Raw genomic sequence first — 144179 nt, forward strand, 5'->3', positions numbered from 1 at the left:
CAGCACACGTTTACTTCTACTTCAGTCATATTTTTTATTGAAGTAACAGTACTCTCACTCGAGTAAACGTTTTGGTTCCTCTTTCCTTCGTGAGTTAGTCTATAAGTGACAAAAGGTTTATGTGGACAAGATTAAATTTAAGCACATTTCTCGAGTATTTTTTTGGCCACCCTACCCACTTCTGAGAAAGAGACAACAGACGTAATTAGTGAGACATATAAAGCTGTATTTTTCAACTTTTTTTTGAGACCCAGCACACTTTTCTGGTTGAAATACCTATACTGAAATATGACCACATCACACCTTTTAGAAAAATGTGATTTATAATGTTGCAAAGACTGTCCATGTCACTGTGTCTGGTTCTTTAAATTTGATAACACATTTTTTTGCTTTCTTTTTTTGGAACAGGATTTCAGGACGCACCAAAATGGTAAATTATTCTTACAAATCCATGTGTGAATCCAATAACTCAAATTTTTCCAAGACACACCTGGCAATACATCAAGGCCCACGAATGTTTCCCAGCAGACTGGTTGAAAATGAAGGACTTAAGGAATGTTTTTGTAGAATAATTTTGGTTTAACATTATTAAATCAAGAAAATATAATAGTAATGGGAGGACTGTCTTTATATCAGGGGAACTTGTAACAGAAAACAAAACTTATGGGGTCCTCTAAACAAAAAAAACAGCTTAAATTGGACATATTATGCTTGAAATAAACTAAAATACATAGATCAATATTTAACTTTTTTCATTATAACCACAATTTTGATCTAAAATGGCTTTTATAATGAAAACCACTGACTTATTGTTAAAAATACAGAATAGATTGACATTGCCTCATAGTTGAACTTTCATTCTCTGCATAACATTTTAAACCTTGCATGTATGACTCTGGGTGTATTGTAGCATTCTGGTGTAAGGAAACATGCCAAAATTCTTCTGGTTGTTTATTTTCTAAACACAAGTGCTACCGTAGGCCGTAAACCCACGCCAAAACAAGAGCCAAACAACAGCAGTCTCAACTCACTATAGACGGTCTCCCAAATCAGACCAGTAACTGTTACAAGAACAACAAACGGTGTAAACTCTTTCGTTACACAATTCAATTTTTTTTTATTTTAAGTGAGTGTGACGTCACCCATAGCGTTCGGCTCCAGTCAAATGAAGCTCATCGCAGGTAGAGGTCGTAGGGGCAAATTTGGAGCTGATTTCCATATCTAGAATTCCGACTGCGAGTATCATAGCAACCAAAGAGCCAATCCGGAGCAAGGCTGTTAAATGCAACGCCCCTTCACGTTGACGAGCCTGACAGCTGTAGTTTCAGAGAGAAGGGTGACAGTTCTTCAGTGTAAAGTGAATTGAAGCCGATGGAGTCGATGGAGCTGGAAGTGCGTCCATGCTCACTTCCTATTTGGAACGTGCCGTCTAAGCTGGTGCCAGTGTTAGCTATGTCCATATAACGGCGTATTTGAGGGGCAAGATGTATTGTATTAGACGCATGTACAATATATTTACAGGTCTTTCATTCACCTACACCAAACTGTTACTTTTACTTAAACATCAGCCTCTCCAGGGACTACAGGTGGAAATTAATTAGTACTTTTGCTATAACCTGGCACCATACATCTTTCCTGTTTTTTTTTTTTTTAAGGTCAGTGTATTGTTGTGCACTGTTCCTGTTCAAATAAAAGCATGCCATACCATTTATACATACAGTCTAAGGTTTTAAGGAGTTTTCTGAGCACTTGAGCCTGGAATTCAGGACAATACAGGATTAATCACGTATGAACCAACCTGAATACAACTCAGAGAAGGCTAATGATGAGGAAACGCAAGTATAACACGGTTAAAAGGTCATTAAAGTTGACTTTGTTTCCTGGAAGATTTATAGTTAGAATTCCGTACATTGGCCTGGCTGAAACTGTAGCCTTCCACATAAACCCCATTATAACATTCAGCAGCTGTAGCTTTACACACAAGCCTACACTGGAGAGTCCTCAGCTGGGTGTTTGCAGGGGGCTACTGTTAGCCTTGTACATGCTGTGTGTGTCACTCAGTGCGTACTTTCAAGTCCTGTGCTCTTAGTAACAGTTAATGAGATCAGGCCACGCTTTACCTGCGAGGGGGTCTTTGATGAAAAATGTTCAGAAAGCCAAAAGGGAAGGAGGGGGTATCGAGAAAGAAAGGGGAGTGCCAGTGTGTGCGTGACAGGGGCGCGTATGGGAGCAGCGAGGGAGGCGGGGTGCTGGGGGTGTGATGTATGGAGAGGTGGGAAATATAGAGGATATAGAAGAGAAAAGATGGTGCGATGGGGTGACAGGGAGCAGAGAAGTAGACATTCATTTTTAATCGGAAAAGTACGACTCGGGCGAACTGAAAGGCAGATAGATGAGGCCAATTCCCCCCCAGTCACCCACACAGCAGAACCCGGCAACGCTTAAAACAAACAACTTCAAACAAGGCAAGGCAACTAGTCTATCTTTTTGAAGCAATAGAAGGAAAGTATTTGGACTTATTCTTTCATCCTAATCTGACTCAAATCCAGCGCTTTAAAGCTGTAAGAATTTAATTACTCCACAAAAGCTCTTAAAAGGCGAGGGAGAAAACAGACCAAAGTGAAGGCAGTTGAAAGCGGCGTTAATAAACACCTTTGTCAGCGTTACAGTGAGGCTCTGTGGGTGCAGTAGACTGAGCTCATTGTAAAGTATAAACATAAACTTAAATGCATAATCTGCTACGCTAAGATGTATACTTAAAAAGTTTTATAAGATTCTGCAAAAAAATAAAAAATAAAATAAAAATCTTGATTTGTTTTTCCTCATTTGACTTTGATTTTAATTTTATACAATTTTTATAATTTTACTTCATGCTTGGTCCTAGGCAGAAGATGTGGCCTACAGAAGTAGGCCTACAGGCAAAGTTAGCATACTATAAACAAGGGCCAAAGCCAGGCATGCCCAAACTGTGGCCCGGGGCAAAATGCAGCCCTCAGATCAATTTTTCTAGGCCCTCACGCTTCCAGGTGAATTGGCCCATATTATCTTAAACAGTACTTTTTTACTGTACATTTCTGAAAATCTACTTTAACAAGCCCATATCAAATATTTAAGTTTTCCCGTGGAGAAATAAAGGTCCCTGTTTTATATTTATAAATATATTTTAAATGAAACCAAAGGTATTTTAACATGTGTTGGGGTGGGGGGTGGGAGTGTGCGTTGGGGTGGGGGGTTGTTTGGTTGTGTTTATTGATGTGTTGGGGTTGGGTTGTTTGGCTGTGGGGTGGTTGGGTGGGTTTGGTGGGTGGGACTGATTTTAATGCTTTGTAAAGCATTAAAATCAAGTGTTACTTTTTTTTTTTTTTTTTTGTATGAAAAGCGCTTTATAAATAAAGTTTGATTTGATTTGATTTGATTTTAAACCGTCAGAAAAATGCTGTTTGCAAGTACTTTTCACCTGACTTATGTAGATGGAATTCTGTTCTCTATGTCAGTGTTTGCGAACCTGGGGTGCGGGAACCTCTGGAGGTATGTGAGCCATTGCCAGTGAATGAGTTCAGATGTTTAAAAAGGTATTTGAATGTAAGATATTCTTTTTAGTACATTTGAGATCCTTAAGAATGTTTCAGTAAGATAATTGTGACATACTTTTATTAAAACAAGAAAATATAGTAGTGATAGTTGGAAATGTAATAGTAAATAGATTTATAATTATTAAAGAAACACAAGTACTGTTCATAGAGGGTGCTTGCAGCGTGAGATGAAGCTTAGAAGGTACCAAATTTCTTGTGGTTGTTTATTTTGTGAAACCAAAGGCTACTGTAGGCGATAACCCACGTCAACACAAAGCTGAGGGGGAGCTCGAGGCACAACAGGTTTGGAAACACTGCTCTATGTCATTCTTAGTTGATCTGGCGATGTGTTTAGGGTTGAAGCCATGAGGAACTAATGCAGTAACTCATGTACCATTATTATGAAGTTTTACCTCAATAAATATGTTTGGAACTCAATATATGTGTCATCCCTCAGTCGTCCAGGTATGACTCTAAAAGAAAAATTCAAACCTGTTATACTGGCCAAACAGGAAACAACAGGACTAGCCAGGATGTGAATAGGTCTGAGAGCAGCCATTAGGGGCCTGAATGGTTATGCTAAGTATGACTCAGGCACAGTTCACACTTAGCTCATTAGACCTAGCAAACAAACTGAAACTGTAAACAACCGGTGTTAGTTTCAGTGTAGTTATTGTTAATGCTGTAGGCGATAACCCACATCAACACAAAGCAATAACCCACGTCAGCACAAAATTTAAAGGTGCATACTTCCTAATCAGAGTAATACTTTTATTAGCCCACTATGTGCTATTTGTACTGTAAAGTAAATGGCAAATGCATACAACAGTGTACGCAGACACAGGGTGAGGTGGGTTAAGTGTCTTGCGTCCTGATTGACTAAGGGACTGTAGACCATTGTCCATCAGTCTCCTCAAATGTATATAAATGTTTGATCTCAATGTGACTCTGAAGTGCTGTATGTTTGCAAGTTTTCTCCCCGACAAAACCCACAATGTCGATGAAACGTTCTGCACCGACAAAGGCGCCTACAAAAGTTTGAACTTTGAGATTGTTTAAACAAGAGAGAAATGTGAAAAAATGTTAATGCATGTCTGAGAAAAGTGTATAAAGTGTGTGGTGAGGGGTTTTACAGCTGCAAAACATATAGAATAATTGTAAAAAAATAACACTGACTACTTTGGAACTCAATACTACTTAGTTTTTGGATCTTTTTTTCACAAACGTACCCTTGACTCTATGAAAACCATGATAAATATGTACCACATGTGCTGCCTCACCAAACAAAATCATAATTCTATATATTTTTTTTAACTTTCAAATGCACTTTAGAGATTAAAAGCTTTGTATAATGGCGTTTTATACTGTTAGCCACAGTCACAGTTTAAGATGACTTCAGAGCAGCATTTGGGTCTAATGGCTTTTCCTCCGGTTCAACCATCTGTTATGCTTCAAACAAACACTGGTATATAATATAATAGACTCAGTACTGAAGGAAAAAAAGGCTCATGTTCATGTAACAAAGAGCCCAGTGTTGTTCGTGAAGGGGTGGACAGCTCCTCTACTGAGCACTCCAATTTTCAGACACTTTGAGATATTTTTTTTTTTCCTTTTCAATGTCAAAAGTACAATTAGTTTGATTTAATACCACCGTAAAAGCAGGAGAACTTTAACTTGGCCTGTGGGGGTGACACAGTTTGAGGTCAGATTTTGCCAGGTCCAATTTGTAATTGCGTTATGTTTTATTGTGTGCAAATTGTAAGTATTTTGGGAGAACGATTACATTACTCGTGTTGCTCATATCACCGTGTATTCTGCCAGCTGTTGTTAATAGACCCTTTTGACCCCAAAAATATAATATAATAGTGACGTTGTTGCGCTATTTTGGAGGCTGTTTGGTTTAGAAAGACACTTGATCATTAACCTGAACCTGATCTATGTTATAATGTTGTTTCCAAACTTTGTCCAAACTTTTCTCAATAACAACCACGAAGACAAAGCTGAGGGCCGATTGAGGGTCACCAATACAGTGAATACTTCAAATCTGGGTTATTATTGCAAGTTAGACTGAACCACTAGACATTTATTCATGCTTATATCCTCAAAAGGACACATTAAATATTTGAAATGGGCATGTTAAAGTAGACTTTCAGAAATGTACACTAAAAAGTACTGTTTAAGGTGATATGGACCAATTCACCTGGAAGCTTGAGGTCCTAGAAAAACTGGTCTGAGGGCCGCATTTTGCCCCCGGGCCACAGTTTGGGCATGCCTGGCTTATATTGTGTCCCTGGGCAAAACACTTTACCTAAGTTATGTCACCTGACTGGTCTGTTGAGAGATAGTTAGTGCTTAAAAGCTGCCATGTTTCGTTGTTTCCGCCATCTTAAGAGTTTGTGAAAATACTTTCTGTGTGTTTCAATGTCTAACACCATAAAGGACACAAACAAAGGGGTACAGTGCCTTGCCCATGGACAGAACAACAACAACACACATGTAGCAGGGATCGTACCATCAACTTTTTATAGGCAAAGGTAAAAAATGTGTTACAACTTGAACCCTGCTTTTATTTATTTCTAACACAAGTAAAACATAACACTGCGATGTGATGACTGCAGGTTCCATTTTTGTCAAAACCCAGGAGATGTTTTTCTCATATTTTATTTTCAAATGTGCAACCAAATTTGTCCCGCCTGTTATGGAAATCAAACTCAATATGGCGCGGCTTCACAGTTTGTCAGCAAAAGGACCATGTAAAATAATTACCCACAGGTATTGCATCTTTTACACTGCACGCTCGGCAGGATCTAATAACAACTTAACTGACCGGGCCCCATGGGAATCCAGTTTACAGCAGACCGGAGCGGAGACGTGTTTTTGCACAGATGCGCTATCACTATTTTAAAAGTGAGGCCGTTTTTCTGCAATAGTAAGTAGCCAAACATAGTGAAAAGAAGAGAAGAAGTCCAGCTTTTTCAAATAACTGTTTCACATTTTTCTCTTCAGAAATTCATGGATAATATGATGAAACTGGACTCAAGTAAGAACATTGCGGACAGTTCACCGTTAGGAGCATTATGTTGGCCTGGGAGTTAAACTTGTTTGTATGAGCAGAGAAACTAACTTGAAACCAGCTACTTCAGCAGTGTAAGATCTGTGTTTTTGGGTTTCGGACTTCGAGGCGTTGGTTCAAGTCCCAACTCTGGCCTTCTGAAAGCAGAGGCGGCACCAGATATTTTTGGTTGGAGGAGTTAAATAGGTGCTAAGGTTCTCACTTAACACGTAAATTTTGAGCTTTTTAGCAGTGAAGTGCAACTCCCACCCTCTACCAAACAAGTTTAAACATAGGTATCCCCTGCAGTAACTTTTAAACCCTAATATGGAGTTCTTTATGTTATTGTAGTCTCAATTTGAACACTCTAAGTATGCCTTTTGAACATTTTTAGTCGAGATTGGATGTGCTATAAAAGTGGGGCAAGCTAGGGCCCCCTCAAGCCCCCCCTCTGGCGCCACCCCTGATGTGCAGTCACTCACAATGTTTTCAACTATTCCGCTATATATAGGTTTGTTATTTTTATCTTGTCATACTTAATTACTAAAGGCTATGAAAATATGACAGTACAGAATCAGGAGAAACCTTTCAGTTATCATTAATGCATCAAATTTAAATGTGCAAACTTCATAATAAGAGTAATATGTTTATTAGCCAATTATCTGCTATTTGTGCAAGAAAAAGTAAATGGTATATGCATAGAACAGTGTACGCAGATGCTGAAGGTGAGGTGAGTTAAGGGTCTTGCCCAAGGATGAAACAACAGTACAGTTGTCCCTCACTATATCACAGTTCAGTACAATTCTTCATGCTTTTATACATCGTATGAACGTGCATTGTGTTCTCCGTCCTGATTGGCTAAGGGACTGTAGACCATTGTCCATCAGTCTCCTCTGTGCTGTGTCTCCTGTACAGTACAGAATGTGTTCAGCCAAATTTACATAAATGTTCGATCTCAGTGTGACTCTGAAGTGCTGTATGTTTGCAAGTTTTCTCCCCGACAAAACCCACAATGTCGATGAAACGTTCTGCACCGATAACAGCGCCTAGGAAGGTTTGAACTTTGAGAGTGTTTAAACAAGAGAGAAATGTGAGAAGATGTTAATGCCTGTCTGAAAAAAAGTGTGTAAAGTGTGTGGTGAGGGGTTTTACAGCCCCAAAACATACAGAATAATTGTTAAAAATAAAGCTAATACTTCACTGATTTCGCCTATTGCTGGTTATTTTTAGAACGTACGCCCCACGATAAACGAGGGACCACTGTATTCATCTGTGGGAGCTGGAATCGCACCGCCAACCTGTGCGTCAGTGGATCTGACCTTTCAGCCGATGATGTTTGAACCGCCAGCCTTTGGATTAGTGAGCTACTGTCGAGCCAAGTCAGTGTTAATGTGAAACCCTGAATGCGAGACTGAAATAAATGACTGAATTAACTAATCAAATTGTAACTTTCTAGCTCACTTTGTCCTCTGCAACTCGCACACAAACACACGCACACACACTTGTATACAGACGCAGTGAGCCCTATTTCAGGTTGCTGTCAGCGGGGGACAGAGGCCAGAGGAAACACAGGATGAATTCTCCTCTGCTTCATTCTATCACCGAGCCATGACACCCCTATTTACCTCCCCCATCTATCTCCTCCCTGACTGCCGACCAGATCGTCCCGGCCGGGTGTGTAACCGCTAATGTGCTCCCCTGCTGGTGTCTGCGAGCGTGCTGGGCGTAAGTGTATCAGAGCATCGCCAGTGATGGAGAGAGATAAATTGGAGACTGTATATTGTAGTTTACGGTGTGAGAGCATGCTGAACTGGGCAGAATTCGAGTGTTTTGTTAAGACGGCTCAAATGCACTCTCGGTTGGGTTGGACAGGGCCCTACATTGGGGGAGAATGGACGGATGTGTATAAACCTGCTGAGGAAAGAGAGGAAATCAGGCCAATGCCCATTATTATTTAAACAGCTTGAAATGGAATTGATTTTAGTTGGTTGGAGGTGACAAGAAGGTATATATTTCTGTCTGGTTGTTGCTCCAGGATCGTCTCAGCTGTAACCCGAGGATGTTTATTTCATTATTCATGCATAGGTCACCGCTCAAGTCGACCACGTCCATCAAAAATATGAAGTGAAGTACACAGCCAGAGTAAAATGATAAAAACAAAATCATTTACAATCTTCCACAATCAGTTACTTACACTGTATATATTTGATTTGAGCACATTTTGACTAGAATGTTCCTCTACAGTTTGTCACTTATTTTTTCATGATTTTGAGAACATTTGATTGCACTTTATAAGGCTACTTGGCGTCTGAGGGTGTAAAGCCTTTGTAATAAAATAGAAACATTTCACAGACCATGCATTTTTTTTATGTAACTCTTATAATTTGAGACATTTTAACCTGCCCTTTGGTGTGACCTTGCCTTTCCCCCTGCTGGACATTCACAACAAATGTGCCAACTTAAAAAAATCTCATAAGTGACTGAATATGTCAATAGTGCAAGTTTAATAATTATGTAACTGTCCCATCTTTTTAAAAGTTTGAATTTTGTGTGTGTTTTTCTTAAGACATTCAGCTGTCACAATGCACGACTTCGCTCTGGTGCACGTTCAAAGTTTTTCAGATAAGTTGGGTTTTACAAAAATAAGAATATTATAATAATTTCTTTTGACCTGTAGCTTAACCCCCAAACCCCAGATCTCATGTACATGTCAGATGAGCTGCTCCTGTTTTTTTTTTAAATATGTGAATTTTCATGTCACACTGCAGGGCACCCTTTGGATCACAGCATTAAACTGCTTATATCTTTTTTAAAAGTAGAAATAAATTATGTAAACATGCTTCTATTTACGATAACACCTTTATTAACTGTCTCTGACACAAGAGACTCACTCTAGAGTTATTTGAAGAAAAGTGTTACACTCACACCGCAGGACATTTTTGTGTTTTTTGCTAAAATACAAAGAAATGAAATGTGACTTCCTCCTAAAAATATGTGTAATTTATAGAGTGTCTATTTGTGCACAGTTATGTTGAATATAACTTAACAGATGAGTTAACCAATGGTAAAAAGCATAGTCAAATTTAGTCATAATTGAAATAGAAATCTGATCTTAAAGGTGCACTATGCTTGTATCCATCCCTTTGCCTGGAATGTTCCATAGTATGGCATTTAAAGTATTTGTCTTCATAGAGACAAGCAGGTGATGCCATCAGGCCGAACTACACATGAGATATTAGGAGAGGTGACTCTACTGAGAAGAAAATCCACATATCTATGGAGACTAGCAGGTGACAGAATCTGCACCAGAAAAATTCCATAGTGCACCTTTAAGATTGTTGTTTATCTTGTTGTGGAGCGATTGCGCATCATGCCTTGACATCTATGATCCATTTTGTTTTACTACATCCTCCCCTCCTGTATCCCTCTTTTGTTCCTCTGTTGTCATCTCTTCATCCTCTTCCCTCCCCCCCGTCATCTGCGGCCAATGGCTTGTCTTCACACTCCATATGTCGTAGTGCAAATATGAAAGAGCTTTCACGGACTAGAGCCATAGAGTTGTGTCCAATTCCCCAACCTCATTTTGGCTTGGAGAAAAATAGGCACTTTTTGGTCTCATTCGGTTGCCCACACGCATACATCCGGACAGCTTCTCTCCCTCAGGCCTCGGTCATGCGCTTTCACTTCGTATTAACTTTTTAGGTTTGTTTTCTCTTGTCCAATGCAATAAACCACACAGTCAGATACAGACCAAAGTAAGAATCAAGTGCCACTTTTGGCTCAGAATAAACTACAAAATAAGCATAAAGGTAGCTCAGACTCTTCAGAAATGCAATTAACATTAAAAGTATTCAAAATAAAAAAAACAAACAACTTAATAAAATACTATGTTAAAGTCACAGTATGTACATTTATATCCAAAAATATATTCAACTCAAAATCATGCATCCTTTCTGAGCGGACTTGCAACTCCACAAACTCTTATTTGTCCTGGTGGTCCGTCTGGTCCCAGCGCCCTCCACTGCATTGTGCAATCAGATTCAGGTTTTTTCAATTATTCATGTGAACCAAGGAGCTCATTGGTCACCTCTGATTTACAAATAAAATCAGTTTCTTTTCTGCAGAAATCCACAATGTTTTTCAGCCCCTTGTGATATTTTTTTCCTTTATTTTTTTTTTCCAATATGACAGACCATGCGTGTCCCTGATTGGCTAATCCACCTGTCAATCACGTCCGTTTGAAAACGGGCAGATACACCGGACTCGCATCGTCGTAAAGTATTGAAGAAATGTGTTCGCTGAATCCCAGGTAACCTCCTCCTGCTTGTTTCCATTGAAATGACGGTGCTATAATCTTTGACTAAACCTTTAAATCAGTGGGTGGAAACAATCTTTTTGAGTGTGATCATTGTTGCCTCATTTAAAGAGACAAACACTGATGGTCTACACTATTTGTACAAAAAGTATTTGTTTGGCAACTAGTACAAACAAGCAAGTTCCCATCCAACTTAATTTACACATTACAATACTTCCAACTGTACTTTGAGCTTACAAGTACAACATGGTAATACTGCACTCTGGCTTCTTCCTTGTAATTGCCTGGACTCTATCGGCTTTTTAATGCACACTTAAAATGGAAATACATGCTGTCAGCTGCCTTATCATAAACGTGAATACTGTGCCTTATAAAATGTTAAATGTATTGTAGAAAAGCACCATTCAAATGGCCATTTATCTTTTAGTGATCCGCCCGTGCCCCTAAATCTCACACCTGCCACGCTCACACAGCCTGACCTTGCACTGAACGCTGTAAGTGTAATTTGTGACAATGTAAAAATCAAGGACACTGGACCCATACTCTCCCCCACACTCTCCCCCAATACTCCCCATACTGTCCCCATACGCTCCCCGTACTCTCCCCCTACTCCCCCCATACTATTCCCACACTCTTTCCACACTCTCTCCATACTCTCCCAATACTCTCCCCATATTCTTACCATATTCACCCCATACTCTCCCCCACACTCTCACCATACTCTCCTCCATACTCTCCCCATACACTCCTTCATACTCTCCCCATACTCTCCCCATACTCTCCCCATACTCTCCCCACACTCTCCCCCATACTCTCCCCATACTCTCCCCACACTCTCCCCCATACTCTCCCCATACTTTCCCCATACGTTCCCCATACTCTCCCCAATACTCTCCCCAATTCTCTCTCAATACTCTCCCCCATACTCTCCCCCACACTCTAACCATACTCTCCTCCATACTCTCCTCCATACTCTCCCTCATACTCTCCCCATACTTCCCCCATGCTCTCCCCATAGTCGCCCCCATACTCTCCCAATACTGTCTCCCATACTCTCCTCATACTCTCCTCACACTCTCCCCATACTTTCCCCATACTCTCCCCATACTCTCCCCACACTCTCCCTACACTCTTCCCCATACTCTCCCCATACTGTCCCCATACTCGCACCAATACTCTCCCAATACTGTCTCCCATACTCTCCTCATACTCTCCCCATACTTCCCCCATACTCTCCCCATACTGTCCCCATACTCGCACCAATACTTTCTCAATACTGTCTCCCATACTCTCCCCATACTTTCCCCATACTCTCCCCAATACTCTCCCCATACTCTCCCCATACTTTCCCCATACTCTCCCCAATACTCTCCCCATACTCTCCTTATACTATCCCCATACACCCCCGACTCTCTGCATAATTTCAGCCCTGCATGAAATTTCCAGTGTTTACTAAACAAAAGGTAAAAGTAGCTGTTAACTTGAAAACTACCACTTCATGACATCACAAGGTGTAACAGAGCATTTTGAGCTTTGGAGATGTGGACGGACTGATAAATGCAGGAATACTCAAACATGTGTGAATGAAACAAAATTGTCTGTGATATTGAATGTGTGGGCATTTGTATTCTTCTGGTTGGCTGGCTTGTTGCTATGTCGATTTTTTTTTTTCTGTTTAAAAATAAAAGCAGAAGAGGTGACTTGTTTTAGTTTCTAACCAAAGAGGAAAAACTGAACAAAAATAACTGAGTAATGACAGAAGATGAAGCAACAGAGGTCACCACACCCTCTCATGGTTTCTTTCCCCATTCTGCTCAACTTTGAACCCTGGACTTTTCCCACCACGGTCATTTTCTGTCCTGCTGAGATAAGAGGCTACATTTTGGGCTGTTTATGAAGATACTCATTGTTTATTCAAATTAATTCAAGAACACATTAGTAAATCAAGCCTTGAGTAAATATCTGACTTTCCACTTCAGAAAATTACGCTCTCAAAATCACTGCTTTTTGGGTAGTCTCTTGGGCATGACATGTGTGCAACCTCAAAATCCTCTTCCAGCTCATTCATGTTAGCTAAATTGAAATTCATGAATCTATTTGTGCATAATGTTCTTAATAAATGAGTATTTACAACTACACGAGACTCTGCCATCACCCGCCTCCCCCCATCTACTCTTGTTTTAGATGGCATTTGTCACTGTCAAATCTGTGTTATTGTACACGGGGGGGATTTTGGGGTTTAATTGTACTTTTCTGAGTCACTTTTAACTCATTCTAGCATGTCACTGTAATTAGTTCCATTTTTAATCATTTAAGTCACTGAGAACAACTCCCAATGGTCCCAGTGGATGGTTGTCTTACTGTTGTCTTGGCCCCTTTTCAGACCTACACAAATGACAACACTGCATCACCTGTTCCACTGGCCAGATTGTGGTTTGAAGCATAGACTGTATATGTAAATGGCAATAGCTAACCTGCTAACCTGCTGCGTTCCACATAGTGAGCATTGGTGCAATTTTGGCTCCATCCACTGGCTCCAATTTGCTTTCTATTGAAAAGCTGTCAGTCCTCTCTCCATAACTGCTACTGTCAGGCTTGTCATTTTGGTCTTAAAATGTTCTTATTAACCAGCTTTATGTGATCCCGGCGTCCGCCCCTGGCTAAACCAGATGTGCGGACAGGAAGAGATGTTACGTTCAACAGCCTCGCTCCAGATTGGCTCTTTGGTTGCTATGATATGGCCAGATGTAAAATAAATCTAACTACTTTTTTAACTTGTTAATTAACTGTTTCTGTATTTATTGCTTATTCAAGTTACACATTTCGCATATGCATTTCCCTAGATGTCAAAATACGGCTGTGTAACTGCATATTTCCTGATAAAATGACATTTTAAGACCATCATACCTTTTAATTTACCCTGTTGAGGGCCACATAAAATGATGTGGAGGGCCACATTTGGCCCACTGGCCTTGAGTTCGACACATATGGTCTATGGTTTGAAGTGACTGATTTGAGTTTTACTTGATTGATCAAGTTTTGTATAAAGGCATGATTTAAAAGACTAAAAAGAAACCAGTAACTAGCATTTCAATTAGTGTGTACTTTTTACTTTTACTACGTACCGTACCCTTTTACAAATCTGTGTCATTTGTGATTCTGTGTAAATACATTTTTTTAACTCAATATTTATACTTTATATAATTTAAAAAGTGCTTAGAAATAGCATCATCATTGTCAGGTTTTATTTCCCTGCTGTTGGTCTTGATTGGGTTCTTTCTGCTGCACATTTGATATTCACTCCAGAGATAACCTGACAGCTTAAACAGAGCGGACTGACAAATGGTGGCTTATGTGACAACAGACTCACAATAGGTCCCTGCCGACCACTGGTAAAAAATACACTTCCTGTCCCCATCTTGGCATTAGGCGGTGACAGCTATATTTTTTATTCTAGTGCGAGTCGACAGTCTAGTGATGGGCGAACACCTCTCACTTGGAGACAGCCACTGCTCCACAGCCAGAGCAATGGACTACTTCACCAGCATAGTAAACAATCCACTTTGCCTCAGTGAATTCAAACCATTCAATGCACTAAATAAGGCTGTTATTAGATGACCTCAGGCTGCACTCAGGCACTCCTAAGGCAAGGCTGAATCATATTACTTAATAGTAACGAGATGCAACAGCGGGAGACAGAGAGCAGTAAGATAGAATTAGACCAATGGCAGAAGTAGGAACTGAGTGGGTAGTTACATTTACTGGATTAATTTTCTGCTAATTTTCTGATATACCTTTTCATACCTTCATTTTTGCTTGAGTAATATTGCATTTCATGTAATAGTACTCTTACTTGAGTAAATGTTTCTTCCCTCTGTGAGTATAGTAACGTCTGTATCAGTAAAGTCACTGACAGCTGAAAAAAATCATAACTCTTTTGTTTCTAAATATTTTTCTTTTACATTTTCAGAGCATTTAGAACTACCCTTCTGACATTAATCTGAGCAAATACTGCACAGAGGAACGAACCCTCATTGTACAGTGGTACTTTGAGTCACATGGGTTAAATTCACAAACCCAGCGGTGTTACGTCGACATTTTAATACCAGAAATGCCCCAAGCGTAAATGTCATTAAAGGAATAATAAGTGGTTTTCAAAGACAGGGGGCAGTATGTAATCTCCACAGACCTGACTAGTCCAGATTTCTTCCTGTGGGGCGATCTTAAAGAAAAGGTGTTTGTGAATAAACCTCAGACAATACATTTCTTAAAATGTAATATCGAGGATCAAATAAGAGCCATAAGCCTGGAAATGCTTTCAAATGTTATGCAAAGTGTGTTGGACAGGGCTATTCAGTGAGAAACCAAAAATGATGGACACTTAAAAAACATTATTGTTAAAAATTTGGTCATTTTTACTTCCCCTAGTTTAAGTAGTTCAAGTGTAAGCGAACAATTATAACTGCATATATTGCCAAAAAAGCTAATTTGTTATAAGTCTGTCCACATCTCCAAAGCTCAAAATGCTCTGTTCCACCTTGTGATGTCATGAAGTGGTAGTTTTCAAGTTAACAGCTACTTTTTACCTTTATTTCAGTAGAGCTGGGCAATTCCGGGTTTGAAATTATCCTAATGATTCAAGTGAAGGGAGGTTAAAAACACAGTGGAGCACTTCCTGTATTACCACATGACATCACAAGGTGGGACAGACTGTTTTCTGTTTGAGAGAAAAACACAGTCTAAATATGATTTGTGTGTTAAACATGTGTGAATGGAACAAAACACAACTCCAGGAATGTTTGTAATGAGGAAACAACATTATACAGTAACATAGATCGGAAAATAGTGTACTATGGGCCCTTTAAAAAGCATGTCGTTATTTTAAAGTGCCACCAACGTGTCTCTTCCATGGAAATACAAACTGTGCATTATTTCTTGTCTGTCTGATTACATTAACTCACAATTAATAAACAGATTGTACATCCAAACTGTTAATCAGTACTCAGGTAGTTTCTCCAAATATTACCTGAGTACATATTTTCGTTACTCTACTCTACCTTTGTCGTTGGCCCACAGACTTGCCCCACATCAGGAACGAAAAAAATAATAAATAAAAATACATGTCTATAAAATGGGGGCTCCGTGGGATTATGCTGAGGGCTTGTTGGTTATTTTCAGAAGCGATAATTAGTGTCTACAGACGTCAAATGTTTCTCCCTGGCTATGCAAATTACATCTCACATGACAACTATTAAACAGCATTAAATCAGCTCTGAGAGTCTATTAGCTGCAATATTTGGACAAAGCTATTTCAAGAGGCAGAGACGAGAATGTGGGAGAGGAGCAGAGGGAGACGATGGGAGAGGAGCAGAGGGAGACGATGGGAGAGGAGCAGAGGTAGAGGAGCAGAGGGGAGAAGATGGAAGAGTAGGAGCAGAGAGGAGAAGATGGAAGAGGAGGAGCAGAGGGGAGAAGATGGAAGAGGAGGAGCAGAGAGGAGAAGATGGAAGAGGAGGAGCAGAGAGGAGAAGATGGAAGAGGAGGAGCAGAGAGGAGAAGATGGAAGAGGACGAGCAGAGGCGAGAAGATGGAAGAGGACGAGCAGAGGGGAGAAGATGGAAGAGGAGGAGCAGAGGGGAGAAGATGGAAGAGGAGGAGCAGAGAGGAGAAGATGGAAGAGGAGGAGCAGAGGGGAGACAATGGGAGAAGAGCAAAGGGAGGCAATGGGAAAGAAGAAGAGGCAGAGGAGCAGAGGGGAGAAGATGGAAGAGGAGGAGCAGAGAGGAGAAGATGGAAGAGGAGGAGCAGAGAGGAGAAGATGGAAGAGGACGAGCAGAGGGGAGAAGATGGAAGAGGAGGAGCAGAGGGGAGAAGATGGAAGAGGAGGAGCAGAGGGGAGAAGATGGAAGAGGACGAGCAGAGGGGAGACAATGGGAGAAGAGCAGAGGGGAGCAGAGGGGAGAGGAACAGGGGGAAGACTATGGAAGAGGAGGAGCAGAGGTGGGGATATGGGAGAGGAGCAGAGGGGAGACAATGAGAGAGGAGGAGCAGACGGGAGACAATGGGAAAGAAGAAGAGGTAGAGGAGCAGAGGGGACAATATGGAAGAGGAGGAGCAGACGGGAGACTATGGGAAAGAAGAAGAGGTAGAGAAGCAGACAGGGGAATATAGTAGAGGGTTAGAAGGGGGGAATGTGGGAGAGAGGAGCAGAGAGAGGAGCAGAGAGAGGAGCAGAGGGAGATTATGGGAGAGGAGCAGAGGAGCAGAGGGGGGAATACGGGAGTGGAGGCACAGAGGAGGGAATACGGGAGAGGAGGCGCAGAGGGGCACTTCCCAGTGTCAGCCAGGATTACCACCTCCCCTGAGCAGCACATCATTTTCTACATTATTTTCCAGAAATAAAAATGCAGGAGGAATTGTTCTGATGGTCCGGGATTAGGATAAGTATAGATCTATTGTGGTCCATCTTTTCTTAATAACACTCTCCCACAAAAGAAGCATGCAATTTGGTATTTATTACTATATGTGGCACTGCACTAATGAAAAAGTAGAACGCGCTTTGCATATCAATTGAGCACAGGATTCGTGTATGATCTTAAAATAAAATAATCCTTTTATGAATTTACATCCTCCTACTGGTGCGTTTTAGGAGGCAGAGAACACGCTCTTAAAGGAAAACACACCGCAGATATAGAGTTTATGTCAAAATAACATAAGTATTCTTGTTTCTTCATAAAGTAGTACTAGGTAATACTTTCCAGGTTTATAGAGAATGAGTCAGTGGTGGAATGTAACAAAGTAAACGTAGTAAAGTACTGTGTTTAAGTAAAGTATTTGACGTATCTGTAGTTTACTTAAGTCGTTTTTTACTCTGGGTACTTCTTACTTTTACTTCACTATTTGAGAGCAGGTATCTGTACTTTCTGCTTCACTACATTTTTTAACTAAACTGCAAAGTAAAAGTATTTTTTTATTGTTGTTTTGAGACCTGAAAGCCTGAGGGTTTATTTTTAACACGTTCATACTTTGAGCAAACAAAAATATACAAATAAAACCAGCTAGAAAAAACAATTGATTCAGTTGTTTCTGTTGAACAAATTTCAGCACAAATCTTCATCAGAGTCACTACATTTGAAACTTTATTAGATCTCAAAATCTGCAAGAATAACTTTTACTTTTTACTCTTTGAGTACAACTCTTGTTATTTGTTTATTTATTTTGCTAAATATAAACAATTGCATTACTTCATACTGTATAGTGCTCTGTGTTTTACAGTTATGTCAGATGCCCTGTCGTCTGGCGTCTTGTATCAGTGCTGCAATGTGATATCCTGGCAGCAACGCCAATAATGTGGCAGTGTGTATTGTATTGTATTGTATTGTATTGTATTGTATTGTATTGTATTTTATTTTATTTTATTTTATTTTATTTTATTTTATTTTATTTTATTTTATTTTATTTTATTTTTATTTTTTTAATTTATTTTTTACATTTATTTTATTATTTATTTATTACTTTTTTATTTGTGTATTTATTTATTTATTTATTTTAAGTAATCCATTTTTTGATTTAACTGAAAAAAGTGTTTGCAGAAGTGGGTCAGCACAAGCCAGATCTGACACTGTTTATCTTATATGATCAGTGAGGCGACAGTAGCTCAGTTTGTAGTTTGTTTGTCCACTGATCTGAAGGTTTGCAGTTTAAATCCTGCTTTCGACATAAACATCATCGGTTGTGTGGTTGGATCCACTAAACCACAGGTTGGCGGTGCGATGCCAGCTCCCACAGATGAATCTCCGCATGCACCGGTGTGTGAATGTGTGTGACAATCTATCATCTAATTCATGAGATTTCACAGTCTGCTCACCGCATCTGAGGCCAAACTCAGAACCAAATTGATTATGCAATGTTGCTCAGTTATATGTGTCTTAATTATTTCCTCGTAAGCAGCTGGATTTGTTTTGATATGAAGGGACGGATGGATGGGACGATGTGTTTCTATCTGAGCTCTATGGAGATAAAACCAGAAACCAGATTACACGTCTTTTTATACGACAGAAAAACGTGTCGTCTCGGGGGTTAGAACCAGAGGAAAAACATTTAAAAATTCAAAAATAAAGAGACATGGAAATTGAAATTTGCCAAGTATTATAATGGACTTGAGCCATACCTGGAGTGACTTTGTAACTCCCACCCAAAATGATCACATCTTTAGTAAAAAATCAGCTTTGACTTTGATGTCTGTTTCATTTGGTTGAGTTTAATTCTAAAAACGTGTCTTGGATGCGTTTCAAATGTGGCGTATTGTGATGAAATCGTGAGAAACGGAAGCCCCCTGATACTGCAGCTGCATGGTCATTTACTGTCAAGATCCCGCAACTCTTGGCTCGCGTTGTGAAAACCATTTCATTTTCTCTTTCTGCAGCCAGACTTACTAAAACCAAACTTACTTGAGCATTTGAGTGTGTGTACAGTTTTCACCGAGGAGGATATGAGATAATTGAATTATGCAGCAGATAGAGAGGGTTACAGAGGTTAATACCCAGCATGCACTCTGCTCCTCTCCGGACGCTGTAATTGCTTTAAGCACATTAGGAACTTTATTGACTGTGATGGCCTTTTAAGACATTACATTTGTGCTGCTTAGTGTCAGAAGGGAGTCGGCCTGTTACTGCTTACCGTCTCCTCCTATCTATGTCTGGTGCTGTCGTCGTGCCCCTCACACTCCCCGCCATGCTGTCTCCCCCCCCACTCTCAGATTAATTAAAGCCCCCTGTAAATATGATGAGATTTGTATAGCCGCTGCAGCCGTAGAAGGGAGGCCATGATGGGTTGTGATTGGCAGGCAATTAACTCCTCTTAACCTGGCAGATTCGATTCATCCTCGGCGGAACAGGCGCGCTAATGATTCTATAAAAGCCTTATTCATATATCCGAATCTGGAAAGAGACAAAAAAGAAATGCTAGCTCCCCCTCACTTGTCTCCTACTTAGATCAATCCAGTCCTCCACCACCTCCCTTCCCTGGATCTCTCCATTCTCAACCCTTCCAGACCTCTTAATAAGGATGGAGGTGAACGGAAGGAGTTATTAAAAAGTCCACAACCGTCCTCCCGGGAGCGCTAAAGAGGAATTATATGCAACTAAGTGCACTTACACACCTCGGATTTCAGTCATTTTGCATGGCTCACGTCGCACATTCGCACTGCCAGCAGAAGAAAACCGATGATTATTCAGACAAAGAGTGTGATGACCTCCCTACACTTGAAAATCACCGAAACTGGGTCAAGAATTACAGGAAGTGGTGTAGTAAAAGTACCAGGAGACAGGGTAGATTAGGCCTATATACAGATGAATGATAACAGCATGAATCACTGTCTACTGTCCCTCTAAAAGGAGCTGTGTTCATAAATTACAATAAAGCACCGTGCCTTCCTTCTCACCAGCAGACACACTCTCTCAGCCAGCTCAATTAGTATGAATGGAGATGTATGGCTGTGAAGAGGGTGCGTCTTGAGAGTACTATGTAAATGTCGTCTTGCAGCTGTCCAGTCCCATCACAGGGCAGATGGTAGGAGCAGGAGAAGAGGAAATCAATTTGTTAAGCTAGCACTATCCGGCTAATGAGAAATCAAGTGGCTCAACTTTTCACATGAATCCCATCATGTCCATTTCTGGTCTGAAAGAGAGATGTCATTAGCCACTCTGACTGAGATCTGAGTGGAGCTACTGTTTCAGATCAACCTCAGTGCCTTAGCTCACAGTTCCACCTGGTGGCTGCAAGCAGTACTGCATGCGTAGAAGTAGAAGTATTAGTAGTAGTAGCAGTAGTACAAGTAGTAGTAGTTGTAAAGTCTGTGAGGATTAGTTGCACAATATTCAGTGGTGGAAGGTAATGAAGTAAAAGTAGTGAAAGTAAAGTACTTAAGTAGAATTTTTAGGTATGTGTACTTTACTTAAGCACATTTTAAAGTGGCTACATTTTACTTTTACTTTACTATATTTCAGAAAAGGTATCTGTACCTTCTACTCCACCAGATTTTTAACTGGACAGAAAGTGTTTTTATTGTTGGCTGAGACCTGCAGAAAAGGCTGGGGGGTTATTTTTAACACATTTGTAGATTGAGCAAATAAAAATATAAATAAATAGAAAAAACAGTTGATTTAATTGTTTCTATTGAACAAAATTTAACACAAATCTTTATCAAAATCACTACATTTGAAGCTTTATTAGACCTCAAAATCGGCAAGAAATACTTTTACTTTGTACTCTTTTTACTCAAATATTTTTCTGCTCCAGTATCTGTACTTTTACTTTGAGTACTTCTTCCATCACTGATAATCGAGAGTTTACCAATGTAGCAATTAAACAACTGAGTAAATCATTTTAATGTATTAGAGCCTCTAAAGTCAAACTGACATCAGCTGCTGTTGCACAATACAGAACATTTTATAATAAAGCTGCCATCAGTTGCTATAAGTTAACATTTTTAACCAACTGTTTGATTAAGACGAGTTAAAGAACTTGTCCACAAATCCAAAGGCCACAGACTGAGCTCAGACTAAGTGCAGACTGTTGTTGTGTTCTGCAAAGCACTTCATGTACTTCATCAGTGTGCACTTACATATGAGTCATCACATTTTTATTAGTATTTAAACAGGGAGTATTATGCAGACTTGACTTTTTGGAGCTCTCCACCATGTGATACATATTCAATCATGATGTTCCCTCATTAAAAACATGCCTGAAGTGGTTTTATATGTAATCATGAATGTTTGAGGAATCACAAAGTCTCTCAGGCCCTATTTAAACTCTTCTTATGGTGAGTAACGCGATTCTGTCCAAAGCTCAGATCACAAGGCTACATCAGTCATGACTTAGCACAGGGAGCGAAGGAAGAGGGGAGCATCAAACAAAGTGAAAGTGAAACCTGTTTTATAGGTTTCACTTTGCTGATGCTGATACTTTGTTTTCAGCGAATATACATTTTACAAAACAAAACAATAAAATTTAAGTTTTTTATTCTGCATTCTTCTGTTTTAATGTTAATTTTATGATGATTTTTTGTGATTATTTATGCTTTGATTTGTGTGATTTTATGTGCGAGCAATTAATACCCCATAAATAGTTGGTTTTCCTTCTCATTTACCCTCTCAAAGTTGTATTTGGAGTGATTCGTGCATGTTTAATCACTTATTTTCCAGACGCCATATTGCCAATAAATCCCTATTTTCACCACCACCTGCACACGCACACTGCTTCGTGCTTACTTTGTTCTTCAATTTTAGGATTTGGCAGCCCCGCATAGTAATTTTGGTGATGTGCAGCTAACCATAGGAGGGGACGACAGCTCCACGGCTCTTTGTTATGACGACTTTTATGGCAACGTCAGCTCCTACTGGACACCACAGTTTTCTCACGCAGGAGTCAGCTGATTGTTTCTTTTATTAAGTAGTTTTAGATTAATTTTGACACAATGATCAATGGATGTCATAGATTAAAACTATATAGCAGACACAAGCATATTAGGTCTTCTTTAAGTAAATTAACAAATCACCTTAGTGGACTTATAACAAGTAAAATATATAAAATCGAGGTTAGAACAGTGCCCTTTGTTCTCTTTGTGTAATCCCAAACAATACAAAGTGCATACAGTACACTGAGGCTTTATGTCTTGTCATCCTGTCTTGTCATACACCCTGCACAGTGAAAACGTATCTCACAAACTATAGCAGCGGCGGAGCACTTATTTTGATTTATCCACTTCTGCCAAATGATAATAAAGTTTACAGTTTGGACCTGATCCAGTTGGTCGCAGCTCTGTAGTTGCAAACACTGAGCAGTTTGCACACAGCACTTTGTCGCTTATACTGTAATCACCTGCACAATCTAAGGGCATTGGAAAAGGGCATATTTTATTTGGAAGCCTGCACCAAAACACATAGGCAGTTTGGAGTTATGAGATGTACAGTAAAACAAAAGGTTATCCATTTCTGAGGTTTTTGCATAAAATGTCCTAGTTCCATAAAAATAATGTCTTCTATTTTTGTGAGTGATGAGTATGTCAGAGAGAGAACACTGTAGCTCATATAGAGAAAGTGAATGGTGCGCGTGAGCACAGTGAGGGATGGGGATGTGTCTGTCTCTCTGTCAGCCGCGGTGGGGAGATGTATCAATCACTGTATTTTCATCACAGCAAAGTTCTGCCCCAGCTCCTGTACAACAGCTGCAATGTGTCTGAAGGGTGGACTACTGATTTCACCCAGACATCAACATCATTATCAGGTTAGACGACTAATTTCATTCAAACATTTGCCTGGGATCCAGAATACACACTTCTTCAATGCTTTTCGAAGATGTGAGTCACCTGTGAATCTCCCTGTAGCCGTGATTGACAGGTGGATTAGCCAATCAGGGGCAAGTATGGTCCTTATCAGAAATAATGAAGGAAACAATATATCACAGAGAACTGAAAAATATTGCGGATTTCTGCAGAATCAGTGAGTGAAGCACTAAAGTCTGTTAACATGAGGTGAGATAAATGGTTTTTTTTGGTAAATCATAGATGACCAGTGAGCTCCTTTGTTTCACATTTGTAATAGAAAAAACTGATTGCACGATTATGTTTGACCGGGTTTGAGACGTGGGGACCAGACTGATATACATCTGTGTAAAATATACAGATAGACAATTCTGGATGTGCCAGGCAAATAAAACATAGATAACATCATTATATTTAAGACTGTACTAAACATTTTGCTTAGTTTTATTTTATTTTTATTTTAGTGAAGTTTATAATTTTACTTCCTGGTTGGCAGCAGATATGACACATGTATATGAGTTAATTCCATAATTGTTACCAAGCAACCATATGTTAATAATGTACAGAGCTCATCCAATGTGCACAATAGTAAAAGCACTAATACAAACAAATGACAACATCAATGTTTTTATAATCAATGTTTAAACTGACAGAAAAATCTCATCTTTCCTCCTTCTGCATAAATTGCCCCTGCATTTTGGAGGGAATTTTCTACAGATAAGCCTCTTGTATTTTGTACTTTTCTTCTTTACTTTTTCCTACAAACAATCACTTAACTGATGTAAAACTACAATAAATATTTACCACCAAAGCAAGTAATAGTTATAAAAATATTAGAACCTGTCACATGTGCTTAAAACTACAACAACTAGAACTAGAGGGAAAAGGCTAAAACAGAGACTAGAGTCCACTTTTTCAGTTTAAAAAGAGTGAAGTTGGAAGCTGATGAACTGAGACGTGAACTAAAATAATAATAATAATAATACATTTTATTTATATAGCGCTTTTCAAGACACTCAAAGTTGCTTCACAATACATACAAGAATAAAATATCACAAAATTTACAACATAAAATCAAACATCAGTTGAATATAAACAAACACAAGTGGTCACAGTGAATTGTATGTATTAGATGTCATTCTTTACCATTGATAGATGTGTGCTTTTGGCTGAAAGCACACATCTTTTTCCCCCTCTAAGTGCCAGTGAACTGCTTCAGTGTAAGACCCTGAAAAACCTCCACAGCAGCGCCATCTGCTGGAGACAGGCCTATAACTGCCAACTCATACTGCTGCACTCTCACCAGGTCAAGTTACAAGTCAGGTTTATGATACAAGCACACTCACATTTGGAATATGTGTTTAAGCAATAAAACACCTGTAATTAAATAAATGCAATATTGGTATGTTCCCACAATAAAAGTTACACAGTGCAGCTTTAGATTAGGTGAAATAAATCTTAGACTCTTGATTTTATTCTTAATATTAATATTAGTCTTAATCTTAGGAACTGTATAATTTTTGAAACAAGAGCCACTGACAGTGTCGATGACCTACATTACCAGCATGTGTCGTCTTATCACTTTTACTATTGAGTCTTGGCAAACTGCACCATGACAGAGCAGATTGTGAGAACTCCTGTTGTTGTGAGTAACACTGTTCCTCATTTCCATCTGGCCCAATCACAATGCAGCCTTTTATGGATGTGTCTCATAGAGATGATGTCATCAGTGACCTCATGGGGTCCCCTCTTACTTGTGGGTTGCTTTTCATACTTGTCTTAGTTGTGAGCACAGAGTTGGACGCAGCAGAATGAAACTACTTCAGAGGGATCAGAGGTTATTTATATAGTTGTGCAGCTGTTTCAACATACCGGTAAACTGGTAGAAGAGAAAGAGAAAGAAGACAGGTTTTAAGATCTTACACACCTCTCCCTTGGTGACTACAATGGGGAAGTCAGGTGAGTAAAAATGCACCCTTAGGACTTGCATGCTAAAACCTGCTATTTTTGTAGCTGTTTATCTTTACACCTCCATGTAATCTATCTATTGGATTCTTTTCCTTTTCTCATTAGGTGTTGGTAAGTCTTGTAGATTGTCTTGTATGGAGCAGTATCTACTTAAATAGGTCCTTTGTGTCTGTGTGAGTGACAAGCACGAGTGGCAGTCGGGGATGTGCTTAACTCAGCTCTCATTTCTATAGACAACTCTGTGTAATTTGTGTCACAGCCTCCAAGCAGTTCGCTGAAGACCTGCTCCACTCCCATAATGATTACAGGAGAAAACACCAAGCTCCTCCACTTAAACTGAGCAGGAAACTGAGTAATGAGGCAACACGGTACGTCCAAATAGTAAACAATATCATCAGCCTATAATATTGTTAGATATTAGAAAGAATGAATAATAAAACCTCCTGTCTGATAATACATTGTGCAATACTTAATACACAGACACATTGTAGTCTACGGTCAGCTTTTGTCAGATTCAAACATGTTTAGAACAGGCCGGTACAACTGTCTTTGTTGCAAGAATGATCATGTTTTGTGAGAATTCTTTTCAAGATTTTCACATTTGCAAAATCTGATGAATATATTTGCTTGTTTCTTTCATATTTTTGAACCTTGCATTTGTGTTGAGGTACATTTGCTTGAGAAAGGAAGTAATTGTTAAACTTAATACTATCTTTACTCCTTTGCACATATATTTTTACTGAATATATTTATTTACGTAGTGTACTTTTACTTCTCTATCCTACAACAGCTCTATCCACAATGAAATTATGCTATTAGTTTCGGTATCCGAGACTTCCCTGTACTAGAAACGCACCGTTCAAGTCCACTAAACTGAAATAATACCTTACACTTACATTGACAGTTATGCAGAAAGTCTGGCAAGCACAAGAATCTTGAAACACAGCGTTGAGTCCACGAGGGGGAGCTGTGGAGAGAACCTGGCCTGGGCGTCTTATGACCAGACAGGTAAAAAAAAACACATGTAGTCTTCTTCAGTTCGTCTTTTCTTTTAATGACTCAAAGTGAATCGCTGGGGCCTGTTTCCACTTTAGGCTCCCAGACAGAATGAGTCACAGAACAAATATGTGCAATGTGGGACCACAGAAAGCAGCTTATGGGTCAAACGCTGCATGAAGGGACATTTCACGAACATTTCTTCATAGATAAGAACATACATATGTAGAATAGTGCCAGTATGACAACTTAGGATAAAGAAAATGGAAAGAAAAATTACAGATTTGAACAGGTTTCACGTGTGATCAAGCTATTTTGAGTTGATTTTGACACTTACACTTTTGACAGATACCAGTTTCTATACCACACCTCTTTTTAGACAATAGACAAAAGACATTTTACACCAGTCTAAAAATAATACTTTCTTTATTATCACTTGGTTTTATAGTTCTGATATAGACCATTATAAGAGTAGCGCTAGTATCCAGTTTCAATCCCAGTTGTAGTATCGATTAGTGTACGGGTATTGATACTTTTGATATATTCCTACACAGAGCTTAGACGAGCACAATTAATAGATAGTTTTGTGTATTTCCCAGGTAAAGACGTCACAGACCGCTGGTACGAGGAAGTCAGACACTACAACTTCAAACGTCCAGGGTTCTCTTCAGGCACTGGTGAGACGTTCAAATTATGGACTCAAAAAACAACACACATTTATTTACCTGTTAATATTTGTTAAAGGGCAAATACAATGCTGTTTTCTGATCTATGTTATAATGTTGTTTCCTCATCAAAAACATACGTGGAGTTGCGTTTTGTTTCATTCACGCATGTTCTTTTCGCAAACAGAAAACACTCTATTTCACCTTATGATGTCATGTGGTGATACAGGAAGTGCTCCACTGTGTTTTTAAACTCCATCTTCACTAGAATCATTTGGATAATTTTAGCCCTGGAATTCCCAATCTCTGCTAAACTAAAGGTAAAAGGAGCTGTTAACTTGAAAACTACCACTACATGACATCATAAGGTGTAACAGAGCATTTTGAGCTTTGGAGATGTGGACAGACTAATAACAAAAGGTTACTCAAACGTGTGAATTAAATAACATCATTCCAGGTATGTTTTTGAGGAGGTAACATGGCTAACATGGCTTAAAGCTCACAAGGCAAGTTTATTTTTTATAGCACAATTCGTACATAAGGTAATTCAAAATGCTTTACAGTAAGTGCTTTACTCACAAGTCAATTTTCCATAATGTAGCACTTGTAAAACATTTTAGATTGATAAAGTCTATTAGAATAAGAAATGTTCAGTCCTTTGGCACAACGTTAAGATGTAGAACTGTCCGTATGGTCATTACATCAGAGGATATTGTAGACTTCCTGTGGCAATTTCAACTGAGCAAATGGTAAAATGAAAACATGTTTTTAAAAGGGCAGCAATCTGTGTTTTTTTCTAGTGCACTGTAGAGTAAATCTGTTCAGTTAAGGCTAAATATAACTCCTAACTTTAAATGTACCACTTCATCTAGACAGTTTAACAATGCAGAGTTACTCAAATATGTGTGAATAAAACAAAACACAACTCTGGGTTTGTTTTTTGAGGAAATAACAACATTACAGCATGACTAAAAGTTCACACGAGTCAGTTTACCGTGATACAGGACATTGCAGTTTGTCCCAGAATGCCATTTGCCCTCTTTTGATTTTTGAGGATTTTTACTAATTTTCCGTATCATATCACTTCTCCATATGAATTTTCCATCATCTATGGTCTACTTTCTGTTCTATACTTTTCTCCAAGCGATACTGTGCATAGCCAGTCTATCTAAAAGTGACTTGCTGATTCATTTTATGTCATGGAGATTTGAGGTTGAGAAAAAGGAAACAGATTCTTGCGTGTATAAATATTTAAACTGTTAAATGGGTCTCGCTCACATTCCTGGCCTCGCTCCTCCCCAGGTCACTTCACTGCCATGGTTTGGAAGAGCAGTAAGAAGTTGGGTGTGGGTAAAGCCGCTGCTCAAGATGGCTCGACATTTGTGGTTGCCAGATACTTTCCTGCGGGGAATATAACGAACCAGGGCCATTTTGAGAGCAACGTCCTGCCTGCGAAACACACCCCACCAAAGCCTCTAGATGTATAACCGACAAACACACTGTGATACTGGGAGAGAACCACTGCAGTTTAAGGACTAAAAAAGTTGGAAAAGTAACTAAAAATGCATGCAATTTGGTGGGGCATTGTGGGACATTTAAAGGTGCAATATGTATGTGTGTGTCTCTGTGGAGGTGTTACTGCTTTACCTGGAATATTCCACAGTGTGACATTGAAATAATATGTGCACCGTTTCATTTTAAGTGTTTTATATTGCTCAAAAATATCTTGAAAAACCATAGCTCTGACATGTAATTTGGTGTGGAAGTGCAATATAAACTAAACATATCTGCCTGAACAAACATGGATCAGTTTAATGCCATACTGTGGATCATTCCAGCCAAAGCACTAACATCATCTCCAGAGCAAGCAGGTGGCGTGCCCTCCACCACAAATGTAGTGCTCCTTTTAGCTTTAATAAATTACACTTCTCACTTTGTAAAGATGTTACATTCTGCACCGTAAGGATGATAAGAGTTTAAAATGTGCCCTTTAAGTACGATGAAGGCTGCAGTGATGATCTCGCCTTGTTCTTTAAGCAGATTTTACTTTTGTGGATAACGTAGCAACGAATGAATTAAAGTAAAACTTAAGCCGCAAGTGGAGATGATGGACTCTTGATCGACTCTGAATCACAACGGAATGTTTATGCGACTGCCCAGCATGCCATTCTCTCTTCCTGACAGCTGCCCAGGCCCATATCTGCTCCTGTTTCCATAGTGAAGTGTGCCAATTGACTTATATTGGTGTGGTCCTGGGCATTGAACCAACAACCTTATGCATAATAGACGAGGTTCCTATGGTGTAATAGACTTTTTTGACTGGACTGACCTAAATAATGTCTGTGTCAATTTTCAATCGCATTACACTTTGCATCCAAAGCCTACGTTACTCTCATTGTAGTGGCGGGGTCCATGGCTTTGAACCAACAATCTCATGCATAATAAAGCTATAGTACAATTGACTTTTTTGATTAGAGCGACCTAAAAAATGTTTGTGTCAGTTTTCAGTAGCTTTGCATAGCGTCATTACTGTCTCTGTATATTGATTTGGAGTCCAATATGAAACAGTGGACGTTTATGTTCCCACAGTCCAAACGATAAAGGACATGATGTTGGTTCAATTGACTTTTTTGCATGTCATGGTGAATAGTTTTCCCTCCAGGTTTAGTGATAATTAGATCATTTTGGACTTTTTATGTATATTGTAGGGGGCGCTATAGTCACTATGTGTTATGTGTCCATTTTAATTTTTTTTGCTGGGCCAGTCGATCCTACACCCCCAAAATGCAATTGTTTTGGGGGGAAAATAAGAAAAAGAATGAGTCTTGTAGGTGGTTTGGGGTGACAAAAGCTGTATGTTTTGAACCGAAAATGGTATAGTCAGTCAGTATGTTTTGAAATGTCTTTAATGTATTGCTTTAACATTTCAGGATTTGCAAAATGTTTACACAGAGCTTGTAATAATACTAAATTATGTAATATTTTACTTCTGATGTAGATGACCTTTCCAACCAACGTGTTTTGTATGAATTATTGCCGTCTCTTTTAGCCGCACCCTGCACTGTTTTTGTACTCTGCCTTTTAACTAGTTTTGTACAATAAAAAAGTGCCAAAACAAAAAAAGGATTTCTATTTCTTTTTACTTTTTGAATAGAAAACAAAAAATAAAACAGAATATATATATATATAGGTGCATTATGTAACTTTTCTGGTTTCTAGTGGAGGGACTTCTGCACTTTGCATGAAATGTCCCACAGTTTAGCATTTGTATCTATCATGTATTTATTCAATTAGTGTTTTAATTGCTAAGAAATACCTTGAAAACACCAGAAAAGTTGCATAGTGCACCATTAAAATGTGCTACATAGATTTTCAAAGCTAAATATATGATGTAGTATCTCAGTATATGTCATAGAATGTATCTACTACTAACATTAGAATTGATAGTTTACAAATGTTAAAAATAAAAAGTTATCCACAACAAAACAGATTTTATTTAAGCAGATACTGAGGGTGCAACACATAATAGCAGCAATACCAAACAGAAGAGATGTCTTAGGCTTTTGGCTGGAAGAGCTCTCACATGGTTAGCTCCTGAAAACAAAGAAAAAAACAGTCAGTAGTCTGTGTAATCCCTCAGTCGTCAGTCGTTTCTTTAGTTCTGGTCAGGTTGCTGTATATATCTAAAGGGAGGCACTAACCACACTGAAATTAACAGACCTATTTCTATATTTGTATTTGTCTGTTGAACTGCATTAAGTGTAAACTATGTCTGAGTCATATTTTGCATAACTGTTCAGGCCCTTACTCTCACTCTTATTAGCACCTTGGCTATCAGGCTATAGGAAAACAACAGTGATAGTCAATAGCCAGTCCAGGAGAGCACCCAGTATTTGGTGCCATCTTGTGGGGATGTACAGTACTGCGATGTAGCTAAGGTTACTGCAGGATTTTCATTTTCTACTTGTGTCCCACCCTTCTCCATGACTCACTACTCTCTGACATTTACCCTTGCTCTGCCCTTTAGCCCTGCCAATATAATTGACCTGCCTGCTGTTTCTATTGTTCTAAAAATGAAACCACTTAAAATTTTCAACCACGTAAATGACGAATGTTCAAAATGTTTTACACTTCAATATAAAATCATAATTATGTCTAGTGTCAATGCCCTGCCTCCCTCTCTCCACCCTCCTCTTTCTCACCATGATGGCATTCACGATGTCGTTCTTGTTGTGTTTGAGCGCGCGGACGGCTTTGGACCGAGACACATTGGCCTGAGCCATGACCAGCTCAATGTCCCTTTGTTCCAGGCCGCCCTCGTCCACCTGCACAACACAAAATGTTATAATGTCACCAGTTTCAATCAGAAAGTTACTACAAAACATGATAAATTTGGGTGAGAATCAAAGTCATAAATAAAATAATTATGAAAATGTGATTAGTTTAACCTGTCACATGCACGTCAGAATAATTTTGTATTACAGTTACAGTTTTTGCTCCACTTGGATGTGTTCAAATGATATAGAACCTTACCTCTTCTTCCTCTTCATCATCACTCTCCTCTTTTATGCTGAGCCTGGGCGGGATGGGCGGGGCCAGTGGAGTGGACGTTACAGGAACTCTGAACTTCTCTGCAGCAGCTTTGTGGGCTTGTTGAGACAGGTCCTCAATCTGATGGGAAAAAATATATATTATTGTTAGGAAAAATGTGAAAATATGGAGCAAGAGGCATAATGCGAACTTGCCTTTGCTTCTCCAAACACTATATAGATGTCAGACGCAGGACTTTTGAAAACATCTGGTCGACTGATGACAAACAGAATGCTTTTGGACTTCCTGATGGTAATTCTTGTCACACCATGGACTGGCTTTAGACCTAGTTTAGACATGGCCTTAAGAAACGCAAAAGAAGCATAAATTAATTGGAAGACATAAAATAAATTGCGATAATATCAGATAGTTTGCGTTGCTATGCGTCTGACCTTACGAGCCTTCTTCTCACTGCGGCTTTGTTTGGGTCGACTCAGCCCCTCGCTCACGGATGAGAAAGACTGAAAAGTCAAAATGTTAATTACGTTGTAAGAATTGCAAAGCCTTTCTGAAACACGGTCTTCAGAAAGCAACAAAAATGTATTGGCAAAGAACATGATAAAAATATAATTAGTAACACAGTTTTGACAGGAGACCTACATGATGATCTGGCCTCAGCGGCTCTGCGTCCTCCAGCTCTGGAACTGACTCCTCGCTCTCAGACTCGTTACAGGAAGTCAAACCTTGAATGGGAATAAAAATAATGAAATTGCAACAGGACGCATTCATATTAGATAATTTTAGAAGCCAATATTAGACTAGAGATGAAAGTAATATGCATAAAGACGACTGTTAAAAGGTATATTTTGTCTGGGTTACGGTCTACAAGCTCAGAATATTAATATAATAAGGATTAGACAAAGTTTAAATGACAACTCTAACCCGATGTTTTTAGGGCTGTAGTGTTAATAATTTATACCATAGCGATTTTCTTTTTTATGTAAAGGGTAAGAACAATTAGCACCAGTTTCAGCTTACATCTTTGCGGTCTTTCTGCATGTTAAGTATCACTGTTTTTGGAATAAACTTGAGACTGAAATAAACTAAATCTAACCAACAATTTAAAACAAACTGCCCAATCTTTTTAATCATCAAAAGTCCTCGAAATGGTGCCGGTAACAGAAAACTGAAACCCGTAAATAGGCCTTTTACAGCGCTGCAAAAGAGTGCATTGCAACCTCAGTAAAAAAAATTTGCACTCTCATTTCAGGCGTCTAAAATAATGCTACTTGATGGAAACTCAAATGAACTCCTAGTCAGTTTGGTCTGCTTCTAACAAGAACTCACAGTTACTTTTCAGAGCCAGGTCACAAGGGTCTGAGTTTCTGTAGCTATGATTGACAGGACATCCTCCGTGCCGGTCCATCACTGAAGTGTATGGCTGGATTGCTTGTTGCATGGAGTCTTTATGGTCAAGTTTATTTCCCACAATTCCTTTGGGTTGTGGTCTATGTCGAGGCAATCTGCTGTCATCCTCACTGTCTGTGTCCTCCTCAGCGAGACCAGAATCTAAAATAAAGCAACATAAATGAGAAATATTCCAATAATCCATAAATTATAAATATACTTTAACACTCACCGATGAATCTGGCGTGTTCTTGCTTGATTTGTTTATGAGGTTCTACCTTCGTTGCCATAGCAGAGGTGTGGGAGGTGAACAGGGCGTCGCCTTGGAGATTTGAATTCACTGACGACTCCTGTGTTGGTTGTGAGAGGTTTAGTGGTGATATCGAGGGTGACGTCAAGGAGACATTTTGAAGGTGACAAATGAAAGGTTGGGATTCCTGGACTGGTGTGGGGAGATTGTCTTCTGGTTTTGCTGATCTTGACAATGTGGAGGTTAAACTTGATGAACAATGGCTAGTATTTATATTGTTGTCATTGAAGTCAACCGTGTTACACCTCGGATTAGGGAATAGCGGCTGATTGTCAAGTTGCTCCTCTTTTTGATTAGAGAGCTTCGTACAGTTATCTTTCTCTGTTGTACTTTGATGGTTTCGATTATTATTGTCCGAAGTTTCTGTCAAATTGTTTGAGTCTTGGTTCACCTCAGGACTTGGGTCAGCCCCGTTATCCTTCTGAGACATCTTGGTCTTCTGCTTTCCCCTCCTCCTGTTTTTACCTGCTTTTTTATGACTATTTAATAACGTGTTTGTTTCTACATCAGTTTCTACAGTTCCTTCTCTTTCATTCTCATCATTTTCTTTAAACTGTTGTCCATCGCAGGGCTTTGGTTTTTCGTGTTGTACAACTTTCTCATTTGCGTTGTGTCCACTGTAGGCTTCCGTACAGAGGTCCTTCTCAGTTCTTCCCTGAGATTCATTATTATTATCCATTTGATTTTGTTGGCTTGATTTACATTCAACAGATTTACATTTTGGGCTAAATGAACCGAAGGATCCTTGAAGCCAGGACATCGCTGTATTTGACTCATGGTGTGGGATATTTTGACATGTTGACTTTGCCTGTAAGTGTACAGTTTGACTTTCAGTTGCTACTTTCTTTTCCGGACTTGTCTGTTGGTTTTCCTCAAGGGGAATATTGGAAACGGACTCTCTTAAACCGACACTTTGCGTTCTGACCTCTTCTGACAAAGCATTCAGACCTCTACACATAGATATCTGCAGTGGTTCAAATTCATTATTATTTTGACAATCCGTCCAAGTAAATGTATTTTCAGTGTTTACATTTCTCGTCTCTTCTTTTGTTTGAAGGCCACCGCCTGTTTCATCATCTAGATCCGATATTCTGAACTGACTTGGCGATCCCTCATCTGTGATTTTGTCCCTTTTTTGAACATGTCCAGTATTTTCCTTCTCATCCAAAACAGAATCAAACACATTGTAGTTTCTTTGCCCTGTATTGTTGCTTACATCCCCACAGAGTTGTTTGCCGTTACCACACAAGCTCATCCCAAGAGAGTGCCCAGTTGACCAGATATTATACCCTTCCCCTGAACCAAGTTGTAAGCTAATTTTCTCATCGCACCACGTCCCAGCTCGATGACTAATATCTGTTTCGGAGTTTTCTCTCTTAGGTGAGATTGCCAATGGCGACGAGCACCCAACAGCACCAAGTACCCCTTCGTCGGTCATCAATAAAGTATTCTCCCTTAGATTCTCTTGAGTAGAATCCTTTGACCTATGTTCAGGGGTTACAGATGGGGTCACGACCTCTGGAGTGATAGCAACTGGGATGTTACTTGGATTAGTACTAGTATCTTTTGGGTTGGATAGAAGTAACGCTCCTTTGTTTAAATCATTGGTTGCAGTTGAGGTTAAAGAGTCTTCCAAAGTGTTGACATACTTCTGATTAGCGAACGATTTTGACAATGACAGCCTCCCTGCTTCCACAGCCTTCTCTTTCTGAAACTGACGAGGTTTTATCAGCAACTTATAAGAATCTCTTTCTGGTTGATCTGTACTTTCTTCCAAAATATTATTACTGGATTGTACAGTTACTGCTTGGGGTTTTGAGTCAGCTTCTTCAACCTTTGCCTCAGTCGTCAAGGCAGAAATTTGTGATCTGTCCAAGATTTCTGTACACTTTGCAGAAGTAGCACCAAGAGGCATAAACGTTTGCGTCACATTGGTTGTAGTGAATGTATTGGTGGTGTTTGATAAGAAAGACTGTTTTGATAATGTGGACATATCGATTTCAGCTTTAGTTACACTTTCACTTAGGGGAGTAGAGGTCTCCAGTTCGCTAGATGGAACGCACAAATCTTCAACACTTATTGTGTCATCTGGACTTGTGTTGATTTGCAAGGATGTGTCAGTAACCAGATCTTCCTCAGCTTGTGTCACTTTGGATACATTTAGCGTTTTGTCCTCGTTTTCTGAAACTTTACTGAGATCAGACTGGTTCAAACTCCCTGCTTCTTGGCTTGAGCTTGCAGCAGTTTCAACAACTTCTGTATCAGTTGTTGCAGGATTGGGATCACCTTGTTGAGTTTCTGTTGGTTCTTGTATTTGTGCATGTTGCTCAGTGCTATACAGACGCTCATCTTCCTCTCCATTAAAAGAGGCAGAATCCAATGAGTCATCCGTATCGTCCTGGTAACAGAAAGACTCATCCAAGCCTTCGTTGATTGATGTTTCGGAGAGCGAATGCAGAAAAGAACTGTCTTCACCCGTTGGATAATCATGTCCTTTACTGTCTGAATCGTCATCCTCGTCATCGTCATCTTCTTCCTCCTCATACTCACCATCATTGACTTTTACCTGATCTTCCTCCCCAACCACTTCCACTTCTACGTTTACTTCCTGGTTCACTTCCTGGTTCACTTCCTGGTTCACTTCCTGGTTCACTTCCTGGTTCACTTCCTGATTAACTTCTTCGATAAGCTCATCATCAAGACAATCATTACTTTCAATACCATAGTCCTCATCGTCTTCGTCGTCTTCGTCAACATCAGCTTCCTCCTCTCCGGCTCCATATGCGTCATTCCTCTCGTTGATATCTTCTTCCTCGGTGGGAAAAAGCATTATCTCCATCGAATCTGCCCTGAAAATGAGATTAGTGTGCGGGGGGAATCCAAGAAGGGATGCAGGAATCATTTGGTCGTCATCCAGGATACTGTTGCTGCAAGCCGCCTGGGAAAGCATTGACAAGCCAGAGTTAAGTCTTTCGAAAGCATCCAGTGAGATAGTTGGGGAGTCGGGGCTTAGATTGCTTGATGTTATGGTATCGGGAGTCATTGCTGAAGATGCTAAATCGGAGTCTTTCTGCCCATATGTTTCTTCTGACGAATATGAATCTAGCTGCAGTTTTAAACCAAGGCATCTTGAGTACTGCGCTGACCCCATCCTGGTTACTTCAACTTCAGACTCTGCTCCATCCTCTTGGGAGTCACTACTACGACTGCTACTGCTTCTCAGAGGGGAAATATCTTCAGTCACCCAACTTGGACGACAACTTTCTCTTGAAACCTTGATCTCTTCCTCAGTATTACCTTCTTCCTCCTCTAAAATGGATGTCCCTGTAATATCTGAAACGTAGGCACTCTCTTCTGACCTAGAATGGAAGAAGTCTCCAACCCTACTTTCCCTTTCGGGCGTAGAGCGAACCTTATCCTCGCCATCTTCGTCTCCTATTTCTGATAAGGATCCGACAAAGCAAGCAGGCGCCTCTTGCGTTTCTTCTGTGAGGAGTGGATTGGGTGAGGTGGAGGGTGAGGTGGAGGAGGTGTAAGATGATGCCCGGCTGTCTCCCTCCGCAGTCATATAAGACCCAGATGAAGAAGTGAGCGGGGAGCATAGGTCCTCGCTGTCCGAAGGTGAACCAGGGGAGAGTGGGTAGGAAGGAGACCCCGGATAGGAGTGATGTTTGAGGTGAGAAGAACGCATTTTGATAGGGGTCGATGGAGCGGTATAATACAAATCCGGGTCTCGAGATGAGGGTACACCCACTCGCAAAGGGTCAACGGCAAAAATGGGTTCAGAGAAAGATAAAGTTACTGGGCAAACTAGCTCGGAGAAATGTAGGGAAGGCACTTCATCTGGAGAGTGAGCCTGTTCTCCCAAAGTGTCATCTGGGGTAGAGGTGTCAGTGTATGATGAAGAGGCTGGGAGCAGAGGGGTGAGGAAGGGGGAGGGGAAAGTCATAGGGGGCTGTACATCACTGGAGTTTTGGTGACTTTGCCTTTCAGTTTTGTCTGTCTCTGAGCGACTTTCTGTTTCATGTGAACGAGTTACAGGAACAGACTGGTGACGTGTTGAAGTTTGAGGTTTCTCTTTCTGTTTTTCTGTATTTCTGAGCAATGACTCCTGACCCATCACCACTCTTGTGTCCATTGTGTCCATCTTATGTGGCTCTTGGTAGTCGCTCTCCACTTCTGAACCAGTCAGGACCTAAAAACAAGACATTATATATGCAAAACATCACATAAATCTATTTCAAGAATATTAATTTTGTTGTTTTGAAGGCAAAATGTGACTGTAAAATAAAAGTGCAATACTAACAATTCGGGAGGATAAATAAAAAAGGAAAACAGTCACATATATTTATATATTTAACGGACATTATGTAAGCTTTTGGTGAAGGGTATGCCACCTGCTGTCCCATTACAGATGTTATTGCTATGTCTGGATGTTCTACACTATGGTATTAAACACATCTATCCTGCATTTATTCCATTACAGAATAAAACTCATAAAAAACTTCTAAAACTTTTAACTTTAAATCTCTCTAATCTGACCTTGAACTTGGCCAGATGGCACCACCTGCTTGTCTCGATGAGAATAGTTATAACGCCATGCTGTGGAACATTCCAGTAAAAGCAATAACATCTTCTTGGGGACAGGCAGGTGGCAGAAGAAAAGTTACATAGTGCACCTTTACATGGCAATATATTAATTAGATACAAAGTGAATTTAACATTTACAAGGTTCAGTCATTCACCTTGATTCTCTCCATCTTAACTGGAACATGGTGCCCACATGGTCCATGGCCTCCCAACTTCCCAGAGAGTCTGGCGGCGGGGCGGCGGTCTGACCCCTCAGGCTGTGGCCGCGGTGTCTCTGAGGACCTACGACTCACATTCACCAACCTGGGGCCGAAAGGAGAGGTGCATGCTGGGAGGAGCTTTTGAGGAGTACTCGGGGACGGACTTGACCCAGTGTCACTCGGGGAGGATCCACTGTCACTTGGTGTAGAGTCCGCCGATGGGTGTCTAGTTAAGTCTAGGAAAGGAGAAGATTATGCTACATTAGTTTATTGAACAAATACTACAAGCAAACATATACTCTCTCTTTCTACTTATGTCCTAACAGTATCTATATCCATAAAGGCAGCACAGCTACAGTGTGACAACCTGATTTTAGTTGGGAGGAAAAAATTATGAAATGATCATTTGGCTTATATGTATCTCCATAAGCAACCAACACACAGTACAGCAGATTTATACTGCTAAAATCTAATAAAGTGACATTACAAATCATTGTTAAGAAATTCCAATTTAACACTAGTCGGGTACCACAACAGGCCAATCATTTCAAGCCTCTAAGACAATAGTATTGTAATAACTATTGTCCAGTGTACTTAAATCAATATTTTGTTCATTGCAGTAAGCAGATAACAGAGCCACCCTATAATGATGCACTATATAACTTTGTTAACTTAAAATGAAAGGATTTGCAATAAAATGCTGTGTGTAATCCCCAGGGTGATACTAAAATACTAACCCAATGTTGTCATGCTTAACTCAAATAGTCATAGTCACAGTACTATATGAACTTAAATGACTTTACAATCAATATTCTGCTCATTGCAGAGTAGATAACAAAGCCATGCTTTAAGTGGGCCATTTCTTATATATGGCCTTGGTTCAAATGCTGATGGGCCTCTATCACACACCAGCTCATCTCAATGCTACCCACAAATACACATACTTCCTGTTTCCCTGGAGCTAAGGATCACTTGATAATTCACTTTCTTTTCTAGGCTCTGCCTTCCTTCAGAGGCAATATGCTGCACCCATTTCTGCCTTTTGCTATTGGTGCATATAGACCCCGTAAAAAGAGAGAGGGAGTCTGTTGTTTTTCAGGATTGGCTATATTTTCTCTGGGGAAAGGCAGTCAAATCAGACACAGTGTTGGCTGGAATAAAGAGCAGGATGCAGAAAAGCGCACTGGCCGAAGCTGCGTCACTAAATCTGCAACTCCAGCCTGAAGGGAGCCTTGGGTTTAACTGCAAGGGGAAACGCCAGCAACACAAGTCTAAATTATTTACTCGCAAGAAAGCACACACAACTAGAGCAGCTTTCAATTGTTTTAGTTTTGAATTTGGATTCATTTATCAAGGACAATGCACACAAAACATTGAACAAGTGAGGAAATATGTTTGTGCCACGTTATGCTAAAGTTTCCTATTTCCACCTGCAGTTCTTGTTCAGAATTGGTTCGCTGGACAGTTTCCAAAATTCTGCCAGGGGAGGCACTCATGCTCAATGAATAATAAATATATAATTTACTAAAATAAGTCTGGAGACAGATAAGTAGATATGAAACACTTGGTTTGGTAATGTATTCATGCAATGTTGTGTTTCTCTTCCACAATTTAAATAACACCATGATAAGGCTGTTGACAACAATAACAGCAGCCCTTGATCAGTAAATGTGAGTACAGTGCACTGCCAAGCTGCTGTGTCATGTTCAGGGAGAGAGGGAGGAAGAGGAGAAAGAGAGGAAGAGGAGGGAGGGATGGAGGGAGGAGTGAAAACTGCCTCTGAATATGCTCCGAAGATGAGGATAGGGATGGGACAAAAACAACAGGAATAGTTATGTCAGTGATTGGTTTTAGGCAGAGTATAAGTGAACATGGCACGGGGCAATTAAACTGTTAACGATTTCATATTCTAGAGGCAGAGATTTTAGGATAAGGGTGGAGACTTGTGAGAGCATAATATTAGCAGTGACACAACCCGCATTTAAGTGCTGCTGAATCACTGTCAACACAATAAAGACATGCTTAAAGTAAACACAACCATATTGCTCAAAGTCCTACCTGGTCCAGGGAGCTCTGTGTCCTCTGCTCCCAGCTCGAGGTGCTTGTCGGTGGGGCCAGATCTGTGGATGCTCTCCCCGGGCATGCTTCACTCTTTGGCTCAGTGTGGCTCTGACGCACCAATAAAACATACAGCCGCGCAGACGGTGAGTGAAAGAGAGAGAGGAGGGGGAGGAGGAGGAGGAGACGGGGGATCAGAGCACGTGACTGTCCATGAGTTTGGGCATAAGAAGAAAAAGAAACGGAGAGGAGCGGAGGCAGAGGCTGTGGTGCTGCTGCAGTTGTGATGCTGAGTCCATTTGAGTGAGAGAGAAAGAGAGAGACGGAGAGAAGGGGTGAGCCGCAGTGTGCTCTCTCGCTGCCCCCTCCCTCCTCTCCTCTCCTGCCTTGTCCCCTCTCTCTCTCGCTCTTTCTCTCCCTCCCCCCTTCCTCCACTCTTTTCTGCATCTTTATTATCCCTCTCTCTACCAGGATACAACTGGATCTTGAGGGATGATGTCAGCAGATTTCCACCGTCCTGCTCTCAGTACTGCCCTCAACCTTGAAGGAAAGTACCAGTACTGCAAAAACAAGACAAATGAAACACAAAAATCAAAGCAGTGATGTACAGAGAAAGAAAAATGAAACCGATGTAAAAGTGCACTATGTAATCCTTCTCGTGGAGGGCCAGTCACGTGGTAGAGCTTGCATTTATTTAATTACAAGTGTTTTTTTATTGCAAAAGAAAATGCAAAAAAAAAAAAAATCTTTCTGAGTAGCGCTCCATGCACATAGATGTGGAAGATTCCTGGCAAAGCAAAGACATACATCTCCATTGAAACAAGAAGTTTGCTGATTACATCTCAAGCATCAAGCCATGTTTCCATAGCAACCCAAACCTCTATAATAACAATTGTGCAACACACTTGACCTTCAAAATGACACAAATAAAAACAGAAGTTGTGTTTGAAAATGGAGCCAGCCCTCTGTGTCTGGAGACTGCTGACCCACCAGTAGAAGAACCCATGATGACCAAGGAGTTCAATACGAGAAGTGCTAACTGAGTGTCAGGCAGCCGTCAATCAATTAAGCTGGTGAGTCCCGAGGGAGGAGAGAGGCCGGCAACAAACTCCTGAGAATGTGAAAATTAATGGAAGAAACTTTTTTTTTGTTCAATGTGTCTCAAATGCCCTCTTGGTAATTTTAAACATGATGAAAATGTAAAGAGTCTCCTTACAAACCCCTCACCTGCCTGTGTTACATCACTCTAATATTAAGTAACACTAAAGAGTTAAATCGTCATTATTTGTAAAAGATGTAAAGCGGTGTGGGAGATGCTCTATATTTTTCTTTATGTCCTGTGATATTTTGACAATCCAACAGAAATACACTATGTTTGTAAATGTATTAGTGCAGGTTTAAGTATCAGACAAATGTGAAAGGATAGTACAATTAACCACAAAATATATCACTTAATGGTCTTGTTTGAAAGATTACAACCTATTTTTGATGCATTTCAGAACTTTTTTCTATTATAAACAATAAATCCAACATTCAAATTTTGCATATCTTCAAAACATTTGCAATATCATCAATTATCAGTGATGAAATAAGTATCGAGTTTTGTTACTTAAGTAAAAGTACAGATACCGGAGCAGAAAAAAAATAAATAAATAGTCAAGTAATAGTAAAAGTATCACATGAAAAAACAACTTAGGTAAAAAGTTTTGCATAGATTTTCAGATCTAATAAAGCTTCAAATATACCAATTTTGCTGAGGTTTTGTGCTGAATTTTGCTCGACAGAAACAATTCATTTTCATTTAAAAATAAAAATAAAACCCACAGCCTTTTCAGCCTTTTCAATACTTAAAAAATACTTTCTTTTCAGTCCAAAAATGTAGTAGAGATCTAGTAGATGTAGTACAGACACAGGCTCTCAAGTGTAAAGAACTAAAAGCAAAAACTATCCACTTTAAAATTTACTGAAGTACAGATACTTAAAATGTTTACTCAAGAACTGTACTTTACTATTTTTACTTTAAGTTCCAGTTACAACAATATATCGCTCACCTCTATTGAGAAGCAAATTATCGTACCTCATTTTTCATTTCCATCTCCACATACCTAACCCACAAAGACAGAATCCAGCTTCAAAAATGCAATAAAACATTTTATTTCATCACACAATGCCTCCAATCATGTTCATTCTGTTTAAGAAGAGTTAAATAATCCAAGACAATGAAGACAATGCTTTTTCCAATGACCTACAGGATTCTGCATTGACATCTTTCTTGCAGAAGTTGATAAGATAATTTTTCCTTGCAGTTGTGTTTATTTCTGTCTCTTTGCCTCCTAAACCTCTTGCTCATCATCTCTATGGAAACAGGGAAAGCCCCACACGTTGCCACGGGAACCAAAACCATATATATATTTATATTTCTTTCCTTAACAAAATATGATCCGGTATTTTTCTGCAATGCTGTGAGCGTGGGTGTTTGTGTGTATATTCCCTGTGGTCTCATTGAGTCAGGGAAGCTCTCATTTAGCTGAGCCTGCACTATCGCCGTCCCTTTCACTTGGCCATGTCTTCTGCCACAGCTTTACCGATTTTATCCTTCAAATATGACAGTTTCTGGTAGTCACTCTTAAGCTGCAACCACTCGTAATATGGTACCTGGAAAAAGAGCAGAATGATCAATACATAATAAATATACATACAACACAGACTGAACGTTATGGGTAAATGTTATGTAGCAAGTAGATACACAAGTCAAAATTGTATATATACATAACAGCAAAAGAACCATTAAAAGGCCCATGTTACAGTATTTTCTGATCGTGTTATTTCCTTTTCAAAAACATTCAGTTCTGTTTCATTTCATTCACACATGTTTAACACACAAACGCTGCATAGTTCTTCTCTCAAACTCAAAACACTCTGTTCCACCTTGTGATGTCATGTGGTAATACACATACACAGACACATTGAATAATTTCAGCCCAATCTCTACTGAACAAAAGGTAATTGTTAACTTTAAAACTACTACTTCATGACATCACAAGGTGGAACTGAGCATTTTGAGCTTTGGAGATGCAGGCAACCCAAAAATTCAGGATTATTCAAACATGTGTGAAAGAAACAAAACACAACTCCAGGTTTGTTTTTGAGGAGGTGACAGCATTATAGCATGACTTAAAGCTCGCAAGAAACAATTCAAACAATATAAGACCTTAAACAGATATCCACACCGTCAGAAGACTTTTGTACAAAATCCAAATAGGAGAATTCGTACCTTAAAATCTGTATTGTTTTACTATATATTTGGACATCACTAATTGTTATAAGTCCATCATCTGTGTTGTAAGCAGCCAAAACATCTATAGACATGTATTAGTCAAAACAACATTAAGTAAAGAACAGTGGTTCAGCCCCATTATTGTCTGGTTCAGTACAGGTGAATGTATTTATTACTCAGAGTTCAAAATATATTTGTGAAAATGGTAACTCCTGCAATTAGCATCTTAAAATTAGCTCTAGTGGTTTATAATTACACCAAAACTGTAACGACACAATCCTGATATCTATTAAGCCATGTCTCAGTATTGCAGGGATTTGTTACACTTTGATGACACATTCCCAAACTCTAAAAATACAATAATACATCACTGAAAGAGAGGCGTGTGTGAGAGCTCAGACTGCCCTAGATGAGACTGCTGCAGGACTCTATCTGCAGAGGGACCTGCCCGACTCCCAGCTCTAATTATATCCATTGTTTGCATGGCCCGAACACATCACACTCTGCCTCACAAAGACACCATCCACTGGAGCATCTCTGTGACAGTAGGCAGTAAATTCAAGTTGTTTTCATACAACTGGACATAATGTGGCTATGACGTGCACAATAAGTAAGAAAATGAAGAATTAAGAAGATTAATACTACAAAGAGTTTAAAGGTGCTATATTACACAAAATGAATTCTTGTGAGCTTTAAGACAAGTTATAATGTTTTTACCTTCTCATTTCATTCACACGTGTTTGAGTAGCCCTTTATTATTAGCCTGCCTGCGTGTCCAAAGCTCAAAATGTTCTGTTCCAACTTGTGATGTCATGTAGGGGTAGTTTTCATGTTATCAGCTACCTTTTACGTTTAGCTCAGTAGAGATTGGCAATTCCAGGGCTGAAATTATCCAAATTATTCTAGTGAAGGTGTGTGGAGTTTAAAAACACAGAGGAGCACTTCCTGTATCACCACATGACATCACAAGGTGGAACAGAGTGTTTGCAGTTTGAGAGAAGAAATCTCAAACGAAAGAATATGCAGAGTTTGTGTGTTAAACATCTGTGAATGAAACAAAACACAACTTTAGGTATGTTTTTGATGAAGAAACAGTATTATAACAGATCAAAAATGCCATAATGTGGTACCTTTAACATAATAAATTCATCTGTTTGGGTTGCAGTTAATCTATTAGAGATTATCAAGTTTCATAAAATATGGAATTGCGATATTTCTTTTTGGATTTGTTCAGTTCGAAATGTACCTGTATAACACGTCCATTAACATCTGAGATTTCTTGAATATGTGTCCTGAATTTTAGACCATGTTTAGGTCTAATCTACAGGGTTATACTTCAGAAAATGTAGATAAGATTTGTGCTGTGCTAAATTATTAAATTAGAAAAGTAAATGAGCAGATATGACATTGACCTGACTGTGCTGAATGCAGGTGATGTCAGAGGATGAAACATTATTGAATGAAAAGCACTTTATCCATGTGTACCAGAGTGATGAAAATGTACCCCTGTTGCCATAGCGATTAACAGTTCAATCTAATTTCTTCAATGTGGTCCAACAATAGCCAAACTGATGTAACTCAAATCGCTGCATAAAGATGTCAAAACACATCACACTGTTTTATATGAAGACAGGCAGTCACATATAAAACAGTATGTGTCTTTATAGCGTGTTATTAACTGAGTCTCACCTCCACTGTGATGAAGCCTGCGAGCTGAAGGTGTCTCTTCATCATAACAAACCGTCCCAAGAGGTCTTTACTCTTTGAGCAGAAGTTTGGAAATTCCCAGGGCAAGAAAGCAACTCTATAAAAATATACATCATTTAAAATTTCACATTTACTCCGCCTCATCTCTAATCCACAGTATATTGCCATTTATTTTCCACTCCTTGTTATTATATTGCAGTGTTACGACTATGTCCATGTAGTTTCACTTTTGAACCAATAAAGTGATATCAAAACACTCACACCACTGTTTCCATGCATGATCATTCACTATTCAAGATTTACCACTCTATTTATCATCAAGGTGCAATTAAAAGGCAAATACAAGAGTGTTAATAAATACAATAATAAACTCTGATTCCTCACCGGTGCGCTCCATCAGGTAAATTTTCTTGTCCTCCTCCACTGGGTAAATGTGAGGCTTTGAAGGGCAACAAGCTCACTGGCTTGTTGTCATTGTCCACAACTATTTCACCATCTGATCAAAGGAAAATCGGTATTAATGTAGGTACACAAAGAGGTGGGAGATATACAAAAACATGGGTAATATCGCAGTTGTGTGTTTTCCAACTCCATACACCTTAACTAGAATCAGTTGGATCACAGAACACAGTGTTTTGAGCTTTGGAGACACACTAACAATACAGTGTTACTCAAACATGTGTGAATGAAACAAATCACAACTCCATTTTTAATTAGGTAAAAACGTTCTAACTGGCTTAGTTCACACAAGTCACTTTTGTGTAATATAGGACCTTTAATGACACTTCTGATGCATTGTTAAAATAGTTACACACAGCAGTTTTTTATAATAAAGCTTTGCTACTTACCAATAGTCCAACCATAGACTGTGTCAACACCCACACGGAGAGCATCTGTTCTGCTGTCCACCAGAATGTGTAGGATTTGTCTAAGGCTGGTCTGTAGAGGTGAGAGGTGGGAGCTGGGGCTTTGGTGTCGAAGGGCATCCAGAACATTTTGAAAGGGTTGTGTGTTGAAAGACTCTGGATGTTCTAACTGAAGAGTGGCAGCAACATGTAGGAGCTTCAGCCGATAGTTATCTCTGCGAGCTGGGGATGCATCTGCAAATGGTTGAGAAAAATATATATACTGACAGAAATTCAAAAGTCAAGATTGGCAGCCCCGCTTCTGTCAGTCTACCCCAGGGCAATAATAGCTTAATATCACCGAGTGTGGAGTGAATGAATAATGACTACAGTGTAGTCTAAAGACTAGAACTATAAGTTTAGACGAGATCAGTTTAATGTATTTATTTTCAATCCCTGAGATTTAGCTATTGAACTAAAACCATGCCAAAACAAACAAAACAAAAAAATCATTGATAACATCTTGACTAAGCTAAAATTGCTTTAAAATAATGTAACACTTTTTATTCTACACTCTTCTCTTTTAATGGTAATTGTATTATTATTTATGATTATTTACATTTTGATTTGTTGTATTTTGATTTTAATGTTTTTCTTACTCTGTAAAGCACTTTGAATTACTTTGTGTACAAATTGTGATATACAAGTAAACTTGCCTTACCAATGCAACGTCTTTCTACCGTTTGTGACTAATATAAATGTTTTACTGCCCTTTACCTTCCCCCTTTAGGCACACAATGGGTAATAATAAAAAACAAACAAACTTATACCCTCATTTAGAAGTTTAGAAATTAGCCACATAGTAAAAACTTATAAAAGGTCAGAGAAGATGTCAAAGAAGCTAGAAGATTATTGTCATGCATGGTTACTAAAATATTTTGTTTAGTTAACTTAGTATTAACATAAAGAAATGATCTGCTTACGGCTAAAAAGCTTCCAGCTTTCTAGGGGAAATTGTTTAACCTTTCTGAGGGAAAGCCGCTCACCTGTGAAAGTGGAGATGTGTCGCTCCTGTAATAGAGGGATCAGATACTGTGGTTTAGCCTGCTGCAATACACACAAGGACCACGCCACATCTGTCTGCAGGAAAGGCTCAAATCTGGAGAAAGAGTCTTTCAGGGATGAGTGAACCTTTGTGGAAAATGAGTATATTTAATGAATACTCACTAAATCCGCAAGGAAAATCAATCAGAAAGCATGAAAATAGAAAACATATTTGAGCTAATACCTTTGTATAGAACTCATCTCCTTTGCTTGGCTGGAAACCAAGTCGAGCAAATGTCATGAGGAGATTGGAGAGTTGAAAAACATTGTATTTCTCACTGTTTAAAGTATAATGCTGTAACAGGAAATTTAACAAAGTTAATATATTTTTGGAACATTTGTACACCAATTAAAGTAAAACCAAATGGAGCTCATCTCTTACCTCAGCAAAGGCCTCAAACAGAGGAAGATGAAGCCATTTAAGGAAACCAAAGGACTTGGATAGACGAGTGACTTCAACAGGGCTGAGCTCAGGGATTCTGGGTAAGAGCTCTGAGGCCATGCGCTGAAACACCTGAGTATGGTGGAAGTTCAGTTTTCCTAAAAGTAAAAAGAACAAAAACACTACTTGAACACTTTGTGGAATATTACATTTCTAGTAAATGTAGATACTTTGTGCACATTTTACCATATGCAAATGCCATATCCAGCATGAGATGAGTGGTGAACTCTGACGATGACTTCTGCAGAAGGTGGTATGACAAAGCTCTGAGAATAGGGACAGAGCGCCGACTCTGGGCTGCCAACGATACACAGACTTTACGAATATCTTCTGTTGTGAAAGCTTCAGCTAACTCCAAAGCCTAAACATTTAACAAAATAGAAGACAAGTTACAACATCATCATAAATGTTCTTTCATAAACTACCTGCATTTTCACAGACCTTATCCTCCAGTCTGTCCAGAAGTGTAGGTGCCATCTGCTCCCCTTTAGATATTAATGTACTGACTGATCTAACATCAGCAATCTCAGTCCAACGTAGCTCAAGCTGTTTCATAGCAGCTTGGACTATGACCACATCCTGTGGTCCTTTCCGGCCAATACCCCAATCGATCAGGTGAGCCAGCTGTTTGTAGGTGAGTCTGCGCATACGCCACTGGATCTCGGTTTCAACAGAATTCAGCACTGGATCTGTGGGGGGGAGGTTCATAATCCACAGAGCTTGTAAAGCAGACACCAGAGTGCTGTTCCACACTAACGACACCTGTGTAACAAAATAAAGAAGAGGAGTAGGCAATATGGCGAAAAACATTAAATTGTGATGATATCACATTATAACCAAAATAGCCCAGCATGATTCACTGTTCCTCTGTTTAATGGACCTTTTCACACCCACTCGTCCTTCTAGTTCACCTCTGCAAGGCTCTGAGTGAGAGACAGCTGCATTTAACCAATTACAGTGATGAAATACGTCTTTTTCTACCCCTTAAAGGCAATAGAAAAATACAGTGGCTGCACACATTAATTTGGATAACATAAAAATCACAATCCAGCTCCAAAAAGATTATATTCTTTTTTGCCATATCACCCACCCGTAGCTGTAATAATGATGACTGAAGTATGTACGTTTAAATGTGACTAATTTTAAGCTCTAGTACCTGCTGAGACAGAGTTTTCAACATATTCTTCAGTCTTGGATCTTCCAACAGTTCGGGGGGTTGTTCCTTAAACTTGCCCTTTGTTTTTATCACCAAATGAGTCCACCTTTTAAGGGAAATGCCTGCTTGGTTGCCTGTTCCTGAATTCTCTGCCCAAGCCTGCAGGATGTCCTCTGGCTCAACAGCTCGATCCATCAGCTCCTCCAGACGTGTGCGTGTGGGCATAAGAGGCAAATCGTCTTTTTTCTTTACTGTCCTTGCCTCACACATGAGTCTCCCTCCTGCTGTCGCCCATAGAGGAAACCTATGCACCTCTGCAGCCACAGCTGGCAACAGGCGGGCGGTGACTGCAGGAGCCTGAAGTGAAGCAAGGCACAGCAAACGGCCACATCTCCCCAGAACACGACTGGCCATGGCGACAGGTCAACAGAATCAGACCAGGACTCACTGATTACGGGTTATGTCCTGCAACTCATCACAAACCTAAATGGGGAAAGGATAACAACGTCAAACAATTTAAACAACACTGACAAGAAAAGAAGCTTAACATAATGTCACAATAGCGACAGAAGCGACAAAAGCTATAATTAACCAGGGATTGTGGAAGATAAAATGCAAGGACAATATTGAGGCTAACAAAGTTAGCATTCTCGTAACATAAAACACAAGGGGAACGGTTTCAGGCAAGATGTAAATGATTATCCTCCCATCTGAACTTGGCGAAGCGTAAACGCATTTTGAGCATCGTGGATTCATTGTAAACGGGACATCTTGTGTCATTTAAGGTTCCTGACCTTGTCGATAGTCGTATCAGTAAAACGAGAAAGGTGCACTCATATTTTAAGAGAGTGATCTGCACCGGTCATTAGGTTTTACTGTTCGGTAATCATTAAATGCCTTAGATCAAGAAATGTTTTACCTTCATATGTGATACTTTTGCAGAAACCGGTTCACATGTTATCCATGATTATGTGACAGCCGCAGTCGCATGATTATGACGTCACTTTCAAACTAAGGTCACGTGACTCACCCTTTCCGCACGAGGGTTCAAAAACTTGTTTTGTCTCTTTTTCTTCATAATTACAGCGCATTATCCACAGCAATGAAGAACAGTCTCAAAGGGAAAACGGTGAATGTAGAAAAACCCGGAGAAGAATCTTCTCTGCCCTTTGGCCACATAGAAATCATGATTTCTATGCTTTGTCCCTGCACTGAATTATGTTTGTAAAGGTGGTTTTATAAGTTTATATCGTTAATGTTTACCATGACACAGACGAGTAAGATAAGGTCTTCTTACAGTAGTTTCATTTTATATTTACAACTAAATGTTTACCTCCCACTAGTGGCCAAATGGCATCCATGATGTCAGAGGACAGGGTACTGACCTCTGATTACTTGTACAAAATGTGACATGGTATGGCTTTAAGTAAGAGAGTAAAATACTATAAAATGATATAATAATAAAACAGCCAGCAGCTATGTGAAAGAAACTGCTATAGCCACTGAGAATTCTTATCTTATATTTACTCAACAGGAAACTGGTTTGTGGTACAAGTCTTGAAGGTGAGTATGACCTTACATTTACTAAAATTTAATGGACTATTATGAGAGTAAATAAATGCCCCCTTTGTGTCTTGGACGTGATAATTACAGGTCTCTAAACACATGGCATTGGCAGTGAGGATGTATGTCTGAAGTGTATGGGACCCAGGAGTTGTGGTTACTGTTCTCTGTGTTTAATTACCTGATGGACACAGACAAAGGGCTCTTCACCTGCGAGTTGTGCTGAGGAGGACAGGCCTCAGGTGGGACAGCTGATTAACTCACACACCACAATATACCTCACTGTGCTATCCCACTGTGACCAAGTAAAGCAGTACAATTTCACATTTGGATAACACATTTCAAGTTTCTGATTCTAAATAAAGATCCGATTATTTACTTTAACAGCTAAGAATCAAATTAGCTTGGGTGACATTGAGATAACTCTAAAGCATAGACTGTATAAAGTTTGTGTATACAGTCTATGCTCTGAACTGACTTTTTCTAATGAGTGTGAAAAACTTTATACAATACTTGTTTGCCCATTAGAAAACACAGTAATAATCAAATATTTAAAAATAGCAAACAAAGCCACATACACACAGAATGTATTGATGTATTGCACTTAAGCCCTTTGTATATGTTGTGTGTGTGTGTGTGTGTGCGTGTGTGTGTTTTATATAGGCCTATAGGCAGCTCAATGTTTGTGTCCAAATTTAATATAGATACCAGTTGCCCAAAATTCCTCTTACACCCTTTAGATTTTCGAACCTTACTGTATTATTTTATCTGAACTGAGGATGTAGAATATTGAAAAGTGACATTGTTGCGTTTATAACCTTCTTTCGTTCCCTGCTCTAATCAGTTTATCACAAAAAACATGCAGAAAGATGATAAGAAATGCCTTCGAACTACGCAGAGCCCACGATACAAGAGGTGGCATGTGTGAATAACCTGTGTAAAGGTGACATTGATGATGTGGATGAGAGGGAGGGGCTGCTATAAAAGACTGAACTTCAAATTTGTCCTGTTCCTCAAATTGTGTTCGAATGAGAGAGAGACCAGACTCCAGCCAAGATTTCGGGGCAGAAAAAGGAACGAGTCGTCTGGACCTCCATAGATTTAGGAGAGCCTGTTAAACCAGCAACCATGTCGAAAAAGGTAGAAATTCTGAGTATAAACTGCATTTATTCTAGTGTACGGGTTAATTACATTGACAATAACTAAAATATCAATACATTTTTCTCTTAACTGTAGGATACTTATGACATGTTTGAGATGGATGGGGACATGGATAAGAAAAAGAGGAAGAAATTGAAGAAAAAGGAGAAACTGGAGGGCATGAAGAAAGAAATGGACATTGTAAGTGTTGTTTTTTTTATTATATTACTAACAATAAAGCACCAAGGAGGTCACTTTATAACTTACTTCCTGAATATGTATAATTTTTTTGTTTTAGGATGACCATGAAATTACAATTGAAGAGTTTGAAATGAGGTACAACACAAGCGTTACTAAGGTAAAACCCATAAAGTTTATTTATGTAAATTCTCCAAACATGCATAACCTTGTCCGCATTTCTCTTTGCACAGGGCATGACCAGTACCTTTGCGGCTCAGATTTTGGAGCGGGATGGTCCCAACGAGCTGAAGCCCCCCAAAGGCACCCCAGAGTACGTGAAGTTTGCCCGGCAGCTGGCGGGGGGTCTGCAGTGTCTGATGTGGGTGGCAGCTGTCATCTGCTTCATTGCGTTTGGGATTGAACTCGGAAGAGGAAACATGACCAGCTTTGACGATGTGAGTTTGTCTTTATCTGTGGATTTATATCTAAAAGATTTCTTATATAAAGTCCATATGGTTTTCACGGCTTTCTAACTATTTACTTAGTTACATATAATACATACACATATAATTCCCGTGTTAAATATTGATCATAGTTTTACACCAAAATAGAAGGATGAAATAAATACGTTGTTCTGTCAGTGTTAACGTAAATTTAAAGATCCTATATTACACAAAACTGACTCTTGTGAGCTTTAAGCCGTGTTATAATAATGTTATCACTTCAAAAACATACCTAGATTTGTGTTTTCTTTCATTCACACATGTTTGAGTAACCCTTTATTAATAGTCAGTCTACATTTCCAAAGCTCAAAATGCTCTGTTCCACCTTGTGATGTCATGATGTGGTAGTTTTCAAGTTAACAGCTACATTTAACCTTTAGTTCAGTACAGATTGGTGATTCCAGGGCTGAAATTATCCAAATGATTCTAGTGAGTCCATAAAGTGTATGGACTTTAAAAACACGCTGGAGCACTTCCTGTTTTACCACATGACATCACAAAGTGGAACATAGTGTTTTCTGTTTTAGAGAAGAACTTTACGTCTAAAAATGCTGCGTTTGTGTGTTAAAGATGTGTGAATGAAACAAAACACAACTCCAGGTATGTTTGTGATGAGGAAACAACATTATAACATACATCAGAAATAGTGTAATATGGGCCCTTTAACAAAATAAGGTGCTGTTATATATTTTTATTTGTCAGTAAATAGCTATAAATATGTGTAAATAGGATGAACTTTCGGCCTTTTGTACTGTATGTTTTCTAGGTAAAACTCATAGCATTACCTGTACTTATGTTACATCATGTCCAACCAGGAAGTAAAATTGTAAACTTAAATCTACAATCTAATTATGAAAAAATAGATAATATACTAAGGCAAATAAATAAATTATGAATGAAATTATGTGAAATATGTTTACTGAAATGACGTGTCTAACCTGTCCCATGCACGTTTATCTTACAGCTGTATTTGGCCATCACCCTTATTGCTGTTGTCGTGGTAACTGGCTGCTTTGGCTATTACCAAGAGTTCAAGAGCACGAACATCATCGCCAGCTTCAAAAATCTAGTCCCACAGGTTGGTTATCACTGACTATACAGGTCCCCTTGTTTTTTTCTCATGTCTCATTTATATGTAAAATAAACGCAGCAAGCTGTAGTTATCCGTGATGGCCAGAAGAACCAGATCAATGCAAACGAGTTGGTGGTTGGAGACCTGGTGGAGATAAAAGGAGGAGACAGAGTTCCAGCTGATATTAGAATCGTCTTTGCTCAAGGCTGCAAGGTACTTTGATTGTAAAGCATGTCAAATGAATAAGTTTTGCCTTTGCAGAGGACATCAAAACATTAAAAGCCTAACGTTTAATGGAGTTGGAGTGTGGGTAAAATTACACAGATTACACTATTTTCTGATCTATGTTATAATGTTGTTTCCTCATCAAAAACATATCTGGAGTTGTGTTTTGTTTCATTCACACATTTCATTCACAAGTTCAACACTCTACTCCACTTTGTGATGTCATGTGGTGATACAGGAAGTGCTCCACTGTGTTTTTAAGATCCATACACTTCATTTTACTAGAATTATTTGGATAATTTCAGCCCTAGAATTGCTAATCTCTACTGTACCAAATTTAAAAGGTAGCTGTCAACTTGAAAACTACCACTACATGACATCACAAGGTAGAACAGAGCATTTTGAGCTTTAGAGATGTAGACAAACTTATAATAAAGGGTTACTCAAACTTGTGTGAATGAAACAAAACACAACTCCAGGTGCGTTTTTGAGAAAGTAACAACATTTTAACATGGGCTGAAGCTCACAAGAGTCAATTTTGCGTAATATAGGACCTTTCAATTTGAATGTCTTTCTGCCCCAATCTGTAGATTTACAGTAACAAAAAAGTAGCAAAAACAATTATTCCAGTTTTGAAAGACTATTTTTCTTTTTCTTGCCACATTTTAACTCACACATATTATCAACAAAAAAATCTAGTGGATATTACCAAGGTGAGAAAACATTACTATACAAGCCTCTGATGACTTTAAAAAAATGTCTTTTATATTTAATCATATTCTACAATCTGAAAGTCACCAATTCAGTCAATACATTTTCCAAATACTAAGTGATTACAATGTTAATCTGTGCCAGGTGGACAACTCATCTTTGACTGGAGAATCAGAACCACAAACCAGGAGTCCAGAATGCACTCACGAAAACCCTCTGGAAACCCGAAACATCGCCTTCTTCTCTACAACCTGCCTAGAAGGTAGAACACAAAGATAACCAACATAGAACATAAAGATACTAACAGTTTAACATTTCTGGTGTTCAGGTGTAGCCACTGGTGTAATCATTAACACCGGAGATCGCACTATCATCGGTCGGATCGCCAGTCTGGCCAGTGGAGTGGGAAACGAGAAAACTCCCATCGCTATAGAAATTGAGCACTTTGTGGACATCATCGCTGGACTCGCGATCTTTTTCGGCTTTACTTTCTTTGTTGTGGCCATGTTCATTGGATATGCTTTCCTCGAGGCTATGATCTTTTTTATGGCTATTGTGGTGGCGTATGTGCCAGAGGGACTGCTGGCTACTGTCACTGTGAGTATTACCAGAAACATATATATTTAAAGGTGCTGTTTGTACTTTTTTGATATGCCGGCTGCCAAATTAGAGCCTCCCTCTGCCTGTAGCCTCCCTCTTCCTGTCAGATCCTCTTTTCTCTTCTTTAACGCAGTTTAAGACTAGACTGAAAACCCACCTCTTCCACCCTGGCATTTAATACTAGATAGACAGGATATCTTGTATATATATATTTTTTTTTTTACTTTAATGTGAAGTACTTTGGTCAGCTGAAATTGTTTTAAATGTGCTACATACATAAACTGGAATTTAATTTCCACATGATTCTTTCCATTGAGATACTGCTTTGCTTTGAATGTTCCACAGTATGTCATTAACTGTATCTAGCCTTTCTACTGCTCACAGAAAAAAAAACAAAAAAAAGAAGAAAATCATGGAGTCCTGTAGTGTGTGGGGTCACTTCTCCACAGCTCTGACTTGGCCTAATTTTGCCACATGCTTGTCTTCATAGAAATAGATTCGTGCTATAACCTACTGTGGAACATTCCAGGCAAAACAATATAATCTCCACGGTGATGAGTACATTTCTGGACGATTTTATTTTGAAAGTAACCCACTGATTTCTCTACAGGTGTGCTTGTCACTGACGGCTAAACGTTTGGCCCGGAAGAACTGTGTCGTCAAAAACCTGGAAGCTGTGGAGACACTTGGTTCGTACAGAGACATAGTGGTGTGTTTGTTCAATATGTTTCAATTATAACTTCATTATTATTATTATATACATCTCTGTTCTTTTATATTTAGGCTCCACGTCTGTGATCTGCTCTGATAAGACTGGCACCTTGACCCAGAACAGGATGACTGTGGCTCACCTGTGGTTTGACAATCAGATCCACGCTGCCGACACCACCGAGGACCAGTCAGGTACACTGTCAATAGGAAGAGCAGTACACTGTGGTCACGGATGAGAATTTACTGTATAATTTCAGATAGTGAGCATGAGCCTGCACGACTCTATGGAAGATTCACTGTTTTTGAAAGAAATATCCAAATTAGAAAAGCACTAATGTTAAATCTTATCATTATTTGTTAGGGATTGGCTCCATAAACCTGCAATATTAATCTCATGGTTTATGCCGTAATCTCTGGATCTGATGATCAAAGATACAGACTCAGGGTAAAAAGTTGAACAGTTTATTTACAGGCATGGAAATGTAAATGTTGATTGACGAATAAGATAGTGGAGAGGGGGTCGTATGCTGACATCTTCGGGCCAGTTGTAGATAGCGGGGTCAGAGGCTGGGGTGTTTGTAGCGGATGTGGAGAGCTGGGTCGGAGGCGGAGGTGCAGAGTAGTTACAAGGAGCGAGATCTGGTGTAAAACGAGAAAAAACGGCTGAGTGCTGAGATAATGCGCATGAAAACTAGACTAAGCCAAGTGGAACAGTACCACGAAGGATACACGGATGATCTGGCGGAGTTTGTAGGATCCTCAGCCCCTTTGTACTCCCAAGGTGCAGGCTCGATTGCTAACGGGCTGCAGGTGCGTCGTGGGTGGTGCCAGAGTCTTCGCCCAGCTCCAGACAAGGATAGAGAAGGGAGGCCGGAAAGACAGCACAGAAACACAGGGACAGACTGGGATCTTGACAGTTTAAGGCCCTTTCGAGTGTCTTTAGAGCTGAATAATGAAACCACTTTCTGAAGTTGCTGTGAGAAAATAATTTCACTTTTGTTTATTTGTGCTGACAGAGAAGATACCCAACTTTTAAACCTGGTCAAACATCTGCAGTCCAACAGTTAAACAGCAAATTATACATTGAATTCTGACCTGTTGTCCAGCTCAAATTGCAACTTCTTACAAAAATACAACCTATTCATGGCTTTTAGTTTCATGTTTATAGAGCATTTTGAGATATTTTTTACCATTCAGAAGATATAATATTGTGTTTTAAATAGTTAATTACTGTGACAATGGTCCCAATATTTCATCATTCTGAAACCCATGAATAGTGTTTATAGAGAAAGCAGATAGACTGTGTGGGATACAATTTAACAGGTTTATATGGGAATTATAATGCACGTAATGTATTTTTTTCAGGTCAATCCTTCGATCAGTCGTCAGAGACCTGGCGTTTTTTGGGTCGAATAGCGTCCCTGTGCAATAGAGCCACATTCAGACCGGATCAGGAGGGGGTCCCCATACCAAAGGTGACATAAACATACTGTACACCGCTGTGATGTCGTGACCAGGTTTATTCACTGTTTCCTTCTGTTTTTCAAATAGAGGATTGTGGTTGGAGATGCTTCTGAAACTGCTTTACTTAAATTCACTGAGCTCACCATTGGGAACATCGCGGAGTACAGAAATCGCTTTAAGAAAGTTGTAGAGGTGCCGTTTAACTCCACCAATAAGTTTCAGGTGAGCTGTTTAACCTCAAACTCAGGTATTACACTGTAGATGTTAGGGTTGTCAAAAGTATAAAAAAAAAACACACACACTAACCTAGAGAGTATTAAAAGATACTCATTTGAACAAGTATTGATACTGACATAAAGACTAGTGTAAGATCTCATGGTAACATAAAGAAAGTGCTATTAATTTGTGTTGAAAATGAGTCTATTCCCTAAGCTTTTGTTATAATTGTGGTATAGGTGATTTAGTTTTGTGACACTTACAGATTTATATTGTGTTATGCCACTACTTTATGTCATTGTGTCTGTGTGTGTAGTTGTCCATACATGAGCTGGAGGACCCCTTAGACCTGCGTTACCTGTTGGTGATGAAAGGGGCTCCGGAGCGAATCCTGGAACGCTGCTCCACCATTTTAATCCGAGGCCAAGAGCTGCCCCTGGATGAGCAGTGGAAGGAGTCCTTTCAGACTGCGTACATGGACCTGGGAGGACTGGGAGAGAGAGTGCTGGGTCAGAGACTGGTTAAATATATTTCATTTATTGTAAAAAAAATATTTACAATAATAGATTATCACAATTCATGATCACTTACTGTAAAAAAAAAAATGTTTCAGAAGCAGTCAGTTGGACAAGGTTTTTAAAATAAACATCTTAACTCCACCCACAGTACAGGGCAGTACCTGAAGGACTAAAATGTAGTGACAGAGTTTAACCACAGGTGGCAGCACAAACATATTGTTTTTACTGTTTTAGACCATAAAAATGCAAATTAAATTGACCAACACTAAAATGGATCAGTTGACAGTTGACAAAGCTACTAAAACTCCATGTACACAGTTTAGTTGCAAAAAAAGAAGTTGATTTTGTGTTTAGTACCACTTTCAGTTCACATTTGGATTCCCATTTTCTACTTAAAAGCCTTTGTCAGTTTAATTTTATTTGTGTCTGCCTGGTTTTCCTCTGGCTCCATCACTTTGTAAAGATGCCCTTTTTATTTATTTTTTATTTTTTTATTGTATGATGTATTCCTATGTCTTCTCTGCAGGTTTCTGTCATGTCTATCTGAATGAGAAAGAATACCCCAGAGGCTACAACTTTGACCCGGATGATATGAACTTCCCGACCTCTGAACTGTGTTTCGCGGGTCTCATCTCCATGATCGACCCGCCCAGAGCCACAGTGCCCGACGCCGTCATGAAGTGCAGAACGGCTGGGATCAGGGTAACCACATTTTACTGCAACGTACAGAGATGGATGATGGAGCCAGTACAAATTTCTCAAATAATAGCACCCTGACATTTATGTATTACGACTCAAGTAGAAGTTTGAATTTTCAGGTTGTCATGGTAACTGGAGACCACCCAATTACAGCACGTGCAATCGCGGCCAACGTAGGGATCATCTCCGAAGGCAGTGAGACCGTGGAAGATATCGCTCAAAGGAAACGCATACCAGTCGAACAAGTCAACAAGAGGCAGGCCCATTTAATCAGTCATTAACACATTTATTATGTGTTATGCTTCTTAATAAACTATTTGTTCATTATGATTTAACTCTGTATTCATGCTTTATTAAGGCTAATTAAGGTGTAGTTATTATAAAATGATAAAAAATTACCAAATCACTATATCAGGTAACTATTTGATATTGCCAAGCCTTTAAAAGTTTTTATACGTGTTTTGCTTCAGGGAGGCCCGGGCCTGTGTGATCAGTGGGGGGCAGTTGAAAGACATGAGCAGTGACGAGTTGGACGAGGCTCTAAGGAATCATCCGGAAATGGTGTTTGCCAGAACGTCTCCTCAGCAGAAGCTCATCATCGTGGAAAGCTGCCAGCGCCTGGTGCCTGCATAGGGACAAAACTCAGCACTCAGATATGGCAACATCATTAATAGATGTTGATTTTATTGATATTTATTATATTTTATTTTCATTTGGATTTGGGGTAAGCTTTTTAGGTGCACTTTCTCAATCCCCATGAGGAATTCTGTCCTCTGCATTTGACTCACCCTTAAAGAGCTAATATTATACTATTTTCTGATCTGTTTTTAATGTTGTTTCTTCATCACAAACATACCTGGAGTTGTGTTTTGTTTCATTCACACATGTTTACCTCTCAAATCCTGCAAATTTTGGCGTAGAGTTCTTCTCTAAAACAGAAAACACTCTCCTAACTAAAGATAAAAGGTAGCTGTTAACTTGAAAACTAGCACTTCATGACATTACAAGGTAGAACAGAGCATTTTGAGCTTTGGAGATGTAGATTGACTAATAATAAAGTGTTACTCACAACTCCGTGTATATTTTTGATGAACTAACAACATTCTAACATGTCTTAAAGTTCACAAGACTCAATTTTGCACAATATAGGACCTGTAAATGCCGCTGTAGTGACTTATAGATCATGACTTGACAAGTTCATGAGACATTTTCTTTTCCATAGGGCTCCATTGTTGCTGTAACAGGTGATGGTGTGAATGACTCTCCGGCTCTGAAGAAAGCAGACATTGGTGTTGCTATGGGCATTGCCGGCTCAGACGCTGCCAAGAATGCAGCAGACATGATCCTTCTAGATGACAACTTTGCTTCTATCGTCACTGGGGTGGAACAGGGTATAACTGGAATGAATTTATATAATTATCATAATATCTTTGAGTCACTAGGCCCTACTCTAGTGCATACCATCTCCACTGAATATTAGCAAATTCCTCCAAATCAGTGTTAAACTATTGAGATTCAAGAATGTAGGCAACGGTAGCTCATGTGGGTGTCTGTCCACTGATCCGAGAGCGGCCAGATCCACTGACCCACAGGTTGACAGTGTGATGAATGCTTTTGTTGTGCCCTTGGGCAAGACATTTAACCCACCTCGTGTCTGCTTACACTGGTGTATGAATGTGTGAGTGAATGGGTGAGTGGTTCCTTGATGTAAAGTGCTTTGATTGCCCTGAAGGTGGAACAACACTATGTGAAACCTATCAGTATAATCTAATATATAAAAATGTTTGGCTTAAAGTTGTATAAACATGTCTCTATAGGTCGTCTTATCTTTGACAACCTGAAGAAGTCCATTGCGTACACTCTGACCAAGAACATCCCCGAGCTCACCCCGTATCTCATCTACATCACTGTGAGCGTGCCACTTCCTCTGGGCTGCATCACCATCCTCTTCATCGAGCTGGCCACTGATATTGTGAGTCTACTGGTCTTATAATCAGCGAAACCTGGGGTGCCATTAGTTGTCACATACTGAGAGGACATGTCTTATCACAGAGAGCACTTTTGGGTTATTGCAAGATGGTTTTAGTTGAGTGAGCTGGCAACCCAAAGTGAGAATTTCATCGCTATTTCAGTCATAGAACATTGAATTGTCAGCTTGTTATCAGCATAAAAATATAATGTAAAAATAGATTTAATTTAAACATGTTTACTTCATATCTGAGAACACATAAACAGGGTTGGTTTATACAATATTTAAGACAAATCCTACATATGCTTTTAACATCAATGAAGGTAAGATGTTTGTATGATTCATGTGTGATTATCTCCATTGCAGTTCCCCTCTGTGTCTCTGGCCTATGAGAAAGCTGAGAGCGACATCATGCACTTAAAGCCTCGAAACCCTCGTCGTGACCGTCTGGTAAACGAAGCCCTGGCTGTCTACTCCTACTTTCAAATAGGTGAGTTATTCTTCTTAAAAACTACAGAATTAATACATACAAATAGTTAGAGTGTTTTGTCAGATTAATTAACTTGTTGGACCTATCAGATCATGTGACTTGCTTCAAAATATGTCTGACTGGTTTCAGTACAGGTTATTCGACATTGCGAAGGGGTTTAGTCATTGCTCTATCAATTGTCATTTTTACTTTTTTATCGAAGCTAAATGATGAATAAAACAAGTTACACAATTCAGGTAATATGAGCAATTCAATCCAAGCTATAAACTAAACAAACCAAGATAATATTCTGAATACAAGATGTCCAGGTATAATACTACCCAAGATGTTCACTTTAAGTAGTGTTCATGAATGTCATTTTAGTATATTATGTTATTCCTGATTGACCTTTGCCCTCTGCTTTGTTTTAGGTGCGATCCAGTCCTTCGCAGGTTTCACAGACTACTTCACAGCCATGGCGCAGGAGGGCTGGTTCCCGCTCTTATGTGTGGGGCTGCGCTCACAGTGGGAGAACGTGGAGCTGCAGGATTTACAGGACAGCTACGGACAGGAATGGGTTCGTAATAACATGTGAAAGTCCAGACAGAGCCGAAAATATTCAAATTAGGACTGCACAATTAATGTAAAGGTGCATTATTTAACTTTTCTGCTTGTCTTCATGGAGAGGCGATTGCTTTGCCTGGAATGTTTCACAGTTTGGAATTATTAAAAGCATCAGTCTATTTACTAAGTTGAAAAACAGATGAAGCAATAACATCTTCTTGAAGACATGCAGGTGGATGAACCTCTCCCAGAAAGGTTACACAGTGCACCTTTAAACGTCAGTGTCCACTAGTGAAAGCAGGACCAAAACCAGAAAAAACTGGGACTATACATACATTTTCATTTTCTCTGTAAGGAAAACAAGCTCTTTTCTTGCGATATGGACATTGCATTGCTGATATTGCGATAACAATTATTTTGCAATAGATTGTGCAGCCCTAGTTTAAATAGAATAAATACAAATAAAACACATATTATCTTACTCTTCCCTTATGTTGCAGACCTTCAGCCAGAGGTTGTACCAGGAATACACCTGCTACACAGTGTTTTTTGTCAGTATAGAAATCTGCCAAATTTCAGATGTATTGATCAGGAAGACGCGTCGTATCTCTGTGTTCCAGCAGGGATTCTTCAGGTAACAAAATCATGCTCTGATACGGAGTCATTTGAGTTTAAGATGGCCACTGTCAGGAGTGTACTGCAACTGGGCTCTGTATAATTTTATCTTCTTACATTCGGTGCCAATCTTTAGCCATAATTTTGCCAATAATTTTTAATAATTGAAATGAAATGAAGACAGCTAATTTAGTCTGTTAATTGTCATAGTGGGAGCAAAAGCAGCAGTAGGTAGATTTAATAGATTGTCAATCAATAATAATTCATATTTTTACCCACAGAAATAAGGTTCTCGTAACAGCCATCGTCTTCCAGCTCTGTTTGGGAAACCTTCTCTGCTACTGCCCTGGGATGCCCAACATTTTCAACTTTATGCCAATCAGGTATAGTCCTCTAACCAAAACCAAAACTGCATTATTTAAAACAACTGTATAAGTAAAAATAACATAATAATAACTGTTTGTGTGTGCTCAGGGTACAATGGTGGTTTGTTCCTGTTCCATATGGCATTTTAATCTTTGTTTATGATGAGATCAGAAAGTTAGGAGTGAGGAGAAATCCAGGAAGTAAGTTTCATATTAAACTTGACAACATTTTGCATGTATTTCAGCACAAGTTAATCTAATGTATGTTTTTAACAGGTTGGTGGGATCAGGAGTTATACTACTGAAAAAGAAAACATCATGATTACGAATGCAGAGGAACACAGGCCAAAGAAGACTGTATAGTTGTAATTTAATGATAATAAATAAATTCAGATTTCAAAAGAGCTATTTCAGGGCAAACATCATTAACAAAAAAGCATACATTGTCATATAAAGCTGAAGCCAAAATTGTATTGTATTGAGAATTAAATAACATGCAAAACAGAAGTTGGTTCTTAGTTCTTTCAAGTCCTAATAAAAGCTGTAATCTGCAAATAATTCTTACCCCCTGAGCTCCAAACCACAAATATCTGACAGTGGAAATCAAGTTTACGCAGAATGAGTTCATTGTAACTCCAGATCTGACCCATAGAGACGACATAATGAGTTTAACGTTCAAAAATGAATGTAGATTCGGGATTTTTGGCATTACTGCTGCTCAGATGACATCACAACATTTTATTGGACCATAATATTTAATACAGAAGGGGGCAGCTAAAATTAATAATGTTAAAATGCTGATTTTGGTTGTAATACAGCGAGTTCTTCGGTCGAGTCACTAATAGAAATGATCAGGTTAATCATTTAAGAATTTACCTTTTGGATATTTTATAGTAAAGTACAATGTAATCAATAGGGAAACCTGACTCTGAGCGACACATCATCACGCTCTAGAATCAGAAAACCACCAGTTGATCAATGTAGAGAGACTTCAGTTTCTTTGTTTTGTGCATTTGTATATATGTAGCAGTCGTTGTAAGTCCTCTCATGTAGTGTAGGTCTATAGTCTTTTCAGAATCTCTAAGGGAAATCCACACGTCCATAATTTCACTCGACTTTCCAGATGGCAATCTTGCCATCCCCTCTGGCCGAGCCGCTCAGCACGTATCGGCCCTCCGCAGAGCACAGCGTCTGGGTGCTGTCTGTGTGCGCCTGCAGCTCTTTGTCCACCTCATGTGTCTCTGAGTCCAGCACCAGCACTTGGCTCCTCCCCTGACCGTCACCATGATCACCACTGGCACGGCAACCCACCCAGATCTGCGGAGGTCAGACACATGGATTATGAATGGTTATGCTAATTCAGGAGTGCAATTGGTGACCCTAAACCTTTTCTTTAACATTAAGATAAGAATTTGATGGTAAAATCTGCTGATATAACTCAAAATGCAGGTTTATGTCTCTGTAAATGTTGGGTCTACACACATGAAACACGCACTGTAGCTTTTAAAGATGTAAAATTATCCAAGCCATCAGCCTTTACAATAATTCTGTTTGATGTCGTTTCAAACTATCAAAACAGTCTAACCTAACATGACTTATTCATGGATTTCAGAGTGACAAAAATCTTGCACAGCAAGAAAATGAAATGCCAGTAATCCTCAAATGTCACCGATAAACAGGAAGATGAAACCCATGAATAACACAACAACATACCAGTACATTTACCAATCCTACCAATGCTGTGATGTCATCTAACTGAGTATTGGAATGACACGTTTAAAACACTGACCTGGCTCTTGACTTGGATCATACAGGTGACCCCTGAATTTCCAGGGAGTGTGATTCTCTTTGAGGAACGTCGACTGTTTATACTAAAGACAAACAGGTCTCCAGAATCTGCACAGCCGGTCCACAGCTGTCCCTGCTAAAATCAATACACATATTACATTATAGTACATTACATTATGTACACAGTAGGAGCAGCACAAAGACAAGACAATATGACTAGATTTGTGCTTGATGTTTTGTCTAAACACATTCTCTCTATTTATACAGTCTTACTTGTGAAAGTACATTGGCTGGTGGGAAAACAGTATCATTTGAAGTGGTATAATCTACTTGAAGTACTTTTCCATATAACTGAAGATATGTATTATCAAACATTCTTTCTCACCTCAAGCATCACAATGAAACAGCTGAAGTTACTGCTCCGGACGTCATCAGGAAGTACAATCCTCCTCTGTGGGGTCCCACTCTTTTTCAGTTCCACAATACTGTCCACACAACCTGCAGGAAACACGGCAATCTTTAAGTCTATGATTATTATTATTAAAACTAAAGAATACAGTTTTTGACACTCACCGCACCACAGGGAGCCATCATGGATCTGAATGGAGGAGAGTCTGGAGCAGCTCAGGTAAAACTGACGCTTCACTTTGAGACTGATAGAGTCCCAGAGCAGGATCGTGCCATCGCAGCTGCATGAGTACATCGCCTGACTGAAGCACAGGCCCTTTAAACCAAGGTCTCACCACGGTCCACAGGCAAAAGATAAATGTGCAAATGCAGAGAACCCCACTAGCCACTAAGGGATCCCAATCTAATTATATTACATGTAATGTGTGATTTTGAAAACTACTAAAAAGGGTTGATGGCAGGGAAAGGTTTTTTGTTTTGTTTTTTTCCCATTTTAGGTGTTATAGATAATTTTTTCATTGGTTACCGTAAAGCAGATTAGCTCCCATCAAGCTTTCAAACTATTACATTTCATTTAAGTGTATGAGAAAAATAAATGGAAATTTTACTTAGCAGATTGTGTGATGCACAGAGGTGTTGTTTGAGAATGACTATAGCTTATGGCTTTATGACTGATTTATCCACATACATATTTAAGTTGTACCTTTTGTGCTCACGTGTGTCGACTGCGAGCCCGGTCACTTCCTGTCTGTGCTCAGTCAGCTGTTTGTTACACGACATACTGTGAGTGTCAATGATGTAGATCACAGAGTCCTTTGAGCCGATCCACACTTGCTCCTGCACCAATCCCAGCATGCAATTCTGTAACACATAACCAGGTACAACAGACAACCACTCAATAACAAAGGTTTACTTAATATACTTAATATAAGGTGTAAAACCTGAGTAGGGGGCTCATGTTGCATTGTCTTTGCTTACACATTGTAGAGGTGTAGATTTATTTTATTTCATATGGAACAATTTGTTAATTTGTGTAATGTAATAATACAAGTTTCTTTGCTTGTTATTACAAAATAATTATGGATGAGCACTTGTCCATCGATCTGAAGGTTGGCAGTTTGAATCCTGCTCTTTACATAAACGTCATTGGTTGAATGGTCAGATCCACTGACCCAGAGGTTCCCGGAGCAAATCCGGCTCCCGCAAATGAATGTTGTCATTGTGTCCTTGGGCAAGATGCAACCCACCTTGCCCCCAGTTCCTGTGCACACTAGTGTATGAATGTGTGTGTGAATGGATGTTTGAAGGTGGAAAAGTGCTATACAAAAATGCAACCATTTACAGATTAACAACAGAATTACAGAAGCAGTAAGCAGACATGGGTCAAAGCTAGCAGAAAGAAAAACAGCTAGCTAGATAGCTCAACATGTGGGTCATATTTCCATACAAAATGCTTCTTACCAGCTGACACTCCCCCACCATAATACAGTCCTGCAGAATGGACCAGCTGGTGGCGTCAAACACAACCACTCGGCCTCCGCTCAGAGCCACCCACAGCTTAGGGTTCATCTCAGTGCCAGAGTCACTGCACGTCAACTGGCCTGGAGGGACAAGCACACACAAGGGGCTTAGTATAGGGCTATAAGAAAGATTACTCACAACTGTATAAAAAACTATTTGAATAGTGACAATTAGCAAATAACAGAGGCAGCAGTCATGTGGGTATTTTAGAGTCCCTGTGTTTCCATAGTCCAGGGGGTCTTATTGTAAAACCTATTAAACCATTACCAAAAAAGTACAAACAAGAGTGAACGCAGCCTTAGTTCAACAGTTCACATTTCAAACATATCCAAAATAATAATACTCATAAATATGTTTAGAGTTTGTTTTAAAAGATACATTTAATTTAATCATAATTGCAATTTGATCTTTCCCAAATGGCTTCAGCCCTGATTGTCCTACACTTTTTATTGTACTAATGCCATTTTTTTCTGTGAGCATTACTATAAATCAAAGCACATTAGCACTAAAATAGTTGTGTCTTGTGAGAGCGTAAACATACAGCGGATGCAGTGATTTGCAGTTGATTACATTGAAAGACAAAGCTCACAGTAAATTTAAGGCACATGATCAGTAAAAGACATATATCACATTTAACGCATATTTACAATTAAGCACAATACATAAATACATCTTATGGGCTTTTTTCTATCTAGGACCATTTGTTCTATTGTACTGTTCAAATGACCTTTCACATAATGAATATTTATCCAGCCTCTCTCTCTAAAACCTTCAAGTCAGGCTAGAAATCTAGGGATAATAATGGACTCAGACTCGAACTTTAACAGTCACATCAAATAAATAACATCTGCAGCTTTTTACCATCTAAAACATTGCAAAAATCAAAGGTTTACTGTCAAAACCAGACTTATCCATGCATTTGTCTCCAGTAGGTTAGACTACTGTAACGGCCTGTTCACTCTCCTCTCTGCAGCGTTAAGACAGCTGCAGTACATCCCGAATGCTGCTGCTCCAGTCCTGACTAGAACCAGGAAGGACCAGCACAGTCTTGTGCTCAGGTCTCTGCACTGGCCCCTGTGGTTCAGAGAATAGACTTTAAAGCAGCTCTGTTTATGTACAAGCCTCTCCCACATGTTAGTGACATATGAACCATCTCACACTCCAAGGACTTCAGGGACCGGCCTCCTGCTGGTGCCCAGAGTCAGGACTAAACATGGGGAATCAGCGTTTCAGTTTTTTCCAACTAAAACCTAGAACAGTCTTCCTGAAGATGTGAGACAGGCCTCTACTTTGACAATGTTTAAATCCAGGCTCAGGTTCTGTTTAGCTGTGAATATGACTGAAAGGTTTTTATTCTGCACTTTCTGTTTTAATGTTAATGATGATTATTTATGTTTAGATTTGTTTGTATTGTGATTTTAAAATCTTTCTTAGTTACTTTGTGTATGACTTGTGTTATACAATTAAACTCGCCTTGCCTTTCCTGATGATACGGAAAACACAGAGGCCAGGGTTAATCATCAGTCTTGGTTAAGGATGTCACTTCATGTTTTTTTATGTAACTATATCTGAGATGTCTCCATAGATATAGATATGTTTAATGCAAAACAAATCATTTGAGAGCAAAGAAATTACATCTCCACAGAGAAAAGGAGGTGGCAGATCCTCCACCTAAAAAGTTACATAGTGCACCTTTAATATCAATGGTCACATATATGGGTTTAGGACAAATAAATAATTCTTTCTTATTTGTAGTTAATATTTATCAAATTGTAATGTTTTGTCCCACAGTAATTATACATAACATTTAATTTCGACTTGTTGACGTTGCTTCCCCAAAGTCAGTAGAAAGTACAATGAGTTACCTGGAGTATAGAGCAGCACATGCACAGTCTGTGGCTCTGGGAGGTCCTGGGACGGGTTTATCTTATGTTTTAGAGTCTCAGAGGTCACTTTGGGAACCATCATAGGAACTAAAAAAAAAAATTGAAAGTATTGCAATGATATGTCATGATTAAAACCTGTTTAAAGGCCAGAAAGGTAATGTAGAGTAACCACCATCATGTTTGAGTGTATCGAAATAGGCGAGTTTGGAGGCAGCAGAGATGGACTTCTGGGTTTGCTGGGAGCCGACCACAGCATCCATCAGCAGGACATTGGTCAGAGCTTGGTTCATGTACTGGGGATCCTACACATAAGGCAAACACAGTGACGTGATTATTCTTACGGCATCTACATGAATAAACTGTATCTGTGCTGTTCTCTGGTGTTCAGGAGCTGTTATGTTCACAAATTCACCTATATTCTTGTACCTTGTGTTGGTCGGCCATCTTGCGTCCAGTCCACATCTCCTTCACGATGAGGTTCCACAGTTCAGTCTCTGTTTTTAGATTGGCCTCAAACACCTCAGGCCTGCTGCTGGACTTTATACGGAGAGACGGGATCCGCAGGAGGAGGAATGGGGCAGAAGAGACCTTTACTTCCTGCAATTACAGTATACAACATTTAACAAAGACGCACTATGTATGTGATAGCTTTGCTTAATGTTCCACAGTACAGCATTCAACTGATCTCGATGGAGACAAGCAGATGATGGCACAAGGTCAAGTTACAGATCTGTGAAGAGCTACTTGAATAAATGCTTCAAGATCTCTCAAGATGTCATGTTGTAATACAGGACGTGCTCCACTGTGTTTTTACGCTCCACCTACACCTTCACTAGAATCATTTGGATAATTTCAGCCTTGGAATTGCCAGTCTCTACTGAAAGGTAAAAGGTAGCTGTTAACTTGAAAACTATCAATTCATGACATCACAAGGTGGAACAGAGCATTTTGAGCTTTAGAGATGTAGACAGACTAATAATAAAAGATTATTCAAACATGTGTAAATGAAACAAAACGCAAATTCAGATATGTTTTTGAGGAGGTAACAACATTATAGCATGGCTTAAAGCTCATAAGAGTCACTTCTGTGTAATAGAGCATCTTTAAAGTGCTTTTAGCAGGTTAGAGTGCTAATTAGTTAACATTATATTTCAGATATTGCTAAACTATTTTCTTCACAAACTGACACTATTTGATGTCATATTGATCAAAGGTATTATTCCACCACGCTAAATGTTTCTATCTGTAATATGCACAAAATTATTACCTGAATGTCTCTAAATTTTGTTATTTCCAGGAAGTTAGCTCGCCCCTCAGGAAGAAGGAAAAGCCGTTTCTGTGTCATGGCAATTTTCCCGACTCCATGCGATGTCTTCACACAGGAGGAGAGTTTATAGACACATTCACTGTAATCCAGCTGCTCAATCACATCAGAGGGCAGGTTCACATCTTGAGCTTCGGCCTCAGTTTCCTTCCAAAAAGTGTAAAAGTCTCGAAACAAATCAGGATCCACTTGTTTAGACTGACCTGGGAGACAGAAGTGTGCTTTACCGCTCTGTAACAAACATCACTTGACCCAGTAGTTTTTATATAGACATTATGATTGTGTGGGACTAATTGACACTCCAGACTTCTAGTTTTCTGTCACAGTCACAAAGTTAATCCTGTTAAGTCATGCATGATGTTGAACAAGAACAGAGTAACAAGATAAAAATCTGAGTGAATAAATGCTGCGTTGTACCATCTGTGAGAGCACCAAACAGGCGGTGGATAGTGGCCACGTCTTTGACAATACCACACTCCTGGACACAGCGCACAAACTCCTCCAGACTCAGAGGCTTTCTGGGCAGCTCAAACTTCTTCACGTGGTCATTGCCGGGATCCAATGTTTTTTCATTTTCAGTTTTTACCTAGAAACACAGTATGGCATCACATTTATCTACTGATCATTTATTCAGTTAAAAGATTTTTATATTGCCAGAATATATTTGGTTTTGTCACAAGCTTGTCTCCATGGAGATAGCAAAGTTTTGTGCCATTTTGTGTAACATTCCAGCCAAAATGACATCTCCATGGAGAAAAGAAGGTTCTAGACCCTTAGTATGCCATTTATTTTAACAGGATCTAATGAAAAAGAGTCTGGTACTGTTAGTGCCATATGAACCATCTCGCAATTTGAGGACTTCAGGGATCGGCCTCCTGCTGGTGCCCAGAGTCAGGACTAAACATGGGGAATCAGCGTTTAAATTTTATGCAGCTAAAACTTGGAACAGTCTTCCTGAAGATGTGAGACAGGCCTCTACTTTGACAATGTTTAAATCCAGACTCAAAACAGTTCTGTTTAGCTGTGCATATGACTGACAGGTTTTTATTCTGCACTCTTCTCTTTTAATGTTGATTTTATGATGATTATTTGTGATTATTTATGTTTGATTTGTGTGATTTTAATGTCTTTCTTATTCTGTAAAGCACTTTGAATTACCTTGTGTACGAATTGTGCTATACAAATAAACTTGCCTTGCCTTGCCTTGCCTACTCTCATTGGGCTCTCACTGTATAAATGAAGATAAATGAAAAAACAAAACAATTTCTCTATTGATACTCATCTTATCCTGTAATTTAGACTGTGATCGTAAATTAGTAGTTCATATTCCAATTTTACCCAAACAGTCATGGTAAAAGTACTGACTTTGAGGATGAGTCGTTTGAGCTCTGGCCTGCGGTCGGCCTGCTGCCTCTCGTCGCGGTGCAGTGAGTCCACGAGCCATGTGACCAGAGCAGTGGGGAAGATGGCCGTGTCTGTTTTATACAAGCTCTGGAAGTCACTCAGAGCATCCAGCCGGCGAGAGCAGAGGGTGTTAATGAGGCCGCGCAGATAGTAGAATCTACACAAGGGAACACAAATAATGGTTTACTATTACTACAACTATAACAACAACTACTACCATTACTACTATTATCTCATTTCATTTATTTATCTGAATAAGACAGTGCATAATAATCAATATGTCAACAAGCAGCTTCAACATAAATATGCTGGAGTTTGGTAAATTTCATCCAAAGGCAGGTAAAAACATGAAACATTCAGTTAGACTACAACAGACACATTAAAGACATAAAACATATTACTGCTACCATAACTACTACTACTTACTACTACTACTACTACTAATATGACTGTAATACCTTGCGAGTAAAGCAGAGTTCTCATGCTGTGCAGAGAAGATCGCCTTGTTGAGCTGCTGAATAATTTCCAAGTAATAACCTTGGACAGAGTGGAAGGACAGGGAGGCTGGGAAGTCTGGAAGTTTGAAAATCTTTGCAGGTTTAGGTGGTGTTCTAAATGCTACTAGGAGAAAGAATACTGACATTTTAGTGACTTCTCGAATTAACTGAGTAGATGTCATTTTAATAGCAAGAGGACAAACCTAGATCAGGGATGATTTTGTGGAGCAGGCTGGTCCTCTGGAAGCTCTGGTGGTCGCTCAGGTTGGGCAGGCTCATGCCTTGTCTCTTCAGCTGGTGGTCAGTCGCAGAGCTCCTCCTGCGTGCCTGGATCTCCTGCATGGTGGGCCTGCGAGAGACTTCCACTTTGGCTTTCATCCTGAACACAATCACCTGTATTAGCTCAGATATACAATGTACACTTTACACATTACACATACAGTAAATGAGGTTAAATCACTTTTGTGTTTCTGAGCGCGTGTTGAGTTCCATGCGAGCAAAGCTGTCCATTTTCTTATTGAGGCGATCCTTCAGGAAGGAATGAAAAATGTGTGTCTCCAACACCTATGGACAAACCACAGATATTTAAATAAATACAGTGTTCACGGTTGTTCACGATGTACAGGTTGTGTTTGTGAGTACACATGAGTATGTTGTACCTTAGTGTAAAAAAGCTGCTCATTGGGCTCTCTTGTCTTCAGAAACTCTGCACTATTGAACACCCTGTGCTCATAGTTGAGATGGCTGCAGACATCTCTGTTGTTTACACATACAGAAATGATATCAAATCATTATAATTATCTAATCTCATATTTGTTTGGGTCACAGAAAAGGCCTGACCTGAAAATGTTGACGATGAGCTCCAGAGAGATCCTCTGGATATCGTGGTTGAGGGTTTGTTGCCAGGTGCGTCTCTGGGCTCTGTGTTCGTTTATGTCGGTGCTGCTCGGGCTGTGGCACTGACTCAAGTCAAACTGAGTCTGTAAAGACTGGCACCTGCCAAACACAGACTTATAGATTAATGTGCATTCATTAATTGTATTTATTCTCTATTGTGTTTACCTCTGTGTGAAGCACTCAGCTGCAGACCCTGGAATTTCTGGCAGATTCACAGTCTCAGAGCAGGACGTCGACACACTTCCATTATCAAGATTAATAAGGACCAGATCATCGGTTTCCTGGGCAGAACAACAACCAAAACATGAGCACTTCAGTGGTTTACATTACACTGTATGTATATAATATATAATCATCAAATTAATTTGCACAAATTGTGAAGTAACACTTTTTGCAAGTTACCTACAGATGCAACTTCTTCAAAATGGCTGATGTGGCAGCCCATGAGGAACGCTGTAGGAGCCATGAGGAAGTCCAGCATACTCCGGGCTAGGACGGGGACATAGGGGTGCTGCCAGGACAGAGGCTGAGGGAAGGGCCATCAGTTTTTATAGAATATGTACTTTTAATGCATCTATGTATTCATACATTGCCAATATAACACACCCAGAGAAAAAGCAGTAAACACTCTGCCACCAGAGTGAGACGAGCCCAGTCTGTAGAAAACAGCACCACACGCTGCTCCTGTAGCAGACAGGACAGCACCTGCACACAAGGGTCATGATCAGACACACTGAGTATATGCATATAATAAAACACAAACCTACTGGGCTAATATACACACAAAAACACAGTATAAGTGTGCAGGCCAGTACCTGTAGTAACTGTTGTGGTGTGAAGCAGAGCAGAGGCAGGTGCAGCTGCAGGTCCACAGTTGGACTGTCCCTGTCCTCCCCTGACGGCACAGTGATTGTCAGAGGCCTCAGAGAAAACATCTGTAACAAAAGCTTCTGTTACATACTATTACATAAACACTGGACTATTCATCTATGGACCTCACCAAATGCAAGTGTCCAGGAGGGGGCGCCGGCACCAAGGCAAGTTTAGCTGCAAACTCCTTGACTCTGTCCTCCAGGTCTGACACACGACAGGACCTCAGCTGAGGTAAAAAGCTGAACACAAGAGGACGCAGCTTAAAAAGTAACTTACTAAACCAACTGAACATAATCTAATGCAGATGCCACTGAGTCTCTCACCACGATAAACTGTCCTTCAGGGCTGTGAAGAACGGGTACTTGGATATAACACAGAAACTAAAGGCTGAGAATAGCTTTGGACTGCCAGCTCCATTTTGATTTGGATATTGTGACATGTCGTCCTGAAGGAAGACACATATTTAAGTATACTCAAAAAGTATCATTATAGCTACTGCATATATTTGAAAAGATGTTTTCAGTACCACTATAGTTTTAAAACACTGCATGACAACACTAAATGTTTTATTGCCAAAAACATCTGTAAACACTAGAAAGTGAAACTGCTCTTCTCTTGGTTCACTCATTACTTGAAGCCCACCTGTAAAAACAATGTGGATATAATTATGTGAACAACATGAACTGTATTATGTTCCACATAATAACCACACTCATACCGGGGAAGCAGAGCTGAGGTAAAGCCACAAGGTCTATGTCTTTGGGAACAGTAACATCATCACTTCCTCTTTGCTCTGCCCCTGTCCGACCTAAATAGCATAACAACAAGCATTTTATTCCTAAAATACCATAGAAAATGGGCTACATTCATGCTCTACAGTATTTGATACAGTCATAATTTCAAATGGAGGAGAGGGGTCTGTATAACACCATGGGAGACTGACTGCTATTGGAAAAAAATAAATAAATAATCAAATTTACAATCTGTGGGATTGACTAATGGCACAGCTTTCTGAAGTCATTGTGAAAAAATCCCATTTGTTTAATTAGATATTAGATATTAACCATAAACCAGGTCTGCAAATCCAACATTTAAACAGTAAATTCCACCATAATATTCTGAGTTGCCCTCCAGCTCAATTTTTCATGATGTTATTATGACCGTAGCCTATCCATGGGCTTAAGGATGATCATAAACGTGGTAATAGAAATTAATGGTGAATAGTCCTCAAAATGTTGCCTATAACAGGAGGCTGACAGCGCCTTAGAGATTAAATACTATATATAGGGTCCACCTTGAGCAATAGCAGCAGTAGTAGAGTACAGGTGCTCTCTCTTCTTGCGTATGAAGGACCTTCTCCTCCGGCCGTGCGAGCGCACCAGCTCAGAATCTGTGTGCAGTCTGCTCACAAAGGGAGGGGCCAGGACATGCAGCACCTCCGGCTCCAGCGTCACAGGGGCCCCATTACTGACAGGGCTCTGCTGCCAGCTCTGTGTGTTAAATAGTTATTGCAATCAATAGTTACAATGGTGTTAAAGAAAATATTAAAATTGCCATGTGCAACTTTTCTGGTGAAGGGTAAGCCTGGAATTTTCTACACTATGACATTACTGAGCAGCCCTATGAAGCCTGCGGCGCCCACTGCCCCAACAGCACTTCAGATGAGTCAGATACAGAAGACAAATTTCATTCTATATTTTACTTGAGAATAACATTAGACTCCATTTCTCTTTGTTTCTCTGGGCCAAAGACTGTCTGAGTTTAACTGGAGAAAGTTGTTTTGCATTCAAACATATTGATTTGTTGGATGCAGTATATTCACCTGAGTGTCATCTGCATAGTTGTGGTAGGACACATTATTGCCACATATTGACTGACTTAATGGCAGCATGTAGAGATTGAACAAAAGGGGTCCCAGGACTGACACCTGGGTCACCCCATAGGTCAGGGCCATGTGATTTGAGATATAGTTTCCAATTACAATAAAGTAGTCCCTGTCTTCTAGATAGGACTTAAACCAGTTTACTGCAGTACCAGAGATGTCCACCCAGTCCTCTAGCCTATGTAAGAGGATCCCATGATGTCAAAAGCAGCACTCAGATCTAACAGGATCAGGACTGAGACTTTGCCTGCATCAGTGTTCAGGTAGATGTCATTTGTCATCTTAATAAGAGCAGTCTCAGTGCTGTGGTGGGGTCTAAAACCTGACTGGAAAACATTTGGAGAAAGTAAGTTGTTGTAAACAACTTTTTCAAGAACTTTGCCTAAAAACAGAAAATTTGAGATGGGTAGGTAATTGTTCAGTATTGTTCAGTATGGCATCAACACTGTTCTTGATGCCACTGTACAAAGGTGATATGGCCAGGTGCATGTGTTGATTTTGTGACTTACCTGGGAGAGTTCTCGTAGTTTCTCACTGGAGGCTCCCACCACCACACAGGCCTCTAGCAGAGCAGCAGGCAGGTGCTCACCCATCCTTCACAACACTCCCACTAAACTAAAAACTATGCAAAATAAACTCCGATCAATATAACGCTTTGTTTCTGTATCTTTAGGTCAGTCAAAGATGCACTATGTAACTTTTCTACAGTGGAGGTTCTGCCACGTGCTTGTATCCATGGAGATGCCTAGAATGTTCATCAATATAGCATTAGACACACAAACATGTGTACTCTTGAGCACAAAATGTACATATTGAAAATGAAAAAAGAAGTGTGACAAAGAGGATGTCCCAGGTCATTATTGCTATTCGATATTTTGTTGTAGTGTGTTTTCTACTCCCTTATTTGTGAATGTGACCATCTGGAAGTGGCATGGAAGTACCAACTTGTTTCTTTGGAAATTAGTTTTATTATATGGAAAACAATGACTTGATGTGTTTCTAGATGGTTCTGGACTCTGCAGTAGATGAGTATGTGACAGGGGAGCATGTGTTCTGTCGACTGTATTGTTGGTCAGAGGATGTGACATGATCATATACAGAACCGTCATATGATCTTTGAAAAAAATGAAAATTCCACATTAAACCATATCACTCACTCAAGGCCACAACATTCCTTCAACTGCATACACTTTCACAGATAAACAAGAAGGCCTATGCAATAAGTACTTCATCATAATTTAGAATTATACACAAATAACATCCTACACTTCTTTAAATTATCTTTTATTTAAAGATGCACTGTGGAACTTTGGTGCCACCTGCCTTTTGTTTGTTTTCTTGAAATAATCCACAGTATGGCAAACATATCTATCTTGCATTTAATCAGTTACAGTTATGTTGAAATACCTTGAAAAAGATACATTCTTTCTGTGAGCAGGTTTGGGACTTAAAAAATAGCCTATTATATATTTATCTCAATCAAACAAAGCAGCATATAAGGGCACTGTTACTATACTAGTATAATTTTAATCACTGTATTATTATTAATTCTCAAACCAAGACAGTGTTTACTATAGGCTATTACTTCCACTGTGCGGTTTTTTTTTGTTTTGTTTTTTTTAAACAAAGTGAGTCTTGGCTGTCAGACCTGTGGTTGTGTCACGTGACCAGCAGTCACATGTTGCAGGTGAGGTGTTCATCAGAAGCGTTTATCTTACCTTTACTCGGTCTCCAGTCCTGTTCGGAAGTAGCGTTGATCCAGAATTGCAGAAGCTGGGTGGGCAGTAAAGTCCCGCACTTGACTCCTTTGAGAGAATACCACTCCGTGCGCTCTGTGCGCTCTGTGCGCACTCTTCTCTCTCATGCTTTTTAATCTCGCCCTGCTTCCGGGTCCTGCTGCTGCGGATCTAAACATGCGCATTTACAAATGGAGCGCAACGAAGCGTGAATAAAGAATTTGAAAGAGTTATGAAGGCACTAAGGGGGTTTTCCTTCGATACAATGTAATGTCTAGTACTCACCGGAAGATGGCGCTAACTAACCTTGAGTCACACCAAAGTCAATGCAGTAGAAATATAAAGTGCACAACACATGTTAACAGATTTCTTGTTTTAATATATCACGTGTATTATTTTTCATCAAACTGTCTTGCAAAGGCGTATAAAATATTTTTCAAGTCTGCTATTAATGTTTGGTCTTAAAAAAGTATAAACCCCATCCCCAAAGATCCTCTGCTCATCTCCATTCAACTTATTGCTTTGCCAAGTATGTTTCAAAGCATTGCATTCAATTTATCCATCTTTATGGAGACAGGAAGGTCAGAATGCATGTTTTTCGATGTATTTTTATTTTAGCAATGACAAACACTATCAATGCATATAATGCAAGGTGAGTGTAATGTCACACTCTGACTTTCATGACACGCTTTTACATTGATGGAGACAAGCAGCTCACAAACCCCCTTCCCCTCCAAAATAATGCCTTTAAAAAGTTTAGAAAATCTGTAAAAATTTAAATGTCCCATATTCTGATGATTTCAGTGTAAAGTGCAAACAGAAACAGTTTCATTGGCAAATGTATAAAAAGTCAGCTCAACCCTGCTAATGTAAAAAAAATATCTCTACCAAATAAAGTCACAAGTGCACTGCAGATAAAGGCAATAATGTGGAATCATATTAGGAGAAAATTGTTGCAGTTATCTACAACAAAGACACTGAAAAACTACAAAAGAAATATATGTCCTAATAATCAAAATTATTGGCAACTTTCCACATTACACATTAAGTACATGTGTGCACCTCAAGTATGTCACAAACTGTGTTCAACCAAAACAGTATTTTCTGAGGTAGCAGATAGTAAATTAAGCAGAACCAAAAGTACAAAATTACTTTTTCAGCCCTGCTCCATGAGCCCTTTTGTTCAGTTGATCTTTAAAAATGTTTAAAAGGTCAGTAAAAAAGACTTAAGCAGCAGTCTCTTCAGTCTGTGTTTTGTTTGCACCTTCATGATTTGTGAGATCCAGCAATGCTTGTCTTTGTTCTCCATTTAGTTCCTTCTCTTCAGACACTTCCTGGTTCTGCTCCGAGCTGCTGGGCTCCACATCAGGATAAATAACCAGAAAGCAGGCCGTGAGGAAGCCCAGAAAAGAGCCCCCAGAGGCTACTACAGGAATGACACGCACTGAGCCCACAGCATCTACCACTGCCCCCAGCGCAGAGGCAACAAGGATCTGACTGATATAAACCTGCACAAACAAGCATGGAGTTAGAAGTGGAATTAGAAATAGTTGTTTTGAATAGATGAAAAACTGCTTGTCTCCATAGAAATTGTATTGCTCTGCCTGGAAAGTTCCACAATATGGCATTAAACTCATCTACCTCTACAGAGACCATACTGTGAAACATTACAGAGAAAAGCAAAACCATCTCCATCAAGACATGCATGTGAAGTCAATGAGTCTGTGAATAAAGCAGGTGTCTTAAGTTAAAACATAACTATTTACTTGGCAGGATAATATGGCACAGTCAATTCCAAAGCCTCTTCTTGTGTTGGCTGGACTGTGGTGAATGTACTGAAAAAAACAGCATAGTTAGCAAATAAACCCCGCCATTGACATATGAATGCATTTTGGTACTTACTTCTTTGATTTCATGGTACTGCCCCAGTAACGCATAGGGGCAATAAGAGATACTCATGGAGATCACACCCATAGTACTGATCATCACTAAGGCAACATAAACATTAGGAAAGGTGGCCATCACTGCTGTTCCTGTGGTCAGAGAAAGTGAGGACGTTTTGAGTGCCCATTCAACAGCTTATCATTTGGAAATTAAGGTATATTAAGTATTCAATGTTACACACAGACCTACTGAGAAAGAAAGAGTCCCAACAATGTAGATAATCTTAATACTCAGGTCAAAATGGTCAAGGTACTTCTGAAGGATTGCTGGAAAACAGTGAAAGCAAACAGAGACTAGAGTTAACTAGAGGTGGGCAATATCTAATGTACATGTTTTGACAAAATGCAAAGAAAATTGGGTCTATTATTTAGAATAAAATAAAAAAAATCAAAGGCTGCACAACAAACTGAAAACAAAGGAAGGGTATCCATAGGTTTCAGAATGATGTCAAATTAGGACCGTTGCTGTAGATATTAATAATTTAAAATAAAAAAGCATAGATTTTGAATGGGAAAAAGTCCTCAAAATATCACAGATAACAAAAAGCAGAAAGTCATGAATAGGAGATTTGTACACTTTTGTCATTAGTTCTACAGTCCATTCATTTATGTACAATACTTGACCTCAACTAAGACATTAACATGCCACATTTTAGCACGATTCCTATGGATTTTAAAAACAAAATACTATCTACTATTATGATAATTAGAGTAATCTATATTAATTTTAGTCAGTATCTTCTTCATCTACTTCAAATAAAAGTAGTTGGGTTTTTACCTGAACAAATTGCAGAAGTAGCAGCATATACAACCAACCCCCAGCAGCCCATCTGTACTCCACTCAGATAATTCTGTTGTTCTGTGGAATTGACCGGTGCCTGAAAACAGACTACATTTAAACTTATTCATATCTAAGTAAACATGTACATCTTTACTGACTGTAGTTATGTTCATATGTTTATTTGTAACAGTACTTACTATGGGGTCTCCTTGAAAGATGACCTGCCCCATAAAGTCTGTAAAGAACACAGCCTCAGCGATATAAGCAAACCATGTGAGCAGATGACAAATACACAGCCTCCATAGCTGTGTTGGCATCTGAAAAACACAGGACACAAACATCAAACATTTAAACATTAAATAACCTCGATAAGAGCCTGTACTTTAAATTGAGCTGGAGGGCAGTTCAGAAATCTGTTATAGAATTTGCTGCTAAGAATCTCAGTCACTAGATTCACCATCCAAATGAAACAAAAACAGCTGAAAGTCTTATCTGTCTTCTAAATATGGGAAATTTATCATTAACCTTTTGTGGTTAATATTTTGATCCAGTCACTTTTTACATGATACTTGGACCTCAACCAATACATTTTAGAAGCATGTTAATGGATAGCAAAAAATAAACACAGACAAAAAATATGGTAATCATCAATGAGATAAAAAGTACATAAAATACATTTTTTTTAAAACTTGAGACTGTGGTAAGTTTTTCATGTATTGTCCAAAAGAAGTGATTGCAGGCAGTAGGCAATAGCAAAAGCATTAACACCCAACATTAAAATAATTTTTCGACCTAAATTATAGCCAAAAATTTCAGTTTCAAATTATTTTTTATTTGGAAATGTATCATAAATTGCACATCTTCCACAGTCATATAGTTGACTGTCCTCCCGTCTTCTTCTAACCCATAACCCATAACCTTGCGTTACCTTGAGCATGGACAGCCACAGCAGGCGTAAAGTAGTGCCCTCTTCATCTTCGGACGCAGTGCTGGATTCCTCTGAGGAGAGACTGCTCATGGAGAACTTCCTCTCCCTCTCCTGCGCCTCTTTCTGGAGCTCTGAGAGGTCACTCAGACTGCGGGACGAAGTGATTTTACGAGGACTAGAAGGGGTGGCTGTATTTCTTTTCAGCCTGTACCGTTGTGATCCCACACGTCCGTAGTAGGAAAATGTGAAAGAAGGCTAAAAAAAATGTGATACCTTTATTGTAGTTTTTTAATATATACGACTTAAGAAATTCTTCAAAATTGTACCTGTCTGTAGAAGGTGGGTCTACACGACAGGCGACTTCCCAGCTTAGGAGAACCAACGCTTTTTCGGATGTTGGGTGGTGACAAACCATTACTGGAGCAATTTGTTACTTTTACCTGAAATCAATGATTATATATTAAACATTAATTATGTATAATATTACAACCACCTGCTTGTTACAGTGTAATTACTACAGTAAAAAGCTGCCCCATACACTAGTTCAAACTATCACATATATTTTTGGAGTTTCTATCAAACAATATCATAACTGATACTAACAGCAAATAACTTTTTTATTACTACAAAACAGTAATTCAGGAGAAAAACTTTACTTGCTTAATATTTCCTTTCATGGTACAAAGAAAAAGTACACATAATAAATATTTGAGCACTAAAAAAATCTTATAAAGTAATTATTGTGAGAAGGCTACCATCTTATTCACCTATGCTTTTGTGTTATGCAATATATTTACTGTATGTTGCACAGTATAGGAACCTACTGGTGATTTACTCTCCATGGAGGCAGTCCGAAGGTGCTGGCTGCAGGCAGAGCCATTCATGGAATCATTGTTACAAGTTACTGGATACTCAGGCTCATGAAGCAAGGAAGTGTCACAGTTCCCCTCAACAGGGCTAAAAACATCTTCTAGGTCTTCTTGTACTTCTGGCAAAAGGTCCACCTCCGCCAAGAAGTGCTGATTGTCTGGATGGAGATCAGGATCTAGGTCGATCGTAGCATCGGGCATGGCTAAAACAGAATCACTTTTACTCCTCACTCTGTCCACACCAAGCAAATCCATTTCCTCTTTGTCAGAATCTGATTGGCTGTCGTCTTGGCTTGAACTTTCTTCCGCGATGGCATCAAGCATAGGTGTAGTGTGGTCTACTGGCCTAAGAGATGACTGTGAGGTAGAATCAGGATTTTGTGAGACTCCAGGCACTCGTGGCGAGATGGGCTGCTCTGGAATACTGAACATGTGCAGTGTGACTGATATGATAAAGACTACAGCCGTGAACATGAACAGAACCTGCTCCTGGGCTTTAAAAGCCTGACCCAAAGCTGTGCCTGTCCAGTCCAGACCTCCCAGCATATAGCCCACGGCTCCACCAAGACCTGGGTACAAAGGAAAAGTGCATGAGGTAAATGGTAAATGGTCATATTTTTATACAGGCCTTTTCCACTTTCAAAGCACTTTACATCAAGGAACCAGTCACCCATTCACACACACATGCATACAACAGTGTACACAGACACTAAGGGTTAGGAGTGTTATGTGTCTTACCTAAGGACAAAACGAACCACCAACCTTCAGATCAGTGGACAAACACTGAGCTACTGTCGCCGCCATATATTGGTAATTGTACATGAAATGTTTAGGGCTGAATTGTAGTCCCCTAAAGAATTTTTTGGTCGACTACTGACTTGCCCTGTGCATAAATTATTCAACTAAAAGGAGGTGTGGCATGGCACTAGTAAAAACTTTTAAAATTATCTCAATGGTCAGACCATGTATCTGAACAAAACTGCACTAACCAGTAGCTGTGCAAACTAATGGAAAAGCAACTATGCATCCTATGACGTACTAGTGAAAAGAAGATAAATTCCCAAAACTCCAAGTAACTCAGACCATGCCTTTGCCTTTTTGTGGCAGTCCAACGTCTTTATAATCCTATTAAATAGACAACAAATAAAAATGTTGGCTCCTTAAGATACCATTCACCAATTAATCAACTAAACTACAGCCCAAGAAATGTTAGATATAAACCACCTACAATACATAGCTTTATTTTTTTTTTACTTTTTGTAGTCATGTCATAATGTACATACTCAAAAATGTTTGGTCATATACATTATACACTCTTACTCCTCCTGACCCTCCCGTTACCAGCCTCCATTTTTTTCTGTGAACTTCTCCAAAAAAACAAAACAAAAAAACAGCAGCAACAACAAAACAAGCTTAGTATATTGCTTTAAACTTACCGGCAGAAAATGCATGAATATTCAGGGCCATATCTTGCTCCTCTGTATCAGCCACATCCAGAAGGTAAGCTCTGATTGGTCCATCTGCAGCGTCAGCACAGAAGTCCAGCACTATGACCCCTATGACGGTCAGTGCTATTCCAATGGGCTGGCTGCCGGCAGTATCACCAACAGAGAGACCTGAAAGACCACACAAGTTCAGTCCCTGTATCTCACTTATGTTAATATTGTACATGAAAATAGAGTTCAATTCTATGTATTTTTGTATAGCCCAAAATCACAACATCAGTCGCCATGCAGGGATTTACAAAATTGTTGATTTAACCAACAGAAAGTTAGAAAATCATTCATCAGTGATCTGTCAATAATAGACCCAAACGTTATGTTCCCTTACGAATGAATAGGCTGCATTCACAAAGTTCAGTTTTTTTAGTCCTGGTGTAGATTTTAATCCAGGTTCAGTCCTGCTCTAGTCCAGGTACATTTACAGGTATAGTCCTACTTTACTTCCAGTTTTGAGTGCAAGTGTGAAAGTGTCCATACAGTAATACTGAATGTGTAAAAAAGTAGTAATATATAGTATCTAGTCCTTTATGTACCTATCAATGCTCCATTTAAGAACAGAGCCACTCCGAGCAGCACCCCCACACACAGAGCCAAAATGAAGGGTCGTCTGCGTCCCCATCGCAGAGTGCAGCGGTCACTGGTGGAGCCAATCAGAGGAGTGAAGAACAGACCTAGGACAGGACTGAGGAACCAGGTCAGACTGTAGTACTGCTCGGGTAAACCTGCACACAGGACAAATCACAAATACAGTTATGACAGTGGAGTGAGTGAGTTCATAACCTAAGCTTAATTTAGGTGAATCTTTCTTACTAGTTAGTAGTGTCGTGATACTAAAATTTCAAACTCAATTTTGATACTCCTTACTCAATACCGTTTCCGATATTATGATTATTAAAAACTTTCTTTTCAACATTAAGTACTATTTAATACCTTTTTATATTACCAAGTGATTTTATATCTATGTAATCCGTCACTCGTCCATGTAGGTTCCATCGTGATCCATGGGCGTATACTAGTCTATGTGGTCTTATACTTCTTCTGATACATCTCCTCATCATTCTAAAGCTTTTCTGTCCTGTAAATGTGATGTTTTTAGTATCGATACCTGCTCAAATGAGAATCTAGTTTTGATACTAGTTTTAGTATAGATTAGTATCTGACATGCACTACGCTGGGCAATATGGTGATAAAAAAACACATTTTTATTTATTCTTGTGGCAATAGCAATTTTGGTAAAATTGACATATTGTGATTCCAAGATTTTCTCTTGAATGCAGCTCTATACTTAAACGAAGACCCGTTCACATCCCATATGAGTTACTGACAGCTGGATTTAACCAATTGCAGTGTGTGAGTTTTCAGAAGATACAGATGATTTTGTTTACCTCTTCATAAAGTTTACATAAATTATGATAAAATACAAATTGTGATCTGTTTCTAAGAAAATTTTATATTAATCTTTTGGCATATCACCCACCCCTTCGGCATGGTATCATCACTTATAACGCGCTGATAAATCACCCAGAAAAACAAATACATGAAACCGGAGAGGAAATGGTGAAACTTCCCCTCAATGTCCTGTCAAAACAGCAGCCAATCTTACTTTTCAAAATAGGAAACACTTATCTAGAATGAGAACCAAGTTCCCAAACCAACCAGGACAGCATTTGTGTGAGAGGAGGGTACCAAGTCTCAAAAGAGACATTGTTGGGACTTTTTTAGTAGTGAGAAGCCTCGTAAATTCAAATCTGACAGATGCCTCTGTGACATGGCTGATTCTCACGGGAAAATATGGAGCATGTTGCCCTGGGACGGCAGTGCTCTCTCACTCCCTCCTCTTACACAAAACAGAATATTTGTATCTATAATGATGTAGGGATGTTATATTAATGGGATTCTGCATATGTGTACACTCACTGACACTGTAATCAAAACACAACATATTTAAATCTGTAGTCTGTATTGAGGCATGAAGGAATGTGCTGTGCTTGGCATTCTTGTCATACCTAAAGAGGAAAAATGCTTTTGTTGTGTTTGTGCTTTGGTGGCAAACTTGACATCAAGCTGCACTGCCCCAGGGCTACTACTACTGCAGCAGCACAGAGAGAGGGCATTCACTGTGCTACTACTGAGATCACAGTCAACTTACATTATAGGGTTTACTTTGTCACAGTTTAAATTAATGCCCGTTTATGCTTTGACCAACTCCTTCTAATGATTAATGATACTAACCAGACTAAAAACTCACACACGTGGTAAATGAAAGTATAAATTGAAACAATTTACGGAAAACATTAACTAAAATGTAAATTCATTGTTTACCTGTTACAAAACTGAGTATAATAGTATGTTTGCAAGGAAATTTAAACACCATCCTAAGTTATTGCTGGGTTTCAGACGTCATCACAACATTCTATAAATAGGCCTGTAGGTAATAAAGCAGGGCAGGTAGAATTATTAAAGTGAATTTGCAGATGTTGCAGCAAGAGGTGTCAAGATTATTCAGTTAATCAATTATTCAGATTATTCTGGCCACAATTGTAATAACTAAGAAATAATACATGTCACATATGAATAATTTAGCTTTTTTCTCACAATACTTTATAATCAGCACTAAAATGGTTAAAGTAGGTAAAGGACCTCATTGCTAAAATAAATGATCAGGTTCTACAAATGTCTGGATATCGTTTTTGGATATAGCTTGTGAACGTATGCGATCATTGGGTATTGCAGTCATGTAAGGTGTATGTTTTTAGACTCCTCTGCATGTCCTTACCAATGCGTAACAGTACTGGAGTCACGAGGGCCGTTTCCATAGCGTAGCAAAACTCACGTCCAAACATGACTGCCCCGTTCATGACCCAGCGGTGCCGTGGGATGACCGCTCGCCTCTGCACCTTGACCTCTTCATTCTCTCTGCCTTCAGTGGTCACTTTGAGCTCTCTCCTTTTCTCCAAAGGGTCCATGTCTGCAGCCTCTCCACCCATTTCAGTCTTATCAAGGAGGAATTACAGTACTTGTTCAATCTATGTCTTTGGTTATGGTAAAAAACATATTCTATAAAGTCAATGGTTTCATTACTCTTTGAATTGTCCAGTATATCCTATGTTTGGTTATAAAGCATGTATTTAATTTGTACAGAAGTGGCATCCACATAACTTCAGCAACCCAGAAAAAGTTATATCTTTTCCTTCACAGAAAATTCCATGCTTGCTGAAAAGATGACGATCAGCACTGAAGCAAACAGCAGTCCAAATGCAGTCGCCATCAGCAGTGAGGTAGCAGCAGGACTCTTCTATATTTGACTTGGAGAAGTGGAGGTTAATGATACATACTGTCTATGTTTGCTTTGGGGCTTGTCATGCAGCAGTGAGTTTACAGGCATTCAGTTTTTAGATAGATTGCGCAAGATGTCCCGAGTTTTTCAGTGTAGAATAATGTAGGTGGTGAAAGATTGTGGAAAAAATTAACCTGGGGAAGGATACGTGGAAAAATACATGAGTGCACACAATATCAGCACCATGAATTCATTGTTCATTGTTCACATGAATTGCATTAATCTCTAAAAATAAAACTGAAAAAAACATAGTAATTGCTAAGGTCAAATTCCATAGTTTTCCCACGTGTATTTGTGACTACATTTCCAAAATAGGAAAAACGCTGTGTAATGCCTAAAAAGGGATTCAGTTTGTCCAACAGTTAACTGACGCAGAAATGAAAGAAAGTGAGGTCAATCAGTTGCATAACCTGCAAACATTACCTTTGCTCCACACCGCAGACCAGTCCTGAAGCGTTAAAAAGCATAAGAAAACTGGCAACACACAGCACTGTTACCCCTAATTGTTATACACGATTAGGTCTAGACACAAAGAGATCAACATATAGCTTCTCCGTGGGTCAGATCAATGTATCCTTTGCATTCTCTCAGAGTCCTTTTCCGTTTAATGACCCACCAAGTTTCTATCAAGTCCCAGGCAACGCAAAGGCAGTGCGTAGAATCACGTGTAAGCAATCAACGCCAATATTCTCGAATTTATAGAGCGATTATGTAGGTTTTCTGTGTCATATCCGTCAGCCATGACAAGTGTAGTCTTGCAAAAAGCGCACAGACAGGAATGAGGCTGAGGGCACTTCGATCTTGTCACAACATGAAGAGCAACGCGAAGATACGCAGGTTTAGGTCTACTTTTGCACTGAAAACACATGCTGCTAACTAACTAACTAGCTAACTAAAAGAACAGTGAACTAGTCTAGTAAAACAGTGATTAATAATTGAATATTAATACATATCTGATAATTATTGCCAATACCAGAAATTATTTACATAAGTCAGATTTAAACATTTCGGTAATTTTAGCATAATAAGCTAATACACACTGACAGCTAACATTAGCAAGTTGCACCCAAAAAGGTAACAGAAAACGAGCTCGGAAAAGGTTCATCTTACCTGAAATAGATGTCAGTTATAGCAGCAGCTTAAATCACTGGTCTGTCATGATTCTTTCAGTGCAAAACATAAGAAACAGGGCACTGCTAAAGCTTTGGGAGAGCTTTTTGACAGCTAACAAAATGAGCGTCTGTCTCTACACGCATCACTCCCATTGGTTTCCACAGCAACAAAGCGACACCACGTGACTCCATCCGTCCAATCACAGCTGGCCTGGTTACTACTATGTAAATAAACCACTATGTAAACAAACTGCTATCAATGAATCACAAGGGAAAATGACAAACAAGAATGGAAATATTTCAGTAAAATAGCATAGTAGAAATTAGAAATAGTAGAAATAGCGAAACAATGTATTACACTTACACAGGAGAATGTATCATTTTGATCCCTGCTGACACGAACAGGTGACTTGACTTTCCCATCTGGGCTTTTTCAATAAAATCCTCTAGCAGTTATTGTATGCCACTTTGGGTTTGCATATGTTCATTCTTTTGTAGTTTGACCACAGGTGTGCTGTATAAAGTGCAGTACAGTACACTTTAAAAAGTGTCCTTTTACAATTCTTACACATTCGCAGATGCTTTTAGTTATTGCTGGAAGGCTGAGGAATGATGAAGTTGGGTCATGGTACTTGCTACATACTAAATAAGTATTGTAGGGTGATGATTCATTTTAAATCAGTATATTTTGGTCACAGTCAAAGTATTTGAACTGTCCTTGTCAGTGCCGTTGCATCACATGTGCTGTTTTCTTTCACCTTGTCTTACTCAGTGAAGCAGGGATCTTCATCATAGTGATCTACTATGGAAATAAACAGCTCTCAATAACTCACAAGGACAAAGATCAAACAATAATGCAAATATTTTAATAAATTAACATGTACATTTAAATTAATTTGCTAATTACTTAATGTAACATGTGAATGTGAAGATATTATTATGAAATCTTACTTTTTCTCAATACTAAGTTGGTTTCATTTTACCATGCATGCTGGTACCTTACAGTTACATTTACGTAGGCTGTAGTTATTGTTGAGGATAAGCTTTGGTAATGCCACTTACCACATACTTGGCCAATAAGTGTAAGTGTAATTACTAGCGGCATAGCTTCATATTTTGGTCATTCATGTAGTCAGAATATTGAAAATGTCTATGTCAAATGCAGTGCCATTGCTGTATTCACATGTGATATTTTCTTTCACTTTCTCATTGAAGCAGGGATCTTCTTCATCGTGATCCCATTATTAGTGACAGGGTTAACGGTCCTTCCTGAGGCTTTAGAGCTGTGCTGCATGCTGACAATGTCACCACTCGTCACCTCCGGCTCTGCACGGCGGAAGAAATGCTTCACAGTCGCCTACGGAAGTAAAACAAGAGCATTAGACATATAGGAAAAAGTTGTGTATGACTTGATTAGTATAACTTTAGAATTTAAGTTATTATAGTAAAAGTACAAAGTAGATGTCTAAAACAGGTCTGTCATGACAATTACGATAATCAATATATGACAGATGAAACACTGTATTTTGGGGTTCAATATTTATCGTGTGTGCAATTTATTTCCCAAAGTGGGGAGATTTTTAACATTTTTTACGTAATAACGTAAGATTTGAGGTGTAAAGGGCTCAATAAATAATTTCTATGTTTTTTTTTCATTCTGCTGGTTATTTGTTGCAGCTCAGACCTTTGAATGGTACATCTATTTAAAAATGTTTTACTGGGATTACCTTGCATTATTGTTCTTGTATCAGAAGCATAAAGTAGTTTCAGTATTATCGTTTATCTCAGTATATCTCTGTACCAAAATATTGTGCTTCAGAAAGTGTTACTACTTACTTACTTACTTACTTCAGCACTGATTAATTAGATAGATACAACATTTGATTAAATGTAATGCCGATGCAAACAAACTAAATCTGAGATAAACAGTCAGTTAAAGGAAAGTACAAAAATATGTACTGTTTTCACTTAGACTTTAAGTGCTGGAGAGAATTCATACCTTAAGAAAATATTACTTAAGTAAAACATGTGCGCAAACTGTCCAAAAAGTAAGTTTAATCTTACTACCAAGCTCTGGGTGTAATTAAACATATGTGTTCTGTTTACCTGAAAATTATTAGTGACAAAGCAGTAAACCACAGGGTCCATACAGCTGTTCAGACTGCTGAGAGTAACTGTCAGATGGTAGACGATGGCATGATGAGGCATGTCTGGGTAGAAATATATGACAACCTGGGGAAATAAATACAAAATTGAATCATTTAAAGTTTGATGATTTTGGTTTGATTGCACCTTGACTCTGAAATTTATAAAGAACATTCATAAATAAAAAAAAACAAAAAAACATTCAGTCCATACCTGTCGGATGTGGAAAGGCGTGAAGCAAACTGTAAAAATAATCAGTACGGTGCTTAACAACTGGACAGCTTTTCTCCTTCTCTCTCTGCAAAAACAATCAAAACACATATTAGTAGTGGAATTCCATTTGTTTTTATTTCCTTGTTTTTACCTGCTCTGTTGCATGAGGCGTCTGTCGGTGAGGGCCCACATGATGCGCATAGTGAACACCATGATGATGAGGAGGGGCAGAAAGAACTCCGTGATGGTGAGGAAGAGGAGTCTGGAGATGCAGTCTGTTTGCTGGAAGGCCGTGGAGAGGAGGGAGTAGGTGACTACGATCGCAAACACCCAGACGGAAACACACACGCATTTGGCCACGCTAGAATTTCTCCACTTTCGAGATGCTTCTACCTTGAATGAATGAATAAATCAATCAATAAGTCATATAGTACACAACCTGCTTGCTGTGAGGCTAGAGCTAGAGTATTAACTGTATATAGTGATACTGACATTTGTGTGCTTTTTTTTTGCTTAGAACTCTGGTGCAAATTAAGTACGTTTTGTCAGGAAATTCACTTTTTTTAGTACATTTTCGAACTTGTGTGCAAATAAGCAACTAGTAATTAATACTTTGATACTTTTTCTTCAGTACAAATGTGGTCGCAGTTCTTGTACTTAACGTAACTAATGAAAATGTGACCAATTTGTGTCCCTGGCTACAACAAATAGCACAAATCACACAGGCAGACGCACAAACATATTCATATAGGAAGTAGTGAAGTGTCTTGCTCAAGGATATGTCGTTCAGTCTGGGGATTGAACCTCACGAACCCTGAATAAACAACATAAACACATTTGATTTACTGAAAACGTATCTTAGAACCCACCTGAACAATGGCCAGGTACCTATCCACACAGATGCAGGTGAGAAACAGGATGCTGCAGTACATGTTGACAAAGTAGCTGAAGATGTGGAGGTAGGAGCAGGTGACACAGCGCCCCCTGCTGTAGTACAGGAGAATGCGCGTGGGTAGAGAGAGGTTGACCAGCAGATCTGTCACTGCCAGGTTTATGGTGTAAATAACTGAAGTGCTCTTTTGTTTGGTGCGGAAACAAAACACATACAGAGCCACGGAGTTGAGTATCATTCCTGCCTGAAATGTTCAAATATATAGATTAGAGATTATTGCAATTTCAGGGGCAAATTTACTTAGTCTTTACCAAAAATATGATGGAGTTTATGACTATTAGGGAGATCCATAGACCATAAAAGTCATTATACAGGCCCTCGTCGAGATGTGCCTGTCTCTGAAGATATGCTCCCATGCCACTCTGTTTGGATGTTTCAGGGATTATGGGTATTGTTTTGTTCTCAAACCAGGAGTTAGTGCTGTTAGATGTCATCATTAGACTTCATTGTGATAACACTGAGGGAAATGACTATGGGACACTGCGAAGAAAGAAAAATATATCATTTATGACAATACACTTTTGTAAATTCAGCTTTTTGTTGGTTGTCTTCTGCAAAATTATTATGGAAATTAGATGTTTATTAAAACACACAGAGACACACACATGCACATGCACCATGTTAGTATGGGTCCTGGGATTATAATCAAATGAGTAAACATCTATTTGTAGTTATAAAATAAACTTTAAATGTTAGTTTGACCATTGGTTTGTTTTGGTATTTCAGAGTGCTTACAAACTCAGGACACAAGTTAAACATCACATTAGTGAGGGGTGGGCAAACATTTTGACACATGGGCCACAATGTGCTCTAAAATTTGACAGAGGGGCCAGGACAGGATATAAATATATGTATAAATTACATTATAGAGTTGGCCTGTAACATGTAGCAAAGCATGAATATGCAAGGCTCATTGTACAAATTGTTTTCCAAATGCATTAATTAAATTTTAAAAAGTATTACATTTTAGTTATATAAACACAGCAGAAAAACATCGAACAAGGTTTATCCTTACCTATTTTAATATAGTTTGGTTACTTTCAGCGGGCCAGATTAATAAGCCCATAGGGCCGTGTGTGGCCCTCAGGCCGTAGTTTGCCCATGTCTGCATTAGTCCCTAAATATATGTTATAGTTTGGCTATAGTTCTATGCTATTTTCTGATCTATGTTATAATGTTTCTTCATCAAAAACAAGCCTGTAGTTGTGTTTTGTTTCATTCTGACATGTTTAATACACAAACCTTGCATTTTTAGCTGTTTTTTAGGAGTTCTTCTCTCAGAAAGCACAACAGAAAGCACAAAGTTCCACCTTGTGATGTCATGTGGTAATACAGGAATTTCTCCACAGATTCAGGACATCAAAAGGTGTAACAGAGCATTTGGAGCTTTGGAGATGTAAACAGACTAATAAAGGGTTACTCAAATATGTGTGAATGAAACAAAACACAACTCCAGGTATGTTTTTGAGGAGGTATCGACATTTATCTAAAATATAGGCCCTTTAAATTCATTCATACACCACACAGTTTAACCAAAGACCAGAAGTTAAGATCATTTAGACAACATTTTGTTTTGATATCTCACATTTAAATGTATAGACTGCTCTCTGAAGTCATTTGGATTTTAACTGCAGTCTGCCCTGAGCCTCCTCTCATCCTTGTAATATTGTTCTGTGCTGCTCCTGTCTCCAAAGGCATTTCCAACTGCAGCAAAACACTCTCTGATGAAAAATACCATCTTCTCCAACTAATGACAATGAATACGATGAGTAATGAGGTTGAATAGGATTTGAGCCACACCACATTAAGATTACATGAGGGAAATAAATGTAGGCTCTTGCACTTACATCCCCAGATATTATTCAACTTATAGAAGCCAGTTCATCATCATTAGCCACACTAACAACTGATGTGTGGAGGGCGCGCTGGGGAAATCGTGTGTTTAGCTAATTCTTCTTTTCCAAACCACAGAGACATTATCGTTGCATGACAAGTCTACTGCATGAGAGTCAAAATATTGTTATGTAAATGAGTGAGATAGTACATAATGTTGTGTACTTTTTAAATTAAATTACTTCATAAACTCCCAGAATGCACCAGAGTTAATTGAAAACACATTAGGGTTGATTACAGTTTAGTTCATTAGATGATATAGAGGCATTCTTTCTGATGAATTGGATATCAGAAGCTGTTGTGTGTAAAGTGGTCTGTGGAGGAGGAAGTCACTTTACAAATAATGCCATCCAAATAAACAGGCAGCGTGGGATTCGTCTGCGTGTACCCATGGCCACTTCGGGGTACGGTGTTAGCAGACAGTGCAGAATGCAATATGATAGTTACAGTTTAACGATATTTTAGAATAAAGTTGATTTATAGAAGTCCAATGTTGAATATTTTGATAACATAATTTAAAAAGTGCATTGATTAACCATTGTTCTTGCTTCCTCTATAGGCAAATTCAAAGGTGCAATAGGAAAGTGTTGGCTGATATGAATCTAACATCCATTTTTACCCCTAATTTATCATTTACACAGTGTCATATTAGCAGTTTATCTTTGTGTTTAAATCACACTTTTTGCATATTAACACACGTCTAATACACTTACCTTGCATCCTCGAGTACTGTCTATTCAGAGCTCCCAAAACAATGTCAAAAATCACTTAAAATCCTCTTCATGTCTCTCATTATGTCCATTCAGAACGTGCCTAGTGTCTCCCCTTTGCTTCAGCCCTTTCCCTCTTCTCTCCCTCTGCCTCTAAATCTCAAAGTTTGGTTTGAGACAGGAAGTGCTCTGTGTTAGGATTCAGCTGTTATTGTCATGCCAGGACCCACTGTGCTCTATGTATTATTCATTTACACATCTATTTGTTTAACTGTGGTCACATTGTTTTATTGTGCGCCTCGTCTTATTGAGAGATGTGTGCGGCACTTTGGACCATGCCGCATTGTAAACGTGCTTCATAAATAAAAAATGACATTGATGATAGATCCACGAGCTCTGTGTGTGTCTCAAAGCTCAGAGGCACCTTTATTAAAATTGTAAAACATAAAATAATCAATCTATGAATTAAAATAAAGACTATACAAGTATTTTTATATGGAGAATATTGCAGTTTGTGGTGTTGTTTTAATATTTATTACGCTTCAAAATTGGCATTAGTGTGAAGTTTGTTTGTTTTTTTTATTTTATTTGTGTAGTTTTTAACATATTGTCAGTGAAATCCAACCACAGCTCCTTTTCCACTGCTGTATCATTAAATATTTATTAATTTTAGCGTGAATTATCATAGAGATCAAATTGGACAGGAAGTAGTGACGCTAACAGTGAGGTCTGTTAACATAACCAGTAACCTGCATGTTCTACTCTTCATAGGCGACTATTTGATAATTATCCTCTTTAAAGGTGCACTTTGTAACATTCTCGTTACACAGCACGGCATAAAATGTATCTCCATGGAGACAGACAAGCACACTCCACCTGAATTTACACAGTGCAGCTTTAAATACCTTAGACACTTTGAATGTAAGATGAATGAACACATGCATTAAAGTGATAATTAGTAGGTTTCAGCTTCCTGGCATAGGCGACATTTTGAGGACTTTTCACAATTCAAAAGGCATTAATTAATTGCAATGGTCTTAAATCTCCCTCATGCTGAAATCCGTGGATATTAAAAACAAAGATATAGCACAAATAGACTTCCTATTCCCTGGGGGAGTGAGTAGATGTAGTTTAGTTGGTTTGGGCACAACTCCATCCATCTTTCACACAATGCGACAGGTGCGTCTGCTGCTTCCTGTCGAGCACTCATCATCGCTCAACGCCTGTCAGGGTTCCTGGAAAAGTCCGGAATAACGGATGTAACATGGAGCATCAGCCTGTTACTATGGATGGGCTGGGAGTGAGGAAGTGGTTTGGGACATATTGCGGGATCAGGCAGCATTGGAGCGTATGTGGTGGCCCCCTATACGTGTGCAGTGGTGGAAAGAGTACGGCTCATTTATAAAAGTGTATGAAAGTATTAGTACTGCCAAAATATAAGCATAAAAATTGAATCAAAGTATTAACAAAAGACGTTTTAGCACATTCTTAATTTAGATTTGATTCAAACTCAATCAATTATTATTTTTTCAGGAAAATTATTCCTTCCTGATTTGAAGGATTTTGTGAGGACATTTCCCCATTGAAAAGATAACATTTTGATTTAAATTGCATTATTGCCATAGCAACGGAGGACTACTGTCGTATCAAATCCTTCAAACCAGGAAGGAATTCTTAAGCCTCAAAGTCGTAAACTGGGACTTGCACAGAGTACTCACCAACTCCTATAGTTTTAAATGTAATTAAAAGTACAATTATATGGATAGAATTAAACTAATTAAAGTGCATGTTTTAAAATCTGCCAAAAAATAAATAAATAAAACATTAAAATAAGTAAATAATAATGATAATAATGATAATAATAATAATAAAGATCCTATATTACGCAGAATTTGCCATTAATCACACATGTTTGAGTAACTTTGTATTATCAGTCTACATCTCCAAAGCTCAAAATGCTCTGTTCCACCTTGTGATGTCATGACATGAAGCGGTAGTTTTCAAGTTAACATCTACTTTTTTACCTTTTGTTCAGTAGAGATTGTACATTCTAGAGCTGATCGATTATCCAAATTATTTTAGTGAGGGTGTGTGGAGTTTAAAAACACAGTGGAGAACTTCCTGTATCACCACATGACATCATAAGGTGGAGTGTTTTCTGTTTGAGAGAAGAATTCAGCCTAAATATGCAGGGTTTGTGTGTTAAACATGTGCGAATGAAACAAAACACAACTCCAAATGTGTTTGTGATGAGGAAAAACTGAAAATAGTATAATATGGAAGCTTTAATAACTCATTTAGTAACATAACATGAGTGTTTGTTTCACCTCCTTATGTGTCTCCATAAATGCAAGGAGGTGCACAGGCAACAGTGGGTTTCAGTCACAATAAGTCAGTGTGTCAAAACGGCTCTGAATATGGATGGGTCACAGGAAATGATGACATACTTGCGACTTCTTTGTACTAAACCTCCTGTTCTGCTTCAGTAATGCATTTTATCTGTCACAAGTGAGAGAATATGGAGGAAGAGCTGTTGTATAGTGTACGCTGAAAACTCACTGTCAACAAACTCAATAGTCCATTAGACGCCCAGATGGAGAGGGCTAAGACAGGCCAGTGCGTCTCAGGCTGTGGTATGCCGGATTCTTCCACAGGCATTTTGTTTCCTCAAATATAATTGACAACATAGACTTCCTGGCTTCAGTCTTACATTCAGATTTGGGTTTGTGTCAGTCATATTTTAGTTGTTTTAGACCTGGTTAACTGATTTGGTTTCCATCAAGAATCACTGTAGTTGATGTGTTGGTATTGTATGTTCTGGCAATTCCTAAAATAGTCATAAGCAAATGTTTATTATTCACAATTGCCCAAATAAATGCACATTATTATATACTTGTATGTTTTGTTTTCATGTATTTTGAAGCTACTGAGACTACAGCCGAATATGGACTACTTTCTTTTCATAAAGCCCAATTGAAGGCGGCGTATGAATAACGACATTGTTTATAATTTAGATTTTTTGACTCCATTCAAATGTCCTTTTTGTGTCCACTGTTTAACTCTGCGTCCAAAGTGTGACCCAAAGCCATCCGTCTGAATCTCTGTGTATTGAACGTTCTGTCAGAGAGACATAGAGCAGAGCATGGAGCAGTCATCACACTGAGACATGATACTTTACAACAGTGGTCCCATTTATACACTTTGGAACACACATAAAAAAAAAAAATTTTCATCCTCGCCAAAACGTTTTTGTGAAAATGAAGGTGTAGAAAGCTGCAGCAGGGAGTTGGGGCCAAAAATACACTATCTCAACTGACAAGATTGTTGACCACTTACATTTCAAATTTGAGGTCAATACCTATAAAAATGACAATCAAAAATTACAATCATTTTATCATGAGTAAATCCAGGCCTCTCCAAACCTGTCCGAATGAAGACATTTGGGGAACGTTTGGAAAAAGTGCAATAACTTTTGAATGTTTCAACCCACAGACATCAGTGAGGCTCTACTGAAAACTCACACTGAGAGGAATCTGTATCTGCACACCCAGCTGCTCTATTACTGTACATTTATATATCATATCAAAACACAATATAAAATGTATATATGTATATAAAATACAGTCAAAACAAGTGCTATGGGTCAAAATAAATATATATTTACAAACCACACACTGCAAACAATCAACAAACACACACACTTCAAAATGTAAACAAACACACACTGGAAACTAAAAACACACTGTACATGATTGTACAGTGTGACAGTCATTCTGTGACAGTGGCTCAGGGGTTAGAGCTTTCTGTCATTGTGTCCTTAGGCAAGACACTTCACCCAAGTGGTGTGTGCGTGATGATTGGTGCTAATGCTAATGATTACACATGATACACATTTGACCCACAATTAAGTTAATAGCAGAATAAACCACGCTTACCGATCAGGAACAGCATCCAGTCCATCAAAACATAAGGTCCTCTACTCCTCAGTCCACCATGAGATCTTCACGGTTCCACGAACCGCTCCGGGTCCGAGATGCCTCTAGTTTAACTTGTACAAACATCCAGTGTCCTCGGTCGCGTACTTCCTTTGTTTTGTCCGTTTCGTCAAGTTTAAAACGCAAAACTGCTGCGTAAAATTACACAATACACACGTGTAATTTTATGCGCGTATCTTTATATCCAGTCTCATCTTTTTACGCGCGCAGCAAACTCTGTCTGTTTACAGTAAACCACTGCATGTGATGCATCAGCGTGTTCTGCAGTTCATGGGCTTTAATAGGAAAATGTCACTAAACGTGTGTAATGTAACAGCTTGATTCTACAAGATGGAGAGTGGGGCGTACTCTTTCAGTCATCTGTAGCTGTCATTCACTGTCCGCAGCTCCAGTAACCCACAGCCCCCACCTTATTGGCCAATTTGGTGTCAATCACAAGCTAACAAGTTTGTTTTGCGCTGAGGAACAAAGTTGGCACTGTCAGAAGTGTATTATGCCTGAAACTGACAAAAGCAATGCAGAGAAGTGACAGAACAGATTTCACTTTCCTGCAGCAGATTGGACATGGAGGCTCTACCTTCCTTTGTGGACATAATTTCTTGACTGGATTATATTCTCTGGACCTTTACGGAACGAATGAGACCAACTTTGTGTGAATATGTTGATGTTTGACAGAACCAGAGCGCTCAATGGTAAGTGAAGTCCAAATCCACATTTCTGACTTCTCTGTAAAAACGGCTTTCCTGTCAGCACTGTGGTGATTAGAGGTCCGCCCATGGGTCGTCGGAACGCAAAGTGGTTAAGTTGTCGGCGCTCAAGTGACGGAAATGTAACCGTGAGAATCCGGTCATTTTTCAAAATAAAAGATTTTTCAAAATAAACGATTGTTCAGACTCAGATAATAAATACAACGGAAATAATTAATTATTTCTTGGACGGCCGGTGGCCCGGTACCGGTCCACGGCCCGGTGGTTGGGGACCACTGCTTTACAAGACCCATTTTCACATGATCTGCGGGAAAATGTGAAAATTATACTGTACGTGATGGTTTATTAAGGCTTTTGTTGTGCACCTGTTGCAGTGAAAGTGAAGTTCAAGCCTCAACAGCAAATCATTATTGATAAAATTGACACATTGTGGAGGAAAATTGGTTCTGTGTTGTATGTTATGCTTTTTTTGCTGGGTTTCAGAAGACATCACCACATTATATAGGCCAATAATAGTTAAAACAGAAGGGGGAAGCGCGAGTTCACGTGTGCAGTCACTAATAGTAATCATAAAGTTCAACATGTAAGCAGTATTTTTATATATATATATATTTTCATGGTAAAGTACAATGTAATCAATAGAAAAAACGGTCACTTGCCGCCATCTGGGAGTATGACACCATCACATCACTAGAATCTGAAAACCATCAATAGAAAACAGGGGTAGTCACACTTCAGGCACTGTTCCCTCTAAGCTGCGCGCGTGCGCAATTGCGCACTGCTGACACGGTCTCCGCGCACAGAAAATCTGTGCTGCGCACAAACAAATCGAACCGGAATTGAAAATAAAATAAACACACAACAATTCATTCTGCGCTATTTTTCAATGTAAGTCAGTGAGTGTGACCGGGGACGAGCTGCTCCAGCCAATTATGTGTGTGTCACAGACGTATTTGCGCAGTTTAATCACGTCATTGACAGGCGTCCTCATGTCCCGCTACCAGAGGTTTAGCTTAGCCGATGTGGCCGATGTGGACTGAAGACTCGCTCATGATGCTAATGATGCTAAGTGTTTAACAGCTTAACGTTCCGACGGCCCGCCCTCGGGCGCACTGTTACGCACTGTTTTGTAGCAGTTTTGCAGCAGTTTTGCGTTTTAAACAGTACGCGACCGAGGACAATGTGGATGTTTGTACAAGTTAAACTAGAGCCATCTGGACCCGGAGCGGTTCGTGGAACCGAGTGAAGATCTCATGGGGGACTCAGGAGCAGAGGACCTTATGTTTTGATGGACTGGATGCTGTTCCTGATCGGTAAGCGTGGTTTATTCTGCTATTGACTTAATTGTGGGTCAAATATATCATGCGTAACCATTAGCATTAGCTAATGCCAATCTGCGCCGAGCGGGTCCGAGTTGGTCCGAGCGGGACTCGATCCTCCAACCTCTAACCACTGAGCCACTGTCACAGAATGACTGTCACACTGTACAATCATGTACAGTGTGTTCTTAGTTTCCAGTGTGTGTTTGTTTACATTTTGAAGTGTGTGTATATTTGTTCACTGTTTGCGGTGTGTGGTTTGTAAATATATATTTATTTTGACCCATACCACTCGTTTTGACTATATTTTATGTACAAATACACATTATATATTGTATTTTGATATGTTGTGTAAATGTACAGTAATAGAGCAGCTGGGTGTGCAGATACAGATTCCTCTCAGTGTGTATTGGTCATTGAAAACTGTCACTAGTTTATGAGTTGTAAAAATCAAATGATCGTGTCATATACTGAAAAAGAGTTACCGGACTGTCTCCCAGACACAGTAGGACAATCTCACTCAGTCACAGCAGAAGCTTCACACAATGGCTTATACTCATAATACAAGTCAGAGCTTTATAATAAAAATGTTAAGTGTGTTTTCAACATTGGAGTTTACAGTTGGCTTGGTTTGGTTGGAAGCTCATGTTTTGCCATGGTTAAAATGAAATATTTATACTTCCAATAGCATTAACATACTACACAGGTCATGAGCAAGATTTTTGTCTTTTTCATTGTATAAGTGGCTAAAGCACTTAATTAAAAGTCTTTTAACAGAAATGTAAATGCGGTAATTTGATTATTTTAATAAACCATTTAACTTGGATGGATGCGATGAAGCATGACCACAGTGCACAGGTCTGATGTTGCTCACAGTGGTCCATGGGACCGCTCAGGGAGTTTGTGTGTTTGCTCAGACTCATGAAAAATTAGAGGGAACATTGACTTCAGGTACCATTTTTATTCTTAAATTATCATATCCATAGCAGCAGTCCCATTGTTTGGCTTCTACAAAAAATAAAATCTGATACAACGCTCCAAAAAACAATAAACCAGCCGATAAAACTAGTGAAATTATATATTGCATAGAACGTTTTTTTGCAGTATAACATTTTCCTATAAAATCCTGAGTTTAAAAGAGACAGTACCACGTTCCTTTATTTTCACACATTTCCATGCAAACCCAACCCTCTGCAACACGTGATGTAGATGTATTCCTTAATATTATGAACCTAGATATACCGTTATTCACAGAAAAGAAAGTTTAATATTTGAGAGGCCACATGTGCCGAACATGTGTCCACGCACTTGCATTGAAATGACATACGAGGAAGACCCTAAAAACCTTTAATACTCAAAAGTTGAACCTAGTTATTACGCCATACAAAAGTACAGCTGCTCTTTTTGTTAGTGATTAGCATTTGTGACTATGATACAGGTCAAACATAAGAAATCTTGTAACAATTTGAAACATGGCCTTGTACGTTCCTAAAACAATCCGTGTATGGTTATATAGCTGCACTAAGTATTAATTAAAGTTTTTTGCATGAGTTTGAGCTCTTAGTGCTTACATAAATGACCATCTCTGTCTGCATCTCTCTGATAGATCCGGTTTGGCGCCGAATGCCCCTCGACGTCTGTGCTGTCCTGAGTGACATTAGTTGGCACGGTTTATAAAGTCCGAGCGTGCGCGTACTTCGGTTCAGTCTGTGTCCTGCCGGTAGTGGAGCACATAGTAGTCATGGACATACATCAGAACGGCGAAGGGCTGTCCGATGATCAGGGACATCCACACCGCCGCGTTGCCATAGTTACCATGCAGCATGTTGCCAACAAACCAGGCCAGTGGAAGCTGAAAGAGATTTTGGACAGGTCATTAGACATACAGGAACACGCTCATGCTGAAAGATTTCATTTTATTTTTGTTAGAATTAAAAATCACTGAGGTTTTTTCAGTTCTTGGGGGAAAAAAAAACTCTCCATTGAGTTAAAAGTCTAAAATTTAAGTGCAAAATGTGTCAACTTATTATTGTCATTCCTTAACCAATGGAAACGGATTAATTCAAGGATCAACAATAAAAATAGGACACGTTTTTTCTTTTTTCTTTGGAAATTTATCACCTTTCACAATGAACATGGCAACCGAAAAAATATATATATTCTTGAAAAACAACTGTATTTAATCTACTGTATTATGATCTAGTTCTAGTTTTGTTTTTTCTTGTTTCAAATTAAACTTTGAGCAGATAATACCCTTGATTTGTAAAGCGCCTTTTACTGTAACACAACCAAGGCACTTTGCATGTGTATGGGACAGTTACAAGTTACACAGTGAAGAAATGCATTTTATGGAGTTGTTTTTTTTTTATTGCAGCCAAAGTTACCTGAGACATCATGCCCATAAAGGCCCAAAGTCTGAACATCCTCAGAGGAACGCTCACCAGGTACTGAAGAGACAGAAGAACGCCACATCTCAGTAATACATACATCCACATTTGATCAAATAAAAACATGTCAGGACAATAATAATTTCATTTTCGCTCTTACCTCGTGGAAGAAGGCAGACAAGAAGAAAACTGCAGACTGGCTGACAATTTTGCTGAACCCTCGTTTTAGCAATGGCTTGTAAAAGTGCCTAAAAGAATTGATAAGAGACAAAGGTTACCACAGGTTTTATTGAAATACTATAGTACTATAATGACCTGATATTTTGTGTTTAGCTGTTTTGTATCTGTTTATTGTGTTGCTTTTAATGTCACTGCTTTGTGTTCAGAAAATAAGCAACCAGAAGATATGTGTACAGTAAAGGCGTAATTATATATATAGTTAGTCGCATCTATTTTGTGTTAATACTTCACTGGGGGCTACTGAAAGTAAATGACCAATAAGGTTTCTAATTCTGTTTCATTTGCTTTGCCTTGTCCTGCTACTACTGTAAATCTGCCACCATCAGAGCGGACTGCAGGGAGTGTATGCACTTTGAATAGCTTTTAGAAACACAATGAATCTATTTCCCAAATGTGTTCCCTTCTCATAAATGGTAATGCTCTATTCTTTCAGTGATAGAGCCATGTGCAGGGCTCACCGTAAACACCACTTGTGAACGGGGATGTTCCAGTTCTGCCAGAAATAAGTCACTGTCTCAGCGTTCCTAAAACAGAATCAGCAAAAGCAATATTGGAAATGTACAAGAGTGTAAATAATAAATCTGATGCAGCCTGGTTGATATAATAAAATCTCAATGGACAAAAAGCAATAGAAAATGTTGCAGCGATCACACAAGGATGTAGACGTGGTCTAGTCCTGGTCTAGTCCCGGTCTAGTCCCGGTCTAGTCCTGGTCTAGTCCTGGTCTAGTCCCGGTCTAGTCCCGGTCTAGTCCCGGTCTAGTCCTGGTCTAGTCCCGGTCTAGTCCTGGTCTAGTCCCGGTCTAGTCCTAGTCGAGTCCTAGTCGAGTCCCGGTCTAGTCCTAGTCGAGTCCCGGTCTAGTTCAGGTTTAGTCCCGGTCTAGTTCAGGGCTAGTCCTGGTCTAGTTCAGGTCTAGTCCTGGTCTAGTCCTGGTCTAGTTCTGGTCTAGTTCAGGTCTAGTCCTGGTCTAGTTCAGGTCTAGTTCTGGTCTATTCCTGGTCTGGTCCTGGTCTAGTTCAGGGCTAGTCCTGGTCTGGTTCTGGTCTAGTTCAGGGCTAGTCCTGGTCTAGTTCAGGGCTAGTTCAGGTTTAGTCCTGATCTACTCCTGGTCTAGTTCAGGTCTAGTCCTGGTCTAGTTCAGGGCTAGTCCTGGTCTAGTTCAGGTCTAGTCCTGGTCTAGTTCAGGTCTAGTCCTGGTCTAGTTCAGGTCTAGTCCTGGTCTAGTTCAGGTCTAGTCCTGGTCTAGTCCCGGTCTAGTCCCGGTCTAGTCCCGGTCTAGTCCCGGTCTAGTCCTGGTCTAGTCCTGGTCTAGTCCCGGTCTAGTCCTGGTCTAGTCCCGGTCTAGTCCCGGTCTAGTCCTAGTCGAGTCCCGGTCTAGTCCTAGTCGAGTCCCGGTCTAGTTCAGGTTTAGTTCAGGGCTAGTCCTGGTCTAGTTCAGGTCTAGTCCTGGTCTAGTCCTGGTCTTGTTCTGGTCTAGTTCAGGTCTAGTCCTGGTCTAGTTCAGGTCTAGTTCTGGTCTATTCCTGGTCTGGTTCTGGTCTAGTTCAGGGCTAGTCCTGGTCTAGTTCAGGGCTAGTCCTGGTCTGGTTCTGGTCTAGTTCAGGGCTAGTCCTGGTCTAGTTCAGGGCTAGTTCAGGTTTAGTCCTGATCTACTCCTGGTCTAGTTCAGGTCTAGTCCTGGTCTAGTTCAGGGCTAGTCCTGGTCTAGTTCAGGGCTAGTCCTGGTCTAGTTCAGGTCTAGTCCTGGTCTAGTTCAGGTCTAGTCCTGGTCTAGTTCAGGTCTAGTCCTGGTCTAGTTCAGGTCTAGTCCTGGTCTAGTCCTGGTCTAGTTCAGGGCTAGTCCTGGTCTAGTTCAGGGCTAGTCCTGGTCTAGTTCAGGGCTAGTCCTGGTCTAGTTCAGGTCTAGTCCTGGTCTAGTTCAGGTCTAGTCCTGGTCTAGTTCAGGTCTAGTCCTGGTCTAGTTCAGGTCTAGCCCTGGTCTAGTTCAGGTCTAGCTCGACAATGTAAAAGCAGATTTAGTTCCTAAGCATATGATTAATTTTTGCTAAATATATTTTTGGGTAATTTTTTGCATGGATACATTTTTCAGATTATTTCTGCTAATTTCGTGTAGTAAAGTTTCTTTCTTCAGTTGTATTCCAGCAGAGGAAGCCACATATTTAGTACAAGCACAGGCTAACTGTTAGTAAGTTTGTTGTTATACCATATTCGTATAATATAATATAATATAGTATTTATCCCTATTTATCCTATACTTGCATTTTACGGTTTATAGTGTTTGGGTGGATACTTTACCAGTACCAGTACTAGGTTACAGGTGGGATCTGTGGAGAGGTGACCCCGCTCTCAATAAGAATCCATGTTTCTCAAGATCATTATGAGCAGTTCACATTTTTAACTTGAATAAATGCAGGACAGATGAGTTGCCATACTATGAAGGATTTTAAGCAAAGCAATATCTCCATGGTGACAAGCAGGTAACACACCCTCTATCAGAGAAGTTACATAGTGCACCTTTAACATTATAGCCTCATCAATAGGAACAATATGAAAACACTGACTTCACCCTGATAAGATTTGCGCGTCATTTTTCCCTCTATACTCAGACCTATATGGGCTGTACTTTGTTACTGTAAAAAGTGTGCCTCTTTTCATTTGAGACAGCATTCCCCCACAGTCCACTGCACACATCATGGCGTTCATAAACAACAGTGAAGCCTACCACCAGTCCTTGTAAAACTGCCTGTCACCGAAGCACAGCAGCTCAGCAGTGAAGTTCAAGGATGAGTGGAAGAACCAGTAGAAAAACATGAGCCACAGCAAGTGATTAGGCACCTACAAAAAACGGAAAAGAACATGAAGAGTGTGGCGTTTAAGGCTGGCTACCATTACACGATAACTATATGTAAGAAAGAGAGTGCTGCTGGAATCTGGTGCTTTTTTATTTCCTTTTGACAGCAAAGTTTTACGCCTCACGGGTCCCAAGACGGCAGTACTGAATATATAGTGATTATTGTATGTATTGTCTAGAGGGGCTGTGAATGATTATGGTGCACATACAACAGTTTGGGAAACACTGCACTAGGCAATATTCAGAGTGCCGTGGGCGCCGCCATCGTCATTTGGGTTGTATTATTTTGCATGGGGGCTGCCGATCTTGACAGGAAATAAGTTCTATAGGGACGACAAAGCTGTTTTAAAGGCTCCCAGGGAATCTTTGCAGGGTTGACTTGTTGGTCACATGAACCCTGCACATTTTAGACAAATCAGCCTCATTTATATAATATTTTAGCAGCAAAAATTTCTCAAACTCTCCCTTGAAATGAACGGAATTCCCCCTTAACGGAAAATGCCAGCACAAAGAAAGCTCTGTTTAGTGCAATTTACGGCAAAAGTGGGTCACACAAATAATAAAACTATAATCCAGATGTTTTCAATCCATAAGAAGTGTGCTAAAACAAGTTTGTACATGTGTTGCATTAGATAAAACAGGTATTGTTTAAAAGAAAAGTTGTTATCTCAGTTCAGAAGCAGAGCCACGCCTCACTATTAATGCGTAACTCCCTTCTTCTCCGTGGTCTTGTTTACGTGCTTCTCCCCTCTTTCCTACATCTGATTTGTTCTATCTTTCAGGTTTGGATTTCAGCTCAGCTATAGCATAGTTTTTATATTTAATAATTCCACATTGACACTATATTCTGAGCTTATGGTCCTTGCTAGTGAAGTACTGATTATTTAAACGCTCCCAAGCCCTAGTGTTGTTATCATGCGTCATCAAGTCATGCTGTTATTGTATTTGTACTCACTGCTAGCCGTAGAAGCCTCTCCATCATTCTGGATAGGTCCATATCCTGTTACACATGTAAGTTAACAACAATATTCAAAAATGTAAATACATGTGAAACTATACAGCAGATGTTTATGTTTATTTACCTCGAGGGGTTTCATAGAGCTTTGTATAATAGGAACCATCCACTGAAACAACAAAAGTATACATGTTGGCAAGTTATCATTAGCGAACTTACTTTACTGTGCCCTCTTTTCACTTACCTGTTGAGTGAGAGCAACTAGCAGCTGAGTGAAGAACAACTAAAACAAAGAAAAAGCAAGTAAATGAGTAATTGTGTCTGTAAATTGCTTATATTAAACTAAAGGGCCCGTATTACACTACTGTCTATGTTATTACATTGTTTTCTCGTCAAAAACAAACCCAGAGTTGTGTTTTGTTTCATTCACACATGTTTAACACACAAACTCTGCATATTTAGACTGAGCTGTTCTTTCAAACTGAAAACACTCTGTTCCACCTTGTGATGTCACGTGGTAATACAGGAAGTGCGTGACTGTGTTTTTAAACTCCATTCACCTTCACTAGATTCATTTGGATACTTTCAGCCCTGAAATGGTCAATCGCTACTAAAAAGAAACGTAAAAAGGTAGCTGTTAACTTGAAATCTACTGCTTCATGGCATCACAAGGATTAGGTACAAGAGAGCTTTGGGCTATGGACATGTAGACAGACTAATAATAAAGAGTTACTCAAACACGTGTGAATGAAACAAAATACAACTCTAGGTAAGTTTTGGATGAGGTAACAACATTTTAACCCGGTTTAAAGCTCAAAAAGAGTCAATTTTGCGTAATATAGGACCTTTAAATATGAATATTAGAGAACAGATTTTCAATTTTGCTTTTTATTTACCATTTCAACCAGTCTCCTTATAAGAAAACTCATTCGGATTTTGGGAGAACGTGGGAAGTTGAGTTCATAGCACAGAGTAGGGGCAAAAGCAAAATAGTATATGTCTAGAAAAACAGAACAAAAATCACCATGAGAGAAACACATTTATGACAATCCCATATAATCCTGTTTTGTTTACCTTTCATCGTAAGGTTTCCAGGGTAACACACCTTTGATTCATCCCCAGAAAATCCAGTGGGGCCTTTAAGACAAAATGTAATGTAATGTAATATGCAATGTAATATACCAATCTGTTTTAATTGTGTAACGTGTACATTTCAAATCCTACTGGGATCTTATTATGTTAAAGCCTAAATTGCAATGTTTATGCTGTTAAGTCTTTATAATTTCTCTCGTGGATCAATAACGCTTCATAAATCTTATTAAATCCTTTCAAATTCCTGCTACTCTGAGCTGCAGTGTCTACTTCCACCATGAGATGTCACTATAACAGCATGAGCAGGTGGGTGTGTGTACTTACAGGAGAGGGATCGGGACAGTTTTTTGGCTTTGGCGCTGCTCAAATCCCGGCACCACATGTTGACATCTCTATAGGAGTACAGCTTTAGGAAGAGGATAGTGTAGATGCCCAGAGCAAACGCCCCACCGACTATAAACACAACAAAACGCATACATTAAATTATCTTAGTATGATTATGTTGGGATTTCAATGTTTATTTAAAATGAATGGGTGTATTTAAAAACAGGACAACAGGGAAACAGTGTAAACTACTGAGTATTTGCAGTGATTTCAAGAGATATTTCTGCACTACTGTCCAAAAACAATTAAGATAGTAATTTTTGTCTATAGTCTCCATCCTGGCTACCACAGAACAGCTGAGTGAGGTAGAGGTTAGCACACCTGGCAGCCGCCCAGTGCCGATCTGACCATTAACCATATGCTTCTCTGGCACATTGAGGCTCGGGGAAACTGAAACGACTTCAGGACTAATAAAATATCTAAATTACAGACTATAGGGAGGCTAGTTTTATTTTTAAACTGTTAAACGTATCGGGTGAGAGATACTATTTGTCATTCTTCTTAATTTTGTGGTCAATTTTGGAGTTTAAAACATGAAAAACAATGTTAGAAGGGCCCTGTGTCAGCAGCAGCAGCAACTCAAATACTTGTCCTGGATTGGTCCTGGATTGGGATTGGTCTTTTTGGGTCTTTTTTGCAGAGAATATTTAGATTAATGCCAATATTGAAGACCACATTATGCCACTCATAGGCTTCTAAACACTTATGTTGTTAAATTCATGTATATGTTTAAGTTCATGAGAGCTGCAATTCAGAAATAGTGTTAGTATGTAGCAAAATAACTCAAACCTAGGCTAACTATTCAACTCTATAGTTCACATATTGTACATAATGTAAATATATGCAAGAAGAAGTTCCCTATCGTCCAAATAAGGTAGAAAAAACATTTAAAAATCAAGCCCAAAATAATGTTCATCTAAAGTGGATACAACATTTGATGCGACAGGCTATTTTGTGGGTTAATAGAACTTCAAATATTTCTTAAAACATGCCACTTTACTGTAACAAAACACAGTATATGATGTGATAGAAGTAAGTGATAATCCACCTCAGTTTCTGTATGGCAGCCTAATCAGGATGCTATGAGTATATGACCCTTGGATGACCCCCGCCTGAGCACACCTCTTTCTCTGGGCCAACTGGAGGTAATCCAGTCGTCATGACCAACTGGTCCATTACCACTAACAGACTGTGATTATCGCTCAGCTATGGGATGTCTTCAACACACCTCACAAAGCCAGCAGTCATTTTTCAAGGGCAAAGAGACAAATGTTCAAGAAATCTTTGTTATAATTATTTTATCGTCTTGGTTATTGCCCCATGTTAAACTGTGACAAACTGCATGGACGATTATTCTGTGTTAGTCAACTCTTTGTCATCATAATCATTTGGAGACATTAGGTTTAAATGATATACATAAAAAAGCCTTTTACCTGGGGTCACTGAGGGGACCGTTAGGACCACAGCTGCAGGGAAGGTTAGCATGACTGTCAGGTTAATGCAGTGGACCACAAACCCAACAAGTTCACTGAAAGAGCCCTGGACAGAGAAGAAAAGTACCTGTTTAAGTGTAGTTAGAGTAAAAAGTAAAAGTATTTAAGTGTTTTCAGATTTTGAGATCTTAAAAAGCTTCAGATCTAGTGTTTTTGATTAAAATTTGTGCTGAATTTTGTTCAACAACTGAATCAATAGTTTTTTTTCTAGCTGGTTTTATTAGTATATTTTTGTTTGCTCAAATATGAACATGTTAAAATAAACCCTCAGCCTTTTCAGCAGCTCTCAAACTGTAATAAACAATACTTTTACTTTTCAGTCCTGCTCAAAAATGTAGTGGAGTAGAAAGTACAGAAACCTGCTCGCAAATGTGGTGAAGTAAAAGTAAAAAGCATCCACATATCTACTTAAGTACAGTAGCTAAAATGTATACTTAAGTACAGTACTTTACTACTTTTACCTTCTTATGTTCCACCACTGCTTTGCACACACCTCCATATAGTACTTATAGTAGTAGTAGTAGTAGTAGTATGATACATGGTATGTTAAGTATGTTAAAACATCAAACCATCAAAACCAATTGACATTTTAGTATTCTTAAGTTTCAAAATACTTTTAATACAAGTGCAGACTTAATTCAAGTGCAGATTTTCTTTCTCAGAGTTTTCTTATAAATAATACATTCGGTGAGTGTTGATAATTGTGCGCAGACAATAAAAAGTCTTGAGTCATTGAGGTGGAAGTACAAACAAAAGGTGTAAACTCACTTTCGAGAGCTGTCTTTCAGTGTAGAGGGCCACCATAATAAATAGGTTGGACACTGTGAAAAAGTAAAGGAATATAACTTTTAGTACATGGGGTCACATGATGAGGATACATTAGTGGACAATACATATATCAGCTAAAGTCAAACTGTGATCAGATCCTGTGATTACTGAAAATTATGTAAAGATTATAAACAGGTATCTACATTTCTCCACATACTCCCCCTGTTGGTTAGTCTCTGTCATGTCCAAAGTGAGTGACGGACAGATTCGACCAATAACAGTGAAGTGTGAACTCTCAGAAGAAGCTGTTAGCATTAGACAAGCAACGTAAAGCAGACCAAGAAATACAAAGTGAAACTGCATAATGACGTCTAGATAAATGTACTTTTCTTTTCGTCTTTTATGTTGTTGCCCACCCGTGCTTCACACACACATATTTACGTACCGTCTCTCACTATCCTTTCTGTCAATATTTACACACACTTGTCACATTTATTTTTGTACATTTTTCCACAGGCCTTTTCTGCAGTACCTCTCCACAGTCTGGGCTTCCTCATGATTAAACAGCAACACCTGATGAAAGCAAATGAGGCGGCACAAACAGAACATATGTGTCGCACGCCACACGCCAACTGTCGCCGCACTCAGGAGAACACACACGCTCACAGTTTTCATGTTACTACTATGCACTATTTTGGGTTCATGCTAAGGAATACATTTGCTCCATTACATAAAGTAGATGTTTATAATACATAGAAGTGGGTATTGTGTTGAATATTATATAGAACTGAACATTTTTGGAATGATGTAATCTTTCAAACAAGGATATAAAGTGACATTTCTGCAGTTATGAGGTAGAGTTACAGTCATTTCACATTTGTTGGATACTTAAAGGTGCACTAGATAACATTTCTTGTCTTTATGTTTTTGCATTGCCAAGAATACACCGCAGTATGGCATTAAACTTCCTATTTCCATGGAGACAAGCAGGTGACCCCATCAGGTCAAGTTACAGGTGATCCTCATGTGGGTCAGAGGACCATTCAAAAAGACGGGTTTTAGCCCCTTTTAATGCAATTCCCCCAAGAAATTAGATATTCATTTTTGTCAGCATTGCCGATCTTCAAAACAGAATTTGAAATATTACTTTTTCCAAATAATTTTAAGCTTAGTTACAATATGCATTTTCATAATTTCACAATACACATTCTCATATTTCCATATCTGTCTTGAAATAGGATGATTTACATTATACATTAGCATAGGTTTCATGAGGCAAATCATTGTTTAAGCACAGCTAACATATAGTATACACTTATATTAAATACAACTGTGACTGTTTTTGACATTTCTCTTGGAGGGTAAAGAACCGTTCATGTATTGAATTAAGGTGAAGCATGTAGCTCCTGGCTCCTTGTATAACTTCCTGTATCAGTGAGTGAAAGTACAGTGTGGACAGTATATCTGTGCATGTTACTGCAGTGGTTCTGAGCTGACTGTCCTTTGGGAATGAGCTCCTTTATTGTCCACTCCTGTAAACACTCTCTCACTGATGCTAACACAAAGATACTGTAGCCCTCAGCGACACACCAGGGCCGCTCAGCTATGGAAAAAAATCATCATCGCAATAATTTAGCCCATAACTGAAATCACTATTATTTCAAATGATTACTGTCAAAATGTACTGGAAGAGAAAGTATAGTTTTGCACACAAATACGAAACATATTCTGAACAGGATTTGATTGTTTTTTTCTAATTGAGCAGAGCAAGAATTTAAATCATGATTAGACATTTCATTCATTGCACTGCTCCAGGTCTGTCATTCACTAAAGACATAACAAAATACTACAACTCCAGGTGAGTTTATGCAAACACTACACAGAAAAGTACTAGGATAAAGTGTATTTAGGCAGATTAAACACAGGACTCACTCCCAAATCTTCAGATAATCCAATCCCTACCATCTTCTTTCTGCTGCTGTGCATGTAATTCTTTAATAGTTTAAAAAAAAAATTTTTAGTCGACTAAGACACCATCAGTTGATTAATCGACTAATTGATTGAAGGACTGCAGCCCTACACGGCTCTACCACATCCCTCCACCACTAAACCCTCCACCTGACTTAAACAACTGCATTCTCCTCTGTTTGATCTGCTTTCATTCATTTCACTTTGTCTTGACTAAAGTCTCTCCTCTGAAAGCCTGTCCCCTGCCTCCTGTCTGCGCTCTCTTCTCTCAGCAGTACAGTGGCAGCCGCATATGCAGTATGTGCAGTATATGCAGTATATAGGGCAGGTGATTGTGCCTCCAGAGACGGTGGAGCTGCATTACTGCAGACTTTTACTGTGATACACCATAAAGGTAAGCACTTACCGAAGTAAACACAGGAACAACTTTGAATATTACAAATTCAGCAAGAAATCAGGGTTTTTCTACAGGGTCTACTCAGTTATGTTATAATAGAGTGCTTTTCATAATGGCTTAATATTAATAACCCCAGACAACTCTCTAAAGAAATGTGTGTTTAAAGTACTCACCAATCACAAGACAGGCAGCTGGCCAGCTATAAGGATCCTTCAGGAATAATGACACCACCTGAATGGGATCTACCAGAATACCATATCTGAAACATTAGAAACATGAACATCAAACACAAATTCCATCTGTATGCATTGAAATCAGTGTTTGTTCATACCTAAGTAGATTTTCCAAAAACAGGCGAGCATTACTGAGAATCTACAAAAGATAAAGAGATGAATTATAATCTGTTTCACTCATCATATTTTATGTAGCCTTGCACATAGGCCCTGGCCTTTTGGCCTTAATCAAATGAAATATGCAGTAACTGAAGTGAAAGTATATTAAATGTGTGTTATTAGGGGCTGTTGGGTTTATAACAGCGTCTCTCACCAGCATCACCACACACCAGTTGAGGACTCCTCTGTAGTTGTTGTAACCACTGGCAGAACTGAGCAGGGACTCCTGCGTCTTGTGACAACTAAAATAAATACAAACATATGAATGGTTACAAATGTATGGAAAATCATATTGTTTCCAATATTTCTAATCTATTTATGAATTGAATTATGAAGAACTTTTGAACAGGCTGTGCAACTGAATTGTCCTGAACTGTAGAATTATTGTCATAATCTTAGAGTTACCCCCATTTCATAAGCCTGACTCAGCCTCTGTGTTAAGTAAAGGGCCCGCCTCTTTGACAGACACAGAGGAGTATCAGCCTGGTACTACAGAATCAGTCTGTTTCTACAGACTGACCTGTCACTGAGTGACCTCACATGACCACTGAGGTCCAGGTCCTTTGGGGACAGACCAGAGCCGTGGTCACGGGCGCAGATAAAACAAATAAAACTGTCTAATGTGAAAGGAATTGTACAACAATAGCCCCCAGCCCCCGCTCAGTCACATGTACTGAGCTCTTCACCTGAGCATGTCACTGGGTTTGTCATTTCTCCGTTTGTGTTTTCCACTTTTGCCCTTTGCGCGCGCTGCTTCCGGTGCTCCGTGCTTCTGTCCCGGGCTGTCAGCTCTCTGTCCCGGGCTGTCTGGTCTCTGTCCGGGGCTGTTTTCACTCAGACACGTCGCCACAGAGGACCCGTTCATCGGCAGAAGACTCCCTCCTCTCTGCGCTGCAAAGGTCGCTCTTCTCCTGAGCGTGGCCCCGGCTGCGCCCGGATCCGCCATTGTTCAAAATCAAAGATCTCAGGCCAGTATCAAAGTTTATCAAAGCATGTCTTCAAGTAGCGTGTCTGGAGCTTTGTCACAGGGAAATGGACGCGGTGCCACAGCTCCCAGCCCGCCCTGGGTTCAGATTTCCGCACAGTGTAGTGGGAGTGTGCTCATGACGCCACATGTGAAGCAACAGAGACAACAGAGCCCTGCGCGTCCCTGGAGCACGAGGAGAAAGGCCTGTGCGTGATAAAAACATGCACTGTGTCACTTTTCAGGTGGGGTTTGCGCCTCCTACGTCTCCAGGGAGAGGTTATTGCATGAATTACCTGGAAATGGAAACAATCGGTCTTCACCCACTTTACCTCCATGTATTTTACTGTGTCTTTGATTCTGCACAGATATGACATGTACTTTGATATATTGGTGTTACCTACTTGTCCCCATGGAGATAGATAAGTTTATGTCATACTGTGCAATGACACATTCCAATCAAATCATAAACATTGTGCAGAGATAAGCAGGTGACGGACCCTCCATGAGAAAAGATTTTAGTGCAGTACCTTTAGTATTTCTGTATTGGCTTTAGATAAAACCAGTTTATATGGTTGACTTGCACTAACCATGGCATTGATTAGGACTAGAGGATGGCTGTCTGTATCCACCCCACACTGGACAGGTTCTGATCAGATGCGTTGATCTTTCTTATCAGGTCTGTCTGTCTGAAGTTGTCTTTAAGAGTAATGGTCTGTCTGAAAGTATCGGGATAGGCTCTCAGGATGGAAATCGGATCAATAGGACACTCCTCAATGTTTATCCTTTGTGGGTTTCTTATTTTCAAAGTGGTGTTTTGATTCATTTACTCATCGCTCATTTCATTGTTAATCTGACTCTACAGTTTCATATTTTGAGCTTTTGATGGGCTTTATTAAATGCACCACCAGTAGAGGGAGTGCACATGCTTTTTAAACCTCACTTGGCCTTTGGGTGACACTCTTAGCCAATAATTTTACTCCAGTGTTGAAATATCGCCTTGTCTTTTATTGTATTAGTCTTTCAAACGGCCGCACAATACTTTATTAAAACGCAGTAATTTTGACTTGTGTTCAACAGTCTCATTCATTTTTTTTCTCTTTTTTTTTGCGCGTGAACCATCTCAAACCCTGGATCAAGTTCTTTTTGACAATGAGCATTTAAAATTTAGGGAAAAAGAGGTTTCAGCTATGCATTATTAATGTTTTGTGTAGGAACCTCAAAACTAAAGCTGGTAATGCGCTATGGGACGCAAGCAGAACAAGTCAGCGCTTTTATGGTGATGTTTGAATGATTAGTATGCACGAATCACATGCTTTTGTTGGTATAATTCTGCGGTCACGTGTGCGTAAAGAAAGCTGATGATGTCACACGTTTGAAGTATAAGTTGATAGATCCAGCGCTAAATATAGAGACAGGAGAAGGTGACATGAGTAGGGGGGTCTCACATTGTGTCTATTCTGTGTATCTCCGTTTCTCGCTCCATCACGGCGTTTTGAGGGGGCAGTGAGATAGCGTTTGCCCTTGTAGGTTGTAATGAAGCCGTGGAAGGATAGATGACTCACTTTAACACAGGCAGAAAGGAAATACACCTCCGACATCACATCTGACCAACAGACAAACAGGCAAACAGGCAAAGTTCTGCAGTAAAAGTCGGCATTCGAGAATAGGCCACGGACGCACGGGATGAATCTAAAAACTGCAAAAAAGAAAGGATAAAAGCGGGATTTCATGAATCACGGTTGTCACAGCAGCCTCACAACTGAACGATTTGGGAGAAAATATCTACCATGTCTTACAAGCATTGCAATTGCGATTAGATTTGTGATTTATGTTTTAATAGTAGGACTCTGTCAGTTCATAGTTCAGTCTTTTTTGTCAAGTCTCCTTTGAACAAACTATGCGTTGAATAAGGATCCCATTTCAGAACATGTTTGTACAGATCTAAAGTACAGGGTTAGCAGCTTATACGCAGAATACGACAGGATCATTTGTTGTTTGTGGAGGAAATGATGGTAAATGATGGTCTCACAAGGGAAATTGCAGCACTTGCGAATTGGTAATTATGTTTTGATTTTGATTAATCTTGCAGCTCTACTCATAACATAACGGCTGCAGGTTTGATTCCTGTCTGAGGCAAGTTTGGTTGGTTTATGTTGGATTAATAGTTACTGTTTAACCCAAAAATGGTAGTCTTATCCTCCAGTTATCTCAGCATCTGAATCTGGGTCCCTGCGCTCTCAAATTCCCTTTCTTACCCAGTGGCGGTGCTTGAAGGATGGCTCAAATCTCTCTACAGAGACATGGCCTGCTTAAAGGTGCATTAGGACTATGTAAATTTTTGGTGTAAAGTCCAACACCTGCTTGTCTCTATGTATATGTTATTGCTATGCTTAGAATGCTACACACTATGGCATTAAATATAACTCTATGGAGACAAGCAGGTGAGGTCAGATCTGGGAAGAGGCAGCTCTGCTCATGAATGAAACAAATGTATGTTTTTCAAATCAGACCTCAAACTTACTTACAAGTTCTGGACCAATCATCAAAAAAGTTTCATAGGACCAGTTGCGTCAGGCAGTGGGTTTTTATTGAACGTTGTTTAAACTTTAACAGCAGGACGCCGCCATGTGACTAGACCAGTTTCTATGCATAATGTGCCGCAGCAGTACACAGGCTATAAAATGAGTTGATGTTTCTGGAGCAAAGGCCCTTCTCTAAGTGCACCTGTGTCTTGTAACTCGACTCGTGGAGGGGAGAGCTGTGGAGGGGAGAGCTATGGAGGCGTCGGAGCGCTGGGAGGCGAGCACAGCCACGTCAGCACTGTGAGGTTCAGCCAAGGACTTCTGCGCACTTTATCTATGCACATGTCTGTCCACACTGCAAGGGAGGAGATGGAGGAGGAGAGGAGGAGGGGGAGGAGATGAGAGGAGGAGAGGAGGGGGAGGGAAGGAGAGGAGGAGGAGGTGATAGCAGGGAGAAGAGGAGACGGGGGAGTTGGAGGAGAGTGAGGGGAGGAGAGGAGGAGATAGCAGGGAGGAGAGAGCAAGGAGGAGAGGAGAGAGGGGAGGAGAGAAGGGAGTAGGAGGAGAGAGAGGGGCAGGAGAGGAGCAGAGAGCGGGAAGAAGAAAGAGGGGAGAAGAGGGAGAGGAGGAGGAGGAGAGAGTGGAGGATAGGGGGAGGACAGGAGGAGGAGGAGTGAGAGAGAAAAAGAGAGGAAAGGAGGAAGAGAGAGAGAGAAGGGCAGAGAGGAAGACTAGGAGAGGAGGAGGGAGTGCTTGATGACAGAAATCAATGCATGTATGTTACACCTGATATTGAGTTGATAAGTCATAGTCGTTTGGCTCTGCAGCAAAAACATAAATGGCTGAGATTATGTTAAAGAACTTTTTAAAAACACCAAATCAAAGACAGTTTAATCATATTTAACGTTTTTAGTTTTTTTTTTTTTTATAATAAACAAATAGTCAATTGGGCAGTGGTTCTAAAACACCAAGTATCACCTACAGTCATATTGGGTTTTCTGAGTTACACGTTAACAAAAACCAGACTAGATCGAGTCAAAATTAGGGCTAAACATGATCTAAAATTGGACTAAACCATGGATTATGTTAAAATGTTTCTTCTTCACAAACATATCTAGAGTTGTATTTTGTTCCATTCAGACATGTTTAACACTCTTGCTACGTCATGTGGTGATACAGGAAGTGCTCCACTGTGTTTTTAAACTCCACACACCTTCAATAGAATCATCTGGATCATTTCAGCCCTGGAATTTTCAATCTCAGCAGCTGCCTTTTACGGTTAGTTCTGTAAACTTGAAAACTACTACCGTACTTTATGGCATCATAAGGTGGTACAGAGGCGTTTTGAGCTTTGGAGATGCAGCCAGACTAACAATAAAGGGTTGCAAACATGTACGAATGAAACAAAACACAACTTTAGGTATGTTTTTGAGGAGGAAACAACATCGTGACATGGCTTAAAGCTCACAAGAGTCAATTTTGCATAACATAGGGCCTCTGATTATGTATTAAGCCTCTGTTTATGCTTAATTAAGGTTTTATTAACTGCATTAAAAGTGTAGTGCCTCAAGATAACATTATTTATTGGCCGAACATTGCATTTTCACTGTGAGCCATAGAAATCCAGTATATAAAAGGTCCTGTTTTATTTTAATAGCACTCAGTTTCAGTTTTGTTTTGTCAGCATTGCCCAACCATTTTAAACGACCATACTTTTAAGACTCACTCCTCATTGTCCCTAATACCACGCAATTTAAAGATACATTTAAAAGGTTACCATCACAACCGTTTCCCACAATTCTGCTGTGCATTAGACTCTAGATGATTTTAATGCCACATAAAGTAGTTTGACTTGCTTCTAGTTGGGAAAGGGCACGAATGGGAGAGACACAGTAGAAAGAAGCTCGGAGCAGTGCGATTATGTGCGAGTGTTTGAGGCTGCTGCTGCTGACCATGTTTAACAACTGGCCTGGGGAAATGTCATTCACTCTCTGTATGTGAGGGCCACGCAGGGAACGCGATGTTGCATGGGACGTAGTGGATGGAGAAGCAGAAGAAGCATTTTATCTGTTTCATTTGTAGCTCCAGTGTCTCTCCGAGCGTGAAATAGGTGAGTTTGTTCGTCCCGGTCGCAGAGAATTTGACTGCTTTTGGTTTTACTGAAGAAAAGTGCTGCGAGTCGTAAAGCTGTAATAGTGTTTGTGAAGGCTGCAGATGTAGGGGGAGTTTAGAGTTGTTATTTGTGTTGGGTTGTATGCAATATTTAGTCGGTTTAGACTTTTAAATCAACATCAACTGACTTATTTTAGATCTGTTAAAGGCCACATTTGTAAACGTCCCCCAGATAATTTCATATTTTGTTGGTTTGTCATTGTCTAAAAGGTTTGGCATTCTTATTTTTCTTTGTTACATATTTTTTCACCAAAACTTAACACAGCACAGTCAAATTTCTTCTTACTGAAAAAAACTAACAACAATTCAACAGGTTTCTACTACTATAAATTGCTTAAAGAAGTAGCGTTTTGCTCCAGTCAAATGAAGCTCATCAACGCAGTTTAAGCGGCGAATTTGGAGCAAGTATCATAGCAACCAAAGAGCCAATCAGGAATGAGGCTGTTGAAAGTAACGCCCCTTTCTGCTGGTTTAGCAGGGAGTCGGCGCTTAGCAACACTGTTAATCAAACCTGTTGCTGATGCTAGCCAGAGCAGTGGGAAAGAAAGTGCCTGATTTGTCTTTTATTATGGGTCATATGGATACAATACTGGAATAAAAATACCAGGATCATGTAGAGTGGGTTACTACGGACACTTTAAGACCAAAATGGTGAACCTGACAGCAGCAGTTACAGAGAGAGGGGTGATAGTTTTTCAATAAGAAGTGAAATGGAGCCAGAGTTGATGGAGCCGGAAGCGTGCCAAAGCTCACTTCCTATTTGGAGCAAGTTAGCTATGTCCATTTATATATATTTATCTATGGTAAAATCCCATGTTATAACCATTCTGCATGAACACAGACATGATTACTTTTACATTGACATCCTCAAACCGCTCACAAACACAAGTGCAATAGTTCAGATAAGTTGACTAATGTGAGTTTACACTGACAGAAAAATAAATTGTTTCCGCATTGTGTCAAGTGATGACGCAATCTGAGATTACAAAATATCTGTTTGAAAGTTCAGACAGCTTAAAGAAGATTAAGATATGTTTTTTAATTTTGTGTTTTTTGAGGTTTCATTGTGGTCCAGGGCATCCTCACAGTTCTGAGATTTTTGTTTTTTAAATTTCTGTCTGACTTCAACTCAAGCAACACTCCAATCAACTCCGTATAATTGTCACTGAAAGATCGTCACTCATTTTCACCCCAGAGCTGATCATTTTACACCACATTTTTACACATAATGAGTTAAATATATTTTGGACTTTTACAAATATTTTTCACAATAAAAGTCTGCAGCCAAACAAAAGCCCTTTAGGAAAAATGTGGGTGTTTCCAATTCATGCTGTGCTCTCTGTGGGTGGGAATCACACACACCTTACATGTTTTTAGGAAGTATTCAGCCCTATTCTTTCAAAAATAACTAAGCCATTATTTTCCAATGGCTTATGCTGGTATTTTATCTTTTTACTGTTGTTAAAGTCTGCACTGTGCACGTATGTGTCAGACAAAACATGCTACAGTATTCAAAAGAAGCAGCTTTGTGTAAAAAAAACATTAAAAAAATCAACAATTATTCTAACAGTTGACTAGCCTATTATTATTATTATTATTATTATTATTATTATTATTATTATTATATTTATTATATTTATTTATTTAGATTTGTTAAATTATCTAACAAAACTTTCATATTACATTTCTATACACCACCAGTCAACACATCTTCTTTTTCAGTGTCTTTTTAAATTTCATATAGATACAAAATTCTTCAAATATATGATGCAACATGTATAGAATTAGGAAGCAAAGAAACAAAGTAAAAAACTTTGCTCTGTTGACATCGCTGTAAACCCTCGGCCTTTTCACAATGATCGTCTTGAAGAATTCGCATAAACGGTTTTCACTTCACAGTTTGTGCCTTGTCAGGGTAAAACATGCCGAAAGATACAAAGAAGTGATCAAAGCAAAGGGTAAAGGCTATTTTTAAAAATCAAAAATCTAAAGCAAGTTTTGAGTTGTTATGAGTTTACTTTTTGTTTACTTCTTTCTATATGTCCATTCATGGCTTTGATGCTTTCAGTGAAAATCCACAGCGCAAATAACTATAGAAATAAAGCTGAAAAGTAAACGAAAGTGTGTCCAAACTTTCGACTGGTAGCAGATATACATTTTTAACCAGATAAAGGTAAAACATATTCTGACAACTCGTTTTAAAATGGCTTTTTTCTGTGTGTTTCTAATTTCTATAATCTGCACAACAATTGCCGAGTGTTCCAATTGTCAGTGATTATTTGAATAGTTGATTAGTCACAATTATCCCGATTGCAGCTCTAATGCTAATAGCTGCAAACCCTGATATTTCCCTGATTATACAGTGTGGGAGTGCGGGAGTGCGGCGTCTGTATTTGAGGACATTGTACTGTACGTGCGTCCCTCCTGTGGGTAAGCAGCTGTTTCCCCTAAAGAGAGCTGAAGGGTAAACTCTTAAAATGGCTGAGGTTAGATGCGCCACTGTTCAAAAGGTTACTGTAAGACCAGAGAGGGCTTTCAGTTCACTCACATTGTTACAGCGCATTTTATCACTGCGTCTGCAACAATATCTGACATTATCAACTTCAGATGGCAAAACTGGGCATTTGAATCAACAGTGAGGCTCAGTCCTGTGTCATCCTCAGTTTTTAGCTTTGGTGAGTTTAACGCAGAGGTCGACAACCGATCCAAAGTCAGTAAAAGTGTGCGGTTTGGAGCAGCAGGGCCGGTCCAGCCTTTAAGCAGATTAAGTAGCTGCTTAGGGCCCCAAAGCCACCAGAGGGCCCCCGAGAGCCTAAACATTTGTACTGAAAATACTATAATATGTAAAGTTCTACTAGAAACTCTCTCTATAAAGATTACATTTGTTTTTTTTTTGTTATATACAGTGGTCCCTCACTATATCATGGTTCACCTTTCGCGTTCTCGCTGTTTCACGGATTTTTTGTGTCTCCTGTACAGTACAGAATATGCTCAGCCAAATTTACATAAATGTTCGATCGACACTACAGCGGAGCGGGACCACGACGAAGAGGCACAGTCAGAGGAGCTGTGAAATACACGTGAGTCACTATTAATTAATTAAACAAGAGAGAAATGTGAGAAAATGTTAATGCCTGTGTGAGAAAAGTGTATAAAGTGTGTGGTGAGGGGTTTTCCAGCTGCAAAATAGAATAATTGTAAAAAATAAAGCTGATACTTTGCGGATTTCGCCTATTGCGGTTTATTTTTTAAAACGTAACACCCGCGATAAACGAGTAGCCAAATATCTGCTGCCTACATTTGTTTTGTCTGTGTTTACACCCCCCTTGTGCACTGAGGTACTTCTAAATGCTGTTTTACAAGTTAGATTAAAACATTTCAGTCTTTTGGTCATAAAAATAGAAACATAATTGGACAAAGTGATGGGAGCGTGGTCAGAATGTCGTCAAATGTGTGTCACCAATAGCTGAGCCCATGTACATCCAACGCCCAGGGGCCCAGAGACACTTTCTGCTTAGGGCCCCCTGAAAGCTCGGACCGGCCCTGTGGAGCAGAGTGACATTTAAAGGTGCAATGTTCCACCGTATGGCACCTGAATTATTTATATCTATGGAAACAACAACAGGTGACCCCACTGAGCCAAATTACAGGTCAGATTTGTGGGGAGGCGAGCCCACTTAGAGCGCATGTTTTTAAGGCAGCAAAACACAATGCGACACGGATAACGCCATACTGTGGGACATTCCAGACAAAGCAATAACATCTCCGCGGTGACGAGCAACAGCAGCACTCCACCATAAGTTACACAGTCTACGTTTAACTGTTTTACGTGGGAAATATTAATAAAAGTCTAGCTTGATCGTGAATCAAATGCAATACTAAGTAAATACAGCAATTTTGTGTTGATTTTTCAGCACAAAAATCAAAATCAAACATTATTAAACCAATTTTTTGACCATATATCACCCAGCTCTGGTAAAACTGTGCTGCGATCTTCAAACGTTAATACATTTCCGGTATTTTGTATCTAATTGTCTTTGTATGGAAATGTGGGATCAAGTGTGTTTTGATGAAGGAGGACGTTGAGCTCGCTGTTGTTTACATTGTGTTCTAGTTTTTAACAGCGTCATAATCAAAGGCTTTTCTCTCCGTGCTCCGCGCTGAACCCCCAGCTTCTGTGCAGGAATAAATTGAAGAGTAGAGATTTGGGCGTACAAATTATGTTTTATCTGCTGCTCATTACTTCTCACACTGAATCACTTACACTGGCGAGTGCACAGGCTGAAAGGAATACGCATTTCAATGTTTTTCTCTTTTCTACCCGGGTTGTGAACTCTTAATTGTGAGTAAAATTAATGTTCTACCATTTTGTAATCATAAAAAACAAACAACTATTTACTGAATTCAAATCTCATGAATGATTTTGGCGGTGGTTTGGTGGAGCGAAGCGAAGCAAAGCCAACACAACAGGTTTGCTTTGGGCTGGAGCAAATGAATAGTTTTTGTGATTTTAATCTAATTATCATCAAGATTTTTTTGTGTTGGTCGGTCTCAAGTTTTGATTAAATTTTTGTTTTGTCTTAAATTAAATAAATATGTCTTTCAGTTTTGATTTCCTGAACATAAAGAAGAATTTTAATAACTTCCATAATTTTACTGACAGAGTAATGGCTGTTTAAACCTGGAACTAAACCTGGAACTAGATCAGGGCTAAACCAGGACTAAACCAGGGCTAAACCAGGACTAAACCAGGACTAAACCAGGACTAAACCAGGGCTAAACCAGGGCTAAACCAGGGCTAAACCAGGGCTTAACCAGGACTAAACCTGAAACTAATGCCAAAACTAGATTAGGGCTAAACCAGGGCTAAACCAGGACTAAAGCAGGGTTAAACCAGGGCTAAACTAAGACTAAACCAGGGCTTAACCAGGGCTTAACCAGGACTAAACCAGGGCTAAACCAGGGCTAAACTAAGACTAAACCAGGGCTTAACCAGGTCTTAACCAGGACTAAACCAGGAATAAACCAGGACTAAACCAGGAATAAACCAGGAATAAACCAGGTCTAAAGCAGGGTTAAACCAGGGCTAAACTAAGACTAAACCAGGTCTAAACTGGGACTAAACTGGGACTAAACCGGGACTAAACCGGGACTAAACCAGGGCTAAACCAGGGCTAAGCCAGGACTAAACCAGGACTAAACCAAGACTAAACCAGGACTAGAACATTACTAAACCAGGGACTAAACCAGGGCTAAACCAGGGACTAAACCAGGGCTAAACCAGGGCTAGAACAGGACTAGAACAGGACTAAACCAGGGGCTAAACCAAGAGTAAACTAGGACTAAACCAAGTCCACATCAGAATTTAAACTACAGGCCTAAACCAGGACCAAACAAGTGTGAACACAGTCGTCATCTTGATCATGTTTAAAATTTGATCCAATAATCCATTTTGTTCCCACTTGCAGCAGCAGTCGCAGCCTTTTACAGACGCCCTTAGTCTGACACACACTGTTTTGTCTTGAAAGCACAGTGGAGCGTTTTGCGTAAACCATTTTGTTGCAGTTCACCCCAATTCTGCGATTTTGCGGCGCTCAGCTCTTTTCTAATTACACAGGTTCGCTGCTGCCTTTAATTAAATTAATTTAAGGAGACGTTCAGCTGTTGTCTGCCTTCTCTGACTATAGACAATTAAAGCAGCGGACCAGTTGCCGACCCTTTTGTTCATACAATAAGACTGAAAATATGAAATTCAACTTTTCTGTAAAATACATTTGTGATATTGTAATTTAAGACAACATCATATTTTTGTGTTTCTGTAGTAACATAGTCTGGATTTAATGAAACTGAATTTGAATAATAAGTCTGGACTTGAGATTTGCAGACAACTCAACACAGCACAACACAGCACAACACAGCACAACACAGTACAACACAGCACAACACAACAATGAATGACATCAATCAATACAAAAATAACAACATAAATTGCAGGTAAGCTACTGAATCTGTAGATGTGTAAAATAAAGTGATCCGAAGGTTGGTAGTTTGAATCCCACTCTTGACATAAACATCTTTGGTAGAACGGTCAAATCCACAGGTTGGTGGCACGAGTGGTTTGTTGATGTAAAGTGCTTTGAGAGTCTTAAATTTGGAAAAGCGCTGTATAAAGATGTGACCATTTTCCATTGACCATGTGTCGGTGCTACAGTTGAATGAAAAAGTCAGTTGTGTTTCAGTGTAAATTACGGTCACCGCGAATCACATTGTTGCATTTGATCACATGGGTTTCTGTAATAACACACGACAATTAGCATTTCCCTGCGTGCTGGGATGTAATAATAATATGCATATCCAAAACCTAATGAACGCTCGTTATGCTCTCCTCATCAGCCTACGTATTAACAGGGAAATATCGGCACACTCTTAACCGTATACGTCTCTACCTCTACACATATCCGAGCTTCTAAACAGCCCTGTCGTGTTTGTGAAGGCAGGAGACGCTGTTTATTTAGAGCGCCTTAATTAGCGGCAACAGTAATGACGCCACATGGGAGCCACACTGGGATAGGCACGCCGTGGATTTCCTCATTATTGAATTGGTCCGGGATTTTTTTCTTTTAAACATGCAGACATAATATACATAGTGCAGATGCCAGCTTAGCCCTCTTGATCTTAAGCCAAAAAGTGTGTGTTTTTGTTTTGCGTAACAGCAGTCATTTATGGTGTTGTTACGGCTAGCCGCTCTAAATCTACAGGATGCGTCAAATTTTATTACGGCTGTCCTATTAATTGTGAACCAGCTGAGAATAATATAGTCTATATAATAACACATTAAAACTCCGACTATTAGCTTAAACGCTGTTGATGTGGGTTTCAATCATTTAAAGTGCTCGAGGAAACACAGGAAGTTAATTTGTGAACAGCAGAAACGACTACACTTAGCGGTTGTTAAAATACGTTTTGTTTATCATGAACTAAAAATTAAGGTTGTTTTTTGTTTTTTTATTAACAAAAGTAAAAAAGTTTCATTTTTCCTTGATTTTATTGTGAGACTACATTGGGTTAGCGGAGTGGGTTGTTAAATCAATGTTTGTTTACCCTTTATTTTCCCAGAAAGGTCTTTAAGTATATTTCTTTTTGTCTTGCATTGCCTCTTTGACCTCTTGTAACCCCTCGTGGTTAGATTATTTACAGTTGTGAGATATTAGTTTATGTCTTTGGTATTGTAGGATGGGGTCGTTGCTGTTTTTCCTGTCTTTTTTCCTCGTAAGCAGCCATATTTGTTGATGCTGATGGGCCGTGCGTGTGGGGTCAGTGGTCTTCTATTATTAGACACTTTGTAATTTAACCAGAAAATCAATTATGACCATCACATGTGAAACAAAGAAGCTCTATGAGAGACAGGAAACCGTGGTCTTACATAAGTCATTTGGCATCAGTCTGTTTCTCTTTAACTCAATGTGTGTGTGTGTCTCTGCATGTGTGTGTACTTGCGTGTGGGGGTGTGTGTGCGCGCGTGTGTCTTTGCGTGCGTGCGTCTCTGCGTGTGTGCATCTCTGCATGTGTGTGTGTGCGTGAGTGTCTCTGCATGTGTTTGTTTGTGTGTGTTTGTCTCTGCGTGCGTGTGCCTCTGCATGTGTGTGTTTGTGCGTGTATCTGCATGTGTGTGTCGTGTGTGTGTGTCCGGGGAAAATGCCAGTTTCAGCGTTTCAGTCGACACAAGCTGACAGTGAAGGAGCGCAGCCTGCAGGGAGACTGACACACACACTTCTTCACTCTCTCTCTCTTTCTCTCTCTCTCGTTCTCTGTCCTCTCTCTCTGTCTCCCTGTCTCTCCCTGATTTTCTGTCTCTCCTTTCTCTGTCAATCTCTCAATCTTTCCTCTGCCCATCTATCTGTATCTTTCTCTCTCCTCTCCTTTCTGTCTCACTCTTATTCTTTCCCTTCATTTGTCTGTACATCTCTTTTTTCTCTGTATATCTCTCTCTTTATCTCCATCTCTCTCTATCCCTCCCTCTCTCGCTCTCTCTCCCTTTACATCCATCTCTCAGCCTTTCAACCACTCTCTCTGCCAATCTCTCATTCGCTCTTCTGCCCATCTGTCTGTATCTTTCTCTCCCCTCTCCTTTCCTCTAACTCTTTCTTTTCCTTCATTTGTCTGTACTCTTTTTTCTCTCTTTACATCTCTCTCCACCTCTCATCATCTGTCTGTCTATCTCTTTCTCTCCCCTCTCTCTCTTTCTTCTCCTACATCCATCTATATAAGACTCTCCCCATCTCTTTTCCTCCTCTTTATCACTTTCTCTTCTCCCTTTTTCACAGTGTACCTATCTAACCTCACATTTTCTTTCTCTACCCAATCTCTCTTCTTTCTCTCTCTACATCTATGCATATATCTCCCTCTGCCTGTCCATCTCTCTTCTATCTCTCAATTGCTCTCTCACTTTCTCTTTCTCCCTTCTCTCTCTCCTTGCTCTCTCTCGCTCAACCTCCATCTATCTCTCTCTGTGTCCCCCTTCTCTCTCACTTTATATCCATCTCTCAACCTCTCTTTGTCTCCATCTGGCGTTCTCTGCCCCCCTCCACTCTCTCTCTCTCTCTCTCTCTCCTGTCCCCATCCATCTCTCTTTCTCTTTCTATCCATCTTCCTCCATCTCTGCTTCCTCTCTCTGTGTGTCTCTCTCATGTGCCCCAATCCATCTATATATCTCTTTCTTTCTCTCTCTCTCTCTCTCTCTCTCACTCTTGCTCTTGCTTTCTCTCTCATCCTCTCTCCTGTCCTTCATCCATCTCTCTTTTTCTCTCTTTATCCATCTCCCTCCATTTCTGTTTTCTTTCTCTCTTTTTCTTTCTCTCTCCTGTCCTCCATCCATCTATATGTCTCTTTCTCTCTCAACCCACCTTCCCCTCTCTCTGTTTCCTCTCTCTCTCATTCGCTCTCCTCTCCCTGATCCATCTTTATGTCTCTTTCTCTCTTCATCCACCTCTCTCTCTCTCTCTCTCTCACTCTTGCTCTCTCTCATCCTCTCACCATTCCTCCATCTCTCTTTCTCTCTCTATTCATCTCTATTTCCTCTCTCTCTTTCTCTCTCCTCTCCCTGATCCATCTATAAGTCTCTTTCTCTCTCCATCCACCTCCCTCTCTGTCTGTTTCCTCTCTCTCTCACTCTTGCTTTCTCTCTCTCATCCTGTCTTCTGTCCTCCATCTCTCTCTATATATACATCTCCCTCCTTCTCTATTTCCTATCTCTCTCCTCTCCCCCATCCATCTATATGTCTCTTTCTCTCCATCCACCTCCCTCTCTCTCTGTTCTCTCTCCCTCTCTCTCATCCTCTCTCCTGTCCCTCCATCTCTATTTCATCTCTGTCTTTCTCTCTCTTGTCCCCATCCATCTATATGTGTCTTTCTCCATCCACCTCATCTCCCTCATCTCTATTTCCTCTCTCTCTTTCTCTCTTTCTCTGCTCTCCCCATCCATCTACACATCTCTTTCTCCCTCCACCCACCTCCCTCTCTCTCTGTTTCCCCTCTCTCTCATCCTCTCTCCCCATCCATCTGTACGACTCTCTCTCGATCCATCTCCCTCTACCTTCCCCCTACCTTTCCCGTTCCCTCTCTCTTAATCTCTCTCTCCTCTCGTCTGAAGTGCACATCCATTCTTTCTTTGCACACTCACACACACACATTGTCTTATATTTATTGCCCTGGACTAACACATATCAGATCCATAGTTAATAAGCATGTGACAGTTAAACATATATGGCTTCTGCAGACTGTACTATCCCTTATTATGAATTGCCCCCCTCAAGTGTTTTCACATTAGCTCCTATAAATCTACGTCTGCCAAGAAACCACAATTCAATGGCAGTTTTCACAAGAATACGCCGTTGTGATTTACAACCCTCTGCAGCCCTGTTGTAAAAATCTATAAATCATGTCTCTTTGATTTTATTATAGCAGATGAACAGAGGATGCCACGGTCAACCATAGAGGGGGCTATTGAGCTCTGCATCTATCACGGTCCAACCTGAGGAAAGCGAGCTACAAGGTGAACATCTGTAGAGTCGGTTGGAGATGGATGGGACTTTGGAAGTAAAGCTTTGTGAGTATGGATAGATGGAACGTAGCGGCTGATTGGTGGGTACATAGAGAGAGAGAGATAAAATGGATAGAAGAGGAGGAGGAGAGGAGGAAAGATCGATACATTAGTGCCTAGTGAGTGGTGGTGGCAAGTGTCGCGATGAGTTTCCCCTGCAGTTAGACAAGTGGTAACAGGCAGGCTGCGGCGAGAGGGATCTACAGCGACGGAAACGCACAATGCAAACACAACGGAACGAAAAAGCAGTCATTAAGAAGACAGGATGAATGGGCTTCTGCTACAGCCTGATGTTTGGATGTAAATATTTACAGAAAGTATGCTAAACTTAAAGTGCATTCGATGGCGTCTGCTGAGGGAAAGGAAAACATTTTAGGAAGTGTTCAGAATGTGCTTCGTGTTTTTTATTATGCGTTTTTGACAATATAGTTTCAATGAGTGGGCCAGATGTAAATGTAGGACAGTATAAATGTAACCAAATGTAATGTAAAATAAATGTAACTATTTTTTAATCTTGTTAATTAACCGTTTCTGTATTTATTACTTAATCAAGTTACAAATATTGTGTATAAATTTGCACAGATATGAAAAAATGGCTGTGTAACTTTGTCTTAAAATATCTGTTTATCAGGAAATACAGTCATACCTTTTAATTTACCTTGTAGAGGGCCACATAAAATAACTTGGCGGGCCGTATTTGGCCCACGGGCCTTAAGTTTGACACATGTGCTTTAGACCTATCTGACAGCACATCCTCGAGTATAGATTTTTTTCTCTGGCTACTCTAATCTCTTTGTATAGATAAGCAGGTGACTCCTAATTGCTTTAACTGAATGGCCCATTGAAGTGGCTTGTTATGTAGACATAGCATATTGTTTCGGATATCGCTAAACTAAATCAGATTCGGGCTCGTCTCGGTGAGCGCTGTTTGCGGTTGCAGTCGGCCCCTCCTGTTGCCACGGCGCTGTGGAGCAGAGGAGCACCTCACATCGCTGTCAGTGCAGTGAGTGGCTCAGAGCCCATTAGTCAGTCAGGCCTGTCAGCTCATTGCATCACTCCACTGTAGCTCTATGGCTGCATTATTGATCTGAAGCTAGTTTAGACTTATCACAGGCCCACCACAGCCCCGCGGTCTTTAGTGTGTGACTAGAACACTCGCAAACATAAACAAGCAGCAGCAGCAGCAGCCCCCCGGTTCTGTGCTCACGAGGCAGAGACATGAAGGTCAAATGAAAGCAGCACCTCCGCTGTGGAAAAAAACAACACCTGTAGAGCCGGCGCCGTGGCAACATCAGTGTCACACGCCATATATTTCCTAAGTGTTCTGTTGGACGCTGGGATCACAGTCATTTTTCCAAGTCGGCCCTACAAGGTTATTGTGGTTATTGTGTTTGCTACAGGAACAAAAATCACTCTGCCCATCTGTCTGTTTATCATGTGCTGTGTCGGTGAGTTGGTCAAAGCTTTGTTTGAGGCAGATAACAATAAATCATTATATAAACATTTGTTTATGTTTCCAGTTATATCATCTATTTCAAAACTCATAATGTGATTCACTCATTTTTGCAGCTCTATGTTCAAACACACAGACTCCTGTTGGTCAGAGTCCGTGCATCTCTCTCTTTGTCTTCATCTCACTCTCTCTGCCCCTCCCTTTTCTCTCTCTCTGTCACACTCTCTCCTTTACATTCGTCTCTAAACCTTTCTTTCTCTCTACACATCTGTCATTTTCTTTCCACACTCTCTCATTCTCTCCTCTGCTCATTTATCTGTATATTTTCTCTCCTTTCTCCTTCACTTCTCACTCTTTCTTTCCCTTCATCTGTCTGTACATCTTATTAACAAAGTCTTCTAGAGCTTCACTCACTGATTCTGCAGAAATCCACAATGTTTTTTCAGTCCCCTGTGATATTTTGTCCTTTATTTTTTTCAATATCGACCCTGCTTTTTCCCGATTGGCTAATCCAGCTGTCAATCACGTCCATCTAAAAACGGACAGATTCACCTGTGACCACACGCACATCTTCCTAAAGTATTGAAAAAGTGTGTATTCTTGACCCCAGTTCTAAATTGTGGTAGTAGTACTTAGCGTTGCTTATTAAAGTCCATGAATAATGCATTAAACACTTAAATCTGACTAAATGTTTATCACCGCGGGTCATCTGTAGGTTGTCTCCTCCCAGATAACATCGACACAGCGACAGAAACACAATGAGAAAATGCATGTGCCGTTATTTGTCATGACTCCAACTCCAAACAGAGCCAAGCCAAATTAAAAGATCCTAAATTATGCTGACTTTGCTTTCAACCTTACCAGAAGCTTACCTTGTTCCATTCAGGGATGTTTGGATAATTGTGCATATTTAAGTCGTATCTTAAGAGCCAAAAATGCTGGCAACTCATATTTTGCATGCAAAGTAATCGTGGCTTGTCGTAATTGTTATACTTTTTCATTTTACTTGATTACTTTTTTATTGTGATATTAGAGACAATACAAACATGAAAAGACATTAGACATTTTGACTTGAGGGACTAGTGCAGGGGTGTCCAAACATTTCTCATTAAGGGCCACATATAAAAGCACTGACAAAGCTAAGGGCTAAGGGGATTGAGGGCCATAGACTGGTCACCAATACAATGAATAATTCAAATCTGTGTTATTTTTACAAGTTAGACTGAACCAATAGACCTTTATTCATGCTCACATCCACAATACGACACAGTTTGGCCATGCCTGGACTAGGGAGTGTATACATCAAGGTTTGAAGAGGGTGAGGAGACAGTAAGAATGGCTTCTACTCTGCTTTTTTTCATTTTCACTTACAATATTTTAAGTTATAAAAGGTCATACGAATAAAACAGCAGCACCAGGTCATTTGTAGTGGTGCAACATGGAAGAACAAAACAAAAACTGCATAGCGCATTCGGAAAGAGTGGTAAAGCTGTGAAAATGCCATAGCTAAGGTGTCAAGTAATATATAGGACAATGCAATTATACAGAAATATGGTCACAGGTCATCTCTAGGTTGTCTCCTCCCAGAAGATGCTCGACACAGACAGAAACACAATGACAAAATGTGTGTGTCATTATTTGTCATGACTCCTGTCTCTGCCCGCTGTGCCTTCTATGCTCCTGGCTCTGAGTGCACTGAGAGGTCTTTCTGACTCATAGTTCCTGGTGTTTTTATATATATATATATGTGTGTGTGTGTGTGTGTGTGTGTGTGTGTGTGTGTGTGTGTGTGTGTGTGTGTGTGTGTGTGTGTGTGTGCACGCGTTTGGCTTCTCTTTGCTCCCGTCAGTCTCCCATATGTATGTCTCATACAGGCTCCCGATGCTTTTGAATAAATCACTTGTCTCGTTATGTGGGACGTGCTTGTGTGTAAGTGATAATATAGCTGTCACCCGCTGTAATTTTGATTCATACGACGTCTTGATTTCATTGCCATCAGTTTACGCGCTCGTAAAGATGCGGTGGGTTGTGTGTTTTCATTGAGCCGCTTAAATACTGGTCTATCACGGTGACATATGGTGGTTGAGTGTGCAGTTATGTGTGTCCCTGTGTGTTATTCTACACTGAGCTCTTGACATGAAACAAAATGCGTAAATAACTTTGGTTTCATCAAATGTCAAGTTAGCTACTGTTTTTTTATTAATACAGTACTGACACGTCCATTAGATACATGATGTTCTACTGTTCTTTCATTAGCTAGGACCATAACGTCAGGATAATCTCAGTGTAAATTATTTTATTCTGCATAAAGGTTGGAGATGCGATTCCAGCTACCACAAATGAATACTGTTGCGGTGTCCTTGGGCAAGACACTTAACCCATCTTGCCTCCAGTGTGTGCGTACACTGGTGTATAAATCTGTGTGTGAAGGGGTGAGTGGTTACTTGATGTAAAGTGCTTTCAGTGCCTTGAAGGTGGAAAAGAGCCATATCAAAACACCATTTAGCATTTACCACGAAGCAGTACATAAACAAGAAGACAATGAGGAAGCGAGCCTGTGGAATTAATTTTCGACCGGAAAAAGGTGGCTTGCCCTCTCTGGGTGGGTGGCGAGTCCTTGCCTCAAGTGGAGGAGTTCAAGTATCTCAGGGTCTTGTTCACGAGTGAGGGAAGGAGTATGAGATTGACAGGTGGATCGGCGCAGCGTCTGGTGGTCGCTGTATCGGACTGTTGTGGTGAAGAAGGTCAATGGGTCTCCTCCACAGAGTGGCTGGGCACTCTCTTAGAGATACGGTGAGGAGCACAGTCACACAGGAGGAGCTCGGAGTAGAGCCACTGCTTCTCCACGTCGAGAGGAGCCAGGTGAGGTGGCTCAGACATCTGTTAAGGATTCCTCCTGGATGCCTCCTAGTGAGGTGTTCCGGCATGTCCCACCGGAAAGAGGCCCTGGGGAAGACCCAGGAATATGTCTCTATAATAAACATTTTAATATGTTATTTCAGGCATGGTGATCTAAATATCTTATGTGTTAGCAATTAATACCCCATACAAGTGTAATACCCCTCTTTAATAAATGTATCTTATGTATTTTTTAGTCTCGTTAAGATCTTGGGTAGAGTCTGAGTTTGGTCCCTACTCCCTTCTCTGCGTCTCAGGCCAAACTCAGACAGAGCTGTGTGGTGCAAACAGGTTTGATTATTTCAGTGTTGCGTGGGAAACGGACAAGCTCATTGTTAAACTATAATCAGAAGAAAATGTAACTTTCTCACCCCAGATCGCGTTTAGTCCACTGATTCTACAGAAATCTGTGCTGTGACTTCCTTTATCACTTTGTTTCACAGATAGTAGCAACATATACATCTATACACGGTAAAATATTTTCTAAAGGCAGTATAAGATCTACATGAAGCAAAAAAATACTTTGTTTCAGTCGATTATACAGTCTCTGTATTCACTGGTGTATGAATGTGTGTCAATGGGTGAGCGGTGCTTTGAGTGCCTCGAAGGTGGAAAAGCGTTATATAAAAATATGACCATTTACCATGACCATTCTAATCAATAATACATTTAATTTCATAAATATTCTCTATCCAGAAGTCTTCAGGCAGCATATCTGACCTTAAGTAAAGACATAACAAAAACTTCACTTTACAATAGAATCATCATCATCATCAATCACAATTATTTGTCTGATCATAGCAAAATACCATGGACAAGTACTACTAAACTACTAGTTACAGTCCTAGTCAGTTTGTTGTGTATTCTATTGGTTTGTTGGTTGTGTATTGTGTCTAAGGGTTAACCATGCTGAGATATGTGGGTCAAATGGGATGATATTGAAATTTGGTCATGATAATTATTAAAGTTGCTAAGAGTTTTAAATGTTATGGATACGAATAATTATAATTTTAGTAGCATATTTACTGTACATATTTAGTAGCATATTTACTATAATCTAGCTGATAACATTATAGGTAAGTTTTTTTTCTGCACATTCTGGTGCTTTAATGATGATTATGTTTGTTGGCGATTATCATGATTATATTAAATGTCCCACAAATGATTTTAGTCTACTCTTTTTATCACAATAAACGATATTTCCGTTTTTCGCCCCATGTCTACTCTGCCTTTAGTGCTTTCCCAGCGCAGAGTACAGTACAGTTGCTTCACCATCTGATCCGCGGAGGATGTAAAAGATATTGCTTAATGCAGCTTTAATGATCCTGGCTGCCACAATCGGAGGCTCCATTTTTCATTGCCAGGACCAACAAGCTGCTGTTGCGCCGCTGCATTCGTTTCCTGTTTATTTGTATTTCTTTCATTTTTAGCTAAATGGCCCTTGAGAAAGGTTTGTGCCTCACCTATAGACACAGCATCCTCCTCTGCAACCTTATCAATTAAAAAAAGTGAAAACACCACACACCACCCGCAGTTATTTGCTGTTCTGTAATTCCACGCCATTTATCAATACAGGGCCCTCGCTGAGTACATTTACATAAACCTGTAACAGCACTGCTTTATCATTTAATTGGTCCCCAGTGAGAGAGCCACCCCAACCTGCAAACAGTACATAACTTAGGTATAATAGCACAACAGCTTACAGTTCTATAAAAGTGTCAGCTTTTGTATCAGCTGGAAACCAATTCTCTGCACCTCTCTATTCACACTCCTTTTTTTTTCTACTTATTCCAATTAGCGTTTGCAGATGGCAGGGAACTGTACCAGAAACTTTTAGTACATTATCTCTCCACATAGATTATAAAGGTCTGCAGATTGACACTTTATAAAGGTGTGTGCTGGTGGAGATGTATTTGGCAGCCGGTTAACAGTTTGTCTTGAAAGTAGCGGAAGTAAATTGCAAAAATAATTACACAGGCGGCGCCTATTGACCGGCAGTAACCATATAATCTGCCGTCATATGAGGCTAAGTTGTCTGTTGCAAAGTGCACAGGAACATCATAGAAAAAGTGAAACAAATTGAACCATAAAGTTATGCTTGACAAAGGAACGAGGAAGAGCATTACCAAATCTCCAGCTTTAGTAGAGTGTGCCCGGCCTGCAAAGTGATCTAATACAGAGTGGTCACTAATGACAAGTGTGGCCGTACCACCTGATCTGATCTCAGAGGCGAAGTGGGGTTGGGCCTGGTTAGAACTGAGAGAAGAGACCACTGGGAATACCAATTGTCACCAGGCAGCAAACTGAGGGCCCTGGTTACGTCAGTCTGCATTGTTAAGCTCGTTGGGGATCTTGAAAGGCGCTCTATGAATCCGAGGCATTATTAATATTATTCATTTTTGCACTCAAAGAAAACCCATGGAAAGACGACAGTAGATTCCATTAAAGGCTGAGGATAAACTCACAATACTCATTCCTAATAAAGAGTTAATACGTAGCGTCTAGAAGTAAACAGGTGTGCGTAGAATCCAACAGGTTCAGCTGTGGCCTGTGTCGTTGGCACTTTACTTTCTGTTGTAAATGTCTAAATGTGTGGTGCCTATATTTCTTCCGTGAGGTTTGTGGCAGATCATGACAGTGACTGGTGGGGCTGAGGTTGGATGACTTTGTTGTTTACTCTCCAGGGGGGAGTCCATTCATCACACAGAGGACGAAGTGCCATGACACAGAGCAGCGGCCCTCCCCACTCCTGCTGCATGGCCTCCAGGTACCAACTACACACAGCACACATGAGGACGTTTACACATATTTATGTTATTGGTGTTTTACAAAATACATTACAGACTGCTCAATTAAACAGGTACTGTATCAATACTGAAAAAAATCACAAAAATAAGACACCTTTTTGTAAATAGCTTGTATCAGAATTATGTAATTACATAATTTAATTGTCTAAAGCAATAATATCTCGTGGTATTGGAGTTGGTTTTGACTTTGACTCTTTCCCTTAAACCACACTCAAGTTTGTAATTTTAGGATTGTGATAACTGAAACGTAAGTATTTTTTATGTTGTGAGGAAAGGATTTCTGTTATGACTTTTTTGTAAATGCATCATTTGTCCCAGACTATTCAGTTAACATATGTGAAGCTTAGGATATACTCTGCCCCCTTCTGGATGCTCTGTTGATCTACCTGTTTTTAGGTGTAATAGTTTGACAAAAGTTTTGATAGAACTTTGTTGTTCTGGTGTAAGTGCTGGAATCAGTATGGAATCAGCCTGAAGCAGACTGGAATTGGACTAAAGCAGACTGGAATCAGACGAGAATAGACTGGAATCAGACTGGAGTGGACTGGAGCAGGCTGGAATCAGACTGGAATCAGCCTGGAGCAGACTGGAATCAGACTGGAATCAGACTGGAGCAGACTGGAATCAGACTGGAATCAGCCTGGAGCAGACTGGAATCAGACTGGAATCAGACTGGAATCAGCCTGGAGCGGACTGGAGCAGGCTGGAATCAGACAGGAATCAGACAGAAATCAGACAGGAATCAGACAGGAATCAGACAGGAATCAGACAGGAATCAGACTGGAGCAGGCTGGAATCAGACTGGAATCAGACTGGAATCAGACTGGAATCAGACTGGAATCAGACTGGAATCAGACTGGAATCAGCCTGGAGAAGACTGGAATCAGACTGGAGCAGACTGGAATAGACTGGAATCAGATGAGAATAGACTGGGATAGACTGGAATTGGACTGGGAGCAGGCTGAAGAAGTTGGAGCAGACTGGAGCTTATAGGAGGAAATTGCTTAGTGTCACTGGGAGGCTGCCAGACAGGCTGGCCAAGGCCCTGTCCTGTCTTGTCATCTGTAACAAAGAATAAACCTTTTTCTATTTCATAACGCACCAAGGCTTCGGAAATGGATTATTATGATCAGTATATTTTCCCCAACAATAACCAAGACAAAGCTGTTATGGATTAGTTTTGTGTTCCCTCTCTCCTTCCTGTTTTTATGGTTCACCACAATCAGTTCATCTGACAGCAAAAGTATAGACATTACATGTACTCTTTGCTTTCTGGAATTTGTCAATAGATAGATTTTAGATGTTTTTTTTTTCTTTTTTCTATGTATCCATAGGGTTCTAAAAAATTATACCCAGATATTAATTGATACTGGAACTAGTACTGAAACTATATACTGAAAAGAGTACATAAATAAGATAGAATTGGACCTTTCCTTAATAGCTTTAGGATGAAAGTATAAAACCACATAGTAAAGAATATTCATCATTTTATCAGTGTGCTATAAAATGGGTATCCAGGATTGAGCTTTTTCCTTTGTACTAAAATGTTGTTGTTTTTTTCTTGAAGGCATACCAAAAAAATCCCATAAATTCACCCAGCGATGGTACAGTGGGTCTAAATCGTGCAAGCTTGTCTCCAGTCTGAAATGTAGTGTGGGATTCCGAGTCAAGGACACTGGGACACTGCTGGTCTGCTCTTGTCTTTGATTGGCCCCCAGAGCACAGACACACAGACAGAGTAATACTACGGCTGACCCAGAGCTGCTGCAGACTATAGGAAACAAAAAAACGCACATTACAGCCTCATTTCAACTGTTCATTTCGTTCTGTTTTATCCAATTGCTCCATATATTTCAACACCCAACACTTGCTCCTCTCACTTGTCCCCTGTAACCCTCTTTCAAACCCCACAATGCACTTCTCGGTCTTGTCTCCTGTCCTCTGGAGTCTCTATTGTCTTTTCCCTCCAGCTCTGCTCCATGTGTGAGAGCAGAGATTGGTTAGTGGTGGTATTAGGGACTGTAAGGAGGACGTCGAAATGATTCATCCATGGGGAAATACCCGCGGCTGTATTAAGATCCTCTCCCTCTCCTTGTCTGTTTAAACGGATCCATTCTCCTGCTAATTGTTTTGAAGCGGGGCCTGCAAATCCCCTGTGATATTCTCCGCTCCTCATTGAATTAGCCTGCAGTTACAGAAATATCTGCCTTTTATCAATCGCTCAGGAAGAAATATGGCTTTTCCTCCCCCCAATCAGCTACAAAACTGTCCATTTTGTGTCTTGTGAAAGGCTTTATCCTCACTACAGTGTGCAACAGGAGAGGACAATGTGACGAAGATTGTGCAGATCATGTCAGAAGGCTTAATCCACAAAGCCACGGAGATCCTCTTTAATACCGCACTATCAAAATGTGCTTACTCAAAACCTATTATTTTTACAAAACTGTGGAGAGCTTCCTGACTCGGAGACTGTCTGTCATCTCCACCCAGGAATGTGCAGCAAACCAGGACACTCGCTGACGGAGGAGGAGGTGGTGATTGAAGCGGAGTCGTAGCAGAAGAAACATGTGGAACATTTGTAGCTGCTAATCTGAGGATGTTGCGACACAGGCAGGTGGCAGGTCTGAAGTCTGAGCGCTGACGGAGCAACATCTTTGGGAATGTGACAAACTTTGTGCTTCTAAACAATAGAAACATGCAACAGCCTGCATATTTAAATATACGTTTTAACACCTCAGTTTATAGGTTTTAGCTTGTTTATGTAGTTTATGCTTTAAACAGTACAAATAACTCAACTGAAAATAATTTTGCTTTTATTTTTACCTGAATTATCAATTAATCAAGTGCTAGTAAGCTACTGTTGTTGCCACAGCTGCCCTGGGGGTAGACTGGCTGAAGTGAGGCTGCCACTCTGTGACATCGGACCCTCTGACCACCACACACACACACACGCACACACACACCACATTTAAACAAAGACAAGATGGGTAAAGTGTCTTGCCTATAGACACAATGACAGTATGCGCTGGAAATCGATCCTCTGACTTTCAGAGGAGGATAAGAGTTCTAAACACTGAACCACTTCTATCTCACTGAATGTGACAACAGTGTGCCAGTCTGCCAGCCCAGTATTAACTAAACCCTTTAGCATCCAAGATGGTACAAGACCAGGCATCAGCACATACGGCCGTGTCTGATTAAAACACATTTGTTAAAATAGTTTGTATACATTTCTCAAATATCTTGCAATAGGCGCTGACTATGTAATCTCTTAGTCATCCAGTTTCTATCATGAAAATTGAACTTTTGTTCAGTTGACAATTCAATTTTCTTTTGCAGTCAGGTGTTATGAGCACCAGGGATTGGTCTGGCCAAAAAAATGACTTTTTTGTTGTAGCAGAGGGAATAATTTTCCCCTTGTTGAGAGTTTAAGCCTTTTTTGTGGCTTTGACATTTCCTTATTCTGCATATCTTTATTTGAGCACAATATCCCAAACATGTGATTTTGTTCCCAATGAGCATGTCTGAAGTGAAGTTGTATTCAAGGACAGGAGACTAATTTAACATAACTTTCCTGTTAACATAAATTGGGTGGTACTTGCTTTGCTTTGGGAACTTCTTATAACGGCAACAATTCACCAAAAACATGTACAACCTTGAGCAGTGGCGCTGTGTGGAGCAGTCAGACCAAGGAGGTTCAGTCTGTGCCAAGAAAACAAACGGATCAAGTACAAGTTCAAGCAATGAGCCAACAACCTTGACAAGTGTGTATATTTATCTTGTGTTTACCGTGGGACTCAGAGCCAGGGACTACATGGACTAAAGCACTGCCATCCGTTTACATGTAAGCCAAATTAAGCCAAGTTAGCTCCACTGATATGCATATTACAGTCTCGGATATTACCATACAAGCCGCTGTCTCCATATTCATGCTGATTATTTTTGGTCTCCCCACACAGAGCAGAATAAAATACAGCCTGCCGAAACAGTTAGCGACCAATCACGGGCTTTGATGTTGAGCCTTGGCAGACAGCGAGGGCGCGGAGAGAGGGACGATTTGCCGAAAAGAAAGAAAAAAGGATGCGAAGATGAAGGAGGATGGGAGGAGAGAGTCTCATGGAAGTGTGTTAACTTGTGAAGGGCCCAGTGCTTAAGTTAAAAGAGCGTCCGTTCTGGTCAAGATGATTGTGTGGGGAAGAATCTGTAGTGGAACTCGTCCTTTGAGAGCGGTTCTTTTAATCATTGCGGTTGGAGAAAACAGTAGAGGACATTGTTAATTAGATGGCATGTAACTGCACATCCCTGTAGAGTCTTCATCGCATATGCATCAACAACTCTCGTTCAAAAAGCAGCCATTTCACACTTCAGCGATGTAAACATGGGAATATAAACTAGTGACATACTAACTGTAATCAATATCCATAGGCTGCGCTCACACCTCCTGGTTTTGATCCTTTTAAATGTCCTATATTACGCAAAATCGACTTTTGTGAGCTTTAAACCATGTTATTATGTTGTTACCTCCTCAAAAACATACCCGGAGGTGTGTTTTGCTGTGTTTGAGTAACCTTTTATTATTAGTCTGTCTACATTTTCTAAGCTGAAAATGCTTTGCTCCACCTTGTGATGTCATGTAGTGGTAGTTTTCAAGTTGACAGCTACGTTTTACCTTTTTGTTCAGTAGAGATTGGAAATTCCAGGTCTGAAATCATCCGAATTATTCTAGTGAAGGTAAATAGGGTTTAAAAATACAGTGGAGCACTTCCTGTATCACCACATGACATCACAAGGTGGTAGAGGAATAGGAAACAGTTTAATAAGTCCTGATGCATACTTAGTTCTGTACTGTTGTCGTCTTGGTTTAGTTGTGGTCTAATAGCACTGTCACAATATTCGATTTTTAAATGCAAATTTCGATACTAAGAAAAAGGACTGATATGTGATTTCAATACCATAATGATAATAATAAACAAAACTCAAACAAATTTTTTTATACAGTATAATGTCATTTTTGACCCAAAAAAGCACTAGTTTCTTTAATATACTATTGTACTAGCTCTGATATATACTTATACTAGCTCTGTTATAGACCAGGACCATTCCAAAACTATTCTGAAAGAGTCCAGTTTTGTCCCATTTGGTTTTATTTTAAATACTGATACTTCTTGAAATCAGTATCTAATTTCAATACCATTATCCATTATACCATTAATATCAACTCTATAGTCAAGGTTTAGTCCCTTTTTAGCCCTAACTTTGCTGTGGGTGTTTGCAAACTTGCGTGAATACTGTCTTAGCCTCTTTATACAACTGGCAACTCAACAGAAAATAGTGATAGCAATTAGTACATCAGAGGAATAAGACTCTACAGCCCTATAATGTCCAAAGTTGAGCCTAAGGAGGACAGATCATAGCAGTGGCCGAGATTTCAAATGCCATTAAACTGCACTCACACAATACATTATTTATTGGCAGCCATGGCCACCACGCTGTATTTTAAAAGGCTTTCCAATATACATGACCATCTTAGCATCATTTGTGCTCATGTGGCCTAGTTTAAAAGGACATCTTCACCATATAGTGGACTGTACTTGCTTTGTAATATCTTAACTAATCTTTTACTTTTAACACGCCATCAACATGGACCAGTTCCGCTGTTTTAAGTCTCGTTCTTGCTTAGAGGTGGATCGTAATGAGAGTTTTCTTCCAAAGTTCAGCTAAAAGTAAGTCTAATAGTGAGTTTTATGTTGATATTATGAACAGATTTGAAAGTTGTACCTTACCTTATTTATTTTTTGCAGTCTATTCTTTGGAAATACGCCAAATTGCATAGTATTTTTTCCTCAGTACAACAAAATATACTTCATATTTCTACTTGACTAATATTAAAGTATGGCCCTCTTACTTGAGTACATTTTTTGCAACTTTAGTTCAACCACAGCTGTGTATAATCAGCATTTTAAAAGTAAAAATGTCAGTCTATTGATTCTTCAACTTAACGCTCTTGTTTTTAGAAAGTTTTAGTCCCCAGTTGTGACTTATATAATCCACTTGTTGAGAAGTTGCACCACGAAATGTTTGAATAAAAAAAGTGCTCCTTGAAAACCCAGGTGCCTCGTAGATGCATAGCTCGCTGTCTGGGCTGCAGGACAAATTGTGGGATACTTTCCATACATTTCTGCTGGTCCCTATATACACCGGCCTCTATATATATATACTGTAATGTACATCCAGCTTGTAGTGCAGGTGTTGTTTTTTCATGGACCAAAAACACATAAGCATTTGTCTCCCCTTAACTTCCTATCTTAGCAGTTCCTCCTTTCTGCAACTCGGCCTTTTCTCTCCGCATCTGTTTTTGCCTGTCACCTATCTCTCCCGTCTCCTTGTCAAGCGCACTCGTTATAATGAAGTCTTCAGTGCGAGTCCACGCCCAATCCAGCGTCTGAACTCACGCAGGGCTAAGCAAATGACATTCATCAATTGTGCTAATCCAAAACTCCTCTTTCTCTCACTCTTTGTCTGCTTTCTGTCATCTCCGTCGCTTTGTACCTCTGCATCTCCCCATCTTTTTCATCTGCTGTGCATATGTGTGTGTTACGTTCTGTTCCGCTGCCTTTTCGCAAGCAGAACGGTTTATTTATAGGGCCAATTAAATCTGGAGGAGACTCGACAGGCTCCGGCAAAAAAGCGAAGTCTCCAAAAAGTAGAATCGTTTTATATGTTTTAATCTTAATGCCTGTGAGAGCAATAAACTGCTTGTCATGTCTGGGAGGGAGATAGTATTTAATCTTAAAGAGGGGAGTAAAGAGGGACGAGGGAAATGGCAAGGGAAGAAGGCATGTACACACAAGCCTGATGGAGAAAAACTAATTGAAAATATAGTCACAGATAAAATTGTATTGAAGGACATCAGAGGAAAGCTGATGGACACAACTATCGTGCTAATAGTGTGGGTTTGAAGTTTTAAAAATGACAAATGTAAATGAGACTTATTGATGTTTACGCACAATAGCATAAGATTTCATTAAATTATACTGAACAGTAATCCGATTTTTTATGTTTATGAATTAATTAAAGTCTTTTTATAAATATACCAGCCTTTACAAAGCCTTTCAATCCGCTGTACCTGATTTTTACTGTCAAAAAAACATGGAAAAACACAATTAGTTCGCTGTAAACCAGGGGTGTCAAACTCAATTTCAGGCCCACATCGGCAAAATTGTTGCCCTAAGATTGACTGTAACTGCGTATCACCTGATAAACTGACATTTTAAGACTGTCTTACACTTTAATTCACCTTGTCGCGGCCACATAACATGACGTAACGGGCCACATTTTGCCACTGGGCCTTGAGTTTGACACATGCTTTAAACTGTTTCGTGGTCCAAAGTTACTGTATTCCTCGCTTACCTTCTCCAATCTGAGCATGCTAATTACTCTCCATGATGAGTTTATAAGAAGCACTTACCACAACTTTTGAGAGTTTTGCCGTCACGGAACATTTTGACCCCAATATAAATGTACTAGGACAAAACGCATTTTGAAAGTACTGCTGTCACTTTGGGATAGAACGCAGTCTATTGTATTTTAAACTTCTCTCTTGTGTATACATTTTGAAAAAGCTTGTAAAAAAAATACTTTCACTACCACCTCAATGCATTATCCAAAGCCCCCACTCCCCATTTCTGCTTAACGCCGCCATAGTTTGAACTGAGGAGTGCTTATGAGGCCACGGAGCTGCTAGTCGAGGTAGTTCTTGCCCTCCGATGCCCATAGCCCTACAGCCAGCCCCTGACAACATGACTGATGCTAGCTGGCAGCTGGCTACTCACTCCCACGGTTAGAAAGGCACCGCGATGGAGGGAGACGGCAGGGAGAGACGAATGATGTGGGTCACCGTCGGAACACGATTGATTTGGATCCGAACCAAAACCACTGATGGCTTATTGAGACAGGGAGATGGATGGTCCCACTGAGAAGGAATGACTTATAGATCCAGGATACAACATGTGCAAGTGCCAGCTGGGTGGAGGAGGTCACCTGAGAGGGGAGGCTGCCATGACGAGAGGGCAAAGGGGCTAAATGGACCTATAGCGTAACATAAAGTTGTCGTTTTTTTTTTACTTCTGCGTTATTTAGGTCAGCCCCATTGAGATCGCAAGACTTTTGGGCAGAAGTACAAGTTCACAGTAGTAAATAGGTTATAAATTCACATAGTATATATAGTTATAATGATGAACAAACCAAATACATTTTTATCTCAGTGACCCTTATTTTATCAGTCGATACGCAAAAAATAAAAATATAATTAAAAATAATAGAAGCAGGTACATCCCCACAATGTAACTTTTTGTCCAAAATAGAGACAAATAAAAAAAATAAAAATAAAAGGATGTTGGCTTGCATCTCCACTGACCTCCTTCTGCTTGTCTCCATGGAAATGTTCCTTAGGTTTTATAACATGCTGTGGAATATTATAACCAATCTGTTTCCATGGAGAATGTAACTTTCTACTTCTATGGGAACGTGCGGGTGATGTGCCACCTCTAGAAAGTTACACGGTGTCACTTTAACATGCCGTCCCTTCATTACAATCGGCTCTGTGCACCGCCCTACGCTAGCTAGCTGTGTCTCAAAGCTAATGGTCACTTTTATTTAAACCATAAAATAAATGATTATTAAACAACTCTTAAAATTCAAATTAATTAAAATAAAGACTATTTAATTATTTTTATATGTAGATTACTTCAGTTTGTAATGTTGTTTGAATATACCCCAAAATTAGCATTAGCATTAGCCAAGAGAACACAAGACAAAGCTCTCTCTTTCTAAACACAGCAAGAAAGAAGTGAAGAAGTATTCATTTTATTTGTGTAGTTTTTAACATGTTCCATCCATCCATCCATCCATTTTCTTCCGCTTATCCGGGGCCGGGTCGCGGGGGCAGCAGTCTAAGCAGGGACTCCCTAACTTCCCTCACCCCAGACATGTCCTCCAGCTCCTCCGGTGGGATCCCAAGGCGTTCCCAGGCCAGCTGAGAGACATAGTCCCTCCAGCGTGTCCTGGGTCTTCCCCGGGGCCTTTTTAACATGTTGTCAGTGTTAAATTGTTAAATTGTGGAATGTTTATTAATTTTAGCGTGACTCTGCAAAAATACCATAGCAATAAAACTGGACAGGAAGTAGTGACGCTAACAGCGAGGTTGCCGTGCGTTGTTATGCACAGAGCTCTGGGACTTCTACTTTTGTTGGGAATCACTGATGTACAACAAACCCAGGCCACATATTCAACACATAAAACACCATTATCCTGTTTAACTTCAAATTGGTCACAGTTTAGTTGTGTAAAATCATAGTGAGGGTGGAGGATTTTCCAGAGGTTTTTCAGCGTGCATAGCTTGATTACTGTGTCATTTATAGTTAGCACAGCTTGAGCTAGCATCCTGTACCATAATGCACAGACCCCCGCTGCTTCTATAGGTCTACTGTAGGTGCCTTTCCCTCACGAGTATAGCTGCATTGTCCGGTCATTGTCTGTTGTGTTTGTCCTCTATAGTGGCCAAATGCCCAGAGCCGCTGCAGACAAAACTGGGCACAAAGCACAGACAGAAGG

General features: G+C 39.6%; 8 protein-coding genes across 12 annotated transcripts; 2 read left to right on the forward strand and 6 right to left on the reverse strand.

Annotated features, from left to right (window-relative positions):
• The first annotated feature begins 24941 nt into the window (after nt 1–24941).
• On the forward strand, nt 24942–30013 carry glipr2l (GLI pathogenesis-related 2, like). Its single transcript, XM_033981019.2, has 5 exons — nt 24942–25220; nt 25489–25597; nt 26134–26237; nt 26825–26902; nt 28193–30013. The coding sequence occupies exons 1-5, from the start codon at nt 25208–25210 to the stop codon at nt 28375–28377; spliced, it is 489 nt and encodes a 162-aa protein (XP_033836910.1). The 5' UTR covers nt 24942–25207; the 3' UTR covers nt 28378–30013.
• Nucleotides 30014–30086: 73 nt separating this feature from the next.
• Nucleotides 30087–40334, reverse strand: nacad (NAC alpha domain containing). The gene is made up of 10 exons (XM_033980541.2): nt 39986–40334; nt 37883–38163; nt 33060–37332; nt 32768–32989; nt 32081–32163; nt 31873–31941; nt 31636–31782; nt 31424–31561; nt 31093–31215; nt 30087–30484 (listed from the first exon to the last, which is right to left on the reverse strand). The coding sequence occupies exons 1-10, from the start codon at nt 40068–40070 to the stop codon at nt 30470–30472; spliced, it is 5436 nt and encodes a 1811-aa protein (XP_033836432.1). The 5' UTR covers nt 40071–40334; the 3' UTR covers nt 30087–30469.
• Nucleotides 40335–42045: 1711 nt separating this feature from the next.
• Nucleotides 42046–49529, reverse strand: tbrg4 (transforming growth factor beta regulator 4). Its single transcript, XM_055227583.1, has 11 exons — nt 49436–49529; nt 48517–48999; nt 47802–48122; nt 47547–47721; nt 47301–47458; nt 47103–47213; nt 46861–47005; nt 45818–46069; nt 45354–45465; nt 44952–45066; nt 42046–42640 (listed from the first exon to the last, which is right to left on the reverse strand). Exons 2-11 carry the CDS (start codon nt 48928–48930, stop codon nt 42539–42541), a joined length of 1905 nt encoding a protein of 634 aa, XP_055083558.1. The 5' UTR covers nt 48931–48999; nt 49436–49529; the 3' UTR covers nt 42046–42538.
• Nucleotides 49530–51096: 1567 nt separating this feature from the next.
• LOC117383319 (potassium-transporting ATPase alpha chain 1) lies at nt 51097–62565 on the forward strand. The gene is made up of 24 exons (XM_033980468.2): nt 51097–51219; nt 51316–51420; nt 51518–51577; nt 51651–51854; nt 52867–52980; nt 53053–53187; nt 54055–54172; nt 54239–54507; nt 55121–55199; nt 55294–55413; nt 56587–56696; nt 56773–56907; nt 57218–57410; nt 57946–58121; nt 58238–58374; nt 58589–58739; nt 59341–59509; nt 59936–60090; nt 60454–60577; nt 60988–61133; nt 61621–61754; nt 62017–62118; nt 62210–62301; nt 62377–62565. Exons 1-24 carry the CDS (start codon nt 51208–51210, stop codon nt 62403–62405), a joined length of 3069 nt encoding a protein of 1022 aa, XP_033836359.1. The 5' UTR covers nt 51097–51207; the 3' UTR covers nt 62406–62565.
• Nucleotides 62566–62690: 125 nt separating this feature from the next.
• LOC117383320 (DENN domain-containing protein 3-like) lies at nt 62691–76456 on the reverse strand. Of its 3 annotated transcripts, XM_055228232.1 has the most exons (28): nt 76299–76456; nt 75090–75202; nt 73993–74188; nt 73417–73506; nt 73225–73340; nt 73022–73143; nt 72826–72937; nt 72641–72760; nt 72432–72530; nt 72232–72351; nt 71991–72106; nt 71769–71924; nt 71588–71684; nt 71389–71492; nt 71132–71307; nt 70890–71049; nt 70393–70588; nt 69445–69613; nt 68971–69230; nt 68130–68300; nt 67876–68005; nt 67683–67790; nt 65758–65897; nt 65000–65157; nt 64462–64598; nt 64274–64386; nt 63890–64024; nt 62691–63417 (listed from the first exon to the last, which is right to left on the reverse strand). In XM_055228232.1, the coding sequence occupies exons 2-28, from the start codon at nt 75171–75173 to the stop codon at nt 63208–63210; spliced, it is 3795 nt and encodes a 1264-aa protein (XP_055084207.1). In that variant the 5' UTR covers nt 75174–75202; nt 76299–76456; the 3' UTR covers nt 62691–63207. The 3 variants fall into 3 exon arrangements, with proteins under 3 accessions (XP_055084207.1, XP_055084206.1, XP_055084208.1); XM_055228231.1 differs by lacking the exon at nt 76299–76456 and having other exon boundaries at nt 70890–71052; XM_055228233.1 differs by lacking the exon at nt 76299–76456 and having other exon boundaries at nt 70890–71052; nt 74108–74188; nt 75090–75105.
• A 221-nt stretch (nt 76457–76677) lies between these two features.
• LOC117384100 (solute carrier family 45 member 4-like) lies at nt 76678–86940 on the reverse strand. Of its 3 annotated transcripts, none has more exons than XM_055227710.1 (13): nt 86787–86940; nt 85116–85810; nt 82873–83061; nt 82274–82453; nt 80793–81406; nt 80295–80408; nt 79969–80223; nt 79238–79357; nt 79038–79137; nt 78446–78526; nt 78219–78349; nt 78083–78151; nt 76678–77824 (listed from the first exon to the last, which is right to left on the reverse strand). In XM_055227710.1, exons 2-13 carry the CDS (start codon nt 85324–85326, stop codon nt 77543–77545), a joined length of 2346 nt encoding a protein of 781 aa, XP_055083685.1. In that variant the 5' UTR covers nt 85327–85810; nt 86787–86940; the 3' UTR covers nt 76678–77542. The 3 variants fall into 3 exon arrangements, with proteins under 3 accessions (XP_055083685.1, XP_055083686.1, XP_033837269.1); XM_055227711.1 differs by having other exon boundaries at nt 77480–77824; nt 85116–85332; XM_033981378.2 differs by lacking the exon at nt 86787–86940 and adding an exon at nt 86100–86375 and having other exon boundaries at nt 77480–77824.
• Nucleotides 86941–87986: 1046 nt separating this feature from the next.
• LOC117384239 (G-protein coupled receptor 20) lies at nt 87987–90532 on the reverse strand. Its single transcript, XM_033981527.2, has 6 exons — nt 90350–90532; nt 90016–90282; nt 89298–89539; nt 89147–89231; nt 88895–89020; nt 87987–88145 (listed from the first exon to the last, which is right to left on the reverse strand). Exons 1-6 carry the CDS (start codon nt 90530–90532, stop codon nt 87987–87989), a joined length of 1062 nt encoding a protein of 353 aa, XP_033837418.2.
• A 9136-nt stretch (nt 90533–99668) lies between these two features.
• dgat1b (diacylglycerol O-acyltransferase 1b) lies at nt 99669–112828 on the reverse strand. Its single transcript, XM_033981349.2, has 17 exons — nt 112336–112828; nt 111804–111891; nt 111589–111629; nt 111431–111516; nt 108893–108945; nt 108065–108170; nt 106572–106700; nt 106230–106292; nt 106052–106155; nt 105400–105438; nt 105283–105324; nt 105156–105200; nt 104072–104184; nt 101808–101873; nt 101270–101357; nt 101107–101169; nt 99669–100574 (listed from the first exon to the last, which is right to left on the reverse strand). The coding sequence occupies exons 1-17, from the start codon at nt 112593–112595 to the stop codon at nt 100425–100427; spliced, it is 1536 nt and encodes a 511-aa protein (XP_033837240.1). The 5' UTR covers nt 112596–112828; the 3' UTR covers nt 99669–100424.
• Nucleotides 112829–144179: the final 31351 nt, after the last annotated feature.

The sequence above is a fragment of the Periophthalmus magnuspinnatus genome, chromosome 16 (genome assembly GCF_009829125.3).
Source record: "Periophthalmus magnuspinnatus isolate fPerMag1 chromosome 16, fPerMag1.2.pri, whole genome shotgun sequence".
NCBI lineage: Eukaryota > Metazoa > Chordata > Actinopteri > Gobiiformes > Gobiidae > Periophthalmus > Periophthalmus magnuspinnatus.

Coding starts and splice junctions, on each gene's coding strand:
- glipr2l (XM_033981019.2), top strand. Junction 25,598..26,133: donor CTGAGTAATGAGGCAACACG/GTACGTCCAAAT, acceptor TTACATTGACAG/TTATGCAGAAAGTCTGGCAA. Junction 26,903..28,192: donor AGGGTTCTCTTCAGGCACTG/GTGAGACGTTCA, acceptor GCTCCTCCCCAG/GTCACTTCACTGCCATGGTT.
- nacad (XM_033980541.2), bottom strand. CDS start 40,070: ATGCCCGGGGAGAGCATCCACAGATCTGGCCCCACCGACAAGCACCTC. Junction 38,164..39,985: donor CACAGAGCTCCCTGGACCAG/GTAGGACTTTGA, acceptor CTCCTTTCCTAG/ACTTAACTAGACACCCATCG. Junction 31,216..31,423: donor ATGATGAAGAGGAAGAAGAG/GTAAGGTTCTAT, acceptor TGTGTTGTGCAG/GTGGACGAGGGCGGCCTGGA.
- tbrg4 (XM_055227583.1), bottom strand. CDS start 48,930: ATGGCCAGTCGTGTTCTGGGGAGATGTGGCCGTTTGCTGTGCCTTGCT. Junction 47,214..47,300: donor TGTTTGAGGCCTTTGCTGAG/GTAAGAGATGAG, acceptor TTCCTGTTACAG/CATTATACTTTAAACAGTGA. Junction 45,466..45,817: donor AGTCTATGGTTGGACTATTG/GTAAGTAGCAAA, acceptor TCCTTTGATCAG/ATGGTGAAATAGTTGTGGAC.
- LOC117383319 (XM_033980468.2), top strand. Junction 58,122..58,237: donor GCAGAACGGCTGGGATCAGG/GTAACCACATTT, acceptor TTGAATTTTCAG/GTTGTCATGGTAACTGGAGA. Junction 61,134..61,620: donor ACAGCTACGGACAGGAATGG/GTTCGTAATAAC, acceptor CTTATGTTGCAG/ACCTTCAGCCAGAGGTTGTA.
- LOC117383320 (XM_055228231.1), bottom strand. CDS start 75,173: ATGGGTGAGCACCTGCCTGCTGCTCTGCTAGAGGCCTGTGTGGTGGTG. Junction 72,761..72,825: donor CTCCTGGACACTTGCATTTG/GTGAGGTCCATA, acceptor CTTTTGTTACAG/ATGTTTTCTCTGAGGCCTCT. Junction 65,158..65,757: donor TGGTGGGGGAGTGTCAGCTG/GTAAGAAGCATT, acceptor TATGTGTTACAG/AATTGCATGCTGGGATTGGT.
- LOC117384100 (XM_055227710.1), bottom strand. CDS start 85,326: ATGGGTGGAGAGGCTGCAGACATGGACCCTTTGGAGAAAAGGAGAGAG. Junction 82,454..82,872: donor CTTAAATGGAGCATTGATAG/GTACATAAAGGA, acceptor GTGGTCTTTCAG/GTCTCTCTGTTGGTGATACT. Junction 81,407..82,273: donor TATTCATGCATTTTCTGCCG/GTAAGTTTAAAG, acceptor CTTTGTACCCAG/GTCTTGGTGGAGCCGTGGGC.
- LOC117384239 (XM_033981527.2), bottom strand. CDS start 90,532: ATGACATCTAACAGCACTAACTCCTGGTTTGAGAACAAAACAATACCC. Junction 89,540..90,015: donor GGTACCTGGCCATTGTTCAG/GTGGGTTCTAAG, acceptor CATTCATTCAAG/GTAGAAGCATCTCGAAAGTG. Junction 89,232..89,297: donor CGCCTCATGCAACAGAGCAG/GTAAAAACAAGG, acceptor TTGTTTTTGCAG/AGAGAGAAGGAGAAAAGCTG.
- dgat1b (XM_033981349.2), bottom strand. CDS start 112,595: ATGGCGGATCCGGGCGCAGCCGGGGCCACGCTCAGGAGAAGAGCGACC. Junction 111,630..111,803: donor ACTGGTGTGTGGTGATGCTG/GTGAGAGACGCT, acceptor TATCTTTTGTAG/ATTCTCAGTAATGCTCGCCT. Junction 105,201..105,282: donor GCTCTATGAAACCCCTCGAG/GTAAATAAACAT, acceptor CATGTGTAACAG/GATATGGACCTATCCAGAAT.